This window comes from Hippoglossus stenolepis, chromosome 18, assembly GCF_022539355.2.
Source record: "Hippoglossus stenolepis isolate QCI-W04-F060 chromosome 18, HSTE1.2, whole genome shotgun sequence".
Lineage (NCBI taxonomy): Eukaryota > Metazoa > Chordata > Actinopteri > Pleuronectiformes > Pleuronectidae > Hippoglossus > Hippoglossus stenolepis.
In genome coordinates, this window is record NC_061500.1 from 16800051 (window position 1) to 16944229 (window position 144179).

The 144179-nt window shown below is 41.9% G+C and overlaps 4 protein-coding genes across 8 annotated transcripts; 2 read left to right on the forward strand and 2 right to left on the reverse strand.

Annotated features, from left to right (window-relative positions):
• Nucleotides 1-30649: 30649 nt before the first annotated feature.
• Nucleotides 30650-32527, reverse strand: foxd1 (forkhead box D1). Its single transcript, XM_035184868.2, has one exon. It carries the CDS (start codon nt 32261-32263, stop codon nt 31175-31177), a length of 1089 nt encoding a protein of 362 aa, XP_035040759.2. The 5' UTR covers nt 32264-32527; the 3' UTR covers nt 30650-31174.
• Nucleotides 32528-43241: 10714 nt separating this feature from the next.
• On the forward strand, nt 43242-48335 carry btf3 (basic transcription factor 3). Of its 2 annotated transcripts, none has more exons than XM_035184683.2 (6): nt 43242-43323; nt 44723-44791; nt 45594-45707; nt 45795-45996; nt 46949-47005; nt 47819-48335. In XM_035184683.2, exons 2-6 carry the CDS (start codon nt 44723-44725, stop codon nt 47863-47865), a joined length of 489 nt encoding a protein of 162 aa, XP_035040574.1. In that variant the 5' UTR covers nt 43242-43323; the 3' UTR covers nt 47866-48335. The 2 variants fall into 2 exon arrangements, with proteins under 2 accessions (XP_035040574.1, XP_035040575.1); XM_035184684.2 differs by having other exon boundaries at nt 43247-43386.
• An 874-nt stretch (nt 48336-49209) lies between these two features.
• Nucleotides 49210-54280, reverse strand: ankra2 (ankyrin repeat, family A (RFXANK-like), 2). Its single transcript, XM_035184682.2, has 9 exons — nt 54185-54280; nt 52391-52737; nt 52127-52285; nt 51959-52024; nt 51540-51637; nt 51305-51430; nt 51080-51146; nt 50861-50941; nt 49210-50081 (listed from the first exon to the last, which is right to left on the reverse strand). Exons 2-9 carry the CDS (start codon nt 52680-52682, stop codon nt 50026-50028), a joined length of 945 nt encoding a protein of 314 aa, XP_035040573.1. The 5' UTR covers nt 52683-52737; nt 54185-54280; the 3' UTR covers nt 49210-50025.
• A 3609-nt stretch (nt 54281-57889) lies between these two features.
• Nucleotides 57890-106384, forward strand: arhgef28a (Rho guanine nucleotide exchange factor (GEF) 28a). Of its 4 annotated transcripts, XM_035141400.2 has the most exons (36): nt 57890-58146; nt 62003-62057; nt 69741-69885; nt 70246-70623; nt 73203-73392; nt 74962-75151; nt 75813-75882; nt 77585-77631; nt 77820-77895; nt 81244-81356; nt 81443-81699; nt 82031-82214; nt 82323-82434; nt 83825-83911; nt 85969-86011; nt 87191-87292; nt 87881-88004; nt 89533-89668; nt 89756-89811; nt 89916-89973; nt 90139-90274; nt 90850-90965; nt 91468-91608; nt 91749-91999; nt 92107-92232; nt 92335-92452; nt 92576-92830; nt 93491-93567; nt 93738-93916; nt 94002-94093; nt 94171-94356; nt 95757-95977; nt 96713-96760; nt 97404-97922; nt 100120-100405; nt 103940-106384. In XM_035141400.2, the coding sequence occupies exons 2-36, from the start codon at nt 62025-62027 to the stop codon at nt 104113-104115; spliced, it is 5328 nt and encodes a 1775-aa protein (XP_034997291.2). In that variant the 5' UTR covers nt 57890-58146; nt 62003-62024; the 3' UTR covers nt 104116-106384. The 4 variants fall into 4 exon arrangements, with proteins under 4 accessions (XP_034997291.2, XP_034997293.2, XP_034997292.2 ...); XM_035141402.2 differs by lacking the exon at nt 87191-87292 and having other exon boundaries at nt 95757-95992; XM_035141401.2 differs by lacking the exon at nt 83825-83911 and having other exon boundaries at nt 95757-95992.
• The last annotated feature ends 37795 nt before the right edge of the window (nt 106385-144179 follow it).

Consider the following 144179-nt stretch of genomic DNA (forward strand, 5'->3'; position numbering starts at 1 on the left):
CAACATGTTATGAGCTCTTTCTGGACCCATGACCCATCCTTCCACCAAGTTTTGTTAAAATCTGTTCAGTAGTTTTTTGCATAATCCTGCTGACAAACTGGAGAAAACCATCCAACAAACGGGAAAGGGGTGAAAACATAACCTCCCCGGCAGAGGAAACAACACATTATGGGATATTTTGTGGGGACAAACACCGTAACAACATGACTACAGAAAGAAGATGGATTGTACTATGTGTACGATAGAATAACAGAGTAACAGTACAGATCTATTACTTATGCTTTTATTTTTTTTATGCTGAGGTATTGAGATTCTTCTGAAGTCACGCTGCCATTCCAGTTGAAATTTCGAACTTGGAATTTTGAAAGTTCACATGATAATGCCTGCGGTATACTTGCTTTCTAGCCGTGCATGCGCGGAAGACAACGGGCTGCCTCTTGAACGTTATTGTTCCAATACGCAATTGCGTGCGGTAAACATAAACAAAGATGGACACACTTGAGGAGATCAACATTTGGCTTATGTTTAGATCAAGACAGAAAAAACATGCATTTATAGGTTTATGTCAGACCCCTAAATCAGACATGTGAAAATGGCGAGTTAACTGCTCTCGTTCTACATTTTATGTCATTAATGACGTGCCCCTGATAACGTACCCACTGACCATGTCAAGGACTCGCTACTGCCCCAACGGTTATATACGCAGGGTACGTGAAGCAGCAATCTTTTGCGTAAGGGTACGTGTAGTTTACAGCAAGTATACCGCGGGCCTATGAGTTTTATCGTAAAAAGGCTAACTAATAAAACGTAGGGGCCTCAGCTACATGCTCACAATGACAATGCTAACATGTGGATAGCTCAGTTTTATGGTAGTCTATAAGTGAAATGTGTTTTTATCAACTGTTTTTTAGAAGTGTGACAAATTCTTAAATTCACAAAGACGCACATTTAAAGGCTCTTTAGAAACAGTTCATATCTTTTTTCCCCTTGGCTTTTATCAGAGTTCCCTGTGTTCCCGCTAAAGTTTTTTGTGCATCAAAGGACAGAAACAATTCTCGTCTTTTAAGTGCGACCAGAGACGAGAGCTGAAATGATTATGCGAAGCAATGAAGTCATTAACGTGGCGAACGGACGTTCTCCCCCTGTGTCAATGATTTTAGAGTGAAGATTGTGTCCGCATGCTCACGCACAAGCACACATGCACGGACACACACTTACACACTCTCTCTCTCTCTCTGTCTCTTGCTCTCTCTCACACACTTAAACACACATTGTTCCTTTGGGATCTGAGCTTATTCATGAGTCTTATTATGCCAAGGTTTTCAGGTTTTCTCTTTTGATGTGTCATTGTGTTTCTCCAGCCTTTTAGGTGGTTTTCTTCTTTTCTGAGTAACATTTCATGAACACCCCCTCTCTCTCCCCCCCGCCAACCACCCCACTTCACCTCCAGTATCCCTTTTGGCACTTATGATGCCATGTTGTGCATTTGTCCAATTCCCTGAGCGATTTCCTCTGCCCCCCCGGACTCGAGGAGGTGCTCGGGAAGGTTCTGTAATCCAGATTTCTGGAGACGTAATCACGATAGGTTGTGCGTGAGAAGAGCCAGCCGTTTGTTAATTTGTTTTCGAGGTTTGTTTGTCTTACTCATCCATGTGTGCTTGTGTGCGAGGCTGCGGCAGAATCCAAACAGTGTGTGTATATTGTATAAATCCCCTTGTTAATAGCAGGGGATGGACACATTTCTTTGATTTTCCCTTTCATTTCACATCAAACCTATACACTAATTCTGACATTCAATTACTACCTCCTGTGTTCTGTAGAAAAAAACATTAATCCCACAATTTCAAGGCATCAATCAGGGAGTTTAACACAATCGCTTCTCTTTTCAGACTAAACTCACTCACCCTCCTTCCACCGCTGCCACTCACATGAGTATTTCCCAAAACAGTCTAATTGGTCCAAATTATTCCGACTACACATGATCCCCCAAATACTTTCAGTCCATGCTGCAGCTCCGAGACTTAATCCAAACTTGGAGTCCCACTTTGGCTTCCTCCTGATTCCCCATGCAAGATGCATATGCAGATTGCACATGAGCTCTTGTGAAAATAAAGGCACTTGTGGTGAAGGGTCTGAAAAGTCTCCTGAAGTGGTAGACTCTGCGGCCTAATTAACATGCCATAGGTGTTAATTGGCAGCTGGCAGCAGTCAAAGCACGGAGCAGGTGAGCACCAGCGCTTGTTGAACTTAGATGCACTGAATAGCACGAGGAGTCACCGGAGGTTTACACGGCAGCGATTTGCAAATCAATGCCCACGGCTGGAGGTTAATTTGGATGTGGAGAAGGCTGACATCATGTTTCCAACCTCATTCACGAGGTTAAAGCACCATTTTCCCTTCTTCTCCTTCTCCTTCTTCTTCTTCTCCTTCTCTTTCTTCTTCTCTCTCTTTTGATTTACACCCACAGACTTTGATTAAAACATCTTAATCTGATCGTTTGACTGCAGTGATGTGTGAGGGTTCCTCCAGTGTAATTGCATTAGGCTGACTTTCATTTTGAAAATCATTGTGCAATATAACTTTTGATGCGGAATAGTTGTGCGATTCCATTGTCAAAGAAAGGAAATCGGTTATTCTGAAGTAAATTACTCATATAAACTTCATTTCCATCGTTGATATAATCCACCAGCTGACATTTTAAAGTAAAAGCACTTAAATAAAAGGTGTAAAAACCCTGATGTTACCAGCCTTCCAATGATAAGCGACAAGAAATGCCTGTGGATTTGTAAATGTGATTTGATTTCAGATGTAATGCACATCCGGCAGTTATTAAATCCATTTAACACACAGGTTCATGAGATACAGTTTCCTTCTTGTTCTCATTAGTGAATATGTTTAAGGCTAAGAACTGATGCAAAAGAGGTTGTTTTTCCAACAGGATTTTAATGAACTTTTAAAAATGAATAGATCAACATTATGCTTTCCATATTGAATCCCTCCATTGTAGGGTGAACTGAAAAGTGCAAGAAGGAAGTGAAGATGGAGAACATATCTGAAATATAAATGATAATGTATGGCAGGGTCTTCCTCCTGGTCTGAACCCTCACTTACTTCAAGGCTGTGGGTAAAGAAAGAGCACTGGGACTGTTCCATACACATTTAATGTCCACCTCCTCACGACCAAGGTGGTATCATCCCATCTTACATCATATCACTCTGCCAGTGTTAAACATCACTCATGTTACTTTCATGTAGCGTGCCATATATTATAGTTCCAGATGTAAGTTAATGAGCAGAATACAATATGTACTGTATACTGTATAATCACCAATAATTACATTCTGTAAATTCTCAATCAGAAAACTGAGAAATATGTATAAGCCACAATAAAATCTCATTTTACATGTTCTTCAGATACGATAAGACTTTATTAAGAAATTGTTTGCTCCAAGATTACACTATCACAATGTATGATATACTATATTACAATATATGATATTACAGTTTCACAATATATATGAAATTTCTGATCTCATCTTACAGTAACACAGGCTGCCTGTATTTCCCTGTCATATTTCAATTTGCACACATCCAGTGTGGTCCTGCAGGTGGATCATTTATACATGTTGTTGTTGTATTTTATTTTGTTGTTTTTTTATTGATTTAATTGTTAATACGATCTAAGGTCCTTACTTTTCCAGGCAGAGAGTTGATATTTCTCAGATTCCTCCTCCTCCTCCTGCTCCTCCTGCTCCTCTGCGGCCCTCGGGGGAGTCGTGGCCCACATTCACGAGCCTCGATCGCCGCGCACACTTACATGAACCTGACCCAATCAATTACGTGAGAAAACCAAACAAACGGTAAATAGATCTTTGAGTTAGTAAGTAAATAATCTGCAAACAAACACGGTCGTGGCCTGAAGCTCTGAGCCGGTGAACACACACACGCACGCGCTCGCGACACCCAACTTAAAGCCTGTGATTTACGTTGTCTTGACATTCACAGTCACTATTTACGGCTAAAGCCTAGTATTTAATACGTTGACAGTCAATCATTTCAACGTTTCACTATGAGCTCACATCTATACGATCCCCTGCTTTTATGGTTTACAATATTAAAAATACTCTGCTTTGCAAAATAATAAGTTTATATCTTATTTGATGTTGAAGTAAAACTTATAAATGTACACGAATCCGTGCCCTTGAGTTGGGAAATATCCTACAGAGTCAATGCATACATTTTTCATTTCAAAAAGTTTAACTGCTGCACGCAAATGCCTACTTGGTGTGCGCGCGCGCGTGCGTGTGTCCACAACCCTCTTGTGAAAGTTGCACAGTGATTGGACCACAACTGGCTTCGAAACAAAATCATGCTCATATAAGTCTCAAAGCAACACACAGACACGTTGAATGTGGAAACACACGCGCACACACACACACACACACACACACACACACACACACACACACACACACACACACACACACACACACACACACACACACACACCACATATTCTGTACTGTGAAGGTCAAACTTGAAGTGATGTAACATTTTCTGAGCCCAGGGGATCTTCCGTTCTCATATGATCATGATTTTTGTTGCTCTTTTTAATCTTTTAATTTAAATTAAATAAAACAAATATGCACACATTTGACCAAGCTTGTTATTTTCTTGCGTCAAATGAACTAAATATAGAAACAAATAAATATCCTTCAGTTTACCCTGCATGGTTTGAGCAGTGCTTAATTAGGTCTCGGTGTCTTTTAATGGACTTTGTCTTGATTTGGAGGATTATTATCGAGCTGCTCTCGGTGATTAACTTTGTGTAAATGAGGAAGAAGAAGACAGTAAAGCTGCTTTATATGAGGCGTCAGTAAACTTCTGGTCGTCACCACTCACACATGCAACCCTGATGCAGATCTATAAGAAGTTGGTTGCAGGTTTGAGCTGCTCGGGCCTGATGTGCAGATGGAGATACTGTCTGTGTTCCTCTCTGTGTTTGGTGAAATACATGAACGCATGGATTGGAAAAGAAATGGTCAAGGTTCTTTAACACATTATTTTTCCACAAAACAAAAAAGTTTCCCCTTAGAGAAAAAAAACAAAGAAATATTGGTTCAACGAGGCTAATTGAAGAACTCGTATAAAACTTATTTTGAGAATGTGGGATGATAATGGTATTTAGTTTTAAAAAGTTCAAATAAAGAGATCAAACTTGCGTAAATCCTGCAGACTTGCTGCGTTGTTTTCAGGCCTTTTTGGCGCAGCTTTGATGTGACGCACAAATGTGAGGGGCGCAGTGTTTGGCCGCGGAGGAGGAACAGCTTCCTTCTCCGCTTTGGGGCAAACACACACACACACACTCTCTCTCTTTCTCTCTCTCACACACACACATATACACTCTTACACACTCTTTCATCAATTAGCCTTTTACCTCCCACCACGACTCAGCCCCACATGGAGATTTTCCCCCCAGAAACATATTTAGTTTGAGTTGATGGGAAAACAAAACATCCATTTTTAAACAGATTTTTCATCAAGTCGACTGTTCGGCATTAATATTTCACTTGTGATGGTAAAGCCAAGCAACACAGTTTACAGAGCAGCGAGTCAGATGTGTTTGCTTCTCTGAGCGCATGAGCCTGAAGGAAAATAAATCTCTGCAGTCACTCTAGGTGGCGAGTTTCGTCAATTTATTAAATTGGAGCATTTTTTTGCCAATCCCCTTGCACGGAAAGCATTGTTTCTCTCTCTCTCTCGCTCTCCCTGTTTTATCCACAGGGCATTGTGAATAATTAGAGTCCAAACACACAATCCCGCTTATGGAGGACACCAGGAAAAGACCTGCTCGGCGCCTAATGCCAAACCAGAAACCAGAAGCAGCTGGGAGCGATCAATAATTCATCCACAGGCCGCAGAAGGGGCCACGCTCACTGTACTGTCGGTTCGTGTAGATTATGGGAGCACGTTATAAGTGGAGACGAGGGAGGTAGTGAGATTCTTTACACGCGTAAAAGTATAAATACCACAGTGTAAGAAAAAATACTCCATTACAAGGAAAATATTTCATATAAAATGTAATCAAAGTCAATAAAGAAAATATACTTGAATTACTAAAAGTAAAAGCACTCAACAATGAGAAAATACTCATGTGAATGTTGCCTTGTTATTAAATTATTATTGCTGATGCATCAATGTATTGTATTAAGAGTTATTGGTTAATAACAATGCATCATTTTCTATATGTAAACGCTTGGCAAAGTTATTAAAGTGCAGTAAAAAGAAGACGTGGATTAAAGGAAAAGAAGAAAATCTGTGATGGCAAAGTATATTTGTACATTTTTAAACAAATAAAAAAGTAAAAATTAGGCTAAATAAAGTTTTTAAAACGAGTTGATTCACTTTGAAAATAGCTCGAGTGTTTTATCAGTTGGATGACGGTCACCTGATCACACTTTCACAAACAGCACTTACATTTACAGTCATGGCCTCTGAAGGGTTTCAAAAAAATAAAAATAAAAAAAACTTTCTCCACCTTTGACGCTAAAGTCAAAATTCAAAACTTACTTTAACGGGTGGGGGGGGGCTTATAGAAATAAAGTAACGTCACGAAAACGGGGTATTTTCATCACCTTTTACAACATCCTCTGTTCAGGAGCGAGTCCAGGAAAAGGCATCACAACTCGCTTGGCTCCACTGAGTTAAGAGCTGCTAAACTCCTTCTAATCAGGCCAGTTTGCAGAGTTTGAACTGGAAAGGATCCAGTCAGCAGGTTTACCTCAGTTGAACTAAAGGAGCTTGTGTGGGTCCAGCGCTGAGGCTGCTCCGCCTCATGCAGGCCACTGTTGAGTAAATAACTTCATGTGAAGTACAGGTGCACAGCATGAGAAACACGCATCCACGCTCAAAACAACTGAACCCAAGTTGTGCAATGTTGTAAAAGTTTTTTTGGGGGGGAATAAACATAAAAACATGACAAACACGAATCATTTGAGAACTATTCAAAAGGCTGAAGTTTCATCCATGAACCCATTAACCCAAGTTTAAAATGGATGTTAATGTTTAAAAATAAGATTTAGCACCAAAGCACTTCCATTTAAATAAAAATAAAAAAAATAAAAACTTTAAAATGTTTAATTTATTATTTAAGACTTAAGACTTTAAGGTTTTCTTGGTGGCTTGTTGCGTAATTTGTAAACACGCAGCGCACTAGTTTGTGTCACCAGGTGTCGGTTGACAGTTTGCAGTGATGTGTCTGTTTTCCAGTGATTTGTCAGACACTTGTTTCTAATTTCTGAAAACACATAAAATGAAACCAGGACCGATCGTTTGGTGCGTGTGCCTTTTTTTTCCTTTTGTCTTAAATACAGTTTTGGAGCGTTTTTACGCACGTTAACACAAACTCACAGGAGTTTTTATTTATCCACTTAATTTAACGTATTTATGTGTCGTCCCAGTTTTGTAGTATAGGCTACGTGCCCGGTGACAACGCATGGAGGAAATCCCACGTTCCCTGTGGGAGCGCACGGGTGCACCGCGCACAGATGCGCTCTGCTGCAGTTTGCGAGAAGAAACGTTCCCAAGATGTTTATCGGTGGAACGATTGAGTCCAGATTAACAGATGAACCTCGGGCGATCCGATCCCGTCTCAGCGGCCAAACTGCGCCGCCGACCGAAGAGATAAGGTGCGTTTGGGAAATGTTTGTTTCTGTGTTTAGTCACATTTAATGGCAACATAAACTTATCTTGAAAACCATAATGAATGGCCATTAGGACTACAAAGCTCTCCAAATGGTGCGCGTTCAAGGGCATATTTTAGTGTCATATCAGAATTACAACTCGAGTAAACCAATTTTCTCCACACAGGAATAAACACAGACTCAAGTGAACCGCAGAGATCAAGCAGAACGGGATATCACAAAGTGTTTCCCAAACTGCAGCAGACTTCTCGAGCAATTATGAGCGTTTGGCTTTGGATGGTAAAGGAAATAGCTTTCCTTGCTGCTAAATGTCACCAGAAACGCGCCTGGAGCTGAAAGTGACCACTTTGTTTTTGTTTTGAGCGCTTACACCCCTCTCTGTTACTGCCATTGTCATGGAAGAGTGTGCAGGTCAAAGCTTAGACCACATGGACAAATCCTGTAGCCTAAACCACAGATTATTTATCTCTGCCCCTAATAGATAATGAGTTTATAACTGTAAAATGTGTTTTTGTTTTGGTTGCACAATAAAACCTACTAATTTGAACTTTACTTTGATCTAAAATGTTCTCTTTCCTTTTCCTCATTTCCCCAAAAATAAAATGAGATCAAATAAAAATCGAGCCGAAGAAAAGGAAGAGTGTGGTGAGAAGATCTGGCCATAACAGAGAAATACTGTTATAATAATAATACAAGTTGAAAGCTGAGAAATGTGACAGCACCCAGGACTCTAAGGAAGCTGCAAATTGTGGCACAAGAAAGGAAAAAACAATAATTTATAACAATAACAATACAATAATAATATAATATATATTTAAATTAATGCTCTGGTGGATTTGCATGAGACAGTATTTTTTGTCCATCCAATTTTAGATTTTTGGTGATCTTGGATTCACTCGGTAGCTGTTCTTTAATTTTCTCCGTTTTTTGATGAGCTCCTAACCCGACGGTGCGTTGCTGTTGGTTTTTTCTTTCCACTCTTATGTTCCTTGCCACAGTCACTAACCTTGTACCCAGCTCGAGTCACGAGTACAAAGAGCGATGTCTGCAGGAATTCCCTCAGGTCAGAGAGAAAGCTGTGTTTTGAGGACCTTCTTAGCAGCCTTTGCCTCACTGGCCTTTGACCCCAGCCAGCCCTCTTTAGTGAAAGAGCATAATCCACCTAACATGGATTTAAACAAACAGTGTAATCCATAACACTCAGCCGCTGCACACCATCTCATTCAGGTTATGAGCCCTGCTGCTGTTATGGCTGCGTTGCTTTGAGTGGGTGATTTGTCTCGCGGACTTTATTGTCCCCTGGCAGCAGGAGCAGGCCCTCGCTGTAATTTCACGTTGCGGTTCCCTGCAGTAGCACCCGGTCGAGATGGGCGAGTTGGGATGAGAAAGAGAGTTGTTGCATCTTGGGGATACACCTGCACTGGAACCTCTGGGTGGAAAAACTGTGACTGTGGAGCACGATTGGTGGTGTTTTCCCAGTGCACGGCTCCATGTGTGTGCCTCGGTACAGCTGTGTTTGTGGCCCTTGCACCCCTTGCCCTCGCCTGCCTCCCCGCCGCTTCAAGCCTCACCGCCTTCTCCCTCCCTCCTCCCTTAAAAAAGTCCATCAATATTTTGGTTGACCTTTGACTTGACCCTGCACAATTAAACAATGGGATTTTGGGTACACTAAATGGCCTGGCTTTGCTACAGAGGCCAGACTAATGAGAGGATGTCGTCTTTAGTTTATAGTTCAGTCCAGAAATCGGTGGAGCGGAAAAACAACCCGACGTTCCGTTAAGCTGCCTCACGCAAACTTTCAAAGCATGGGGCACTTGGAATGAGCCTGGGCTTTCCAATGCCATTTACCTTCACTCATGTAACCTTCATCCCATCCTCCAACTTTATCTTCCCCCCTTTTAGCTGCATTTCCTCTCGCTTCACCCCTGTGTTTTCTGAGCAACAAGTGGAACAAACACATTTTTTTAGGTTTCCGTGAACAAATGTAGAACAGTGCTGTTGTGCACGAGCTGTCTTAGTCAGCCTGTGTTTGTGCGTGTGCGACACAAAGGCTGGTTTTTGTGTGTTTAGCTGTGTTGCTGATGTACTTTCCCCCCGGGTCTTGCCGGTGTTGCTTTTTCAGACTCTCCCAGCTGGAGTAACAACAGACTGCTGAGACGCTTTCTGATTTAAAAAGACTCTGGCTCTTCTGCACCAGCACTCCCAGGTATAAAAACACCTTGTAACTCATTACGTTTACTTAAGTACAGTGCAAAACTGCATTTGAAGGTACTTTCACTGCGATTTCATGCTGCATACTTCAATTGCACAAACAGGCCAAAGTTTCAGAGAGAAATATTGTGCTTTTTATCCACCTACATTCATCTGACTTAGTTTAAATATAAAACCCATAATAAGCTTATTAAATACTGTAACAGATTAAACCACAGGTTCCCAACCGTTTCTGCTTGTGCACCCGTACACTTTGTGAGCAGTTCAACTGAAAATTAATTTCTTCTTTCTTCTAAAATTGCTTGGTTAAAATAATTTGGGGAAATATTTTAGAGCCATTAAGATTTAAGTTATTTATTTCACAAAAAAGCAAAGAAAAGTTTGAAAATAATAAGTTTTTTTCCCCCTTCCCCGTCCCTTTATTTATTTTTTTGATTTTTTTGGAACCCCCACCTGCAGGTTGGGAACAACCAGTAGTAAAAAAAAAAAAATCAGCTCCAACTCCACATAACACATTAAATTATCTGTAATAAACACTGACAGAACAAATACTTAAAAAATCCTGCTCAAGGTTCAGTTTTTTAAAGAGCACACTCTTTAGAATTACTTTGCCAAACTCTATACACAGAGAAAGTTGAACATCCAAGTGAAGTGAAAATAAGCAGAACACATTTTAGAGAGGGGAGGGACTTCAAATTTGACAAATTTTAGGTCAACAAAAATACTTAAAATAAATGTATGAGAGAGCTCTATATACACATTCAGATTGAAATAAAAATGTACAGAATGTATTCTTAATCATTTATTCTTGACAGAATGAATAAAATATGACAAAAAAATCGAATGCATTATATTTTGAGGGGGCTGGGTTAGGGGTAGCAGGAAACATATTTATGCATTTATTTATGAAATCCTAGCTACAGTCCTGCACCTCTACCCTAAAAGAACAACCTATGACCTATATATATATACTACTACTAACATGTGTGATTTTAGACCTCTGCTCTTTCATTGAATACATGAGGACATTTAATAAAATCTTCTAACCCTGTTTAAAAAAGTAAAAAAAAAAACAATCAGATCTATTCTCTGATGGTTTTCGGGGGTGAAGCTGAGCAGACGCTGCTCTGCACCTCCATGATTTATTAGTGCATCAGCTGTATGTTTTTCTAGTATAATGGCAGAGAATCTATCAATGCCAAGGCACTGTCACAATGGAAACATGTGTGCTGTTACTGTTAACATATCTCAAAGCCTGCAATATCATTAATGGAGCCCCTCCCCCCCTCCCCTATACAAACACACACATGCGAACGCACACACTCCGACCCTATGGTGCCCATACATGCACTGGCTCCATCTCCGGCCATTGGCTGAGTCTTTCGAGGAACCTCCTCCCAGAGCGACAGACTCGATATCTTTCGCTCCAATAATCTCTCACAAATGCTGCGTGTGGCTTTGGTGTCCCCGAGTGCTCTACGCACGAGATGGCTCAGACGGGGCTCAACGTACGACCACGCACACAAATAAACATACTGTACACACACATCAGCGTCACTTCAGCTGAAGTACACGTCCTCCATGGATGTACAGGCCTCTATTAATGCTACGGCAGCTCAATATTTGCTCTGTTGAGTTTCTTTCATCATATGCAGCAATATATAGAAATATATATATATATACACGTGTATCACAATCCTAATGTGCTGAGGGGGGATTTTCTTTATTCATATCATGATAAAAGCTTTGGATTAACATCTGAGGTGTTAGACGAGGGGATGGACAGCTTGAGAAAGCAGTGACAATGGACTGATCTGATGAATTGATTCGGGAGAGGAGGTTCTGTCTCCAAAATAACAGAGGGAGGAGGTGTGTGTGTGTGTGTGTGTGTGTGTGTGTGTGTGTGTGTGTGTGTGTGTGTGTGTGTGTGTGTGTGTGTGCGTGTGCGTGTGCGTGTGTAGTATGTGTTTGAGTTGGAAATAGACAAGCAGATTATAGATGGGATTGGGGGTTAAGGGGAGACAAGGCTGTCTTGGAGTGAGAGGAGAAGGGGAGCACTGACTCATGAGTCCCCCCTCGCAGTGAGAGTCCTCCACCCAACCCTGGAGGAGTTTCACACTCCTGCAACAACAGTGCTCCCAGAGGAGTGGTGGGTGTCCGACAACACAGTAACAGATTGGGGAGGACGTGAACAACAGGAACGTGAAATATGTGATGGGAGACGTGTCTTTGAGATGAGGTAATGTTCTCTCCCCTGGCACATTGTGACAACAGTTTCGGAGGTTGGTGGTGGATGATTCGCTGGTGGCTCTGTGTTCACTGGCCCTTTGCCCAAACAGCGGGTTCATTACCACTGAATCAGTTACAGCAGACTGACACCCAGACTTCAACTCACACACCTCACAGCTCTGATGAGACCGCCCTCCTCCTCTCCTGTGCCAAGATAGTGAGCCCTCCTCTCTGAATGATGCACACAGCTCCCAGTGCTGTCAACGACCAAGCAGGCGAAGCACACGGAAAGACAACTCAGGTATGAGTGAGAAAAAAAAATCATGTCCTATCTGCAAAGTTAGGATTTTATACGATTTTAGTCGATGGAAATCAAGAGTTACCATTTATAAAAAAGAAAATGCACCCAAAATAATCAGGGGTTTAATTCAATTTCATGTCTTTGAAATAAAAATAAATGAATCCCCACACACAGCCATGGTAAACAGCCAATGTAGTTGATTGAAAAAACCTGCATTATTCTGTGGGCCAAAAATTGTGCTGGACCCGCAAAATTAAATCTGGAATTGGAGATTTATTGAAAACAGATTATAATTTAATTTGTTTTTTGCATTCATACATCATTTCCAAATTGAACCACTTATTTCAGAAGTCATTTTGCTGAAGATCAGCGCTCTTAATAAACTATTAGTTTCACATTCTGGGTCATTCTGGCGACTTTCTTAATGGGAGTTGGATGAGAAGACAGAAACCGTTCTCATGTCTTCCCGTAGAACAGGTGAAGTGTAAAAAGAACAAGGGGGTTAGGAACCAGACTATTTCTTGGCTGCAGGGATCAGTTATTTCTTTGAGTCTTGGCTGGTTTGCTGGCAGCTGCCCGAGCCAAGAAATGGACCTAAAATGTCTGACTGTCACTTTTGCACTTTGGTTTTTGTGCCGATGGAAAAAGAAAAAAAAAAAGAGATACCGCAGGTTAATTAATGAGCTTTAAAGGTGACGGTAGGGGGATTTTGTCACGGTTGGACTGAACCAGACGAGCGGCCTCCTCCTGACGTCGGCCTTCCTGAGCTTCATATTAACTGTACAGACGTGTAAGTGGAGTCAATCCCCTCAACTAACTCCCGCTAAGTAAAATATTGGGCTGTTCCATTAAGGTGTAGAGTTCATCAAATTCACTTTGCAGGGGCAGGACTGCAGCCGAAATCTAGCCCCAAAATAATCTGTCATAAATGAAAACACATGCAGCTGGCCCCTTAAGAGAGAGAAAAATGATTGAGAGCCGCAATTGAAAGAGGAAGTAAAGAAGGTCAAAAAGTGATCTTTATTTTCTTAAGCATCCCTACCTCTGCTATTAGCCAGTGGTCGTTTCTTAACCTTTTGGGTCCTGAATCAAGGGCCTGCTCAGTCGAGTTTCCCCTCAGAAATGGAATTAGACTAAAATTACAACGTGAGGTCATGGCTCCCTGGCACTGAACCCAACAACTGGGAGAAAAAAAAAAAAAAACGGGGTTAGCAAAAGAGATTTAGAACCTTTGAAGAGCATAGCTTGGTATAGAAATAATCATAAAATATAAAGTAAATTATGTTCACTGAAGTATGTCGGAGCACGTTGAAGCCAGAAACCTCAAAGTGGGAGGACTATAGCAGGAGTTTTATGGAAGTGGCCACTTTCGGCATTCTTGTGATATTCCCAAAGTACTAAAGATAGCAGGGCTGTAAAGTACACATGTATGCTTGTGTGCAACAAAGACACACACACACACACACAGGGCCTTAAGTTATAGTTTGTTCAGATAGGTATCTAAAATATAAGATGTGATGTATTGTCTTTACAGTCACGGTCACGCACTTTTTAATTATGAGATCATGCAAAATGGTTGTGGTGTTGCGTAAATTGCATTTTGTGAGGACGGCAGCAAGTTAAAAAACACACGAAAGAAAACAAAATAAACACAAATCCCAATATAAGATTTGGTTGGTGTTAGCGTATGTTGGTGGGAGGTTGTTTTTTTTTCATCGTGCTGCGTCTGGGTTTTAACATCCCCAAAGTGCAGGTTCCTTTGCTTTGCTTGTGGTTCGTCTTTGTCCAACAGCTTCTCGTGTGGGGATTGTAAAACAAACGTCCTGGGGCATCGTTTTAACCAGGACACCTTCATCTGAGGGAGACTCTCAACCCCAAACTCTAACCCAGTGATGTGCAGGGTTTTTAAAGAACCAGTTTAGGATGTAACAGTGTGAATCAACTACACTGTATATCTTTATGCTTTACTGCTGTCCGTTCCGCTCATACATCTCAACAACAGAAATGCACTTTTTTTGAGTCAGCTGGGAGGAATATTGTGACTCATCAGTTGTGTGTCATGATGACAATCACAGAGCTGACACACTGCTGGGTGGTACAATGTGGTTTGTTGCTGCAGTAACAGCCTCTACGACAAACAACAACACGTACTAGCACCACTAATAGGAAAATAAAATAATGAACGATTGGGTTCTTGGTTATTTATGTGTGTTGATATTTATCCTTATTTTTCTGATTACATTTTTATATAAATACTATTTAGATGACACATGTTTGTAATAAATTAAATTCGAAGATGTATGATCTATTCTGTACACTATACACTGTGCATGTGCAATATTCTACAAAGACTTCAGCTCCATGGTTATTGGTCATATCTTCTTAATGTCACGACTGTTTTCATGTTACAGTTGAAATGTCTGTGCTCATCATTAATGAGAACTAAAAGTCTCACCACCACACAGACACAGATAAAAGGTGGAGAGGTTTTCTTTACTGGGATATAAACTTTATTCAACAACAAAAAAGTCTGTTAAAGATAGCAAAATTATTATTATATTATTATTATTATTATTATTATTATTATCATCAATTCGTTTGTAGTAATATTTACTATAAATTGACAATAACACAAAAAACGTATTTGAAACAACAACACGAATGTGATCCTGAGGCGGCTGATCCGAGGTGATATTTCAAAAATACAGGGTTTAAAAGTTTAAACATCACTGTGGGATTGGATTCAGTTCAAGTTTATTTCTGAAAGTAGATGAGGTATATGATCATTTGCTCTTTGTCTTATTATTCTCATTCTTAGTTACCTTCTATACTATACGCTGTAGGACAAAGGAATTCTCTTCTTTAAAGATTGCTCAATGTCTTTGGCTACCACCACTGAAAAGCCTTTAAATAACAGATGTTGTTTATTTTGTGGGATGGAAATATTCACCATGAGGAGCAGACACTTTCTTTTTTCTGCACTCTCTGTCCTTTCCTGTCCAGGAATACACACACATACATGTACAATTCTAAATATATAAGCACAGTTAAATATCTGGCACAATGCTATAGCTTCACTTTTTTTCATTTAGTCTCAAATATCTCACTAAATCATCTGGAACCAAGCCCTAACATTTAGCCAGACGACCCTAGACAATTATTCAACTACTGATTTAGACCTTTAATCCCTGCTTTAGTTTGCTGCTGAGTTAACGAGGGAGCTAGTTAATGTACTTTCAGCCACAGGGGAGATGCTGTTTGGCTTGCATCCCGCAAATCTACGTGCTGGGAAGGACTGTATTTGTATAGCAACAAATCAGCTCATACATTATCTCAAGGTACATTTACATAGTAAGGTTGAGGCATTATAATATTATTGAGAAACCCAAAAGTTCCATTGATGAGCAAACACTATTATTTGTTATAATTTTGAAGAAACAGCGCAAACAAAACCCTTAACAGAACCTCACTGTCTGTTTCATCATTTATACAAACTAGAATATATATATATAACGCTCTACATCAGTTAGACTATATATATTTAGTCTTCAGCCGTTTTCACACATGAACTCTGGAGGATGTTTGCACAATTGGGTCCAGACTTTCTCCGGAGTTTCCCTTTCCCCTTCCCAACGCAGAAATCTCCAGCATGCTCAGGTGAGAGGTGGAGCAGCAGGCGGAGGCCGGACGTATCTTATTGATTCTGCTGCAGAGATCATGTGTTTTTGTTTACATCACATCCACACCAGTGTCGCTGCTTATCACCACAAACTCTATGACATCTTTCTTGGTTTCTTCTATGTGTCTGGCGCGGCTTTTTTCCTCCTTTGTTCTTTGTATTTTTTTGTTGTTTTCTTTCCATCTCTGCGTCTGTTGAGTGTTAGAAACTTCAACCCCCCGCCCCCCCCATTCGCTCGCAGTGAATCCTGCAGAAGATCTCCTGCTGTGTTCCCACATCAGCTCCTTGGGACTTTCTCTAGAGTTTAGGAGGCTGACCGGAGGAAAGTCCGGATGCTCTCTCGCCAACATTTCTGGAGAATGTCTGGAGATTACCCAGAGCTCCGTGCATGTCTGAAAACAGCTTTAGATTCAAGTGTCTTTAGTTTGCTTAACCACTTCTAAAATATTCATTCTGTGGAGTTAATTACCACACTATGGACTATTCAGCAAAAAAAACAAACCTAATAAGGATTGACCACTTATGCTGGTTTATAAATGGTCAAATAAAAGTTGCTTACCTTGTTTTTCTCTTTTGTTCCTTTTCATATATTCTAGGACCTTTAGCTGCTAATAATCATATCCCTTGTTCAAATGGACCTTGAACACTGAAAATGGCTTTTTTTTGTCCTAACAAGGACCAAGAAGTGGGTAGTAACCAAGCTATAGGGGGCGCAACTGAGCAACCCGCCAACACACATTAACTGGTAAACATGCATAATGGGCCATTGCTAAAAACCACATAGGCTCCTTCAGAGTAGCTCCTGAATTCATTTAAAGGGATTTTGCTCACAGGGACCTGAAATTTGTCCCTACTCTGCAAGAAGTCTTCATGACGTCAACAGAAGTGATTAACACAACACACACACACACACACACACACACACACACACACACACACACACACACACACACACACACACACACAGACAGATAAAGGAAGATCATAGAGAGTATGTAAGACTTATCTTGTTATTCCGACCAAAACTGATCCTCTACTTTCTCCTGAGCCTTGGCCCTTCTGTGATGAAGTGGGAAACATAGTGATTGATGGTGCTCGTGCTCCAGGATTCATTAGATGACCTGCTCTGATATAATGATATGACAAAGTGTCAGAAGTGTGGGTGGCCGATCGGCACGCTTCCTGTGAGAAGAGAAGGGACAAATCCCGCTCCATGTATGCAAGAGATCACACGCATGTTGTTGATGACTCATAACTTGATCCAGAGCGGCTGCTCGTTTGTGGAAACGTGTCATGAGTTTGCATATTCTCTCTGTGGATGCGGATGTGTCTTCGGACATCACCAGCTTCATTCTGCTCTTTGTCTAATCCTGCACGTACAACTTTAATGACCTCAGCTGTGAAAACAGAGCGCATGCATCTCCTCCACGCCCTGTCCTACGGCGGGTCCCCAGAGGCCGATGTTGGCGAGGGGGGAGTTTGCAGTAAGTTGGGTTTGGGGGGGGGGGATCAGATGCTTGGTTCGAAGGAAGCTAAATAACTTCAAGGTTCACTTGGTTAAGCTCCGTATGACATACTTCAACACTTCCTTCACTCTCTCCTGCTCGCTCTTGGTGGGTGTGCCTCCACTGTATGTTTGTCTAAGGCAGTGTGAGAGAGCGAAAGTTTGTGTTATTCTTCGGTGCGTATCAATCCTCCTGCATTTGTGCAGCCAAAGGGTGTCTTGTTGAGGGAGAGAATATTGGGAATCAGGTGCATTATAGCACCATTTCAGTGCGAGGAGAAGGAAAACAATCAAGTCGTGACGGGGCGAATAGAAATGTTATTGTGTGTGAGTGTGAGTGGAGTAGTTAAATGCTTCCATTGCGCTCTCTTTCTCTCTCCGTCTGGCCCTCAGGCTCCATAAAATGGCAGTGGATAGCAGGCCGTCCCTGAGGAGCATCACTAGGATAAACACACACTCATGAATGGGCTGCATTGAGCCGGGTCTGGTAGGGGATGCAGGGGAATACAGGGGTCACCAGCGGACCCCTCCTACCGGGGAGAGGTCACCACACTGACCGCCCTCGTAGCAGCAGCGCGCAGAAAGCCAAAGACAAGGAGGATAAATTCTTTGCTGAGCCCCCTCTCCTCCGCTGCCGTTAGCCCTTGTTCCCTTCCATCCCTCCCTTCTTCCTACATCCCTACAGATTGAAACGATAGCCCCCACGAACACCCCTGCTCTGCTACTGAGAGAATGATTATTTGTTTAGACTGGGAAAGCCATTAAGTATTAACGACAGAGTATCAACCTGTCAAACTGTTTAACCGTCGGCTTTACAAACTGGAAACCAGGTGACAATGGAAGCTACTTTATTAGGAATATCCTGAGCTCAATAACTCAAATAAACTGATCAATAAGTTGGTGCCTGGTTGATAGTCTGTGTTTCTGAAGGTCAAAATACACGAGCAAACTTAAACTCCTCTGCAACTGGGGACACGACCAAAACGAGGTGGAAGATGAATGTATTTGACAACGGAAATTTCAAGCTTAGTTTGTCTGTTTACGTAAAACGATGCTTCCTCACTTTCTGGTTTAGTTTGGAAAGAACTACAGAGGAGCTCAGTTTGATATTTGATGCCCTCAGAAAAGTGATGATTAATGATTGAAGATTAAAAAGAATAGTTTGACATTTTGGGGGAATCCATTTACTATCTTAACAAACCGTAAATGATTTTTTGGTCATATTTTTGGTACAGACATTAGAGTGTAAAAACAGAATGATAGTTTTTTTAACCTTTAGACAGAGCCAAGCTAGCTACTTACTGTCTTTGTGTCTTGGCTCAGGAGATAACCAGAAGGTTGGCGGTTTGATCCCCGTCTCCCCCAGTTCCCACGCCGAAGTGTCCTTGGGCAAGAACCCCAAATTGCCCCTAATAGTGTGTGAGTGATGTGTGATAGAGAGAGTTTTGCATATGCACTGTATGAATGTATGTGTGGCTGAATGGCCAAACTGAGTGTAGCCACAGTTTGTATTTTACTGCTCAAACCATCTGTCAGGTAAAAAAAACGATCTAGTGCATGATTAAAAAATACACTTTTAATCCATTATTAATGCAACTTGAGAAATTGGTAAAAATAAACTTTAGAATGTTATTTCCTTCATATTATTTGAGGAATATTTGATTACTGTACATTCTCTGTCAGAACATCTCTCTGGGTTTGACAGGTACTTATTTTTCACATGCTTAACACTTACTTGAATTCAAAAGTAATACATTGGAGGCGCAAACTGGGAATATAGGCTACGCTGACTACCTGCTGGCTCCAGCTGCATATTTACCATAGAGACATGAGATTGTCTTGACTTACTGCTCTAATCCAGGCCAGAAAGTTAAAACCTCTATTCCCCCAAATGTCATAAAAAAATGAAACTTTTCATTTGGAAATTAAGTAGCCTAGTAGCCTACTGTGAGACCCATCAAATTGATTGCAGGGAAACGTCAATTTCCATATATAGTGGTCTAGATGTAATTTTCAGGGTCCAGCTCCAACTTATGCTCTTTGTTTTTCACAGTAAATTTGATAAAAGAACCATTTATTCCTGTAAGTTAAGTTAAGTTAAGGTCATTAAGCTTATTAAAACCGTTTACAACTGCATCTTCATCTCATAGACTCTATGAACTAAGATAATCTACATTTTTATATATTGTTCTGTTAAATTGCACCAACACACACACACACACACACACACACACACACACACACACACACACACACACACACACACACACCACACACACACACACACACACACACACGCACACTCTGAGCCAGAGAAATGCACAGATTTATGCATTTGCTCTGTGACATCTCAGCATCAGCATTTCACCCCTTCTTCCCTCATCGGCACACATCGGCACATCACCCCCCCACCGGTGACGAGCAGAGAAAATGGAAACACACTGATCTGTGTAGCATGTGTGCTCGTGCTGGACCCAGGCCATGTCCTGGACACCCTGCCTCCACCTGAGTGCAGAGTGAGGGGAGAGGATGGAGAGATCAAGAGGAGGAGACCAGTGAATCAATTAAGCTACTACTGAAAACAGGGTCGCTGTTACTGCGTCCTGCCTGCACTCTGTTTCACACAACTTCAACTTTATTTACATAGAACTTTAAACACAGCATTGTTGAGCCAAAGTGCTTTACAAACTATAAATAACAATCATAACACAACTACATCTTGGATTCAGGGTTTGTTGTTAGGGTCCTTGTTTACAGTCAAACATCTCGTTCTTAATGAACACATGGCGAGTTCCTTTATGACTTCCAGGAGGAGGTTTTACTGTAAGCTGTCCAACTTATTATCAAAATTCTCAACTATGTTTATCTGGCTCCTAATATCTTTGCTTTCATAACAAGACCTCACTCTGTAATCCCCTTTAGTTGAGAGTTTCCAAATGTATTATTCTACCGTGTTTGAGTTGGCTGCATGGGGCTGCAGTGCTGTGCATGAATCAGAAAAGAATAAACAGCCACTAACGACCGTCCAGGGCGTCGTTTAAGAGTCTTCCACCAGACACAAATACAGACTTTAATACAAATTCAAGATAAGACAAGACAAGACAAGACAAGACAAGACAAGACAAGACAAGATGAGATAAGATGAGATAAGATAAGATAAGATAAGATAAGATGAGATAAGATAAGAATAAACTTTATTAAAGTAAAGTCAGCAGCAGATAGTCAGAATGAGGTCGACAAGAGTATAAAAGAGGCATAGGCTTAAAAAATTAAAAAAGTAAATAAGAATACAGAGAACATTTACATAATATATACACCTTTCACTACAGACAGAAATATTGTTTGTAAAGAAATGTACTTGCATGGGCAACTGTAAACTGTATTTGTGCATTAGTATAAGAAGATAATAAAATAGACATATCAATATACTGTATATATGCATATAAAGACTGTTATATAGGCAGGTATGGTATCCAAAATGAGTATGAGTATAAAATAATGTGTGCTATGAATTCAATGTAGTATACGATATGATATAAATATAAAATCTCCCAATAAGACAGTAAGAGAGCATGCATGTGGAACAGTGTGATATAATATAGTACAACTGGCATACGTTATACAGATAATGTGGAAGAAGACACTAATCTGCAAAATGACATTTTCATTCAAAATAGTGCGAGTAATGGTGAGTAGTTATATGGAATCAGACGGATACAGTTGTCTTCTGCGTCACATGCATCAGACAACAATTAGAGAAGCGCTTCTGATCAACAAGCATAACTCCTCCAAGATGCTGTCTACAGTGTTTTAGACGACACACACATATATCTAGTAAGGGTTTAACTTGTTTTAAACTTGTCTTTCTTTTGGCTTTTTGTTTGAAAGTAAACTACAGTAGACTCCTGCAGGCACCTAAGAGGAACACCTGACCCAACACTGCACATAAAGGTCCGGCACTGTCTTACTTTCATTTTCTTACATTTAACATATACAGCATAGCTACACCAGGTGCTCAGGCTTTTTTTTTAAAGGTAGCAGAACAGACCAGTCTTAATGGACCGATGCGGGGCTGTAGCCAAGTCTTTAGAAACGCTGAAGTCAAACATTCATTCATCCCCTCTGTGCCAACTCACACCAAGAGTAATTTTGACTTAGCTACCAAAACCTTTTCCGATTTTAATCATTCGTTTCATTTTCAAATCCTCCCACCGACTGCCAGGGCCGCTAGAAATCTGAAAACCCATTTAATGTGTTATATTTTGACACCTGTCGTTTTTTCATGTGTAACATTTAAAACATCAGAAATGGGATTTTCAGATGTCATGTATACAACAAAGATTGAATTTACATACTATATAGCCACCTGATTTTCAGATAGACATATTAGATCATTTCACAATTTAACATGAAAACATAAATCACACACTGTTATTTAAATATATATAGGTATATGTATACATTAAAAATAATATTAAAAACCTCTGGATTTTAAAAGATATTTATAAGAAACACACATGGCCAAAGTGTCCTTGGGCAAGACACTGAACCCTAGATTTAGCCCCTAACCCCCTGACGACTGTACCGGCAGGGTGTGTGACAGCAGTGCAAGTAAGTGCAGCATATAGAATCGCTGTGTGTGTGAATGGGTGAAAGTGGCTTATAAACTGTAAAGTGCTTGGTCGATAAGACGATAAGTTCTTTACGAATACTGTTTATGATATATACTTCTCTTCAGGTTGTTAAATCACTTCATTTGTTCCCATAGTTGATTATCACCTGTAAATATAAAATCGAATAGGACAATGTAGTTTGCTGCTCCTCACCACATCACCGGTGAGTCAGAGGAACACCACTGATTCATGGTAAAACAGATATTTTGCTGTTTGCTGGAGAAGCCCGCTTGCATAATGATCGCACTGAATTACCACTATTGCATGGTGGTAATTAGTCTTGGTGTTCGCATTTATGTGCGCACTGAGGGTATGTGGGTGTGTAAAAGCCACTTTTCCAGCTTTGCCGTGTACAAGAGGGCAAAATGGAAGCATAAGTGAGCCACTCCAAGCATGGGAGATAAAACATGTGAAGCCCCCCCACCCCCCTGAGTGATTGTAGATTCAACTGGAATGCATAAAGCGAGTTCAGACGATGACAAACACACAAGTTGGACCTCTTTACTTCTTTGTGAACTGGTATGGTTTAGACAAATTGAGATTTTTGGTCCCTGGTCGGGTAATATATATACTTTGTGTTAACATTAGAATTCAGCTGGTAAATTTAGCCTGTGCCAGCACAAGAGTTCGGCTACATTTCAGCAGGTCCGCTGCACCCTGCTGTGTCCTCAAAATGTATCCAGTTACGTGCCGATGGAGCCACTTCACATGTCCAACAGAAGTCCGCTTAGAAATGAGCGGACGAGCTTGACCACCATGAAGCCCCCCCTACAGCGATGTTACACTTTGATGGAGGCGACTGAAACCTTTTTGACAGAGGAAAAGGAAGTGCCTACCACCTTGGGAGGAAGTATCAAATAAAGCAGCATCTTTTTTCCACTTTGGTGAGATCTCGCCAGTTGGAATCTCTGCTGTGGGGACTTTATTCAAACTGGCACTCAGACAAAAGGCGACTTTCAGACAGGTCTCACATGGACGTATGGTGTTTGTACAGTTTCTCTCCTCCCTTTGAGAGAGTCAACATTGTCGTTGCAAACTAGTTGTGTGTTTTCCTTCTTTATTATACCAAACCTGTGGAGGAAGAGAAAGGGGAATGGAGAGAAGTGTGATGAAATGACACCTTTAACCGCATGACACTGTGATTTGTACATGCAGACATAAAATAGATGGAAGGAAACGCACTCAAATACTCACATTTACTGTGTTTCCTGTCACTCTTTCCCTCTCACACACTCTAATATATTGTTTTTCCATGCATTACTTGGTCATGACTCAGAGGGGCAGTTGACAAGTTAGAAAAGTGTATTTCCGAGGGATTTTCCTCACCTCGACAATTTCATACAGTGTGTGAGCAGGGAATCAAAGCTCAGCTCCTTAATGTGTTGCAGAGGGTCATGGTTTTGTCTTTTATGTGGCCCACATTTTGCCAAAGGCTGCATCCAAGAGTCGGGGTTGCTCTTGTGTGTGTACCCTCAAATCTCTGGATCTAATTGTGGGTCAATCTGTTGCTGTGTGAGAGGAGCACGTCTGTCAAATATCAAGACAGATTTAGGCAAACTTCCAAAAGCCTGAGAAGGCACAGCGACAAAGAGAGAGAGAGAGAGAGAGAGAGAGAGAGAGAGAGAGAGAGAGAGAGAGTGAGGTGGGGTGGCTTGATCCGACCACTTAAACGCTCAGCTCCGGCGTCTGCCCTGCTCCCTCCTCAGATCCGAGTCATCCCCCGTATAGACACTCTGCGGTCGAGTCAATGAGGCGGAGAGCTGGAGAGAAAGAGGAGGATGGGAGGAAAGGAATATACAGACAGAGGGGAATGTACGGGGGAGGAGAGGGGAAGGAAAAGTGAGGAGTGACTGGGCCTACATGGGTGGCTTTCACTGCTGATGTTTGTTTTTTGCCTTTTGAGTGACAAGCTTGTCGTCACTGAGGAATCAATGACACAAACCAGAGGATGCAGGCTGAAATTTCAAACTTGGAAGCTGTCTGAGACGGTAGAAGCCTTGAACTACACCCCCATTCCCCACATCAACCACACATATACATGCACAGGTTTACAGGATGCATGCTATTGCGTTCTACAGCGTGTGTGCCGTTCTGTGTTTGCTGTGTAGACTGCTGGAAGTCTGTGTTTAGAAGCGGGTCCCGCTCGGAGGACATGTTTGGGTTCTGCCTTGTGTCAGCTGCAGCCGTTGGTGTGGATTACCTGTGGGTGTCACGATGATGAACGGGCTGCTGGAGCTCAATGAAGTGTTTATGACCGAGAGGCGTTGTTGCATGTAACTAATCAGGCCTGAAGCCGGTAGTCGCAAGCGGTGCTTCTTTGGCAGACCCCTCCGAACGGTAACGCGATGATGCTTAATGATGTGTAGGATGCGAACGGTCAGCGGATGTTGTGGTGACATCACGCAGCTGCTGGACTCAGGAACAACCAAGACTAAGTGGGACTTTCCAACTGGCTGAGATGCCCTGGCTACATGGAGCCAATTTTTTTTTTTGGTTCTATTTATTGTTGTAACCTAAGTAGGAGATGTCTAGGTAACCTCTGTACTTTGTTTCAAGTGGACAGAATAATAAATTCTGCTGTAACAAATGGTTTGTTTCAAGCCGCCTGTTATTTTATCATCACATTCTGCACAAGCGTGATGGATAAGCTATGGGCCCCGGTTGTTTGTATGAGCGGATAGCATGCCAAAGCAAACACGTGCAGGGCTAAAAAAGTGAAAAATGCAGTGAGAGGCAGCAACATAATTCTACAGCGGATCCCAGATCTGTGGGTTCACACCGAGGTGAGACAGGCAAGATGTAGAACAAATAAAAACACCCCCCCCCCCGAAAGTCTTCATCTAAATAAATGATGTGCAAGGATGCGTACGCTCGCACTTCATGAGGTGGTGAAAGCTCAGTGTTTCTCCCTGGTCTGTGTGGGGTGAGGTGGCCGGGAGCCAGAGTCTTTAATTCCTCTGTCAAACAGCACTTCATACATCTCTACCACTGTTACTGTAACTGTAATTCTCATCATGTGTACGCATCACAACTTTGCACCTACAGACTCCGAACTTTCAGTCTGGCTACATCCACACTACTACGTTTTATTTTGAAAAATACAACATTTTCTAACTAACTCGATCTCTGTCCAATTTAGCGTTTTAGCTCCGTATCAGTTTTAATCCCCGTCTATACCAACACGCCTGAAAACACACATCATGTGATCACCCTCATACACTTGGCAAGTGCGGGCCAATGTTCATGAGAATTGTTTGATTGCTTGAATAATAGCTTGTCTCATTGTATCATTGTCAAATGCAGAATTTAACTCCACAACAGCTGTTAGCAAAGACAACAGGGTCAGCAACGCTTTTAATTGATTATCTATGTTGGGTTCTACACTGATAGCCAAGGCTAGTGATAATTCTACGGCTAAGGCCAATTCTTCAGGAAGCGGGTCATGTGATGGGAGCCTGACGAATCAGCAAAGGTTACATTGTGTCAGAAAAGACCCAATCGGCAATCTGTTGTTAGTGTGTATGTCATCGTTTCCAACCATTTCTGGACATTTCTGTCTGTCCAGACTGAAACGCAGCTCTGAAGCAGCGTTTTCAAACGTATCTGTTGTAGAAACACTAAAACTCAGGAGTAGTGTGGACGACAGGCGAAGCCGTAGCAGCGTCGATGCGTTTTCAAACAAAAACTTAGCAGTGTGGATGAAAGTCCCTGTGGAGTTAGACGTGCTCAAAAAGTTTTGTTCCGCCTTTTGTTTGAGATCTCTGATGAGACGACATAAAGGAAGAAAGAAAGAAAGAAAGAAAGAGATGAAATGGGCCGGAAAAAGAAAGAGCAAAACGATGGCATTACAAAAGGGGAAAAGCAGAATGTATCCCAGAGCCACTCTTGTGTAGCAGGTCCTTGCAGCTCTGAGCAGCCTCTAATTAGGCGAGTATTCAGGGGTGGCATTAGTTCCCAAACTTTTTAATGGGGTGGAAAGCGGAGCTCCTTTTAGAGAGCGGGGATAAGTGTAGCGACTGTTCCATACACTGAATAGCAGATGGAGAGATTCTGCACCTCCCTGGGAGGTATTCACTCTTTTTTTTTCATTCCATTCCCTGTACTCTACCCTTTTCCCAATTGCTCTCTTTTTCTTATGTTTCTCCTGTGTTTTCCACACATTACCTCCATCAGACGCTCTGAGGTGTAAACACACAATGTTTCACCTCGAATTGAAATAAACTGATGCACGAGAAGAGTTCAACTTTGGTCTTTCAGTCCAAACTCAGACAACACAGTGTGATGTGATTGTAAAGAATGAATGAATAAAAACAAATGTAGCCTCCTGAGTGAGACTGACCTGTCTGCTGTGTTTATTAATTTAGTTGGTCCTCTGTGTGTCCCCTGTCTGTCTGATATCACACTGTAGCTTCACAGCACAACTACTGTACTTCAGAACTTTGCCTAATAGTTTAGGCTACCTGGGTGGGGGGGTAGTTGAAAGGGTTCGTTTGTACTTGTTTTTTCTTTTTTGTGTGCTGTTGTGGTTGTTTTCTTTTTTATTGTATGTGTGTTTTTCATTTCCATTGTGATTTACTGAAAATGGGGGGAAAAGATGGGAGTACTGGATCTTTAAATTCTGTATTTCATGTTATACACTTCGCTGAATAAAGTATGAGAAAAAACTTTTTTTTATCAAATGTATTAATTTATTAAACTCTTGATTTTTCTCTTGTGGGGATCAAAAATGAAAAAAGAAAATACATTTCTGGTCAGTAAAACTTTTAAAAGTAATTTGAAAATATATCAAAACTATAAAACTTTATACAACTATAAAGCTGTTACTTGTGTCATCCAGATTCACATAATTTCATCATTTCAAATTGGATTTCACCTCTGAAATCCTTTAAGTCGTCTTTCCTCACTTATTTATTCTTTGGTATTTTTTATTGATTTTAAAAGCTTTTTTAATTTAAAATGTAAATATGGACTTCTCATCATTTATGAGATAAAAAACATTAAACAAAATGACTTTATATGATTTGTGCCACTTAATGATTTTCATGATGATATTGATGAGTGCTCTATCCTTCTTAGCCTATTTATTATTATAATATATAGAGCAATAAAAGAACGTATGAATATTTTTGTTAATCCCACAGTGAACTCCTGGTTACACTCAATGCAGCGTTTTTGTGGGGTTATAAATTATTTAATAGAAACATTATTGGGCCAGAAAATTAAGATTTTTACCGTTAAAAGCTTTTATAGAGGAAAAAATAAATGAGCTTCAGTAATTGCACAGGGCAACCTGAATTCATTATTTATTGAAAAGCTATAAGTTTTGTAGCTGTTTTTCATTTTTATAATTTTTATATCTAACATCAAAATGTCTGATTGGAGGAAACAACTTCTTTTTTTATAACAGATTACTATTATACAACATGGGATCATAAATAAGTTCTCAGACAGTGCTAATAAAGAAAGCTTATCAAAATAAAAGACTGGAAAAAATGACCATAACTTAAAGCTGCATGTGGAATGCATTAGAAAAAGCTTTTTCCCTTTTTAAACCTTCTGTTTATATTGGCACTTTTATTTATTTATTTTTTCATCTGAACTTATCTTAAACAACAATAAATCCCATTTTCTCTTAGTGTGATTTTGTACATTTTCAATGCCACCACTTCCATCTTCAAACTCAGGGTTGTTGGTATCTCTCTTGTTTTAAATACATCTTTGCTGCTCTGTCCAGTATAAGCAGAGGTGCTGGGGTCACGCTAAGACCCCTTGTTAATAAAGGATACAAAATAACGTGCTAACTGGTGTGCAGCTTACTTCAGAGTTGCCACGTCTTTATGACTTTCTTTGAAATGTATAGATTATTTTCTCCGCGCCTCCAAATGCCCCAACGCATTTACCCAAAGGCCAGTGTCTTTTATGGGCTGAGTGTTGTGCTTTATCCCCTCTCCTCATGACCTGTGACCCAGCAGGATAAACTGCTAACTGAGCTTCAGTCATGCTCAAGGAGGCTGATGTCCACATGATCCGTGACATTTCATGAAAAGCCTCCTTTTTAACTGGACCACTATTTACACTGATTCTGCTGCTGCTGCCATTGTGACCATAGGACAAACCTGTTAACCAACAGACCAATGAATTCAGTTTTTCAAATGCAACTTGTCTTTTTTTAATACTTCAAACAACTTTATTTTAGTTTAACTTTAAATATGCTAGTAGCCACTGCTTTGTTGGATCAGTCTATTTCATATGTTAAATAAATAAACGAATAAATAATAACAATGATATAGTGATAATATATAGTGATAATAATATAGCTTTTAAACGTTTAGCCTGAAAATAAGATAGAGCCCTCAGAGGGACAGTTTTTGCCATAATCACTAATCAGATAGATAGATAGATAGATAGATAGATAGATAGATAGATAGATAGATAGATAGATAGATAGATAGATAGATAGATAGATAGATAGATAGACAGATAGACAGATAGATAGATAAATAGACGTGGGATGTTTTGGATGAAGGACCTTGATTTGCATCAAGTTTCTAAATGGATCCAAGCCTGCTGCGTATTCTGGATACGTGTGTGCAAGTTAACTTTCTTAAACCTCAACTATTAGCTACTAATATTTGTCCAACCAGGGCAAGTACGCAATTAAAATGGACCTGAAGCCCAAACGGACTCTGAGTTGAGTATGAAATCCCCAGGACCATGAACCCACTGGCCCATTATAGGAAGATATAAATGTTTCAGATACACACACATGCGATAAAAACTATATGCGAGTGTAGGCCAATTACATCTAATACACAAATCTAATTGCAAACTGCATGGGTCGCCCAGATTTTACAGATGGACACCACAACATTTTTATATTTACAAGTAACTAAATACCACGGATTAAATCCCTGCAGGACTCTAGAGCAAAAAACGACCCGGACTATAGCTTTAAATATTCGTCTCCCTGTTCAGCCTGGTATTTAAACTAGTCCATATAGTACAACTGACCTGCTTCCCTGCTGCTCTCCCTCTCTCCTCAGAGTGAGTGTGTGTGTGTGTGTGTGTGTGTATGTCTCTCATTGCGTGTTACATCATCACGCAACAGCCCGAGCTGTCCTCCCGTGGCCTAGTGAACTGGCTCGAAGCGCCCTGCATGCATGTAGCTATATCTACCCACACACACACACACACACACACACACACACACACACGTTGCTTTGAATCAGGGGATGCAGCAGACACATGCAGTCGACGGCCGCACACATCCAGTCACGGAAGCAGCAGGGCTCCAACAGTATAGGCAACATACACAGGTCGTGAAAAATTAAACACGAGAGGTCTGACACATCACGCAGCATCACGGCAACACAGGTGCTGCTGCAGCCTCGAGCTCCAGCAACCGCCTCAGACATGTGGGGAGGGGGGGGACGAGCAATCTGGTTAAAAATGAAAAAATCCACGGTGTCTAATTGTCTGCAAATTTCTGTGCGTAAAATCAGCCCCCTTTTTGTTTTTTTGGGTCAAAATGAGGCGTGATCTCTCCTGCGTGGGGGAGGTAGTAACCCTAAATAAAAGCGAATAAACAATAAAACTAATGCTGAGTTGTTTACGGTGGTTTCTAACCTCCAAAACACCCCCTGTCCACGCATCCATGCGCTCTGCGTGGCGCACAAGAGCAGCGCGTCATTTTCTCGTCGGCAAAACTGTGTCAAATAACAGCAGATATTGAAATGTTGACTTCCCCCCCCCCCTCTCCTGAGCTGACCAGCTGTCGGCATCAGCACAGGTAGAATCACCCACCAGGCAAAGAAAAAATAAGAATCTAAAAATACAGCCGCTCTCCCACCGCCACCGACACCTTCCATGTCCGCTCACCGTAATTATTGAGGATGAGCGTGTGAGAGGTCAGGACGCAGGACGCGCAGGAGCCGGTGTGCGCATGTTCCACAGTGAACAGCACGAGTACACGAGTGAGTGCCACATCTAAACAAACATTTGCAAATATTATATATATATATATTATATTTTTTTGTGGTCCGTGACGCACGCGTAAACACACACTTTTGGAGGAAACACTCTTATCCATCATCCAAAGCCATGCAGTTGTTATTAGCTGATTAAACACACAATCCCAATAACAAACACCTCTGACTTCGTGGTTTTATAAAATGATTTGACCCAATATCTTTCTAAGCAGTCGAGTGAGCACTATAAGCCCATAATTATTATTTAACAAATTTATTTCCAAACAAATTAGCTTTTTTTTTTTTTGCAAAACGAAATTTATTCTTGTTTAAAACAAACTGTGTAAAAATATCACACTTCAATTACACAACACTTGCCCCAAAATGTACAATGTTTTATTACTGAAATAAACACACACTGCATATTATTATAAATGTAAGATTTTGCTTGCTGTGTCATACAAAGTTCAAATCAAAACTTGAAAAAAAAAACTGTTTTGATTTGCCATAACTATTAATAAAAAAAGAACATGGATGTGTTTGACACAAATACATTATTATTAGCCTATTTCAAACATGTGATCATTCATAACCTGCTCATTAAGTCATTGTATCCTGAGACGCCCTAAAAACAGTGACTGAAAAGAATCACTTCATTGAAAGTACAAGGAAAGTTCGTGGTCAAAAAGTCTGATTCACACCGAAGATAAATGAACATAAATAGCCTATATCTTTATAAACAGCGTGAATATAGGCACACATCGTGTTCTCATGTCCATCATTCAGCTGTGTGCTATCAAATAAACATACAAAAATAATCCTACCTTCAAAGAGGGGCGCGTTTTTTTTTGTTTTGTGGCAGTTTTCTTTTTGTCTAACTTTCTGGAAAAGTTTGCAGTTCAGACTTTTAGCAGCCGCTTGTGCCGCTGACCACTCTGCTCGGAAAGTTTTCAGCCGGGTGTAAAACAGTTCCTGGGTGGACGGTCTGCGGCTGGCCCCCCGCCGCAGGCCCCAGAGAGGAGGGTAAGACCGGGACGAGGACCGGGGAAGTCCTGGAGGGGCTCAGCGAGCCGCCTATGATGCTCTCTATGGAGAAGGGAGAGCGCTGCGCCGGGGAGCTGGACTTCTGCACCGGGGACGCAGCCTGCGCGCTGGCGGAGCCCAGGCTGGAGCTGAGCTGCGGGTAAAACCTACTCCTGGCTAAGTCCGTGGTGGTGGGCATGAGAGAGGGCGCGGGGATAATGGTTCCCGTGTGTGAATGCGAATGCCTGGAGTGCTGCTGGTGCTGCTGCTGCTGCTGCTGTTGCTGCTGCTGCTGCTGCTGAAACGCAAAGAGCGCAGAGTGTGTGTGGTAGGACTGGAGCTGGATGCCGTATCCTCCGCAGCCGTACGGTCCGTACCCGTACGCCGCAGCGGCAGCAGCGGCGGCGGGGAGGAACGCGTTGTGCTCCCGCAGCAAGTCCTGCGCCTGCTGCCGCTTGAAGCGCTTCCTCCGCCGCAGAAAGCTCCCGTTGTCAAACATATCAGCCGACTCCGGGTCCAAGGTCCAGTAGTTGCCCTTCCCGGGGTTCCCGGGCTCCCTCGGTATCTTGACGAAGCAGTCGTTGAGGGATAAGTTGTGTCTGATGGAGTTCTGCCAGGCCGGGAACTTCTCCCTGTAGTACGGGAAGCGGTTGCTGATGAAGTCGCAGATCTCGCTGAGGGTGAGCCGCTTCTTGGGGCTCTGCAGGATGGCCATGGTGATTAAGGCGATGTAGGAGTAAGGGGGCTTCACCAGGGTGTTCTTGCCCGCCGGCTTGTAGGCATCCCTGGAGGAGGTGGAGCTGTCCAGGCATGGAGGAGGAGAGCCGGCCAGGAGGATGCCGTCGTGCATCTGCGCCACCTCGTCCACGTAGGAGCGCGTCTGGCTGTCCCCATCCTCCCCTTCTCCGACCACGTCTATGTCGGTCTCTTCCGAAAGGATGGAGGCATCCGACATCTCTGAGCTCAGAGTCATGGCTCGCACTCGGCCGTGCCCTCCGACGCCAGATGAGGAAGACGATGATGGGATGCACAAGCCGCCCTCCCTCTTCAGAAACTCCCGTGAGGAGGAGGGGGAGAGGAGAGGAGCACGTGTCGCCGCCGGTCACAGATGCCCCCCTGCTCTCTCGCTATTTCCATATGTCGGCAGGTTTATTTCTTAAAAGAATTTCCCCCCCCCCGCCGACTTACGAGCGATCCAGTCGATGTCGGGCAGAGAAATGCGCCGGGAAACCTGCAAAAGGGCCAAACCTGAATCACAGAGGGGGTGGATCCTCTCAGTGTTTATACCAGCGCCCTGGTCACATGGTGAGGAGACGTCACCAGGGCCGACGAAGGGAGAGAGAGAGAGAGAGAAATAAATAACAAAACACAGGGTCTTTAAAAAAAAAAAAAAGTTTTGTGTGGCCAACATCCTTTTTAGTGGTTATTCATGGAGGTCTATATGGTCCACATGTATGACTAATGTCAAGCTTTCATTACACCTCAGTGCTCTGAGCAAAAATACATTCTGGAGGATGAAAAAACATGTCCAGGAAAGTTCAATTAACACACACACACACTAACACACACACACACACACACACACACACACACACACACACACACACACACACACACACACACACACACACACACACACACACACACACACACACACATAGGCAGGTAGTATAGGCTACAATTATGTATCAAATAAATCTATACATTATATAATTAATAAACACATTATGTATTTGTATGTATGTATATATTTAATTGCATAGGTTTGTTTACTATATAATATGTAAATATGGTATGTTTATCTATTATGTATAGCCTATTTGACCAGCCTATACCAGTGTATATAGTGTATATAGCCTATATTAGTGTCATATATATGTATGTGATATGTTTATTTATGATATAATATGTAGATATAATATGTTTACCTATTATTTATGGCCTATATGACCAGCCTATACCAGTATATATAGTGTATATAGCCTATATTAGTATCATATATATGTGATATGTTTATTTATGATATAATATGTAGATCAAATATGTTTATCTATTATTTATGGCCTATATGGCCAACCTATACCAGTGTATATACTGGTATATACACAACCTATATACACTGGTATAGGTTGGCCATAATATTTATATATATATTTATTATATTATATATATTATATGTATATATTATCGCCTATATTACCAGTGTCATATATTAATGGGTAAAAATGTCATATAGAGCACTTGCAGATTTTTTATTTTAATGTAAAGAAACAGCACTTGGAAATAAAAAATACTAGTCTAAATATCCACTGTGAAGAATACCTGTAAAAAATACCCACGATAGGCTATTTAATATGAATGTGTAGTGATGCAGTGCCGGGGAGTGGTGCACCGTATCCAGGCAGCTCGGTTTGCGTGATCCGGTAGTTATCTAGATTATCCGCGAGCCATTTGTAATGGAAAAGAGTCAGCTGTTAACTCGAATCAGTCACGGGTCACGCAGAGCATGCAAGCCCCAGATATAAGGCCTCTGCTCTGCCGTGCGTCTGCAGCATCGTGCGGCTGCCGCTGCCGCTGCCGCTGCTGCTGTGTATATCTCTGTAATTTTATATTATCTGCCCTGGTTGCGGGGGATGGCATGAATATTTCTGGGAGTTGGTTTCTTCCTGTTTAACAAAAGTACAATTCTGATTAAAGAGATACTCAGTTAAGAGATTAAGAGTTAATTTTCAGTGGCAGTGTCCAGTGAAAATGTCATTACAATGTTTGCAAGCCTATCAAAAAACAAGATTTCATAAAATATTAAAAAGAATATACCGTGAGTGTCTGTATTTTATTTTAAAAGCGAGCCTGAATAAAACATATGGAGTTCATGTTTGTTGATTTTACACTTCTGTTCCCGTGTGTGATTCATCCTTTAATTTATATCATATTTATATAGTTGAGAGAGTGTGAATACACATGAAATCTGTTTTATCTTTATCTTATTTCCAACCTAACTCTGGCACTGAAATTGTTTTGTGACTTTTCCATTGTTTTTTGGCCGCAGATAACTCCGGACATGATCTTAATTTTCTTTAGCAAAAATAAATCAAACCCAAAAAGCAGATCAGCACCACACTCTGCTGAGTTTAATCGAATTATTAAGGAAAAACAACTTTCCCAAACATTTTTACTTTTCACTTTTTCCACTCAGTGAAAAATAGAAACTGCAGATATTTTTTTTAAACACAGTTGACCTAAAAGCGCATTAAAACTTATAATAAAGTATATTTATATAAATATATATAAAACTCTGTACTTATCGTGACTTTATAACAAACTGTTATATTCAGGTGCTGTGTGGCTCTTCACTAACTTTTCTTATGGTTCTCATTTGACCGGCGCCATCTAGTGGTGAACTTGTCTCACAGTTATCTTATATCTTTTTTTGTTGCCCATAAAAGAGAGAAATCACAACCATAAATCCACAGGTATTTAAATGTATTTTAAATCTATATTTTTTCAGAGTTTAGCAGCTGAAGAACATATCGTTTGTCTGACGTATCATCCTGATACAAAGCTTCAAACTACAGCTCTTATTTAAACCATTTATAGATTTATGCCACCTTCATAATCAGTTGTGTATTTGTGTATCATTGAATGAGTGACAGTTGTGTCGCCAGTGTTTAACGTCATACTTATGGACACAGTCAGGACGCACTTCATCACGATATCGCTTTGACACTTTTAACACTAGGAATTTTCTTTCTATTCATTTTAATCTCCATTTTTAAACGACCTTCTTCATTTCCTTTTCCGTTGTTGCAGTTTGTGGGAAGGGGGTGGGCTGAGGGTTTATGTTGTTTGTAACATCCTGTTGGAAAATCTGAATTAAAGTGTATTATGAATTTATAAATTTAATCATAATCAATTTCTAAATAATACCGATAATTGTTCTTAATTTTGCTTGTGGTAATTTATTTTGTTAATAAAGGAGTTGATGCTTTTGTATATTGTTGATTGTTATGCATCACGACCACTTCACAGTTTGAAATATAACACGAGTCTGCGGGATCACCTATAGACTTAATTCACTTTATATTGATTATTGTTTTTTTTTTTAAATACAAAAGCACATAAAGTGACACACACACACACACACACACACACACGCACGCACGCACGCACGCACGCACGCACGCACGCACACACACACGCACACACACACTTTATATAAAGTTTTAAAACATTTTTGTGAAGATGAATCAGTGATGGTGAGAAATTGTTGCAACAACCAAGATTCGCTCTAAAAGATAAGACTTTTATTGTAGACGAATAGTTTTGTCCGATCACTTTTAGCTTTATGATATTTCTAAGGATTGTGTGATTATTAACAATATAGACGGAAACACTCCACCCTGGTTTGATTAAATGAAATTCCAGCCCTCACTTTTTAAAGCCCAATTAAAAAAAGGAACAAGTGTATATATGTAACCCTAAATTAGTCCTCCCTGCCTATATACCTGCATTTAAAAGCATGTATAATGAATGAGTCGCAGCTGTAAATCCAAAGACCTTCACACCAATCGTTGGGTTCATCCAGAGAACTCATTAGATCCATGTCGTGAGTTATTTTAATTGTTGAATGAGATATTATCATTAATTTATACAATCTGGCCAAAATAAAAAGGACGCCTCATAAAGCCAGGACTGCACAAAGACTCCTTCTTTCTTTCTTTCTCTCTCTTTATATGATCTGACACTTACAGCAGCAGCACTAGCATGTGTGGTAAACCACTTATAAAGTGTTTCTAAATTCCCCGTCTGCGATCCGAGGGTGTTTCCGTGCCACGGGGTACCAAGAAAGCACTTCGATGTTTTAAACGCCTGCGTGACCCCGCCAACACACACACACACACACACACACACACACACACACACACACACGCACACACGCACACGCACACACACACACACACACACACACACACACACACACACCACTCCAGTGTGTCACTGTGTGATAGTGGTGTTTGGAGGCAGGTGATTAACGTGTATCACATGCAGACAAAAAGGCGAGACAAGGTACCAACAAAGACACTGAGTCTGCAGCGGTGACTGTTGAGAGGAAAACTACAGAAAACTAGAGGACCAATCACACTGATATGAGCTAAATACATCGCTTATAGAGAAAAAGAAACAAACAAAAAAACAGATGCTGTAATTTGGATTATTTTACAGACTGTACACGTGAAACCTTTTGAAAAGGGTTTAATCTCTAGGGAAGGGAAAGATATATAAAGTGAATTTAATACTAAATTCCTCTTTCCGTTTGATCAATGTGACATTAACGAAGCAAACTCTTCACATATTTCCAGATCTTTACTAAAACCAGTTAATATGAAGTTACAGACCGAGATGGGGTTATAAATTGCATTGATACATGGTGATGATGGAATATGCAGTTCAACTTTTCCCAGTATAGTATTTTCATGCTTGAGGGTGACTATTTTTGGTGCATTCATTATTTAAACGACAAATTCATGCACTTGACTTTCACTAATAGCATCGGTAACAAAACGCAATCACGGAGCGATTATTATGGAGCTGGATGACAGAGATGAGCAGATTTGTCTGATTATATACATTTTATTATGTACAAATTCATGCCATCTTTGTGCTATACAATCTGTTATCTTTGGCCTGGATGGAAACCGGTTCCTAAAGAGGTTCATTGTCGTCTTTGTTTCATGTTCACGTTTGTGATGACTGTGCAAAGAAGTAAAACTAATTAATTACGCCATAACACCAATAGCCTTTTGATATCAAAATGCCCCATAAGATGAGTATTGTATTAATTTATGTTTTTATATCGTATGTGTTCATTTCATTTCACTTTTACAGAATGTGGCTGGGAAAAATAATCCAAGTTTCCTGTGTACTTGGGAATTTTGTGATGCTGATGTTGCGACATTGGTGTAAGTTTCAGTCAGAGTCCAATGAGGCAATGCTTTGTGTGTGCGTATGTGCGTATGAATGCTTGCAGGTGTACATGTGTAACAATTTGTCCGACAATCAAATAATTGAACTGAACATTGAACTCTTTGATGTTCATGTTCATGGACATTAAAAGGAAAGGCTCTCCCACCCATGACCTGACTATTAACTTGGACAACTCCGTGTTAGCCCCCACTCAGACTGCTAGGACCCTGGGTGTGACACTCGACAGCCAACTCTCCCTCACGGCCAACATTACTGCAACAACACGTTCCTGTAGATTCATGCTGCACAACATCAGGAGAACACGCCCCCTTCTCACTCAGGAGGCGGCGCAGGTTCTGGTCCAGGTTCTGGTCCAGGTTCTGGTCCAGGTTCTGGTCCAGGTTCGGGTCCAGGCCCTGGTCATCTCACGCCTAGACTACTGCAACTCCCTCCTGGCAGGTCTACCTGCTAGTGCCATCCGACCTCTGCAGCTCATCCAGAATGCAGCAGCTCGACTGGTCTTTAAACTAAATTCACTCACACTACTCCGCTCCTCCGGTCCCTTCACTGGTTACCAGTGGCTGCCCGCATCCGTTTCAAAACACTAGTACTTGCGTACCGTGCTGCGAACGGATCGGGTCCAGTCTACATCCAGGACATGGTCAAACGTTACACCCCAGCCCGTTCACTCCGCTCTGCCTCGGCCAATCGGCTTGTTGCTCCCTCACTGCGAGCTAAACACTCATCAAAATCACGACTGTTTGCTGTCCTGGCTCCGAAATGGTGGAACGAGCTCCCCATGGACATCCGGACTTCAGAAAGTTTACACATCTTCCGCCGCAAACTAAAAACACACCTCTTCCGACTATACCTCGAATACAATTTTAAAACTAACAATTTAGTAGCACTTAAATGGCACTTACTTATAGCACTTTTTAGTGTTACTTATATTGTAAGTCGCTTTGGATAAAGGCGTCAGCTAAATGAAATGTAATCAATCAAAGGATAACACAAAGTAACAACATTAGAGGCCACTCCCATATTGTTACTTTCCTTTCATCCAAATACCACTTCATTCACGTTCAAGTAATCATTTCCTAAGGACACTTCGTGCGGACACCCGACTTTGTTGAGACTTCTCATCACTGACTTCGGAAACTTCACTACCTGCTGCAAATCACAGCTGGCTTAAGAAGAGAAAGGAGACGCTGCAGAAGAGAATTGCAACATCGACATTGATCGCACCAAAATGAGAGACAAAACAGTTTCAGCCGGCCGTTTGACAGCAGATAAACCTGGTATGTATATCTCAACACACAGAGATGGGGAGTAATTCAGTACATTTACTCAAATACAATACTAAGAATGCTATACTATAAGTATCTAAGATTTCTTCTGCTTTATATCTCAAGGTAAAAATGTCAAAGGAGCAGACTTTTGTTGAACACTGTCAAAAAGATACATAATCCGTATAAACGTAAAGAAAAAGATGTTTAGCAGGAAAGAGATGAAGAAAGAGAATGTGTTGTTTAAAGTTCATGTCCAGGGTTGATGATTTGTGTGTTCAGGGTTGCATGAAGCTGGTTGCTTTCTCTCTGCCCTCGCTAACTCCATGTAACCTTGTAATGCTCTTCTTCTTGGTCACAGATGAACAGATGGCGTCAGGGGATTCTGAGGCGCCACAGTGCAGCATACTGTACAGCGGCACCAACCGCTACTTCATCACGGAGGTGTGCGGTGAGGGGGCCTTTGGCAAAGTTGTCAAGGCTGTAAATGTAAACACATTCCAACCAGTGTCCCTCAAGATCCTCAAGCATGGGGCTCAAAGAGAGGTATGTAATCTTGTTCATTTTTAAGTTTTGTTTCACGTTTTCTCACTCCTAACTTGTTTATTAAAAGAACTGCTGATACCATGCGGTGTCACCTACAGCCCCCATATCATAATTACTCTTTCCTCCACAGCTGAGGATGCTTGAGGCAGTGAGCGCTCTTGACCCCGCCAAAAACAACGTGGTCCACTTCATGGAGCAGTTTCAGGACGACGGACAAACCTGTCTGGTGTTTGAGCGGCTGGACATGAACCTGTACCAGCTGCTGCAATGGCGACGTGGACACCCGCTGACTCTGAATGAGATTCGGCCCATTGCACACCAGGTAAAGATGATGGGGCTCTTTAATCAACCTATCATCAAGTGGTAACATACCTGTATGTCTTCTACATCTGTAACTAACATTTCACACTGTTTCTGCAGTTGCTGACAGCCTTTGAAGCACTGAAGAGCATCGGGGTGGTCCACTCAGACCTCAAACCAGACAATGTGATGCTGGTGAACCACGAGAGGGAGCCCTTCAGGGTGAAACTCATTGATTTTGGTGGGTCCTTCATGACCTCAGAGGACACGCGTTGCAAGAAAACCCACACCCAGGGCTACAGGTAGGATCAATGTGCCAACCTCATTGTGTGCACTTGTGTGTTAGTGTTGTAAAGGAACCAGCAGAAATTGTGTCAGTCTTCAGTAAACATGGTGAATTTGACTTTGTAGCTATGTTGGTTCTTGTTTTCACTCACAGTTCACCCGAAGTCATCCTGGGCCTCGCTTTCTCAGAGGCCATTGATATGTGGGGTCTTGGCTGCGTGCTCCTTTTCCTCTACCTCGCCAACCACCCATTTGCAGTCAACTGCAGGTACCAGGGAGTAAGTATTCAAATATGTGTCGATTTAAATGCCAAGACTGTTACATTCGGCCACAAAAAAACATGTTCAAATCAACAGGCTGATGTGATTTTTCTAATTCTCTCTCCAGATGAAAGGAATTGTAGACATGCTGGGTCAGCCAGATGACGACTTCCTCAAGGCTGGAAAATACACCCGCCACTTCTTCATGGAGGACAAGCACCGGTGGGACCCAGAGTGGTCGATTAAGGTATTTTAACCAGTTTTAAAATATTTTTCTCCCACTAAGACAATAGCTCTTCTCAAAATGTTGAACAAATTAAAAAGTATCTGACCAACATGTTTTGTTCCTGTAGACCCCAAGTGAGTTCGAACGTGGGACTGGCATCCAAGCCAAGGAGAGGGCGGGTGATATTAGAAGCCTGGTTGACCTGATCACAGTAAGTTGTCCATTTCATTACCAAAGAAAGAATTAGTACCAAGTTTCTCTGTGGTTGAGAGACAGGAAGTAGTTAAACGGTCACCTACTTTATTTTAAATCCAGCTTCACCCAGTGCTGAATGGATCCAATGAGCTCCAGGACAGGAGAGAGTTCGTCAGTCTCCTCAAAGGCCTCCTACAGATTGACCCAAAGAGCAGGCTCACACCTCAGAGGGGTCTCTCACACCCCTTTCTTGCATTGGTCCACTTGATGGGTGACATGGAATGCCCATAGTAAGTCACTGGTTTCAGTCGTAGATGTATTAATGGAATGAGTTGTTGATTTATTGTTCACTGACTAATCCGCTGATCTGTGTTTTTTTCAGTTTAATGAATTGTCTGGACAAAATGGGGGTCTTAGACTTGGACGACGACGATGATGATGAGGGCTTTTGCTCAGCCGTACCATAGTCAGAGGACACAGGCTCAGCTGCTCCTCACTCCAGTGACAGGGTTGAAGACCTGGATCCCCCATGGGATGACACTGCAGACATTGATGCTGCTGGCTCAGATGCAGAGGAATCAACTGAGAGATGAAGCTCAGGAGACACAGCTCTGTGAAGAGACTCATCCTGCCAGAGCCAGCAGTCTGAAGAGGATGAGGACGTTTTTAGGCAGAGTTGTAAAGAGAGTGATGTTAGTTGAAATAGTATAAATTAAGTATATATGAACTGTTAAGTAACATTTTCTTGTTTTTTGTTTAACCAACTATTTTAAAACCTTAAGATACACAATAAAATATCTTGATATACCATCGGGTGTGTTTATTTATAATCTGCCCCACATCATCACGATAACAGTGACATTTTGTGCAGCATTGCCACCTAGTGGCTGTGGTGAGGTACTCAAGGTAATTTTCTGCCTGCTCTAACTGAATTTAATCAAAAGTCTATTTGAAGAAAGGAAAACGGATAAATGTAAATATTTTGTATCATGATTCCAGTCACCCACACATTTTATCTGTTAGATACCACAGCTACAACCACAGGTAAATAAAACAAGTTCATACAGTAAAAGAAAATCATTAAAACAACCATGGCCCTCTGCTAAGTATCTGGACAATCCATTAATTCCATACCACTGATGAACAGAAAAATGAGGGGTAGACAGGGGCATCCTAACATAAGAGGAAACATCGTCAAAGCAATATGGCTTGAAAGCAGCATGAAAGAAACAGCTGAGGTCCTAAAGGTCAAAATGGAATAAAACGTCATTAATACAATAAAACACCCTCTCCCCATTTAGACGTGGCCACATGAGAAAGGAACAAACAACCAAACAAACTTCAGGAATCCATGTGTTCCATAAAAAAATCAATATCACATAGTGAAGAACCTGGTGGGATGGCTGGCTGTAATCCTTGACACACCCCCGCGCTGCAAAGTTTAGTTAATTGGGTTTGTCCTTGGTCCCACCCTCTTAATGGCTGTACTCTTTTTTTCTATTGGGACCAATGTTCATTGTTTCACAGTTTCCATAGTAAAATTCCAGAGTTGTGTAAGATAGTTGGAAACATAGCAAAGCCCTGCCTTTTTAAACCTTTGTCATTTTGACAAGGTGGTGAGTGGGTGGTGTTTCTAATATTAACATAACATCCCCCTTCGAATGATAAGCTCAGCAGCGCTTTTACTTCCTCTATAACCTGAAAAGAGCAAGAGCACCATCACCAATCATGTGCATCTTCTAGCGAAGAACCTTCGGGTGCATTCTGACCAGCTCTTTTACTGTGTGGTTTGGGAGCTGCACAGCTAAGAGGATCACCGGGGCCTCACTCCCTCCTGGACATCTACAACACTATAGCCCACAGAGCCACCAGCATTGTGTTGGTGCAGCAAAAGACTGTGTGTGAGGGGGATTCTTCTTCCTGCACAAGAAGAACCCTTACTGAATATTTTCAATGCAAACATGCACCTGTCACTTTTTGTAGTAATTTCATCTTCTTCTTTTTTTTTAAACTGCAAATGCTTCTATCAAATTACAACTGCTGCGCACTTTAACTGCTATTTACCACATCCTGTAGATGTGCATTACATTACTTCCCTTGCAGTATTTCTGCACTCTCATCCACCCATCATGCACTACTCTTATACAATCCACCTTGTGCCTTGTGACTGCATGCGTTGTACTGTGTACCAAGTTATATGTTCTGTCTATTTACATGTTTACACAGGGATCAGAGAGAGAAACAGCATTTCAAACAAGTCTATGTTCTGCCCATATGGCAGAATTGACTTTGACTTGTTTACCCTGTGTTGTTGCCATGATGGAGATCAGCCCCTGTTACTGTCTGTATCAGTTCGATGTGGTGAAATGAAAAAAGTCTAATTATCAAAACGATCTTGCAGCGAATTGACCCAGTTGCAGACCGCTGCTGTAATTTATCAAAGGACGCAGGAGAAAGTTCCACTTGGTCTGCAGACTGCACATAAAGGCCCTGCCCCCAACTGACTGCTGCAGGTCGCGCTCTATGCCTGTTTATTCAAATGTATTAATATTGAACATACCACGTGTCCAAAATGTACCAAGTTTGACACTGCACTTCATTGGGCCATTGACAATACACATTCTATGTGTGGAGCTGATAAGAAGAAGGGTTCGTGTGATTTGCCTTCCACATACAGACAGAGACACACAGGCAGATGTTTGTGGAATTAGCAGGTAGATAAAAAATGATAATGATCATATGCATGTATAATATAAAAATGCACGTGGGGGGCAGCTCAGAAACATGTCCATATCTAACATGAACCTTCGCCCATTGATTGATGGGGGTTGTTAAGGTGTTACCTGCAAGTATTGACTCGGGGCAGCAGTGTCCCAGGGGCTGGCCTGCTCTTTTTGGCCCTACGTCACTTCCTCCCTCCTCTCTCTCGCTTCCATCTTGCTCCCCGCATGTGTCTGCTGTTAGTTTACAGGTCAGTGAGGAGCTTTCAATACCTTCTTCCCTGCACCGTTCCCCCCCGAGCCCACGGCCAGAGGTAAACGAAAGCCTTCCCTCGCCGGACGGCTGAGGTCCGCCGCGGTGCGAGGCTAATCCCGCTGACAGTGTGTGTGTGGCTGCGACTGACAGGCCGTCCTCGGGCTCACAGTTAGCTCCGAGGCTAGCCCGAGTTAGCCTGCAAGTTGGAGGCTACCGGAGCTAAAACCGCACCTTGTTTCTGCGCTGCGGTTTGCTTCAATTAGTCAGCAACTGTTAGCTCGAACCCCCGACGTTAGCTGCGGTGCTGTTAGCTCGTTGCGTTTCTTCTTCATCTTGTTGTTGTTGAGCCTCCCTCGCCTGTTGTCCACAACACAAGACAGATGAGTGAAAGCGTTAGCATGTTGCTAATTAAATAACAGCCCATTTGACTGTTATTCTGACAGCAACGTCTCGCTTGTGTCGATTCAACGCACACCGTTGATCACTCTGCTCCCTGTGTGTGTGTGTTTACATGTGTGTATCGTTCAAATAGCATTGGCCTCATTTCTCCTCATCTCTGTGCACCTTGCATGTCATTGGGATGCTGCCAATTTCCCACGACTTGAGACCTTTTTGTTAGCCAAGTTTCACAGTGATTATATAAATATGGATTGTAAATATTTGTGATCTGATTCAAATATAGAACTGTTGATAATCTATTTACATTCAAAGTACTGTTCATAATTCGCCTAAAGTTTACAGTGTTGCAGCGATGGACAGCTACACCAGGTTTCTATCGTCTCCTGGATTAATCTCTTATTACATTTTGCGAACTGAAGTCTTTGTCTGTAGACTGGCGAGATCACTCTTTGATACACTGTGCAGTTTTTACTCTTATAGGTTGGATTTAATGTTTTGGCAGATTTGGGTTTATCCTTGTTGCATGTTCATCAGTAATCTGATCAGTGTATACATAATCACAGAAACAGCATCAGTGTCAAAGTAAGGCTTGTTAAAATATACTTCTTCTGGCGTAATAACGCCAGAAAGTATTCATGTTGTAAGAACGGTGAGATCAGATACACTGACATCAGGAGGCAGCCCTCAGTAAAAGACCTTCACTATCTCATTTGGCCTGTCTGTAAACCTGTTCTCATTCCATCACCCCCACACACACACACACACACACACACACTATCCATGTCTGCTTGCTGTGTGGTTTTGAGAGTATTGTTGTCGTTTGCAGGGCTCATTGGCATCAGAGTGAATGAATTTGTGGTAGTCACTGTTACTATGTAAACAGTAGACTAGCAATGAAGCTGGTTAAGTTTCAGGGAAACCTGGAGGCTGCCAATATGAATATCAGCTGTGTTTTAAGATGCTAACATAATCATGTATGTTCTGTCTTTTTCCAGATGAAAGAAGCAATTATGAATCAAGAAAAACTTGCTAAACTACAGGCACAAGTCCGCATCGGTGGAAAGGTAATACAAAAAATAATTAAGTATTCACTTTCTTGATACTTTAAGACACTGACAACAGAGTCAAAACAAATTTCCACAGATTTTATTATACTGCAGTGTTTCCCCTATAATAATTTTGCAGCGGCAGTCTACCACACAATTATCACCACCCTTGTTTCAGGATCAGGGCAGACACACATTATGAATCTGGTATCCTTGTACAGTGCTGTATTACCCTGCTGCATGTCCTCCCTCCTCACTCCCAGGCAGTGAGGAGGCAGACACACACTCCAGACAGGAGAGAAGTTCTTCCTGCAGAGTATGATACAACGCGGTGGCCCACTGCCAAGATAAAATCCCAGGGGAAACACTGAACTTAAATAAAAACCTGGAAAAACAAATGCTCTAACTGACAAGAGATGGCCGTATTACTGCTGTATGTGTGAATGAGAATTTAGATGCTTTGCAGGACTATGCAAATGTCTAAGAATATTAATCTAGTGAAATGAGATTTAAGCTCATTTAGAGCAGCACTGTACAGTGAAAGCTCTGAGGACGTTTATAGCTTGTTTCTATGACAACCTGCAGTTTTATCTCTTGCATCAAAGCAGCAGTGTACCTTTTGTGTACAGTCTTCACAACACTGTGTACTGAACAGTGTACTGTGGGCCAGAGAGTGAACTATGATAAATAACAAACAGCAGACCTTGGGCCAAAAAGGTACAATATCTAGAATACATGTTATATTGAATCGAAACGATCTAATAGAGCGTTTTAAATTCCCTGTATTTAATCAAATATGTTTTTATCAATGTCTTCTTAGGGTAGTGCTCGCAGGAAGAAGAAGGTTGTACACAGAACAGCAACCGCAGATGACAAGAAGCTCCAGTTCTCCTTAAAGAAACTTGGTGTCAACAACATCTCCGGTATTGAGGAGGTAATTCTGAACCTTTGTCTCAAGTCTTGTCCCACTGTGATTTAAGGTGAACGTGTTTTCACCTGTGTTTGTTTTGACCCGTTACAGGTTAACATGTTCACAAATCAAGGAACAGTCATCCACTTCAACAATCCCAAAGTGCAGGCCTCCCTCGCCGCCAACACCTTCACCATCACTGGCCATGCTGAGACCAAGCAGCTGACAGAGATGCTGCCGGGCATCCTGAACCAGTTGGGAGCAGACAGCCTGACGAGCCTCAGGAGACTCGCAGAGGCCCTGCCCAAACAGGGTCAGTGGCCTATGACACTACCGCAACATCCACACTACTACAATTTCGTTTGAAAATGTATCAACTCTGCTACGGCTATGCCTGGCGTCCATACTGCACCTGAGTTTTAGAGCCGCTAGAACAGACGTTTGAGAACGCTGCTAGTCCGGTTCATTTTGAATACTCCAGCACTGCGTTTTAGTCTGGATAGTTAGAAACAGATGTTTGGAAACAGTGATGTATGCACTCACGACTGCGTTCTGATCAGGTCTTTCCGTTTACAACGTAGCCTTTGCACATTCGTCCGGCTCCTGTCACATGACCCCTTTCCGGAATCAAACTAACGGCATTAGCCTCGGCTACCAGTGTAGAACGCAGCATGGATCATCAATTGCAAGCGTTGCTGACTCTTTTGTCTTTGCTAACAGCTGTTGTGCAGTTAAATCCTTCTTTTTACAATGTTGCAACTGCTGACGTGTAGGAGACGAGTTCGGTATTTCAAGCTCCTCAATGACGAGCTATTATTCGAGCTGCGATTTGCCACAATTCTTCATCTAACAATGAAGTGCTTCTTGTGTACCGCCAAGTGTATGGGAGTTGTCACCTGATATGCATTTTCAAGCTTGTTAGTATGGACAGGGATTAAAACTGATACAGAGTCTAAACGCTTGTGCAGACAGAGATTGTTAAAGTCGTATGGATTGAGCCTTAAACTTATTTAACATGTTGAATTGCATTGTAGCATGCAGTAGAACACAATGTAGTGAACGTCAGTGTGGAAAAGGCTCCTCAAATCCCTGATATGGACACACACAGGCCCCCACAGTCTCACTATAGGTTCATATGTGTAATTTCTGTTTGGTCAGAATTAGAGACGTGAGTCCTGCCCTCAGGACCTGCAGCTTGATTATTTCTGCCAGACATTAAAACTGCTCTTGAAGTTTCTCACAGACTTTTTTTTCTGCTCTCACAGCTACAGATGGAAAAGCGCCGATTGCAACAGTAGAGGAAGAAGACGACGATGTTCCAGGTGAGCGCAAACACGTCCCACTTGTGTTTAAATCCAGTTGTCTATCTGACTCACAATAAATATCACTTCAAAATGTCTGAAGTAAAATCTGGTTGCCTTGAAGTCTTGCTCTGAAATTCTCCTTCACCCGATGATTGCAGGAGATTTGTTCTCCCTCAGTTAAATGATCATCAGTTACTTTAGACGATCGTGCAATGCAGCTTTTGGTTTGAATCTTATCGTCATTGTTTATAATATCTTAAGATTCCGTTTGCTTTTCTTTGGTGATGAAAATGGCCCAAACACATGAGGATGCCATTACAATAATCTCAGCTTTTCCCAGGACCTCTCTCTTCTCCGACTTCTCACTAATGTAACAAACGATTACACGTGTACTCAGCAATAGGAGCATTCAAAGCCTGATGACACAGGGTTAACAGCCATAGCCATCATGCTGTTATTGGCGTTAAGTTTCCTTTTTGTTCTCTCACTGAAGGTGCATGTTTACTCAGACCTTTTGAATTGTTTCCATTTGAACCCTCGACTCTTGGCGGCAAAACTCAAGAGACGCAGATTTCTGAGTAATTTTGCACCATAATTTTTACAGCTGTTTTCAGTAACTTTACTGAAGTACTTTCAAGGGCCTCATGTGCTGAGCACATTGCCGTTTAAGTGGAAGTGGGAAAGATATGCAAAGCAGTGGGATTGCATTACATCTAGTATCATGTTTCAGATAAATGCACTTTTCCTGAATTGTGCTCTGGCACCTCTGAGAGTCATTTGCCTTTTCTCTCTACTTCAGTCAACTTACAGCCAAATCTTTTGTTGTTTCAGATCTGGTGGAGAATTTTGATGAAGCATCCAAGGATGAGGCTAACTAGAGGAAATGGGACATCCCGGAGTGTCAAAACTTGACAGGACCATGTGGGCACAAGATGTTTTAATGTCTACTTTGAGAGGTGGAAAGTTAATAAATCACCAGAGAAGATGTGAAATCCGCCAACTTTTGGTTGTGAGCATTCTGTAATATGTGCAACACCTGGGCAAATTACTTACGTACTCTTAAGTCAATTATTTTTGATTAACTTTTTAGATTAGTACTCTGAAGTATTAAACACAGGGGTAGCAGTATTTAAGCAGGAGGTATTTTAGTACTCATTCCACCTCTTTGCCACCAGACTCTCCAAATGCTTGTTGTGCTCTGTGGTCCAGTCAGTGATTGTGTATAAAATGTGGTGTTTCAGGCTCATGCTGTGCATCTGTTTCCTCCATGTTACTGAACCTTAATTCTTTGTGGCCTCGTTAAAACCACAGTATCTGGAATAAAACTTTGCTACTGTCAATAAATTGACAAAACGACTGTTATTTGTTCATTCAAGTATCACAGTTGGAGTACTGTAGTTGTCCCTCTGTAGTTGGTCAGCATGCTGCAAGTTTGCAAGTTCATCTTTGAGAAGTTAGTTTGCTTCAACATGATGTTTTGTTGAAGGAGCATTTTACCATAAAATCACCTATTGGTAAAATAGAAAAGACAATGATTTTTTTTCCTCACACTGCTTCTGTCACGACTGCATCAGCAGATGTAATTTAATCAATAGAACCCAACCTGTAACATTAAAGAACTTGCTGGCCCATTTACCAACATTCATTGTGCCAGAGATTTAAATCCCAACCTTGACAACCCATTAACTATCCCTCTGGTTCCACCATGACACCAGTGTCTCAAATAGTGGGTGGATTCTACACACATTCATGCCCTGTTCAAGATGAACTGGAATAACTTTGGAATTTAGTCCCATACTGTGTTTTATCACCACACCAGATTTATGAAGACTATAAAATAACCCTTGGCGGTCTGTATCAAACAGATGGACTTTGTTTCATGCCAACATGCTGAACTGAGATGGTGAACATGGGAAATGTAACCAGATACATTCAGCAATGGCTTAATTCCTAAGGCCAACTTTCAATCAAGACAAACCAGGCAGAGCCAGTGAATTGACTGGTTGCTGCTTCTGAGATGTTGGGAAAATAAAAGTTTTAAATAAAAACTGCTGGAATTACATAGTGACTTTTTAGCAATAACGTATAGTGAAAGGAAGCAGGATGAAATATATTATAATAACTCCCAAGTATTTTTAAACTTTTACTATCTCAGCTATTTTATTCATATCAAGCATAGACACGTTTTGTGTTTTCTTTTCTCCCCATGACAGTGACCTGTATGTTTTATAAAGATCTTTTAATTAAATAACTTCAACATACAGCAGCAAACAGCACCACAATAACCACGTGGGACATTTAAAACAAGGTTATAAAATAGACAACATGCCTGGACATTAGTATTACTATACAATGAAACAAATGGGAGTTACAACAATACGAGAATTTTATCACATTACAACACATTGTTTTAACTTTTCAAATAAATAAACCAAGTACAAACGACACGAGGATGTTCAGAATCAACAGAAAGCTCAGCGTCTGTGCCACGTGCATTTCAGTCTGTAGGAACAGATTTTCAATCTCATCCTCGGGAAATACGCTCACTATGAAAACCAGTGAGTTTCAACATGAACCAAACCAACAATAAAACTCTGTCACAATTGAAAATTCTTCATTATTTAGTTAATAAGTTAATAAAAATATCCCACATTATAAAGGAAGTCAAAACAGAGCCACCATGCTTAGCTGAAGAACAAATAAACCTGCTCTCCACTGCTTATTTTGGCAGCACACTACTGGTGGAGTGCTGTGCATGCTGGGCTGTAGACAAGAAGTGAACTATGCATTTAGTTTTTGGAAATCCCTCCATGAATCCTGCTAAGATTTGCAACTCCATATTCAATGTGAAGTGTTGAGTTTGAAAGGTTCAAATTGATAATTCATACAGCACAAACCTTCATGAGCATCATACACGATAAAAATTACGCTGACGTGATGCAAATGCTGTTGATGGAACAAAATATTCCTGTTGGCTGATGACGTGGGCGTGCTACATGACTGTCCAGAGACCAGTGATGTCCCTCGAGTGTCCCAGTTCACTCTCTGATTCCCATCAGTAACTTCAGTAAGTGTGCCTCCATCACCTGTTGAACTAAACAGAGAAACATACAGTGTTTTATTGGGCCTCATGTCAAAGGGGAAACCTGTTGCAGAGGAGAGTGACTGTGATATCTTAGCTGCAAATTTTACTCTCGGAAATGGAAGCTTTGTCAACAACTTGTTTTCTGCTCCGATCGAAGTGAAGTATTTGCCTCGTTTAAAAAGCTGAGCAGGAAGTTAAATACACATTCTCTGATTGTTTAATGTATTTTTTCTGACTGTCTTGTAATTATTTCACGAAGATATCAGAGCGATAGGATTAGTTTAGGTGTCCAAAAAGTGTAATACCTCTACCAAGGACTTTTAGTTTTCACCGCTGTCTGTTTGTTGGTTTGTATGTTTGTTGTAAGCAAGAGAAACATGGTGGAGTGATGCGGTATGGGATAGGGCAGTTTTAGACAGTGAAAGATTCGTGGATCTTGACGAAAACAAATCTGGCACATTTAGGGAACTGATGTTTATGAGTGTGTGAAATTTTGTTCAGCTAGATTGTATTTAAGGAGGCTGTTGTGCCTCAGTGGAGGTATGCACTCTTCTGAGATCCATTCTAGTTTTTGAAAGTCAAATCTATCTTTAGTCTGTATAAACCAACTGTGGTGAGGAATCATGACACTTTGTTTCAGGGGATCATGAGACCGTTCGATAGCTCAATTGGAATAGAATAGAATTTTTGACAGAAAGAGAGAAGGTACATGTGAGACACACAGACTGTGTGTACCCTCACGTCTTTTAGCCCTCAAGCTCAGACTATATGTTTATCTTTTTACATACCATTCCGGTGGCCCATAGCCACAGCCATGTCCATCGCATTGAACCCAGAATCCGACTCTATGGTAGGATCTGCACCACTCTCTGCAAGACATACAAATGTACATGAAAATAAGTATTGTCCTTCTTAATGTAATGTATATTATGTTTCTTGTTAGACAAATGTTAATACAGATGGATAATGGCCAGAGGTGTTACTGTCATCAAAAGACTTGTCCTCACCTAACAGGATTTCAACACAGCGCACATGGTTGCCATGGACAGCGTACAGCAGAGGGGCTCCTCCATTCTGAAACCCACAGAGGCAACATCACTACAAGACTGACGTTGATACCAATATTTAACGCTGACTACAAAGTAAGTGAAATATCTCCCTTATATAATAGTTTTATTGTCATATTCAACTCAACCAGGTCCAGTGAACATAGAAAACGTTAGTATTCTTACCCAGTCATATTCGTTGACATCAACACCACAGTCGATGAGCATCTTCACGATATCAGTGTATCCCTTACTGCAAGCCAAAGACAATGCACTCTCCCTCCCTTTGGCCAGGACGTTGGGGTCAGCGGCCTACAGCGAAGAAGGACACAGAAGGAAAACCAGTTAATAAATACAGATGTAGCTCTGATGTAATAAAACCATCAGATCTGAGTATTATGGGAAGATGATTTTTTCATACATTTTGGAGCAGAAACTCAACAACAGCGATTTGTCCATGTGCAGCTGCCCACATCAGGGGAGTGAAGCCCTCCTCATCTTGGTGATTGATGACAGTCTCTATCAACACGACACATAAAAAAAACATGAAGACTTCATATACATACCTACCATTAGCACATTCATTATCAATATATACATGTTGAAGTGGGTGGGGCTTATCCCAGCTGGCACTGGCAGACATGTAAAATATTTAAAATAAAGATCGAACTTCATGTAGAACTAGAACCATAGAAAAGTACTTATTCTGTGGATTCAAAATAGTTAATAGACCATATACTGTATTAACATATACACTCTCTCTCTCTCTCTCTCTCTCTCTCTCTCTCTCTCTCTCTCTCTCTCTCTATATATATATATATATACCTGAGGACTGCCTACCTTGTTCAATCCTGCTGGCCAGAAACACCATTTCTCCTTGGGCTGCCAGCTGATGAATGGACAAAGCTGAGAGGAAATGTGTGTATCGATTAACGTGGATTAATGTGGACTTGATTCATTTTAAATAAAATTGATAACGAATTAAGTCAATGCAACGATGCTACTTACAATGAACCAGGAGAGGTGTGGAAGAAACCTCATTGCCGCGGTGTTTGTTGGTGAGGGTGGTGGACTGTTTGATGGGGGAGAAGTGTTTGGTGGTGGATGGTGTGTAAACATGGCGCACTTGTATCCCTGGCGAGGGTGAGGTCTGGATATTGCACTCAGCTGAAGGAGAGGGAAGACTCATATCAGTTACAGCCTTTTCTCACAAGATAACACCAGTGATCGCTTAAAAAACTGATAGACAAGGTTCCGCCTCTTCCTTCTTACCTTTGAATAAAACAGAAGCCACCTCCAGATCGGAGTTCACCTGGTCCTGGATGTTCTTGCTGTCTTCTTCGTTAAGCGACTTGACAAATCTTGAGCAGACGTTCATGTCAAAGCGGTTGGGCAGGATGAACTTGATGCCCATGGCCACATTTTGGGTGCCTGGGTCATCTGGGCTTGTGCCTTCAGTCTTGATGGCACTTAAGTCTGGCATCACGCAGATCCCCTCCATGTCCTCAGGCCCCATGGAACACTCTCCTGTCCCATCCGAGGCTGACACGCCGCTGCTGTCCATCCTCTGATCACTCACGGAGCCGTCACACTGAGGTTAAACTGAAGCCACTGAGCGCCTGAAATGCAGAAACACTTAAATATGAATCTATGATTAGATCCCAAGTAGGGTTGCAAAATTCCGGGAATATTCAAAGTTGGAAACTTTCCATGGGAATTAACGGGAATATACGGGAATATACGGGAATTAACGGGAATAAACTGGAAATTGTGTGGGTAATTTATACTAACTGTATTTACCTTGTCATATACAGACATAAATATAAACATTTTGTTTTGTCATAAGCTGATTTGAGCCCTGAGGAAACTTTGGGCACTTGACTATATGCTTCTGCATCTTTGTGGCATTCTTAACATAGGTCTTTGCACAGTATTTGCAAATGTACACAGCCTTTCCTTCTACATTGGCTGGGGTGAAATGTCTCCACACATGAGATAGTGCACGTGGCATTGCTCTGTAGAATAAGATGAGAAAAAAGCTTGTAAAAAACACTAATGCAATGCCAGAGATATAAATAGTTAGCTAAACAATTGGAATCGTCTTTAAAAATATTTTACAATTGATGGATAAATGAATAGAAATAGGCTAGATGAACAGATGAACAATCCTCAATCAGCATGCTAATATATTTTCCCCAGTAATATCATCAAAACTTACCTGACTAGTCCTTGGGCTAATGCAGTAGTGTGGCCTAAATAGCCCTGCTGTAGTGTGCAGGATGCTGGGATGCCAGGATGCGTGTGCTACATCCATATCTTTAAAATAGAGTTTTGAATGACGTTTTTATTGCTCAGCATTTAATTTGCGGTAACATTTTTTTTTCAAAATTCCCCAAATTCCCGAGCTTATCTTCCCATGGAAAGTTTCCGGAAAGTTTCCGGAAATTTACCGGAAATTTTCCGCCCCTTTGCAACCCTAATCCCAAGCAGCCATTCACGTTAAGCCAAACACAAGAGGATGCAATAACTGTGAAAGTGCACACCTTATATTCCTATTTTATTCATATTCCTACCAACCTCATTACATTGTCTTTAAATGCAAACAACTACTGCAACTTTGCACACTTGTTCATAGTTTATCATCTATCATTTAGTCTCTTGTTTAGACGCTTATTCGTTGTTCTATTATATTTACTACTTTACTGTGTATTCTAGTACTTTATTGTGTATCATTTACTTACAGTACGTACAGTTTTAGTACATTTTATGTTTATTACATTCTATTTTGAGCTATTTTTATTATTTGCATCTGTTTGATTGCTACTTCGCTCTATGTGCAGTGCCCTTGACTTGCTGCTGTCACACAATAATGTCCAGATTTGGGATCAATACAGTACATCGACCTATCTATCTATCTGTTAGCTGTCAGTTAGCATGCTAGCTATCGTAACCTTCCATCAGGGACACTAACTCACTGACTGGGGCTACTGAACTCTAACATTGACACACATAATGTCTACAGACGTCTATAAAAGCCTTTTGTTCAGAAATGAAAACACAACTCACTCGGTAACACATTGTTTTTCTCTGATATCTGTTCCTCGGCTGTCGGTGTTTGTGTACATGTGCGCATGCGCAGTTGGTGGCGTCCACAAAGACGTCCGTCCACTATTAACCTCCCCCCGTTGTTTTCCTTTTTAGTTCCGGAGCCTCGAAATCATGCTGATACTCAAACTGATATAAAAAGCTGATACTACACTGGTATACTTCTTTATTTATCTACAAAGAATTAATCTTATACAAACAAAATGCATAATCTGGATGTCACAGTAGGTTTGTACAAGTTTCACTTATCTGTAGTTTTAAAACATATTAATTTACACACTGTTTTGATAATATCAGTGTGGACTTGGTAAAAAAAAAAGAAATTCAAACGCATATACTACGCCATTGTTATATATAGAAAATGACACAAAAGTTGTCCATGGAAAGTCTTACAAAAGGTGTTCTATAATCTATATATCTCAATTTTTATTTGACTTTGTTTTAATGTGACTGTCGAAGACCTAAAGTTAGTGATTTACTAATGATGTGATTAGGCTCTGCAGGATAAACAGTGTAGAAGTCCCTGTAGTATTTATCCAATTTACTCTAGTCCTAAATACAATGATAATAGATAGATAATGTATTATGTAGGCTGTGATTATATTAAACAATCTAAAAAATCTGTTTATATATAAACACTGAACAATTTTATGAGAAGAGAACAAAGAAAATATAGTTTTGTTGCCAAACTCAACCGCTCAGTCCCGATTTAAAGACCGTTTTATGTTATCAGTGTGTTTGAGAAAACACGTGAGGGTAAAATTATTGAATAAAATGTTTGATTATGGCTGTGCTGAAAGAGGAGCCTTCTGTTTTTGTATTTTTGTGCAACTTTGTTTATTGATATTTGTCCATCACACCATCAGGCAGTTCAACAGGCAGACAGGGAGGTCATTTAGTTTCTTATTTGTAGTCTCTATCAGGAGGTGAAGGGCCGTGGCTATTCCACCACGGTGCTCTGATGACACCAGGGGGTCTAGGGATTTAAAAGCTTCCAGAGTCAGCAGCAATGAGACGCAAAGATCACATGTAACTATGGTCTCGGCCGCCTTGTTTTGACAGTGTGTGAGTCTCAATGTGTGCAGTGAAATCCACAGTGTGCTGCTCTCACTACCTGCAGGACGCCAGGATCACATGCACTGAAAACAACAAGTCCAGATTTCTTAGATCTTACCCTCTCTGGACATCCCTTGAATTTTGCAGCATAGAAAAAACAAATGTGAGATTAAAAATGAACCATGTGGAATGTTATATGGAGAACTTCCACAAGATGGCAGAACTGTGCGTTCACTCACTTTCTTATTTACTGGTACACTTGTGCCAACAGATGGCACCACAGTCTCAGAGGTTATAGTTGCAGTACAAGCAGTGTTTGTGGGTTTTCTTCATCTCCAAAAGGGCCTTTAACCCTCTCATCACCTCATTTAAGCAAGACAACACTGTCCGGGTGGAACCTGTTGGATTAACTCAGCTTGCTGACTGTGTTACAAAGTGTTGCGTGCCAGTGTTGTTGTAGCCCGTCAGCTCTGACATCATTTAAGATGTGTAATCTGTAGCTCATTATCAGTCAGTGGGATAAGTCTGGGAGCAGGAAGGGTGGGAAAGTTGTCCTCTCGTTTCCTGTTAACGTCACATGTCTGTGTCTTCTGTTGTCTGGTTAGAGTTACAATCCAATTGAGAGAAGGACGATTTTCAGAGGAAACAGAGGAACATTAGGAATGAAAGTATTCCATGTAAAGTGAACACTGGTATAAAACAGTGCTGTGATTCCCCCCTGAATGCACAAGTCATTTATACTTGACTTTTCACATCTTTCACTGCAGTTACATTATATTAGTAGTAATATATTTGTGTCACGCTGAATGTCAATGCATAGTACTACTGTCACATTACAGTAGTTATACGTGTATTAAAGGTAAAGCGCATAGAAATTATATGGAAATAATTCTCATATATTTACATAGGGAGTGGGTTTGCCATGTTGCACCACCGTGTTTCTACAGTAGCCCAGAATGGACAAATCAGTGAGAGATCGCCTTTCGCATTTGTACATTGATGCAACAGCCTGAATTACGACAGATAAAGAAGAGCCGTCACCCTTAAAGTGATCCCATGTACAGGATAATGATCGATGAGAAAACATAGCTGAGGCCAATTTGAGAGGAGTCACAAAGGAACTTTCCAGAGTATGATATATGAAGGTTGAATAAAATTTGTAACATTTTATGAAATGTAGGATCCAGCATTATTAGAGCATGACCCATTTCACTCAAAGTCAAGATTTTGGTCTCTGCTATTTGTGACAAAAAACTTGACTAAGTGACAAAACAGCATATCCAATCCATACCTTTGCATTTCTGAGGTATGCAATTACTAAATATGTGTTATCTCTTCATATATGCATGTCAGCTCTGTTATGAGTAAAAATAAGTTCCATAAATAATATATATATAATTTAGTTAATAGAATGAAAGGTATTAAGCAGAGTATTATTATATAGGCTTATTGGCTGATTGTTATTGATGTAGATGTATGAGGTTTAGATAGAGCTAATTTTATATACTATATATAATGTTTAACCAATACAAATAAATCATGATTTATATGTTGAGCTGTAAAATAAAAGGAGTGAAGTAGAAATTACAGTATTGCCCACTGAAATGAAGTGGAGTTTCAATATTAGGTATCAGGCTATAAAATTAAAATAAGGTTTAATTACCTTTAAACATAATTGTACTTCAACAGGTTCAAACGTTGCAAGTATAATTAATACACAACTGAACGTAAATGAAAGTGGTGTCAATCCTTCTTGTCTCTAAGTGGAGGATATTAAAATGACAAATTACAGCTAGAAGTCACTTACTAACAATACTAAAAGCAAATCAGACTATTTGTTAATTTCTTTATTTTCCAAGAATTGTGTGTAAATGTTGGACACATAATTTGCACCTCTGTGTAAATTGTGGCCTCTTTATGGGCTCTGATTTAGATCTGCCACTGCAACTGACTCCATGTTTCCCCCACTAACACCATGAAGTGCTGCGTTGATGTGGCTTTAGATGGAGGGAGGGAGGGAGGGAGGGATGGATGGATGGATAGACAGATAGACAGATAGATAGATAGATAGATAGATAGATAGATAGATAGACAGACAGACAGACAGACAGATAGATAGATAGATAGATAGATAGATAGATAGATAGATAGATAGATAGATAGATAGATAGATAGATAGATAGATAGATAGATAGAGAGAGATAGATAGATAGATAGATAGATAGAGAGAGAGAGAGATAGATAGATAGATAGATAGATAGATAGATAGATAGATAGATAGATAGTATAGCTTAAAACGCACATACATGGTTGGACTTAAGCACTTAAGAATTGAGGCTGTAAAGTATAGTTAAAGGGCTGTGCAAATAGTCTACAACTGTCAGTAATAAATACAAAATCTGACCTAACACCAAAACCAAACATATTGTTAATAGAACAAAGTAATTTCCTGTGAAGGTTGTGCAGGTAGTCCAGAGTTTGTTCATTCTTTCATGAAAAATATACGTAAATACATAGAAAACGCATATGCGTACATTAATGCTGATGAGAGCCAGTGTGTGTGTGTGTGTGTGCGCGCGTTGTGTGTGCGTGGTCAGGGGCTGGCCCACAGAGGGGGCAGGCCGCAGAGAGGGAAACTTCTCCAACGACACCTGCGAACAGACCGCGAGCCGCTTCCCTCCCGGAGCGAGGAGAGACAAGATGAGACGCAGCAGAAATGCGGAATAAAAGCGTCGGAGGCTTTTTCCAGTGATCACGTGAAGGAGGAGAAGCAGCGAGCAGCGGGGGGAAAGTTTCCACGGACCGAAAAGTCTCGATCATCGGATCTGGGTCCTGCGGCGGACCGGACAGAGGGGACACGACAGCAGGTAACGGCTGGAAACTGTAAAACTCCAGATTTCAAACCGGACCGTGAGGAGAAGGACTCTGTGCACGGACACGATCGAGTGTTTGTCACCTGATGTGCATCCGCTGCTTCATCTGTAGCTGCTGCTGGAGGTTTCCTCCAGTTGTTGAGGGGGTTCTTCCTCTCCACAGCCAAAGTGCTGCTCATTGTGGGAACTGTTAGGTTTCTCTGAACATTTTAGGGGTCTTGACTTTCTATGTAAAGTACCTTGAGATAAATAATATTATGATTTGGCGCTATACAAATAAAATAGAAATGCTGCTGCGTTCACAGGTAGAACGTAAGAAGCGAGAGGCATGGCACGTTCAGGGTCCAGGGTCTGCACTCAGGCTTTACACCAACTCTCACTCCTCCGTCGGTGATGGGATCCCTTCACGAATGAATTCATTCCCTGACTGGATTTGATTGTTTCATGCAGGAGCGTCACTGCACGGCGAAAAGCAGCAGAGGTCGTGTGTTGTGCCTGTGGGGTGTTTAAAGGGATAGTTCACCCCAAAAAATGAAAATCCACTCATTATCTGCTCACCCACTATGCCAGCGGAGGGGTGGGTGAAGTGTTTGAGTCCACAAAACGCTTCTGGAGTTTCAGGGGGTGAACGGTGTTGCAGCCAAATCCAATACAATTGAAGTAAATGGGGACAGATTCTTTAAACAGAAAAAAACAACAAAAACAAAACATAAAATGCCTCCATACTGCTCCTGTGGTGTCATCCAAGTGCAGCAGTAACAGCAGCTATCGCGAGTTCTTGAGAGAACTGCAGCAGTAACTACGAGGAGGATGACAGAGGACATTTAGCCTAAAAACACTGTGTAAATGACGCTGCTTCAATTTGAATTTGAATTTGAATTTGGACACTTGGATGACACCACAGGAGCAGTATGGAGGCATTTCATGTGTTTTTTCTGTTGTTTTTTCCTGTTTAAAGAATCTGTCCCCATTTACTTCAATTGTATTGGATTTGGCTGCGACCCTGTTTACCCCTGAAAGTGTTTTGTGGACTCAAACACTTTCACCCACCCCTCCATCCGCATAGTGGTCAGTAGATTATAAGTGGATTTTCATTTTTGGGTGAACTATCCCTGTAAGTGCTGATAATGTGTATATACCAACTTTCTAAAGCTAGAAAAGGTGGCAGGAGTTTGTTTACACTGTGCTGATAACAGATCACCCATAATAGCTCATGCAGTTCCTGTTCTAAACCTGCCTCTTCTCTTGCTCTGGAGATACTTCAGAATTATTTCTTGTCATTAGTGAGTCCGCCTCAAACAGTTCTACAATATACTGTCACTTTTTTATTGTTTGTGTGCAGGACGTTGTGTGCAGAGCTCTTTATAAACAGTCTGTGGTGCTGATTGAAGTTAGAAAACTCTATGTTCATCCTACCTGAATTATCTGGTAACACCTTTGCATCCCATGATGTCACAGTGACACTGTTGAGCGATTGCGATGCAGCTAATTGTGGCCTCTGTGCTTGTCTCATCATTGCATCGAGCACATTCAAGAAATGAGTAGCACTGCTGTGAAATGTTGCTCCATGCCCAAATATAAGAGTGTGGAGTAAATGAAAGTGTTTATACAAGATGCTGAAAGCGGAAAAACAAGCACATTTTCATACAGCAATCCGTCAAAACCAAAACCCCAACTCGTCATGTGAAAGGAATTATTCAATCATGCATCACCTGAATAAAAATAGAAATCTAAGGACAACAGGATCAACTTGCTCACGTCTGAAAACATTTTCGTCACATGTACAGAAGTAAAAATGAGTTTCCCTGATGCTTTTTGACAGCATGCGTTGTCTTGTTGTGTGTAATCTCTGTTCTCACGCTCTGTTCTGGAGTGCGTGGCCATCAGCCAGGTCAGGTTTCTTATTCACACTGAACATGTCAGAGGCTAAAGTCAGGCTGAGGACAATGATTGACAAATGCTGTGCAGACTTGAAGAACTCAACCCTAATCTGCGGATTTAAAGACAAGTTTTTACTAGTACGGAGGCTTATTTTGGGTTCATGTTACGTTTAATTTGGCTAATAGACGATTAAAAAGTTGTATTTGAGCTCTGATGGATCCTCTTTATTCTCTTCAGAGTGTGGATTCAGATTGTCTTTAAACCTTACTTAAGCAAAAGCACGAGAGAATATTCATGTTGTGTTGACCTGATGCGTCGTAACCTGCCAATCTAGGACAATGTTTATTCTACAATACGAAATGTTCCTCCTCTAGTTCCACATGTGGCCCCGTTGATATGAGGAGGATTAAAAACAGAGCGAGACGCCCAGGCCTGTGGCACTGCACTCCTCTATGGATAAGATGTCCTTTGGCCACAATATGACAGTACACAAATGTAATTGTGATATTATTGTGAGATAAACCCTGAGGACACCAGTCAGTGCTTTACAGTATAACGTGACTGGACTTGCTATTGAGACACTGAATCCTGTTGTTGGTGCTGCGTTACTTTACAGGTTCATTTTCACAAAACAACATAATGCTACTAAGATTCAGAAGAGAGTGCCCCCAAACCATTACAATTTTACTTTATATTTATATGGAGTACATTTCAACATATAAAAAAGTAATTGGTTGTGTTTTGTTTATTGTTTTGCTTGTGCTTGAATAATAGTTTATATTGACAACATTGGGTGTAAAGCTGAATCGATTACTAGACAATTAATTGATGAGTCAATTGTTGATCCTGAAATATTTGGACAATTGATTGAGTCAAATTTTCTAGGCAGAAACGCCAAACATGCTCGAGTTCAAACTTTTTCATCATCATGAACAGAATATACGTGGGAAACAAAATAAGATCTCCCCAGGCAAAACCAGACATAAAAATTATTCCACAGCGTCACTTTGTCCTGAAGAACAGTAGTAGAACAGATTAAACACTAGTTATTTTTTTTTAAAAAGTACTCAAAAGTACATGAGAATTTTCCAGTTTTTTCTCTCTGGGCTTCAATGAAACGACAGACATAGAAAATACAGACCAACCAGCCATTTTTTGTGTGTGCTGAGTTTGACAACTGAACCAAAAATACTGTCTTTGCCAGTCACGCCCGACTCAACCAAAGGTGAGGACCTGTTTGAGCAAGTTGTTTCTGCTAAAATCAGCTGTGAGGAGCATCACCATCATCATCATCATTATCATCATCATCATCATCATCATCACTACCATCTGACATCAGACACCTCGCTAAAGAGAAGCAGTTCCATTTGAACAAAGAGTGTGATATGTGTTTAGCAAAGGATGTCATAGAAACTAAAATGGCCTTGGATAGGATAAAGGTTCCCACCCCTGGTCGAGACAAAGTGCGGCCTGCAGAGCCGATACGGCCGTGCAGCTTTGAAGTCCATGCACTATTCACAGCTGAGAGGGAAGTCACAGGGGATCAGGTGTGTGCAGAAGATACAGTTACTCCTCCCTTGCTCTTTTCTGCCTGAAGACTCCGACACTGTAGCTGTTGTAGTTTCATCATCCACACTGTTGTTGACCTCACTGACCTCAAGGCTGTAAGCAGAGCGTCATATATGTATCGGAGGGTATACACATCTCACATCGCTCGCCGTAAGACGGTGAGCTCAGGGGCTGTTGTTAGTTACTTTCAAATAATCATCATTTATTCCTGGAGCAGCTCAGTTCACTGGCTGCAGATGTTTCTCTTGTTTCTGGCTATGAAAGACAACATATATTAGACATTGACAATATGACAAAAACAAACTATACTTTACTTTCTTATACTATGCATTTAAATGTCAAAAAGTTTCAATTGTTATTGTCCATCATTACATTATAGTAACGTGATTATTTCCTCTAGGTATCTGGTGGATGGGGCGAAAATGGAGGTGAACAGAAGAGAGGTGCCTCTATATGTAAGTGCCTACATGATTTTGCTTGTGTGATTCTCTCATGTGCTGTTAGTCTTGTCGTGGGGTCTGTTTTTTTTGGGAGTGGTTGGTCGAGTACACGAACCTTGAATCCCTCCTCTGGGTCACTCTAACCCACATTTAGACCCAATCCTGTTTTTTGTTCTCACCAGAATTAGATCACTCCTCTTTCCCTGCAGCCGCCCCTTTCCCCCCCCTCTCTCTCTCTCTCTCTGTGTCTCAGTCCTGACTCTCCGTCTGTGCACTGGTTGACTGGCAAGCCTTGTGTCGCAGGTGAAACCCAAGCCAGGAGGGTTTCAGTCCCTCGGGAAGCCAGGGCCTTACACAGCCTGTTCACCGACCGACAAGGCCTCCTGAAAGCATGGCTTCCACTGTGAGCATGGGGCCCAGAATAAGAGAATATGGCCATTTGTTTTTTGGCTTTTCTAAGACTACTCACCCAATTTTTCAAATTAAATAAATAAACATTTTTCTTTTGGAAAGTGTGTAATAGAGTTCAGGGTGTGCAGGTGTGTTTGAATTATTGTTTTAAACCTTTTTCTTTGACATAGTAAAACTCTGTTTCGTGCTGGTACTTTCATTTCTTCCTCCTGTTCCCCTTCAATCCTCCGTATCCCCCATCGTTCACCCTCACTCTCTCTCTCTCAGTCTGCCCCTCTCTCTCACCCCTATTCTCCCGTCTGCGTGGAAGCGTGGGTGGGCCAGTCACTGAAGCGTTGCCAGATTTCTGGTAAGCAGAGTGCCGGCTTGTTTTGCTGTGTCACCAGTTTCAGACAGGGGGGTGGGAGGCTCGCTCCGAAACCTTCGCTTGTAATCGCTGGTAGAAGCTGATTGAGGACCGCTCTGAAACCCTGGCATGTGAATCATTGCAGGCTCTACCACACACACACACACACACACACACACACACACACACACACACACACACACACACACACACACACACACACACACACACACACACACACACACACACACACACACACACACACACACACACACACACACACACACACACCTCTCCATTAGGAGGAAGTGGCGTCTCCACCCGCGAAGGTCACAGCTCAACAGGAGCAACTCTCACTGCTGAATGAGATCCAGATTTCAATGGCGGCCTTTGTGTGGACAAGCCACGGCACACTGCTGCGAAATAAAGGCTGTTATTGTAACACGCCTGGTAAGGTTTTATGGTGCACCTCCACACGTTCAGCACAGTGTGAGACCCACAGGAGATACTGTTAGGCCAGATCAATGGATAAATGGGTGCATTCAATTGCAGGCAGAAAGTGAGGGGGTTTAATGAGGTTTTTATTGCGCCCCAGTGCAGGACTTCATGTCAGAGGGATTCGGTCGTCCAGGTGTGCGCACGACTGGTTGGACGTTTTACAACCCCTCGGTTTCACCCTGCTGTTTTTCAAATTTGCACAGTTTAATGTCTCAGGGATTCTGAAATCAAACCACAGACGAAAAATACAATTTTGGACTCATCTAGCAGCCAAACACACTCCTGACGGAAAATATTCTTTCGAACGTTCATCCCACAGATGTGTTGCACTGTTTGCTTCCCTTTCACTTTCTGTTCAGTTCATCCCAAACCAGCCCCACGAGGTTGTGTTTTCTTTTAAAAATGGCGTTTACAATCTAAAACCAGATTGCGTGCTGGTGTAAACAGGAAGCATTTGGTAGTTTGTTGCAGAATTGTCTCAGATTGCTTGAATAACAACTCGTCTGCTACACATGTGAACAGTTGTATCATTTTAAAACTGCACAACAGCAGTTAGCAAAGACAACAGGGTCAGCAACACTTGATTATCCGTGTTGCGTTCTGTACTGGTAGCCGAGGCTGATGCCGGTTCATTTCTTCCCGGAGGAGGGTCATGTGATAGGAGCCTGACAAATCAGCGCAGGCTATGTTGTGACCAAAAAGACCCAATCAGCAAGTGGTGGTGAGTGTCTACGTCATAGTTTCCAAACATCGCCAATTCTGCCCGTACAGACTACAACGTAGCACCAAAGTTTTCAAAATAAATTGGGGCCAGCAGCATTTCCAAACTTCTTTGTTTTAGCGACTCCACAGCTCCAGAGTAGTGCGAACGCCAGGTGTATTCGAGTTGATGCGTTTTCACACCAAACCGTAGTAATGGGATTGTGGCCTATGTCTGGAGACTGAGCTGCTCCACCACGGTTATTGTGAGCCTGTTATCTCAGTTCAGCACGACGTCATGTTCACTAATGGGGCTAGATTAGCCATATCCTTGTTCTACCATGTTTGCTCAGTTTCCAGTACGGTTTGGTTGGGATGCTTATCACATGCTCTTTGCATTAGCAAGGTGTTTTTCTGGGTTTATGATTTTTGTCTCCTCCTTTAAGTGCTGGACTGATTTTGTTTACAATGGTTTTCACATGTTGAACCAACTGAGAACCCCCCCCCCCCCTGCCAGTCAGTGTGTTGATAATCCAGTCTATCATAAAAGAAGAAAACAAAAGCAAATAACAATAAAAGTGACTTTCTCAGGTACTGCAGATCTAAAATATCAACACTATAATAATAAAGTATTTATGAAGTCCTTTTCAAAACAGATCTAAAGAGCAAGACAACAAATCTATAAAATTGACAGATAATGAATACAAAAGAAACTGCACAGATAAAATCAAGAAAGGCTTTTTGGTAGAAGTACCTTTTGGATGTACCTCTACTAGTAAAAGAGAAATAAACAAAAGCCTCAGATTAAATAATAATAATAATAAAAAAAAGGCTTTTTGGTTTGTTTTAAGACTTGAGAGAGGACAATAACTCTGCCGACCTATTTCCTGATGCGGGTCATTCCAGAACTTTAGGGCCCTGGCTGCAAAGGCTCTGTCCCCTTTTAACCTGGTCTGTGGAACAGTGAGAAGACCTCTGTTCGAGGATCTGAAGCTACGCAGAGGTTCATACGGGATTAAAAGGTCTCAAATATAATCAGGAGCCAGGCCATGCAGTGCCTTTTAAAGGTTTTCAACAATATCTTAAAATCAACCTTAACCTGTGATACGATCAAGCCTCTTGGTTATCGCTTTCAGCAAAATCAAAACAAATTCCTCAAAATCCCAGCACTTCTGGGTATTATTACATAAGAATAAGTCTATACTTGGCAGCGGTCTTCTTTGATGGGAAATGTTTGTGACACCATGCCAGTTCTACTGACGGCCTTTTCTGACATGTACACTCGGTATTAGTATCTCATTTGCACAGCAGATTAAATCGGAGGTATGTGTTTCAGCGCCGTATGAGAACAGGCCCACAGTGCAGTGCTAGTTGTCACACTCGAGACTGCAATGAGACTCTGGTCCACTGACTTTCTTTCAGCTCAGATAGGAGCAGCTAATGCGTCACTTTGAAATGTTGTCGTACACGTTTACATTTGAAAAATACTTTGCTTGATTATTATCCTGCATGTTTATTGGCTGGACGGAACACCTCCAAGTATAAGCTTTTTTCTCAGCCGTCTGTTGCCTTTCGATCAAAGCCATGCTGTGTTACACTGATTTAAAGTGACTCCATCAGTTGTCTTGTTTTCACTGTAATTTTATTAAAGGAGTTGTTGAGGCTTTTTCATAATGAGACAAATAAAACGGCCCCTCGTGTCAGCTCCTTTACAACAGCTCCTCACTACGCCATGAGAAATACTTAATATTTAAAAAAAACAATGCTGTGTCGCTGCTGACGTCAAGGCTGCCGTCTCACTAAGACAACTGACTGTTATTGGAGCTGTTTTTGTTTTTGCAGTGGCACTGATCTTGCTCCCCTGACGTCACCTACGTGTTGCTCTCAAGAGATCATGGCAGAGAGCTGCAGACCTGATGACTGCTGGTTTCCTGGAGACCACAGGCAGGTTTTTTTCCCCCCCGACTGGTCGGACAACAACATGTGGGGATTACAAAATCATGTCGCTGTTGTCATTGGATTGGTTGTTTTAAGGGTAATCGGTATTAAATAGAATACCCGATAATTGTTTTGTCATTTAAAGGTGACCCCTGCACGGCATTGTTGCCTTTTAGATTTATAGTGAGCTCTTCATTAAGTGAGAAACCTCCTCATCTTCCATAATTGACACATTGTGCTTGACCTGAAAACTGCCCATGTGGGAGGCATGAGGAAAAAGCACGAGGTGTTGAATATTTCATTGTCACTGGATAAGGTTGTGTCATGATAACGCCAAGGAGAAAAGGCCATAGATCACATCAGTCCGACATCTTATCACCACCCTGCCACACTCCTTCCTCTTTCCTGAGGCACAATAGATACAGTTTGGATCAAGCAAATTCTCTCTGATCAAATTGTGCTGGTGTAAAGCAATATCATCTGAGGCTGCTGCAGACTGTTGGGACCACGAAACGAGAGCTGGAGCGTCCTCGGAGGACAGAAAACGAAATCAGAAGATATTGGAAAGAAGTGTTCACATATGTTGCGTTGTATTTCATAGACAAATAAATATAAAAGCTGGAAGACAATAGATTGTATACAATAGGACAGACCGTGGATAAAGCCTCTTGATGCTAATGATTTATCGGAAGGATAATCGGCCCATGGGCAGAGCCACTGGGGCCGTGGCCCCTGGTGAAATCTAATTGGCCTCTTAAGTGCCCCTGTCCTGTCGGAAGACTTTTCTTCTATTATTATTTTCGAAGCTTTTTTTGAAGTTCACAATGTGCTTGAACTAGGAACAATTTTCAAAATATACTCAATGATATGTGGTTTTGCTCAAAGCTATAAAGCTATAGTAACCAAGGAATGACTTAAATGTGCACCTCACTGAATCAGGAATTGCGCATGGCTGTTAACATATAACTGTGTAATTGTGGCCCCTTTATGGCCCCTGATTTAGAAATATACTGAATTGACCAGATCTCTGTACAAGTTTATGCAAACTATGGCCAAATCCAATTCCTCCATTTCTTAAATGTTAAAATAACTTACTGTAGAAATTACTGTGGAAATGATTCTTCTACTTTTCTAAATGGATTCCTTGTGTCTATATTAGTCTGAAATCAGAATGGCTGCCCAAACCATGGGCCGACATCTAATCTTTACATTATGTGGAAAAACAATCAGTGATAACATTAACAGTGCTAAGTGCGCACTAAGTGGTCCTGCCGCTCACCACTTAGTGTGCAGAAGCTGCAGCTTGAGTCAGACCTCCATTATCACGCTGGACTATAGACTCAAAGAAGCAACTTTTCAAAGCCCCCCTGTAGAGTTCAGTGACACAGCGAGTACAAAGGGAGACTGGTGTCAGTGTTAATATTCAGTGTGCATTGCAGACTTTACATTAACCCCATTATTGATTCGTTAACCAGGAGCATATGGCTTTTCCCTAGGAGGTTGTGCGAGAAATCTTTGGCCTGTAATTACATTTTACCCCTGAGTACGTCCAGAATAATTAACATAATGTAATCTCAAGGGAAAGAACAGCAAACGTCAGTCGACATCCCCATCAACCCCAGCCATACTTAGTTCTACTTTTACTTAAAATTTGACTCTGTTCCAAACAGTCTTCAGTATCCAAATCGAGAGTCCTGTTTATTTTATCCAGACTAGTGGCCAAAAAGGAATTATCAGTACTGCTGCAAAACACTAGCAAAAGATAAAGTCATTCGAACCACATGGGGTGAACAACATGGGAAACAGCATGAAAGAATCATCAGGGTGGGAATATTTTCTTGCTGACGTTAGCATTTAGCCCAAAGCGCTGCTGTGCTCGTGTACAGCCTCACCCAGCTGCTATAGCGTGGCTCCTAGTCTTGTATAATAATACTGTCGATTATATTTAATCCATGCACACTCTACACTGTAATTGTCACCTGTGTGTGCTTTGGCCCCTTGTATTTAGTGAGATTCTGCTGAACTGTTAAGACTCTGGACCACAGCGATGCACAGAGAAGCCGCAAAGAGAGAAACGGCTGCTTTCTTTTAAAACGATAAGATGATGCAGGCACTAAAAATATATTTAAACATGATGGATGCCTCCGCCTAAAGTGCTAACAATAAGAGTGAATTAAGGACGGCCCATTAATCACAAGAGAAAGCCCTTAGCTGAGCACAAGAAAACAGAAGATAAAATTGCACAAGCTTGGAACTTCAAGTATGTGATCCCTCTCGAAAGATACACTCTCTTACAGAGTTCAGTCACCAGAGGAGGTGAACTCAGTCCTGGTTTCTATTGTTAGCACGTCCATATAAACGTTGAGGACAGGATATATTATATATAGATTTGTTTTTTCGTACATAACTGAATACTCACATAACCCTACATTTTGCTATCCTGCAGAAACACATGAGATGCATTGACACAACACAAGCTGTGTAATCTAATCTTTCTGCTTGTCTTGCCCTCCATGTCTTCTGTAATCAGTATGACATTTTATTTTTTAATCTTTTCCTATCAAAGCTATTTAAGCTACACGTTATGGACAGATACAAATTTATCCAATCATGTGTTTACAGATGGAACATAAAGATGAACCTGTATGATATCGCTGAGTGGTTTTGTGTGTCCTTATTAATTTGTTTTACTTGTTTATTTTCCTTTTTAATAAATTTGATTTCTCTGTTTCGTCCGTCTGTTTTAAGCATTTCTATCATTTCCATGTTCAAGTACAGACCATAATATCGATAGCTGTTCTACCATAAGATACTTGTCACATGCTGTAAATGTTTCAAAATGCCAATGAAGTGTTAACCATTAAAAAGAAAGATGAACCTGTTGTCTAAAGGCAATCGTGAACAGTAAAAGGCAACAGAATTTATACCAGTGTCACTCAGTAGAGCCCATACCTCCGCCAAGGCCCATCAGTCCCCTTATGAAACTACATTTAAATTCACTAGATCTAGATTTTTATTTGGATTCGCACTTTTTTGCATTGTATTGGATTCTTTCCTGACCCGTCACATCTTTCCACCAAGTTTTGTGGTAATCTGTCCTGTAGTTTTGGCCTAATCCTGCCAACTAAGGCACAAACAAGCAAAGAGACGCTGGCGAAAACATAATGTCCTTGGCGGATGTAATAACTCACCCGACAGGAAAAGAACAAACCCTCATAAACAAAGTAAACACCACAACCACATTTAACCCCACTGCAAAAAAAAACAAACAAAAAAAGATCAACTTCTAGTAAATCTATCCATATGTTATAATCTGAATCCTAGAATTTCACAATCTGAAATTCATGGGAGATTGTGGGCGTCTTTGAGGTGACGAAGAAAACAGTAGAGTTTATACGAGGTCGTTAATAAAAAAAAAACAAGGTCACTGATGTAACAGAAATAATGAATCTCATTATGAAGGTGGATCATGAAGTAGACGCTCAGTGGGGTGCAGCTCTCCCCCATTGTGAGAAAATGACTGGTGTCTTTCTTCTTCTTTTTTTCCCCCCGCTGCTGCCCCATTTTCCCTCCCTCCATCCACTACAAGAATGACTGTGAACTTTGTGAAATTGACTGAAGTAGATTAGACGGTGTCAGCGGGGTGACCACAGAAGACATTTTCCTTCTAAAGAAAACAGTTTAGCCAAGTCTCCTTCCTTATTTCCACCTCAAACTGGAGCCGTTTGCCTCGACTTTATTGACAATAATTCACTTTGCTTGTGTTGTAAACTGAATGGATGGATTTTCTTTTTTCCCCGTCTCAGGGACAAGTGGAGGCCAATGTGAAGTTACCAGCCAGCGCTCCTGAAGACGCAGAGTTTTATGCTGTTGTTCAAGGTTCCAGACTAACACATGTGACGGCAGCGAAAAGAGGAGATGATGGGATGTGCCTTTGCTTCACCGTTCCTGGTAAGTCTCTCAGTCTCCTTAACAACACCCGGGTTTCATTCACTGCCTGTATTTAGCTGTGTCTCAATTTAATGGCTGCATCGATCAGAGGCTACATTTGTAGTCCGACTGTGGTGCGATTATACGTAGGTAGGCTCCATCGGTTCGATCCTTCCCAGGCCCAGACCATCCCATGATTAATTGTACTTCAATGGTTACGCTGATCACGGAAAGCCTCAGTAGAACAGACCTTCTCATTTCGGTTTGGCCTTCTCTCTCTTTGTGGGTTGAGTAGATGAAGGATGCAGCCCCTGAATTGAGACACAGCTATTGCCTCATAGGACTCCAAAGATCTGTCATGAACTTCTCTGTCTCCCATAGGTCACGACCTTGTGGAAGTTGTCTCTGTCACATCCTACTTTTATGCAGAGGACAGAGTCAAGCCATGCGAAGGTAAAACATCTCTTGAATACGTCAGGGACGTTGCCCAGGACGCAGCAGAGTACCTGAGTGCACACAGGGAGCAGCTCGGCACCCAGAGCTACCTGGAGGTCCTGAAGAGGTTTCCTTTGCTGCCTGAAGAGGAGCTCTCACTCGGAGGGTTAGACCGCGATGAGGGTGATGCAGAGGAGGTGCAGCTCGGAGAAAGTAGAGGCGAAGAAGCTGGTCTCAGGCAGCTGGATGAGAAGATCGCACAGGCGATGGCCAACATGGATTACCCTCAGCAGTGGAGAAACACTGACAGTCAGCAAAGGGAAGGTAAATGTGTGGACTCTTCAGTAAGACCTGCCCTGTTATTGACGCTTTCTGACACGCCCGCTCGCTCCCCTGTAGTGCGGGCCCCCCACACATGGAGGTTTGAGTCCTGCACAAATTATGTGGATTCATTTTAGTCTGTCAGAAGAATGAAGGATTGGGGCCTCAGAGGTCAAATGTCAGAGATTCATGTCTGCAATACCTACACTCATTTCTTGGTGTTGCTAGAGGAATCTTGTTTATGCAGTCTGCATTCCTACTTTTGATGTCCACACTAACATTATTTATAAACCTTGTGCCCTTTGTCATGTTCATCATCAAATGTAGAGTTTGTCTCTCTAAATTGTGTCAAGCTACTAAGATATGGCAACAGTTCATCCACAATAACAGTAACAGAGAGAGAGAGAGGTGCATAGCTAACCACCTCACATTCCCACCCGTAGGTGTGAATGCAAGCGTGAATGGTTGTTATTCTTTGCACGTTGGGTGTACCCCGCCTCTCGCCCCCAATGTCACCTGGGATTGGCTCCAGCCATCTTGCAACCCTTAAGCAGTATAACTAATGGATGGATGGAAGTAACTGAAGAGGATTAAAGATCCGTTTATACATTTCTCGATACAAAGAAAATCTCATTTCCTCAGATATTTCAAAACCTGGCAAAATTTGAGCCAAAACCATTTCCATAGATATTACTAGATGTAGGTTAATAACTAATAAGTAATGAGAAAACATGTTTTTTTTTATACGTTTGATGAACCAACCCTTTAACATGTGAACTACAGCTGGTCAGACCTTCAGGTTAATATCATTGCGGCGGGGCTCTGCTGTTCAGCAGGTTTCAGACCCAACATGAGATCTGACCGTACAGCCCAGCTCTTTCATCACATGATGTGCCAGACCAGCCAGGCAGAGGCCGGTGTGCTCCAAAGACGGAGCAATTACTGCCATTATTCCTCCTCCGTCAGATTAGAGTTGTCTTGCAGACCTCGGTGTCTATTAAATCAACTCCCACAATCCCCCTCTGCACCGCGCGCCCGCTCCTTTACACCACAGCTGTGTCAGAGTTGTTCCTGGCGTCTGGCCCCAGAACCTGTGTTGTTTTTTATGATGTTCAATTATTTCAAAGCATTATTCAGAAATGTGAAACACTAGCAGTGTGCCATGGTCTTACCTTATATTAAACATAGGTTTATTTTTGGATGATTATACATTTTAAAGCCCACCCACCCTAGCATGAAAACTTTACCGCACAGCTTATATGCTGTCGTTGGTACAGTAACTTATTGCCTCCGTAAAAAAGCTAAATCTTTGCAGATACAGACTGGAGCCCACAACAAATGTACATGTCTGTTCAGCCACCTGTTGAAAGCCCTCTCATTATACAGTATGTGCATGCGTTGCATAGAAAACACAGAATGTCCATGCAAAACACGGGCGTGCTGAAAATGCAAAGTAGCAGTCGGCTCTCGCTCTGTCAGTGTTTACTGGTCAGTGTGACAATGACATTCTTGTGTGCTGAACTTTGCATGAAGAGCATGTTCAGTATTCGCTCCTCTCACTCAGTCCAAACTGGGTCATGGTTAGCTCTGCCATTTTGCAGGTGACGGGCCGTTTCAGTTCAACTCGGGGCACAGATTAAAAAGATAAAAACAATAGTTGAATTCTTCTGCATCGTCGCTTGAAAGATAGTGCCATGGCAACCGTCACCCACACACCCACATTAACAGGGAAGGGCCAAAGATGGAGCACCACAGTCGTTCACATGGTGCTCACAAAACAATAATTGTGTTTGCTAAACAGTGATCAGTCACCATGAACATGCAGAATGTGCACGTTAAAGCATCATCCAGAATCACAGGGAACCAGGATTGTTTATCACTTACACACGAGGCATGAGGCAGCAAATGTTTCACAGCAGGTGTCGACTCAGGAAAAAATCCAGTTTTTCCAGGTAGTAACATCATCGATAAACTGTGGACCTTATATAACCAAGAGCCTGTCTTCCCTCACTCTGTGCAATGTGCCTATAACACACATACCATACATTCTGTACGTAGCAGATCATCCGTACATCTCCTCTCAGTCGAGGCTGGTAGAGAGGATGGATGAGCAATGGTGTGTTTCGTGAGTTCATTCACCTGAAGTAGAGACAGTCACTTATTTGAAGCTGCACTGAGCTCTGGAGATCCTCCGGACATTCTCAGGAGGAGGAGTAGTAACGACTTTCTCCGGCCAGTAAAGTCCACACAATGTCCGCAGGATTCCCCATGAGCGAGTAAATATATAAAACAAAACAAAAACATAACAAATATCTCCAGATGAAAAAGTGTGTCGATGGGCTGTAAACAAATACATGTGATCTCCGCAGCAGAATTAGTACATTATGTGCTGGCTCCTGCTGCACCAGCCCTCACCTGCATACAGTCCAGACCCAATTCTTCGGACATCCTGCGGAAATCTTGTCTGCAAACGGCTTTAGTGTTACTTAACAAGATTTATTCTTTACTTTTTTGAATTTAATGCATTATATATATATATATATATCTGCTTGTATCTCCCACTTCTTTATCTCTCTCTCTAGTTGCTGAGATTCAGCCCAAAGAAACCCTGCTTCACCTGGCGGTGCGTCTGGGTTTGGTCCATCTCTCCCGTTTCTTAATTCACCAACCGAGAGGTCAAAGGGCATTGACCTCGCCCAATCAGGAGGGAGACACTCCTCTGCAGCTGGCTCAGAGGGACGGACAACATGCTGTGTTCAGGGTGCTGGCAGCGTAAGTTACAGTATCTGTTGTCCAGTCCCTATTTGAGAGACTGTAATGCACAGCTATATATATATATATATAGGTTTATGTTTCCTTCAGGCTCTCAGACAGACACCTTTTAATGGCTTCCAGAAGTCTTTTAAAGGGAACTTCTTGAACTAGTTTAGCTGTCTGGCACCGTTTTTATCCAAAGTGAAGCTCATGCTGTTCCTTTCTTATAATATTGATGAGCTGCTAGAAACAACACATAAAAAGCACAACTCGGACGCTGTTTTCAGCTGCCACGTCTTCGGAAGACCACACATGCAAACATCAAACATGAACCTCCTGCTTTTGAGCTGATCAGAACCATGTATAAGATAAATTTGGTGTTCCCTATATGTAAAAAACACAAATATACTACACAAATCCTCTCACCAGCAAAGGAAAACATTAACCTCACATAAAACCACAGCTATGTAGTATATTTACTTCATTACTGTACTTAAGTACATTTTTCATGTATATGTACTTTACTTAAGTAGATTTAGTTCTAGGTTCTTTTCACTTTTACTTCACTAACTACATATATCAGCAAATATCTCTGATTTCTAGTTCATTACATTTTTACATGTTTCTAAAAGTCATCATTCAGGAGAGGGGAATTGGTCCGTTGATCCAATCAGAACGGGCATGTAACATTAAACTCCGCCTCCTGCAGCAGCAGCATCACTGGTGATGAAACACCTGAAATATTCTGAAGAGGTCACAGCCGAGACTCAGACATTCGTTAATATGACAAAGCAATTATTTAAGGGTTTCGCACTGTCGCCTCACAGTTGACCGGCTTCCTCCCACAGTCCAAAGACCTGCAGATTGGGGTTAGGTTTATATGAATATTGGTTGACCTCCGTATGTCGACCACCTCTTGTACAATGTCAGCTGGGATTGGCTCCAGCTCACCCCGTGACCCTGAGGATAAGTGGTGTAGATAATGGATGGATGTGTTTTCAGCAGCGTCACCTGCAGCATTCTTGATGCATATGACAGTCTGCATTCTCCTCGTATCAAACAGGATATACAGTCATCACAGTAAATGATGTAGTAGACAGTTGCATTAGGGAATAGGCTACAATCAGGAAGTACTTTTCCTTTAAATACTTATTCTTCTTAAAACTTTTACATATATGTGTATGTATGTATGATTGTACTTACTTTTACTCAAGAAGAAAAGTTGATGTAGTACTTTTAGTTGAGTACATTTTTGTAAAATATTTGAAGTAGAATATTATTCCTCCACCACTGCAGGAGTAACATGTAGACGAGTGAAATAAGAGCAGACATGTACACAGAATGCTCATTTAAACACCTAAAATTGTTCCGGTGTTTGCCAACAATCTCTAAAGCTCGAGAGCCTGTCGGTAGAGACAAAATCAAACAAACGTTAGAACAACGAGAGCACATGATGACTTCAGTAAAAGCTTATTCGTACAGCAGTCTCCTCTCTGTTCTCATCAAATTCACTTTGTGTCAACCTCACCACTGATAATCTTTATTCTCCTTAAGGGTGCATTTAGCTTCTTCTTCTCTCCTCATCAGCTCCGCGGGTCCCGGAGTCGGCCCCGCCGCAGGTGTGTGCAGCGTGTGGTCCGACAGCTCCCGCACGCTGAGGTTCTGTCCCGGGACAAACTCCCTGACCCTGACTGTGCGACAGGCCCCCGGCAGCTGCCCTCAGGACGACATCATGGTGCTGCGAGACAGACAGGAAGACCACAGCATTGTCAGACTGGTGAGGGCAGACCACAGGGGAAAACCTTGATTCAAGAATACTCCTGCACATGGGAGAGACGTGGCTCATGAATACTCCCATGGATCTTTGTGCATCATGTGCCGTTGCTGTCGATTAGGCCATTCGGGCTGGTTTTGTTTGGACTTGTGTAAACAGCACGCACTTGAGTCTCACACCCTTTAACGTGCAAGTTGACCTTTCGATAAGAGTTGAGTCAGCAACGGTAAACAAACACTGGAGCTATGGCAGCCAGTAAATCGAAAGGCCAAGAGAGGCTAACATGAAAAGACAAGGCAGGTTGTAGTGATATTAGCAATGGCAGATATAGGGGGCCATGAAGGGGCCACAGTTTATACAGAGGGGCCAATTATATGTCCAGCATCCAAAAACAAGTCCTGATTCAGTAAGGTGCACATTTAAGTCATTTCCTGTTTACTATTAGCTCTATAGCTTTGAGCAGACCCACAAATCATTGAATACATTTAAAAAATTGTTCCTAGTTCAAGCACATTGTGTCCTTCAGAGAGCTTAGGAAATAAACATTCCTAACAATCATCACATTTATTGTTTAGTTAGTAACTAGTTTATTTTAAAAAAGACAGAGAGGACAGGGGCAATTTTTTATATGAGTGTGTTGACATCACGTCTGCTTTTGTTTCAGATCAGTGTGCTCAGAGCTGATAGTGAGGAAGAGGAGAGAAGTAAAGATGAAGTCCTTTCTGTTGATGAAGGTAAGCAGATTTATTTTTAAAATTCCTTTCTCTAGTTGCCAGTTATTATCTTCAGACTTATTTGCAGTAATCAGATAATCAGGCTTGTTTATCAGTGACGTATCACAAAGTCTTTTTTACTATGAAATTCTTTTACTGTGAGTGCTATGGTACAAATACATCAGCAGAGTACAGGGGACTGATTTTAGAAGAATAAATAAAAGTGTTGTAACGTAAACTGTACTCTATTGCAGTTATCAGAATCAGGTTTTATTGCCAAGCAGGTTTACACATACTATGATTTTTACTGTGGTGTATTTGTCCAGGTGTAAATATAAAAAAATAGGAAAATATAAAAAACAAAATTAAATATAAAACTATAACTATAAGCACCAGGGGAGGGATTGTGCAATACGTTGTAAATAAACACTATAGACTGGATTTTAGTCCGTTATGTGCCACAGGAAGTAAAAGTAATTGTAGTCGGTTGTAATCAAGTGTCTGGTTTTCCCATGACACACCTGCACGAGAGAGACGAGCCTCATCCGGACACGTGCGTTATCTGTGTTCTCCCTCATGTTCTCCCACGCTGGTCCCACGTTACCTGTGTACGGCTGAAACATGAGCTGAGGGGAAAAAAATCGGACACGCTGACACACACACGTGCAAAAACACACACACATTGACGTGCATCTAAGTGCATAGACTGCACACGTGATGATTAGTTAATCGATAGAAAAATATATTCCCAGTTTAATGCATTTATGAAAGAGTTTTAATGTTTGACATTGTTGAGGACTGAATATAGTTTGACTAATCAAGTAGTTTAAAGACGTCTCATTGAGCTGTGGGAAAACGACATGGCCCTTTTTGTTTTTACTATTTCCAGGACATGTCGGAGATTAAGTGATTATTTGACTCATCAAAAATAATAATCATCAGATTACCAAATAATAAAAATAACTACTAGTTTCAGCTCTAGCGTAGACGTCACACTGAGCTCTGTTTGCACCGACGGCTCGTATATTTGCTGTCTGTCTGTGTGTGGCGGTATGCGAGCGCAGACAGACATGTCAGTGACGAGAGGTGGAAAGCGAACCGCCACGGGTTCAGTCGAGCAAACATTTGTACGGTCTGACATCCATCACTTACAACCTGAAGAGACTAAGAAAACACTTCCAGCCGTCGCCATAAAAGGCGCACACTCCTCCACACGTGTGTTTGCTCTTCCTCTGAGATTACTGAGAGAAAACTCAGGGGGCAGATTGTTTTTGCTGTCCTGGGGGTGACATGCTCAGGCTGGCATGCAACCGCACACTAAGAAGAAGATCCGTTCAGAGTTCCGAACCACTACCTCTCTCTCACACACACATTTAGCTCTCACTTTACCTGTGGCCACTCTTTTTGGTTACCATAGAGATGGCAGTATCGACTCATGAAGAGAAGCAGGAAGTGTTCCTCAGTATTGACCTTAACCCTGTCCGGACTCTAGCAGCCGTCCATTAATCCTCTCAAAATAACAAGCGCACAGTGGGGAGTATGTGCTCTTCCTCTGGACGTGCTGCTCTGGATGAGCTCAACGTCTCATTGGCCATGTTTCCATTAGTGGCGTCACACCCAGAGGACCTGATGTTGTGCCGTCCACACGACTCTCCTGTGGAGGAGAAGGAGGAGTTAGGGCGCCATGCATCAACTTCGAGTTAAATGTTTTTATTTTGCACAGGCATTAGCAAGGAGCCGCGAGTGGAACAGCACGTGCTGGTGGACAACGTGAGTGTACTTACAATTGTATGTGCTGGTCTGTGGTAGGGAGTGTGTTGTGTGTTGTATATGTTTAGAGATTTGCCTCTTCAGTTTGCTGCGGGTTCTCACGTGCAAATTTGGATGTTTTGAAGTACACACTTCTTAAGTTTTCTTAAGACTCATGTTTCCTTTGTGGTTTTTTTTTCTGTTAAAAGGTTTTTGAAGAGCAGCTTGTTCTGTCTCTGGACGACGATGACGATGATGTAAAAGAGTACCCATCGTCATTATCTGGTAATGCGTCTCTTCTCTTCTCTTCTCTTCTCTTCTCTTCTCTTCTCTTCTCTTCTCTTCTCTTCTCCTCTTCTCCTCTCCTCTCCTCTCCTCTCTCCTCTTCTCTCCTCTCCTCTCTCCTCTTAATCTATCAAAAACCTTCTATTTATTTATCTCAAGGAATCACAATAGTTACAGGATTTATGACACAATAGTAGCTTGTTCAGGCCTAAATACAGTTTCCATTTCAATATTATGGCAATAATACCCTGACATCTGGCTTAAATGATGAATGGGTAATCCCAAAAAAAAAGAAGAAAAAACACACAACAACATATTTGTGGCTGTGCTGAACAGCAGGGTGTGGGAACAATGCATACTAAGCTGGTTGAGAAGCCCTGACTGGATCCTTTCTCTTGTGGTGCTGGCACAGCATGCAGCGCTGTGAATCACATCGTAGGAAATCAATACACCTACTGCTTCACGGACACAGGCAGGGATGCACTTTCATGTGGGACAGAGCAGCAGTTTTTCTGTGGTTAAATGGAACGTGCTATGTCCCCGGGACGGTGCAGGTCGGGTCTTTTCCTGCTCGGCCTCCACAATGACACAGTCTGAGAGCGCAGGAATCTGCCCCGTCACTGGGACAAAGACAGGAATGGGGTCAGGCTTGTCCCAACTAAAAACTCTGTCTGAGCTGAGAGATGCCCCACTCTGGCCTGTCGCCCTGCCAACCCCCCACCGACCACCGTCACAACTTCCCCACACACTGGAGCTGTGTACTTGAAGCGAGGGGGGTGGGGGGGTTGTTAACAAGCTCCAATGTCCTCGTCTTTACAAAAGCTGACATTTTAGGCGAGCAACATACAATAACCTTGATATCTCTTTAAAAACATGCGAACACGGAAGACTGCATGAGCTAAGCCAGCGCAAACACTCGCTGGCTAGTAAAAAAGGAAAAATTGTGAGGAGGATGCCCAAATGTGTTTCAGGTGTTGCCACGGTTACTGTGAATGCTAATTTCCTGTGCGTTGTTGTGGAGGAAAAACGAGTTTGCTGTAAAATCGGAAGAGACTCTGGTGCTGCTGAATGAAGCCTGTAAACTTTGGGCCAGTAAACTGGAGTGCGAGTGTGTGTATGATGGTTTGTCTCTGTGGAGGACTGACGAGTGGAAACGTGGGGGCAGTGATCCCAGTGTCTCACATTCAAGCACATTGTAGATTTCTGCTTTGTTGCTCATGTCATCGAACTCACTGTTGAGCTGAGGGCATCTGCTGTGAAGAGACAGGGCCTCAGGGCTGCTGTGGGACAAAGGTGTCGTCCAGAGCAAATGCAAGTTAAGAAAACTGTGTGCTCATCCTGCCTGGTTTATCTGCAATGAAGACTTTATCGTCTTTTTCATAAAATGAAAACTGAATTTGCCTTATTACTTTTTCACGTGTGTGGTTTATATAAATGCGTTTGAGTGAGAATGAGCTGCTGTAGTTTATGCGAGGCCATAGAAGAAGACATTTTCAACTTTGTCCACAGCCTGAAGGCACACTGCCCCTCCGCCACTGACCGGTTTATTCAATATTGAAGATATTGCATGCCCAAAGGTTTTTTCTAGTAACAATGAAATAACTCGGTGCTAACCAGTGTGACAATTAGTCTACCGGCTGAGACTAATGCTGCTTCGGTACCTCACTGACCGTTAAATTAAAATTGGAGTTTTTTTTTTCTCTCTGTTAATAAAACTGCACACACACTGAGCATTTATCTCGAGCGAATCAAATGAAAGCAGGCAGAAAACCAGATCAATTCAATGACTGGATAGAAGAGGTTTGTCCTGCGCTGCATGTCTGAGCTCCGTGCTAATGTCTTCACTGTGTGAGAGCAGCAGAGAGGAAATGCCTCTGTGATGCCCAGGATTTCCTTTACATTAGTGCAGGCTCGGCTGATCCAGACATCAAAGTCTGGCTGGAAAGTGCACAGAGTTCTATGAAAATGGCATCTAATCAAGAGGTGATTTTCCACATTGTTATAGTAGAAATACCATCCAACCACACACACACACACACACACACACACACACACACACACACACACACACACACACACACACACACACACACACACACACACACACACACGCTGTTCATGGTAACTTCACTTTATTTTACTTAAGTAAACTTTGAGGTTCTTTACTTTATGCTGATTGTACTTCAACTTTATTACATGAAAGTAATTGTCCTCTTTACACTGTTATAATTTGACAACCAAAATGACTAGTGCAGATTACATTTATGCCCAAACATGTGATAATCATTATTATGTATTCTTATACATTACACACCTAGCATTATAGTATAGTGTATAATATAGTAGAGCTGCGAACTTTATTTTCTTTTTCAATTAATCAGTAACTGTTTTGTCCACAAAATGCCACAAAACAGTTTCCCACTTTCATGTTTTCTTTGTCCAAAGGTTCAAAATCCAGATATATTCTGTTTAGTATCATGTGTGACCAATAAAAGCATCAAAGTAAGAGAGGTTAGACACAAATACTTTTAGAGGTTAGGTTTTCTTCTGAGACTTTTGTTCATTGACATTATTCAGGCAATTTTCATGCAACATCGATGTGCATTATTGGTTTTCCAGATGTTTTGTCATAAAGAAATAGGTGTTTTTGTACGTTACAGAATTCTGACCGATGTTGGAGAGCTCGTAGAGGCGCACAGCTCATGTGGATAAAACCATAGAAGACAGGAGATGTTTCAGTGATATTAATCACAGGAGTAAAATGGTGTTAAAACGGTGATCTTTATCTACGAATATGTTAGTGCGCTCAGATAAACGTCCCCAAGCAAACCTAACACAGGAAAGAGAGTACGACTCAATGCAAGACCATAATCCACTTTTGTCATGCTCATAAAACAGGCACCCTGCTGGTTACGGTGATATGTGGAGGGTTCTGTGAAAACAAGGCTTTAAAGGTCAAACAGGGAGTCGGTGTGCTGTCTCATTATCTTTCCCTTTCTTCACTCTAAGCCTTGACATTTAAGCAATGAAAGATCAATTAAATTATGGTTTGACAAAAATCACATATTACCAGAATGGAGATCAGACCTGAAGTAAATATGATCAAGAAATCAGATGTTTTTTTTTTTAAACGTTTGGTTGTGTCATGAGCTGCTCTCGCTCTTCAAGCAGACATTCAGCTAATAGGAGGATGAATTACAACAATCAAGTGGCTTCTCACCTTTTTTTCTTTGACAGTAAATCATCCAGCAATGATTAAATGGGGAAAAAGAAGGGGGGGGGGGGCAGGTGATTATTTAACCTTATTTATTTTATCTAAACTGAGATTGTGCTGTGTGTTTATCACAGAATATGATCATCCTGTGAAGTCCGCTGGAGTCGAGAGCCATTTTACCCAGCATGCCACAGACCCTCTGCTCTCCATGTTCGACATCGATCAGAAAACCGGACATCAGACGCAGGTTGTGCATCATCCACTCTCTCCAAACACACGATTTAACGTTTTCTTAAATTTTTTTAAGCTCAATGCATCTTTCCTTTGCCTCAGCCGGATGATGTCGACCTCAAGTGCAGCGTCAGTGGAGTGACGAGCGACAGCACAGGGACGGACAGCGGGTTATGGGATGCCGTGGACACGCAGGATCTCCTGCTCACCACTGACACTCCTCCGCCCTGTCCAGAAAACCTCTGCCCCCAACTCCACAGCTCACCTGCTGACCAGGCCCTCGCCAAGCTGAGCTGTCCCACCTCCTTTGAGCCGACCGACGAGAGGGACACTCCGCCCATGGACGCCTGCGACCTCAGGTATTAATCATCATAAGCTGCTTCCAGACATCAGGCACTGAACTAATGAATATTCTGCAGAGGGGCTGCATGTGAGAACGCAAGTGACAGAGTGAGAGGCTCCGGACTTTCTCAGGAGTTACTCCATCCAGCCCCCTAGTAAAAACTCAAGATAATGTCTGAATGAGCCCATGTGAGAAATCAGCTGGATGGACATGTGAAAGGAAAAGTCCGGAGAAAGTCCAGACCAGTTTGTGCGGACATTCTTCGGAGTTCATGTCTGAAAATGGCTTTAGGAAGGCTTGTTTAGTTGTGGTTGTCTCTGTGTGTTACTGGTCTTTTCTCTCTCCAGTCCCAGTCTAGTGGCTCTGGAGGTGGACAGCGAGGAGGACAGCGCCGACATGAAGTCTCCGCTTTCACCGCTCTCATCAGACGTGGAGAAGAACGAAGACAAAGGAGACGCCTTTTGTCCCTCCGCTGACCTCACTTGCACTCGCAGCAAGTCTGCCTCTGCGGCATGCGAACCCCCCACAAAAGTAAACAACCCTCTCACTTCTCTCAGAAATTTCCACATCTCCTTCATATAATGAGAGGCAAGTCTTTTGTCTTTACTCCGGATGCTTGTTTTTTCTTTCCTTGTTTAGGAATTGGATGACCAGGGGATTCGACTGCGTTCCTATTCCTACTCCGCACCAAAAATCAGTCTGCGGCCTGCTCGTTTTGCCCGGGACAATCCCACTTCGGACACCAGCCCTGGTCAGTAACACTGGGACCGTTACCCACCTCACATAGTTACAGTCTTACACATAACTAACGCTATTTCCACTGCATGTTTTTGATGATCACTAACGGAGCAGCCGGATTGATTTGATGTTGTGTTCATTTTTCACTAACTTCCACCTGTAGATTCCCTCTCTACTAATATATAATCAAATCAACTCACAGTGAATGAATGTGCCCATAAGAATAGTCCAGCCTTTTTGTTAGTTTTTTGGAAACAAGCCTTTTTGCAATGTGCTAGATGAGAAGATCAATACTGCTCTCATGTCTCACACTAAATGTGAAGCTACAGTAGAAAGAGATTCAGCTAAAGAAACGTGGCTCTGACAGAAGGCAAGGCATATCTATTTATTAAGCACATTTCATACACAGGTAGATTCAAGGTGCTTTATTTAGAAAAGAAAAGGCAAAAATAATTCAGTAAATGTCTGTGAAATAAAAAAATGTTATGCCAACATCACTAAACCTCACTACACATTATGGCGTGTGTGTGTTTAATCTATACAAAAACAGAAGTGTCCAAAAATATCAGGTTGTGGTCAGAAGCGAGCTTCCTGGAGACTTCTCATCACATCCATCACACACACACACACACACACACACACACACACACACACACACACACACACACACACACACACACACACACACACACACACACACACACACACACACACACACACACACACACACACACACACACACACACACACACACACACACACACACACACACACACACACACACACACACACACACACACCGCAAATCATCATTGACTTACCTTTGAAGGGGCTGCATCCTTCGAAGGACGCGGCCTACCCGGCCCATTAAGACCACTTCCTTTGTGGGCTGCATAGACCTTGAAGGTCGAACTGAAATGAGACGGTCTGTTCTACAGAGGCTTTCCGTGACCAGTGTCACCAGCTCGGACCACTATTAAAAAAAATTCTACTGGGATATGTTGGGCTGGGAAGATCCTTTCGTTTCTCAAGATTGGAAGAAGCCTCCGAAATGGAAAAGTGTTGTCGGACCACAATCAAGAAATGCAGCCTCCGAAGGACGCAGCCCCTGAATTGAGACCCAGCTGTAGAAAGTACAGACATGAGAGTGTGAGAGAGTGTTTTAAATCTTCACATCCAAATCTCAGCAAGAGAGCATCAATTTTAAACAATTTCCCTAACAGCTGTTTTTCATTTTTCAACTAGAGAGAGAGACTGTATTTTTTTTCCCCCCTAATTTCCAACATTCACAATCCGCCCACAGCACTGCATGAAGTAGTGATGTACTGTACGAGCTCCCAGTCTGTAGTCTGCACCCTCTGTAGTTGATGTGTGAGCCGCCCTCTGTCCACTGTGCCCTGTAGATGCCGTGCTCCACAGTGTCAGCCACAGCCGATCTCTCCTTCAGGCCCTCTCTCTGTCTAAATCTCTGTCTCTGCTCCACCCTGGTAGTAAGTACTGGACACCTGCAGCCGTCACACCGCGCCTGGGCCCCGTAATCACGCCGCTGTCAGTGTCGGTGCTTGTGTGTGTGTGTGTGTGTGTGTGTGTGTGTGTGCGTGTGTGTGCGTGTGGGAAGTCAAGGTTATTACTGGAAACTGATTCAGCTGCTAAAAATGAAAACTTTTTACAACATGGGACTAAATGGAAAAAAAAGTGGCTTTAACCCACAGAGAATCATTACCGCTCTCCTGGCAGCTTTACAGCATGTTTCAGTTCATTGTTTTGGTTTCCTGGCCTTGTTTTTAGTTCTCTCTCATGGCCCCTTGCACTGAAAAAAGCTCAATAAATTCACTCCTGAAAAAGACGGCACGAAAAATGAGCAACTAACAATTGAATATGTTGGAACATTGAGCTGCTGAAGAGCCAGATATTTCCTCCACAACAGAGGCAACGTGAGAGGGAAACTTGGACTTTGTGCCATATCAACTTAAGAGACTGTGATAATACTATATTACAGTGTTGTAGTTTAATTATTAGCTATTAGCTTATACATCTTTAAAAATTGTACAACCCATGTGAATAAAAGCTGTTTTTAATGGTCCAAAATCTTACTACCATAACAGAAACATGAATGTGAAGTTGTTTTGATCCGGTGTGTGTGGAGAGAACAGCACTGTCTGTCATGACTGCCAGCTGCTTATTAAATGTATGAGCATTTATCCAACATTATTCGAAAACACAATTGAGGCAACCGGCAGGAAATGAAATTCCGTTATCAGCTGCTGCTTTTCCCCTCATCATCTTAAATTTTAAATCTACAAATATATGAGTGAAAAAAAGCCAAAAGTCAAAAAGGAGTTGCGAGTAGTGTGGGGAATTGAAAGTAAAATCTAAGAACAGGGTTTCCGCAGGCGTCTTAAAAAGTCTAATAATCTGAATTTCAAGCCATAAAACATCTTAAATATATTAAAATATAACGTATTAGGACTTGAATATGATTATGTAGATCTTACTTATGTCAGCGTTTATTTAATGCTGCTTCAGTTGCACTTTAGAACAAGCTTTTTGTCTTTCAGTTCTTTCCCGACTATTTCTCAATGGATTTGTTCACCTTATCATCGTGGGTTTGTTGAATTGGGTAGTGTACACTGTGACATGTAAATTTAAAGTACCAAAAAAATTCAAATACACACAATACCAATGTGGAACTGATGAAAACAGGTAACGTGGTTAATTCTTTACAATGCCACTTTAACTTTTCTTCACCTACGGGAAAGTAACGTTTTCCTGGGACTCTGATATTCCCTCATTTCTGTCGTACTTGACATAGGCCTTAACTTTCATTCATTATGGTCTTAAAGGCTCCTAAATTTCACTTGTTGAAACCTGCGGAAACCCTGTAAGAACTAAATTAAGATCATAAGGCTGTAATAACCTTGACGTGTGTTTGCATGTGTGTCTGAGCAGCTGTGTGTGTGTGGGTGTGTGTGTGTGTGTGTGTGTGTGTGTGTGTGTGTGTGTGTGTGTGTGTGTGTGTGTGTGTGTGTGTGTGTGTGTGTGTGTGTGTCTTGCCTATTAAAGACACACCCGTATTGTGATCTTAATGGCCGCAGGAGTGCAAGAAGAAATCAGGTTTGCTGGGATGAAATGAGCAGATGACTGATTGCTTTGCAGCCTGATGAGACAGGAGGCGTCTCAGGGTCGGCACTGTGCGTCTGCTTGTGCTGCAGCTTTTTGTGCGTCTCGCTCTGTCCTGGTTGTGTACATGTGAAGATCATCAGCTGTGTTTGTGTTCAGATGCTTTTTATATTAACCTACTCAGATAATGAACAGCACATCTGGCATGTAATTGAAACCTGACAGGCTTTGTTTACATATTCACTCAGAAAAAACTGTCAGATATAGAGGATGAAACTTCAGAATTTTGTTTCAGTCGTTGCACTGAATGTTGTTTTTTCTGCAGGGGTTGAATTTTATAGATATTTTGCTTTAAATATGCTCAATCATGTTGTCAGGTTCTTGAACTATCCGATGAATAACCTCTCTCCATTCTTTTTGTCTGCAGAGCAAAGAGCCTCCAGTATTTCAGAGCAGTCACATGAGAAAAGGTATTTATGCTTTAAGTGGATTTACTTGTTTTATTGCCTTTTTCTGTCTTTCTCTCTGGCCAAACACTAAATAGCTCCGCCTCACTCACTGAGGCGTTGGCTCTCCGTAAGAACGACACTACCTTTCACCAGATATGTGCCGAGAGCGACACATGTCTGTGACCATGGCGATTAGGCCGGACGGTTACCGGCAGGCGCTCTGACAAGTTGGCTGAGGCTCTTTCTGTAGCAGAAGCTGGTTTCATGTGTTACTGCTGTTTTCGATCCTTTTCTTCTTTTCTAGCGACAGCAGAGGTAGTGAGGTGCAGACATCAGTTGGACCCTGTGATACTTTTTCTTTGCCCTGTTTTTCATCTCTGGGTCACAGTGTCATCTTGCAGCCGTGTAGCTCATTTTCACATATGACCGGCGGCATCATGGCTACATCACAATGCATGGAACATGTACTGTATGTACATGCAAGTGATGCTTTATGAATTCAAAAAAGTGGAGATGTAGTTTAAGATAATGACCAAAAGTGACTTCATGCCCTCTCTGTGTGCTCTGAGAGGAGTGGCACTGTTTTTAAAAAAAAAGAAGGACATCCTTTCCACTTCCTGTTCCACTTGGACTATTTTCACTGCCATTCCATTAGGAAAGATGCCAACGGATATTTCCTCTGCCATTTGTATAAATGTATAAACACCGGAATTTACCTGCTACACTTCATTAGCCCCCCCTAGTGGAAGATATCAATCGGACGCAGGGGTAAAAAAGCCAAGTGAAGATTGAAGTGATTTTGTGCTTATTTTTTTGTGTTTGAAGTAGAGCGGCGACTATTAGTTAATTAATATAATATAAATATAAATATAATTAATAGTTAATCAAAAAATTGTCAGTAATTATTGTTATCATCAACTAAATCATGTATAAAGTGAAATACTGTAACATTTATTTATTCCAGGTTCTCAAATGTGGGGATTTTACATTATGACAGATAGAATATTTATAGGCTAAGACACTTAAGACGTAAAATCACATAACTATATGTTCGAGGATATTTTTCACACTTGTCCATATGAATCGATAATGAAACTATTCTTTAGTTGCAGCCTCCTCATGTGTGATTGTAGCTTGTATCGTTTGCCCCTTGTGGCTTTTCATCAGCACTGAGACGTCCATGTGCGCTGTTCTTTGCAGGGAGTTTAGGTTCCGTAGTCGTGCCCAGTCTGCGGATGACGAGGGCAGCATGGAGCTGGCAGAGTCGCTCCAACACCTCACGCTGTCTGAGTTCCTCAAAGAGTATGTGGGGGGGGGTCGAACCTTCCTCTTGACCGTCCATCTTAAACAAACTAACCTTAAAACCCTACTCACAGTGTGACTTGTTTACCTCCTCTCTAATAATGGAGTTGTTATTATATCTTAACAATGTGCACCAAAGACTGTCATCGTCATTTTGCATGTCTCTAACAATCTACTAATTAGAATTTACTTTCACAGCACAGGGCTGCAGAGAATCCGCACACAATGTGACTAACAAAGGATTTGTTTTTGTGTGTGTTTGTGTGAGTTTTATTTTGATTGCTTTCCTTAATATTTATTCTACCACAGACTAAAAACTGTGCGATATCAGGTTACTTGATATGATGAAGTGTTTAATTCATGGCAGGAAGTTGCAGTTTGAACTAACCACATCCAGGTCATGAACCAGTGGCATGCTCGTGGACTTTGAGGACTTTCTGTCTGCACCTGCAGTACACGAGCTCGTCGTCCTTGCTTCTGAATAGAATAAAATCAAACTAACGCAACAGTGACTTGTTGAGTGTTTTTTATTTTTTATAATAGTGCACGAATTTGATTTCCCTGACATTATTTTAAACGTTTCAACAGAATTGAAGAGGAGGAGCTGGATAAGTACAGCATCCCAACCAAAGCGGAGTCAGAGAAGTACAAAGTCATCCGCACCTTCAGTTTCCTCAAGAGCAGGATGTCCAGCACACGCAGCAAGACCAAGGTAAAACACCACGAACTGCTCACACCTTAAAACTTATTACATCAATACAAGTATGGTGTCAGCTAAACAACAGAAAGGTCGCTTGATGGAATGTGTGGTGGTGCAAAAAAGACAAAATCTTCTGTCTGTGTATACAGTATACTTTATTTAGACCCATTTATAAACACGTACAAAAGGCCTGGTGCAACAGCAGACTTTAAAATTGGCCAGAATTTAACATTAAAACACGAATACAACAAAACAGTGGGTTATTTCATGTGGTTAAATGAAAGTACTGTTGTTGTTTTTTATTAGCACACCAAGTTTATTATACTGTCACTTTTTGTGTTTGAGATGCCAAATATGATCAGTTATTGGGACATTGACTGTGATATTCACACATTACCAACAATACATTTGTTTTTGTTTTTTTTGCAAATATTTTTGACGCAAACTATAAAACAGAAAACTTTAGATTCTGTTTGCGGACAAATATTTTCATAGGAGGGCCAGATTTGGTCGGCAGCGTGTTATTGGCCTCCCTCTGCAGTACTGGCATGTCAGCTTTACACGTTTATCTATCTTTCTAGTTTCAATCAAATATTATGAATCAAATTGTATTTGTAAAACCAATTTTCACCTTCATCTGATAGGGCTTAACAAGGTGTGACATCCTCTGTCCTTAACCCTCAACCCGAGAGAGGAAAAACTACCAAAACACCTCAATTAACAGGGGAAAAAACATTGAAAACTCAAGTGCAGTAGATGAGACATGTAGCAGAGCTGATTAAAAGACCTGAAAAGTGTTTGATTGTTTAAAGTATTTATACAAAAGAAAGTATCTGACAGAGATGAAGGAGCAGCAATGGAAATTGTAATGATAGAGGTATTGGCAATAATAGTAGTGTACGTGAGCATATTGTTTATCTATAAGCAATTTAGTTGTGGTCATAATCCACTATCAGCTGTCACCACGATCTGCAACGATAAAGCACAAGGACTCCGGGGATGAAGTCATGTCAGTCTAAATGATAATAATAATCATAATAATAATCATAATATAGTGAAAATTAAAACAGTTCTGTAGAACTCAGTTTGCCTGATCTAGACTCAGGTGTGGAATATGTGTCTCTGTCTCTCTGGGAGGCAGAACCAGGAAAAGTTTCAGGCAATAACTCAAGGTCAGAGTGACCAAACCTGGGATCCAGCCTCTTTTCCTTTTAATGATTAATCCGCTGCTGTGGAGTCAGCACAGAGACTGGAAGCCCTCTCTGACCTGCATCTGTTGTTTACGCCATGCTTCGTTTCCTTGTCGGAGGACTATCTTTGCGGTTTGGAAAAAAAGGCGGGGATTCCTCCCAGGCTTATTTATCTCCACACGGGAGAGTTTCCTCTGCAAATAGAAACTTGACTCTCTTTGCCCCGATGTGGAGAGAAAAGAACTTGGGCCTGTTTTGACCTGAGCTCATAGTTGTCAATCAAGACGTTTTTTTTCTCCGTCTGTCTGCCCTCTTCGTTTACGCCAATGTCTCTCGCGTGGTTTTCTAAGGGGAAGGGGAAGGACAGAGAGGCCAAGGACAGGCAGCTGAATGGACATCGGTTTGCGACAGGGTCCTGTTTAGGCCCCACCATCTGTGTGGTGTGTGACAAACCAGCGTCTGGCAAGGACCTGCTGCATTGTTCCAGTGAGTAAAATCATAAATCCAAGACGTTTACAGTCGTATTGTTTGCAAAGAATATTCATGTGGATGAAAATGTTTTTTTCCCCCTAGGTTGCACTGCCATCGTCCATAAGGGCTGTAAGGAATCTTTGCCGCCATGTTTGAAGGTAAGCGTGGTGCTGTTGCCTCGAGCTGCTCGTCTCCACCGGAGCCTGTCCTCGTATCAATTGTTTATACGCTCTGACCAGCCTCTCTCATTTGTATTACTTAGAAACAGGATAAATATGCTGTTACCATGGTGAAGAACAGGACAGCATCCCTCCCACAGAGTGAGTTTACAAGACAAGGTCAACGGTCACAGACTGTTCTGTTGTTGATTTCTCGTAATCGTCGTCTTGTTGCATGAAGCTTCCTGTTTGTAACATTTCTGCCTGGCTGCTCTCATGGTTTTAGTGGCATGTGCTAATGTGGGCTTCTTCTCTGTATCCCCACAGATTTCACAGTGAGAGACACACCTCCGCAGTGTGTGATCCCCATCTCTACCTCTCTTCCTGTCATGACGGGGAAGGAGAAGAAGGACACGGTGACCCAGTCAAGCTGTTTGTCTGGAAGTTTCCCCAACAGTGAAAGGTCAGTATTTAATGCTTAATATCTCAGCCCTGAAGTGAATAACTAGGAACTGGCTATAAACCTCAAATCCGTCAGTTCAGAAATGGAAAGTAACGTTACAGGAAATCTCAGAAATGGAAAAAATACCTTTCAGAGAATAAAAACAGTGGAAGAGATATGAGGATCCTGGGTAAAACTACACAAAGCACACACTTAGTGTGCGAATATTACAGGAGGAACACACACACACACACACACACACACACACACACACACACCCTTCCTTTCTCTTTCAGTTAAATAAGCAGATGTTTGTAAGAAGTTATGAATCTTTGTTTATGTGTATATGTAAATATGTTTATAAATGTATGAATATGAACTGAATCCTTATTACTAATTATGTCACTGGGTGTATGAAATAAAAATATTAAGAATAATTTTAAGGACAAAGTTGGACATTTTGTGGTTAATTTATGATTTCAATGCAATAAAAGTTTTAAGAAGTGACTGGGCATCAAACTTAATATATTGTGTGATGATTTTGGTGAAAGTTATTCACATAATGATGTTTCTCTGTGTTTTCTCTGTGGGTACAGTCGGCTCAGTGAGAGTTCAGAGACAGAGTGTGACGCAGTGAAGGGGCTCAGTCATTCAGAGGAGCTGCTGCCGACGCCGACGTCCTCCACCTCCACGGACTCATCCTTCGGAGAAGGTATGAGATGAATGAAGCTCATTGTTTCACAGATTTACACTGAAAAATACACGAAAAAACAGATTGATATCAAAGGGGTTTATCCAATTCTACATGTCCCCGTGCACCCAAACAGTATTTTACTACCATGTCCCTTTGTGACCAGCGTGGCCTAGAACCCGTCCAGTAATAAGAAGCAAAGTCAACAAATGGGAAAAGTGTAAATGAGCTGCTAGCTATGGTCACACCCCCTCTGAGGACTGTATGTTACAAAATGAGAATTGTTTGAAAAAGAAATGTGTATTTAAAAAAATGACACTTTTGATTGTATGGTACCTATTTTCAATATTCATAATCATAAATGTACAGAGAAAAGTTAGACTCAGATAATTATCTGCAGGGTTGAAGTAAAGTGAAAGTAAAGAGCCCCGTCTCTTTTTAGTAACAGTTTTACACTGATAAACAAAAAAAGAATCATGGCAATTTGAATCAAAAATTGTTTTATCCCCCTTCATACACATAGACAGTGTGGACACGTGTATCCAAGGTGACATCTCGGCGGATGCTGCGGATTACGAGGCGGAGTCGTGGAGTCTGACGGTGGAGAACGAGTTCTGCAAGAAGCTCGAGAAACGAGCGGTCAAGAGGCAGGATGTCATCTATGGTGAGCAGAGTTGAGAAAGAAGCCGACTGGAATGTGTCGTTTTCTGTCAGGGGGTTGAGCAACAGATTCAGATTGTTGCAGAGAGGGAACATGATGTAAAAGTGTTTTTAAGTGACACGCGTGTTGAACCTGTGACGCAGAGCTGATGCAGACTGAGCTCCACCACCTGCAGACGCTCCACATCATGGCCGAGGTTTTCCGGCGAGGCATGAGGGAGGAGGTGCAGCTCGACTCAGAAGCGGTGAAGCGGGTCTTCCCCTGTCTGGACCAGCTGCTCCTCTTCCACCACGGCCTCTTCGCCGCCATGAAGGAGCGGCGACACAGCTCGGCCGAGCCGCAGGGACACAGGAACTACCTCATCCAGCGAATAGGAGACGTCCTGCTCCAACAGGTCGGTCCTCTGAAACTACCTTTTTATTTAGTGTATCTGGTGAGGTGGTGACAAAGGGAATCACTGTGTGTGTGTGTGTGTGTGTGTGTGTGTGTGTTTTTCTGCAGTTTTCAGAGGAGAGTGGCGAGAACATGAAGCAGGTATATGGAGAATTCTGCAGTCGTCACAACGAAGCCGTCAACTTTTTCAAAGAACTACAGCAGCACAACAAAAGATTTCAGAACTTCATTAAGGTACTTTTACATTCTCAGATAAATAGATACTAATACAAGCATCACTATATTAGCATAAGCATAATTAGGTATTAGCATAATCGTTTATGCTAATTTTTCAAGCAACAAGGTAATAATTCCTTGGTGCGACGGAGAGAGATCCCAGAATGCATCTTGCTCGTAACCCAAAGGATTACAAAGTACCCAGTGCTGCTGGAGAGGATCCTACAATACACTCAAGGTAAGTCATCTGCTGCCACCTGCTGGGGAAATTGCTCTTCATGGTATTTCATCTGTAAATGTTCATCTAAAACACAACATGATCCTTCAGTCTTCTCTGCATTGGTCCTTCATTGTTTCTCAGAGGACACAGAGGAATGTGCCGACCTTTCGAGAGCCCTGGCTCAGATCCGGGAGGTGATAGCAGCCGTGAACTTGAGGGTCAGCGAGTATGAGTGGCATCAGAGATTACAGGAAGTGTGGAACCGCATGGAGAACCGCAGCTCGACCAAGCTGAAGAGCGGACATACCTTCAGGAAGCAGGACATGATGGGGCCGGGACAAATTCTCAAGCACCAGGGCCTGCTCCTGTGGAAGACTGCCACCGGGCGACTGAAAGGTGAATATATATATTTATTGTTACACGCTGATATTTGGATTTCTCACGTGACATCTTCATGTCTCTCCTGGATTATGGTGACGTTATCACCTCTGCCTCCACTCTGGAGCACCAAGATTCAGTCATTGACTGTGACTGAATTCCTCATATTTCACAGTGAGAAGAGACAACCATTGTTTTCAGTGTATTTATAAAGCCCTAAATAGCAACAGGCCATCATACGTAAACTCAGCCTGTAGTCAAGTGGCCGGCAAATTTCCATGTTCTAATTTTCAAAAAATAGCTTTTAAGTGTTTGGGCAGCTGTGGCTCAGGGGAGAGAGTGGGTGGTCCACTAACCACAACGTCTGTGGTTAGATTCACAGCTCCTTAAGTCTGCTTGCTGAAGTGTTTGGGCAATAAACTGAACCAAACTGGGAGTGGTGTGTGATAGAAAGCGCTGCACATAGAAGCAATGTATAAATATACATGTGACTTGTACAGTACTGTTCAGTTCATTTACATTTTACACATTAATTAAACACAATTATTCTGTTATACTGTATGTGTACCTGTGATGTTATTGAAAGTTACATACCCTCAATGATTTTCTAAATACAGGTTGAACGATTGAATGAATGAATTAATGACAATGTTTTCTTTCTTGTCCTCACTTCCACAGACGTCCTGGCGCTCCTTCTCACAGACACGCTCATCTTCCTGCAGGAAAAAGACCAGAAGTACACGTTTGCCACTGTGGTACGCGCACATTAATTGCATTTTGTTGATCTCAAATAGACAAATAACCAGCTGTAACAGCGATCAGAATGTTATACCCTATTAGCTGTTCATATAAAGTGAACCATTTCATGTAGAGCTGCTATCATCTTATGTCAAATAATACGTTTCCCTGTTTGAATGTGCTCCAGGACCAGAAGCCTCCAGTCATCGCACTGCAGAAGTTAATAGTGCGAGAAGTAGCGAATGAAGAGAGGGGGATGTTTCTGATCAGCGCGTCATCTGCGGGGCCAGAAATGTACGAGGTCCACACGTCGTCCAAAGAGGAACGGAACGCTTGGATGAGGCTCATTAGAGAGGCTGTGGAGAGGTTTGTGGACAGAAACTGAATTTAAAATGTTCACCGTTTGCTGGAACAGTTTTTCTAACTTTCTTTCACTGTTGCCTCTGCTCAGCTGTCCGGAAGAAGAGGAGGAGTACGCGAGTGAATCTGAGGAAGAGAAGCGAGCTGCTGAGGCTCGTGTTCAGAAGATTCACAAGTTACAAGGTACTTTAGTCCTTCTTTTCTTTTATAATCTTGAATATTTTACTTGGTCCTTGAACGATGTGAACCTGTGTTTTCAGAGAGTCTGATGAGCCAGGACCAGCAGATCTGCTCCAGCCTGGAGGAGAAGCTGCAGATCTACACCGAGCTCTCTGCTCTGAGTGGGAGGACGGACGCCTCGGCAGTGGAGCCGCGGCTGCTCGTCCAGCCGCACTCAGAGGACGTGCCCCAGGCGGCCGAGCTGCTGGTTGCAGCTCTGCAGGAGGGTGAGATGTTTGGTACACACTGTGCACCGCATGAACACACGTAGAGTACTGTGCTATTTGGTTTTTTTGCCAACTCAAAACAAGAATCATATTAAGAAATGTACTCTGTTTTTTTTTTATTGATATTTTTCCAAAGATTAGTTTCTCCATACATTTAATATCAATGACAATGGCAGGTCTGTTGTTCTTGGTTTGATGGTATCTTAAAGAAATATTTATCCTTTGACAAAAGCTTATTTGGGATTTTGCTCAGGTATAATGTAAAAAAGAACCATTAACATGTTTTTATCATCTCCCAGAAAATCTAATTTGACAATCTAAGGAAATTCACAAAATATAGTTTTATGGTCCTTGAACCTAACTCACACACAAGTCAAACCAACATGCACCTTACCAGCACAAAAGCCCATCCCAGTCCCACACCAAAGAGAGGAGGAGGGGCTGTGTGTGAGAACGCAAATGTCCGAGTCTGTGGCTCCGGACATTTTCCAGAATGCTTCCTGTCACTCCCCTGGTGAAATGTCCCTGGGTGTTGAACACAAAGAAAACATCTCAGGATGAAAGAAAGGGAGCCACACACTTACAAGATGCCAAAGAAGACATGGATTTGGAAAGACAAGATTCAAGAGCTCTTGGCAATAAGTGTTGACAGCGGTGTTGATGTGGTGCCTTCTACATGCTCTACCCAGGCATCACCTCTGGCCTGAGTATTCTGGACATTTTCCTGACGCTGTCCGACACGGACTGTCTCCTCCTGCAATCCTCATATGTGAGGGTTCATGTCTGAAAGCAGCGGTACAGATTTGAATCCTGTGGGATCGATTTATTTACCTTGCCTTTATTTCATCAGATATAAATTACAGGACAAGCCTAGAAAATCAAATTTGAAATTCAAAGGCATCAAAAAATAATTGTGTTATGTTCCTTGAACCGACCTCTCACACTAAACTCTAACCCACATGCACCTTATAAGCAGACGAGTTTCACGCTTGAGCTGTTTTCAATTCAATTCAATTCAATTCAATTTTTATGGTGCAGCAGGCGGGGGAGGGATGTGACACATAAATTCCACTGTGGAAATCCTGTGTTTTTGTTATAAGCACATCGATGTGCGTTGGCCTTTGTCACCGAAAAATCTCCTCTTCATCTTCGTCGGTGTCTACGACGTGTATGGCTCCGCTTGTTCTTACTGAGATATTGTTTTCTTGTTTTTCATTTTTGTGTCTGTCGCTCGGGGTGAATCCTTTGCAGGGCCTCCTTATGTATTCTCACATGGGCTCATTTGGACGTTATCCTCAGTTTGCTAGAAGCAGAAACTCTGGAGAAAGACATTCTCCAAAGTTCAGTGCGTGTCTGAAAAGCAGCTTTGGTTTCACACTTGTGTTGCTCATGTCTTCCAGCTGAAAACCTCAAAGCTACGCTGTCAGCCAAGGCCCGTTCTCCGTCCAGCCACGGCCCGGACTCTGACACGGACTCTGTGTTCGCCGTCAGCCCTGCTCCGCATGTACAGCTCCCCTCAGATTCTTCAGAGCCCTCACCTGCGACCCCCGAGGCCGGGGAGGGGAGCTGGACCCAGGCCGTCGTTCCTCAGTCCCCGGAGTCGGATGACATTGACTTGAAGGTACATAAGCGAAAGGTATTTAGCTTATTGCTTTGCCTGCTTAATATCGTGATATAAATTGATATAGAAAATTAAATGGGCTGTTTCTATTAAATATTGATGGACTTTTACGATGTGATGTTTTTTCCCCATTACTGTACGGTGGAGACACTATACAGCAGTGTTGTTAGAGGTCATTACAGCCTCTGAACTGCATCTGAACGTCACCGCCCTCCATTTCTCCACAGACGTGTGGCTCAAGATTGCCAGCAGTCGTTTTAATAATTCAGCGCGGCCTATTAGAATTACATTTCAGCCTTAATGGGATGAATCATTGATAAGCTCATAATAAAGGAAGAAGTCCATTTAGCTCCCACAGGTATTGTGCCATTAAAAATGGATATACAGACTTATTCCAATTACCACGCCACCGTTGTGCCAACGTTAGCAGCTTTCTGTGAGGTAAATGACTTCGATAAGAGAGAAATCTTTTTCTTACCAACCGCCGTGTGATAATTCAACCCGGGTAGGAAAAGCAAGCGGCCTCAAGGGGGCGCAGATGTTTCATGAATGCAACTTCAGATTTTGACTCCCCATTAAGGGTTTTTTTTTTTAGTTCCCTGAGTACTTAGATGGTAAATAATGAGTTACATGGCACGAGTCATGTGACATTTATATGAAATCTTAAAAATCATGCGTATAAAGTACAGATGACATATTAATCTGCATCTCTTGTGCGATTTTGTCCATGGACAGGTTTCTCAAAGTGTCCAAAGCCTGACGCAGTTACTCTACAGTCTGCAGGTGAGTGGATTACTCAGTGTTCAGTTATACAACCACCATGTTTCTCACATCGCCCTCCTCTATATTATCACCCAGTCAGCAAGTCAACAAACAAACAAGCACACAAACCACCTCACTGTGAGCTGACACAATGCTACTTTCACTATGTCAGTGTCATACTCAGTGGAGATGAAGGCTTCAGCACACTCCGGCTCCAGTAAACAGAGAAGTGACACTCCGCAGCTGTTTGAAGCCGAAGGAGAGGATCCATCTGATCTGTTTTCCCTGCTGATGGGTGTTTTTGTTTCACTGTACACTCACACTCCACTGTGGTATAAAATGTAAAATCTGTGTAGAGAGAAAGTGTGTGTTTGCATGAGGATGTGTGTGTCCACTCTGTGTAGGTTTGAGTGGTTTAATCAAAATTACATTTTCAGATGCAAAGTTGAGTATCCTTCCTTACATATTAACCTGAAAACCACACCTCTGCCAGTGCAGGTGGGATATTATCACCATGTAAAGAGATACTGCTTCCTTATCATATAAAACATCATTTCCATCACATTTGCCATTCAAATCACCGTCTCGCTGCCTATTGTGGAGATGCACATGTATTTATATTTGTGGTTTTCATGACCTCTGTGCCCTTCCCTCTCTATGCCAGGCTGCAGTGACCATCCAAGACAGCTGCTACGAGGTCCAGAGGCTCCTCCTCCAAGAGACCGGGCGCCCGTCGCCACGAGCTCAGCGACCTCACCTTCCGAGCGCCCGCGGCAACACCCTGCAAGAGCAGGAGAAGCAACGCAACCTGGAGAAGCAGAAAGAGGAGGTGGTGGCGGCTCAGCGGCTCCAGGACCGACTGCGCCAGGAGAAGGAGCGCTGGGACAGGGCGTGCCAGGCCAGGGAGAGCCAGCAGGGGGAGCAGGAGAGCAGGCTGGAGGAGAGGGAGAGGCAGTGCCACCTGGAGGTGGAGAGGCTGCGGCGCGAGAGGGAAGAGCTGGACGAGCAGCAGGAGGAGTACCAGCAGAGTTTGGAGCGGCTCAGGGAGGGCCAGAGGAGCGTGGAGAGGGAGCGAGAGCGTCTGGAGGGCCAGCAGAAGCTGCTCCAGACGTGGACGCACGGCCGCCAGAGGAGCCTGCCCACTGTGATTCCACACATGGTCATACCTCTAGATGTGCAGCAGGTACGGGGACGAACACAACTGACGCCTCAGACATATCTTCATAGGTTTCAAAATAACTTGTGTTCAGTCTGAGTCACTCGACAAGAGCTCTGAACGGTTTCTGACCAAAGATCTTGACCCTGACGAGAGTGTGGTGTAGATATTCAGTGTTTATGGAGTATTTCTCAGCCAAAGTCATTAATGTGAAGCTTTTCTCCGACAGCTATCATCCTGAGTTACACTCATTTACACAGAGCAGCTCAATCCCCTCTTGATATACGACCCGCGATAATGAGAGCAATTTCAGCATCATTTGTCTTAGAGCTCCAGCAGCTCCACTCACCAATAAACATCCCAATGATTGATGATAATTAAACCGTTGCAAATAAAAGCCCAGACGAAATAATTAAAACCAGAGGCACGCAGCCCAAGAAACCAATCAGCCGTGTCCAAAAGGGTCTAAATTATCGACACTCTGTTTGAAAAGCACAACGGTGAAATGTCCCCCGCAGCTGGAAGTCTCGGAGGATAAAGGGTGCACTGTTCGCCGTGCCCTTTAGGTCTCAGTGTACCTCGCGTGCAAAAAGCAGCAGCAGTGAAACAAACAGAGCACGTTTAGCCGTTCTTTGTGCTGCTCAGTTCAGCAGGTGTGTGTGCCTGTTCAAAAGACGCACACAGAGCACTCGAACGGACGGACAAATGAGCAGACTTGTGTTACACTGTTCCCTCTCCCCCCTCATTAATCTACGCACCACCCAGGGCTCTTGCAGGCGAGACGTGATGAGGTTCTCCTGAATGTTTTTTTTCTTATTTACGTCCATTCATCTGTTTTAGTCAGTGCAGTGACAGCAGTGGTGGGACAAAGGCGTGCGGAGGTAGTGGAGGTCCTTATGTTCCCCGCTAATGCTTTAGCCAGAGGCTGCAGTTCACGGGGTCAGAGACGGAGACCTCTAATTAGCTGCGCTGCCTCGGTTCAGCAGTGGTGTGATGATGGGAGTGAAGAGAAGGGTGGTATTAGACAAGGATAGTCTGTCACACCTTCTCATTAAAGTGTCAGTTCCCCCGAAATGACAAACCCCTTTTCTCACTTACATTCATCCAGTGGAGGTTTGTTTGCGACGCTTGAAGCAAAAAGAAATGTAGCTTTTTTTCCCCTATATAAAAAACAGAGTAAGCAGTTGTGCAGGGCTGTGAGCTCCACAAATATAATCCCATTCATGGCCTTTGTGCCGAGGGTGGAGCAAGAAATGTCTGATATTTTATTACTCACATAGACTGTATTTAAAAATGAATGACATGGCAGCTCCAAAAAGTGAAGCCAAATTGTCTTCATCGACCCCCTGGTGGCTGTCTGCAGTATAGGTCATAGACCCCTGCCTCCTCCATGTAAGCAGATGGGACATGGACCAGATTAAACAGTTGAAGTTTGTGTTTGGTACATTTTTCTCTTATTTTATCACAATGATGTACGTTTGTTTGGTTTATTTAGTTCTTTATTAGTAATTTGATGCTATAAAAACAGGTTGTTGACACATCATAATTGACAGATGGGACTTGCTCTTGATTGGTCGAGCATGTGTATCAGCAGTATTTTCATACCACTCCACTCGCTTATCACTGGTCTGCAGACTACAGCTGTCAGTTTTTCCAAAAATCAAGTTCGATCAAATTTGACGTGACACACACTTTGTTTGTTTGAACACAAACAACGTAACATTAATGGCTAACTTTACTAATAGGTCAAGAGGGCATGCAGTAGCTCAAGCTGACAGTGATCGCCCTCTGTTGGATCAGGGGACAAACTACTTTGGATGCTCTGATGTGCTTTTACACATGTATATTTTTGACATGACATGTCGAATACAACCTGCACCCCCCACGTTGGAGTGAATGTTCGAATTTCAAAATAAAATGTGACCAGTGCAGACTGTGCGTCCAATTGTTGTCACCAGTGCAAGATGGCAACACTTGCATCTATATTTTAGATTCTTTTTAAAGAATGGAAAGAAGGGAAGACCATCTTTATATACAGTTTTATAATTAATGAATACATCTATGGGTCAATGGGGAAATGGTCCAGCTATAAATTTCCATTTTCTCTAAAAGTACTTATATATAAAAATATGCAATTTCTCTTTCTTCACGTTTCACACAGTGCTTGATTTTCATCTTTCTGTCTGTCGCTGAATGTGACTGTGACATTTGTTCGCCCCCTCAGGACTCGGCACCCAGTCAGTCAAGGGACCTCGGCGGTAACGGCTCCATGTTTGTGAACGAGGCTGCGTTCGCCAGCACCAGCATCAACAACCGCCACGTCCACCACAAAAAGAATGACCCCAGCAAACATAATTGTCTCAACACCCTGCTGGCCAGGTCCAACAGCAGACAGCCCCCCATAGCTAAGACCCCCCATAGTCCTCACTCAGACTCCCAGGGATGGATGATGGGGACGGGGTACCTCTACAGCCCTGCAGGAAAGCTGGGACTGCAGCACACACCCACTGGTAAGAAATACTAACAAGTCAATGCTTTCGAAAAACGGTGTCATTACAATTTGCTAAAATCTGCAAATATTTTGATTTGTCCGTGCATAAGTCAAAATGTTCAATTTGCTGTCATATGGGAATTAATCTGACATTGAAATATCCACCATAGAAAGCATCAAGTGGCTCAATTGCTAATTTTGATTAGTGGTTATGATTAATATCCTGTATCTCAGAGCTAATGGTGCAGCATTACGCAGCTTAAGTGCCTCTTTTATTGCACTGTTGGACGTTGTTTTCATAGCGGCTCAACATTATTGCGAAATGTGCTTCCTGTGAGAATGTAAACAAGCCCTCTGCCTATGTGAGAGCATGCTGTATACACACACACACACACAACACACACACACTGCTCTCAAGGCTGTATCCACGGTGAGGCCTTGTCTGTCCTTCCTCTCCGTTAATCAATGTCTCCTGACAAAGAAACCCCCCCCGCCCGTCCTCCCCACCAGCTCCACCTGCACCAGCAGCGAGCCGGGGTCCCTCGCCTGCCAGAGCAAAGGAAAATCAATGGCCTCTCTATCTATCGACTGGCAGACAACAGCATGTGAATCACAGTTCGCGGGCGATGGCTGACTGATTGGGACATTGATCTTGAAAAATCTTTACAAAACTCATTACAGCATGACTTGTCATCGCATCAGGCGAAAAGGGGTGAGGGGGGGTTGAAAGGCGGGGAATGAGAGATGTAGATGAAGGATTCATCTGGGCTTCACTCGCGAAGGCGTCGGCCGCATTCTCACTTTGTGTCCGTCCACATTCCTAATCCATTCATGCACACGCTCGTGCTTACATTCACGACAGGCGGGGGGGAAATTACAGGTTGCAATTCGACTCAGCCCGTGGGAAAATGGGTCAGTGTTAACTGCAGCTGATGTGGACTTCCTGGTTTTGTTTGCCAGCTACAGGCGGAGCAATCTCTTCCTCATTGATCAGCTTTTTAACCTTTCCTCATTATTGAGCACACACAGGCTCCAGTGAAACCTGAGTCACTTGTCAACAAGCCCGGGGCACATACTTGGCTGCAGCCTGCGATGCAAGGTGCGTTCCAGCTGACATCTACTCACCATCCACTCCCATGAGGACCTGCAGTAAAATAATTATAGGAAACTGAATAAAACTTCCAATCTCCGCATCATTTCTATTAGTTTTAACCCTGTAAAAAGGAGTCGTTTTAGGATTTCACGTGCACTCCAGACTTTAAATGCTTCTCTGCGACCACATAGTCAGTCACCCTCTGTCTGTGGTATGTTGAGGAACCGGGTATCTCTTTGTTCCTGTAAGAACAAAAGGAACCTCTTACAAATGCAAATTCCCCAACGTGCCACCAGTCACACGGATCAAAATATGATCTCACTTTGCATCGTCACCTGAGCATGTGAAACATTTTTCTCATGCATGCATGCACACATACATACCCACCCTGTTTTCATTTCCATAATTTGTCCCGGCACAATGTAATCTAGAGGAACCAGTTGGATGGAATTTTCTGAAACCACTTTATCATCTGATAAGTATTGGTTTTTTGTTGCTCACCGTTTTGTTCAGAGGACGAGAGCGTTACAAGTTGAGGAGAGGGATGAGGCTGTGTGTACAGTAGATTAATTATTATTGTATAATGGGCTGCATGATGCGCAAACCTGCTTTGTGACTGTGTAACAAAGCTTTGAGCTGCACAGTAATGTCTAGGTTTTTTTATGCTCAATACTGAGATCACTGCAAGAGACTAATACAGGACTTTTTTTGTCCCTCCAGATCAGGAAATGTGTCTTTGTTTGACCAATCAGGACAATTAACACACTGAAACGGATGAATAAGTCAAAATGACACACACTCGCTTCACGTCATTTATTTTGTTGTTGTTGTTGTTTTAAAAGTTCAGTGCTTCATCAGTTGTTGTGTACTGTTTAATCAACTTCCCCAGACTGATCACATAGACTTGTGAAAAGAAAAGCAATGGATTTGCATGAAAAATTAGTTGCTATATTTTATCAACATTATTTAGCTGGAGCTACATTTACACCTTTCTAACACGGATAGACACCAACTGAAGCCACATCACCAGCTTTTTGAAAAAGCCTCACATTATTATCCTGCAGCTGCATTTCACTGTAGCTTTTTTAACAAATGTTCATTGTATCAATTTATTGCTTTCTCTTACATGGCATCAATTTGATGTCATAATAATAATTCTGAAATCTTACTCAGTGGAGAATCTTTATGATGTGGCCGATGTCTCATATATCAAAGTTCAGGCCTATGCGGTGGCTCACAGTGCTGCTCTAACAGACTCTTATATAATTAATCAAACGGAGACACTCTCCTACAGGGACACAATGAGGCAATTTATAGTTCACACCATCTGTTGCCATGACAGCACACACCTGCCCCTAATGCTACATGGTACCCGCCACACACACACAATTACAAGCACACACACACACACGGACACATTATCAGCTCTGCACAAGAACACATTGTCTTTCAGGTAATTGAATAATAATGTTATTGCTCTTATGATGAGAACACTACGCCCCGAGCTGGAAATATAATATTTCGCTCAAACACACTTCACACACATCCTGGTGGTTCATCCTTCCTCGTTTCCTTCCGCTGGTTTCCTCATCTCGTCTTGTCGGCCGTGAATGGGCGCGTAGGCAGGTGTCATCGAATCGCGCCCGTGACGATTGAGTGGGCTGACAGAGATAATGATAAACGTGACACCTCTAAGTACAGGGGGAATGATGGATACCCAGAAGATCTTTCTGTTTTGACTTTCACTCTCACGCAGGAGGCAGCAGCTGTGGCAGATCTATACGCTGTCAGCGATTAGACAAGTGGGCTAAACAATTAGACTGAGCTCATTAAACAGTGGCTACATGTCCCATCCTGGTGATTCTTTTTCAGTGCTTACTAAACGATGAAGTCTCCTTAGTTTTTGTCTGGCAGATGCATTATCACTGTCAGTTGCTGCATTTCTTCTACACACCGTTCATCTTATCAGCTTATCACAGATGGGTGCAGATCTCCATCATAGCATCAACACTCACGGAATAACTTCCTGTTTGGCAGTTTTTTTTCAATGTAAAAGCACAATGTTTTTTAATTACAGAGCTTTTATTTTGAAAAGTTGTAAACTTAGGTCTGAAGATTGTGTTGGTTTCCTGACAGACACCTAAGGTAGTTGACATGCAATATATGATATATAATAACACCAGCCACATGCATGAAAAGTAATTAAGCAAATTCAGTTTCATTTTATGAAAAACAGTGAATCTTCACTGCAGATAAACCAGGCAGGATGAACACAACGTTTTCTAACTTCACTCTGCACCACAGAATATATTGTAGAACTGTTTAAGGAGGACTCACTAATGACAAGGAATAATTCTGAAGTAGCTCCGGAGCATCAACACAGGACAAGAGAACAGGCAGGTTTAATAAAGTCACTGCATTACCGATAATAATATTGTTTTGTTTTATGTGCCCACACAGATCATAGCAGTCACAGCTACATCGGGGAGACCTGGTTGTCGAGAGCAAGTGGAGCTGATCTGTATCCGGAGCTCCCGCATCCCAGAGACCCTCAGCTGGACCTCAGTGCGCTGGTTTCCTTGGAGACTGACAGCGGCGGGGAGGAGGGCAGGGAAGAAACCATAGTGTACCTCTGAATATCCATAAAGAGACTTAAAAAGCCAACCCAGCACTTGGAGGAAGATAGAGACATTAATGGAGTCCTTTTTTTTTTCCATTTTTCTTCTATATTTGAAAGATTGCTGTGTGGTCTTTTTTTTTGTGGCGTGGAGAGTTACTGGAAACACACAGAGAGAAACTGAGATAAGGAAACTGAGGTTGTTTCAGACTCAATCTCACATGTGTCATGCACCTTAACTCAAAGCCCCACCGGGTGTTCACTGTCTCTTTACTTTCTGTTATTTGTGCTTGTGCGTGTGGTCTAAATTGTCTGCCTGGGCCTCTGCATCCGTTCTTTTCCCTCTCTCCCTTCCTCAAGTCCCACATATCTCATCTCTGGAGCAACATATTTATTAAATGTACCACAGGGGGGGGAGAAAGTGTAAACCCAATATCAGGCTGCATCTCTCCAGCGGGTGATTGTCCTGCCATAGAGTAAACTGTCTCTCTGTCACTTATCAGACAGGCTATGTTTATGTACGAGCATAATACAGAGCACAAAGCATTCGAATTGAAAGATGAGGCGCGACAGCGTCAGTCCCACGTTTTTCCGACTCACTGCCTGTAGCCATCATTTACTTCTCTTTTATCGGAAGAATGTTTTTTCTTGTTAGGAAAAATAAGCTCAGATGGGGATTTTTAGAAAGATGCTGCAGCTGTAGTAATATCTCTCTACGTTTTATCACTGCGCAGCATTTCCACCACAAAAGCCTGAGAAAGCATCTTTTCAGCACATCTGCACAATGTAAAAAAAAAAGTTGTGTTGCAAAAGTTTTGTTTTCTTTTATTTCTCCTTCATTATCTTGGGATAGTAATGTCCGACAGTCAGTTGCTCCAGCACTTGAAAAACTACATAACGGGTTACCATTACATTTTGTTCAAATGTTCATTGTTCCCCATGAACATTCATACACTCGCACTCACACGCACTCATCCCACAAATGTGGTTCAGACATTTGTGTTCACCCCAGGATGAATTACAACAACTTGTCATCGCTTAACTTTTCATCTTTAGCTGCAAGTCCAGGTGAAACTTTGTATTTGTCCACTACTTTGGTTTATGCCCAAATACCTGCACATGCCATTCCCTTCAGATTCAGCTGTTCTTTGTCTCTAGTGCTAATTATGGTGAACTCTGTAAACATTTTACCTGCTAACCATCAACATGGTAGTATGAACATTGAGAGTGTTTTTCTGCTGATATAAGCATCACATCCGGGCATGGCTTTATCGATAGAACCTTTTTATTTAAATTTTCTGTCATCACTTAATGAAAAGACCATTTTACTTCATCTTTATTTGTAAGGGTGAGGTCCCACATATGCGAATGTTTCAGTGACTCTGTGAGAGCAAGTAGGCAAATTCAACGTCTGCTTCCTCTGGTAAAGTAATTTGGATTTCAACTTTGCTAAACTTTGGCCAGCGATATTCACTTAATTTGCCAATGTGTGACCAAGTTCTATAGGGGGTAAGATGTTATTCTTAAATTATTACCCAGTACAATATGAAGTTGTACCTGAAACACCTCATTCTTACACTAAAATATTCACATAGTCCATCCATTATCTATAGTGCTTATCTTTTAGCGGGGTGGCAGGGGGCGGCTGGGGCCAACCCCAGCTGACATTGGATGAGAGGCGGGGTTCACCATGGACATGTCCCCAGTCCAGCACAGGTCCAACATACAGAGACAAACAACAATTCACATTCACATCTACTGTCAATTTAGAGTCTCCTGCTAACCTAACCTGCATGTACAGTATTTGGACTGTAGGAGGAAGCTGGAGTACCCGCACAAAAACCCAGATAGACACAGGAAGAACATGTGAACTCCACACAGAAAGGCCCCGGCCAGCCGGCAGGTTCCGATGCAGAGCATCCTCTTAATGTTGTATATTTACTTCTTATTGCTCATGGGTGTTTTTGTTTAAAGAGGTCCCTGCAATGCTTTAGGTGTTTTTACCAACACTATAAAAGATGAATTGAATTAACATTGCAGTCTTCTAATGGGACAATAAGGCAGTGGCGGTGTTTTTGATGTGATTTTGGTACCGTGTCTATATGTGTGTGCTTTTATTTATTTATTACATTACAAAAGAGTTGTTCTACAGTGCTTTGTGGAGGGTTGTATTTTAAATAGGAGCGTGCCTGTGTAAACTGATGAAAGGGTGTTTTTCTTGTTGTTTACTCGTGTGTTATATATGCAGACACAGCTTTATTGATAAAATTACTTTTGTCGAACTTGAATTGGTGCTTTGTTTTTCCTTAGGTTAACACAGCGTTTCTCGATGGAGGGCATTAATACAAAAATACAGCAAACTGGTTGGAACACAAACACAACGTTGTAGTTTGGGTACAAATATCACATCTTTCACGTGCGTGGTCTGAATGTGAAGCGGTGAACATGAATGTGCTGCACGTCCTGGTGTCAGCAGTGACAGGTGGTAGACAAGGTGTTCAATTGTTACCGATTTCCTGTCTGGCTGCACCGCTGAAGTGCAATAAAAAAAAACAACATCCGTATCGGATGAAAGCGATATGTTGTGTAGCAACAAACATGCCTGTATAAAAAATGCTGGGCTGCTGCATTCTCAACGCATAAAGATTCTTAACAATGAAACTCACACTCGTAAAAGCTAAAAATGAAAACTGACTCCTCAACTGGAGCTTCCTCGGCTCCACGTGTGTGTTTTGTGTTGCTCTTTCCCTTTTCGACAAAAGAGCAATGCCTCAGATAAATTGGGTCTATAGATCACCTTATGTCCCCAACTACTCTACAAACACCCATTCTATTCCCTTGATAGCTACAGTCCTCATTCATTTTTGTAGCTCATCAATTTCTTTGCTTTGCTAAATTGAATTTTAATTGAATTCACAGGTATCTCCCAAATAATCCATGCTTTAATAATCATTTATACTAATTAGCATATTGATTTCACGGATTTGTCTCAAACCTGAGAAGATCTTTGAGTGAAAACGAGCTGAGGTGGAATTACACTGGTTTAAGTACAAACAGGTATTTTTCATTTCCATTTCCCTTATTCAAAACCATCCCATCAAGATTTAATCATAACCATCAACACGCCACCAAAGTGTGAGCACTTGTTTTGAGGATTTTGAATAACTTACTGCCTAACTGTCCATCTATTTGCTTTGATTTTGACTGTATACAGTATGTCTACTCAAAAAAATCTGTCACTTCGCACTGACAGCTTTTATTAATTTAGAAAATAACAAAACAGAGGTGAATTGTGTCATATTGGAGTGAACAGACATGTGGCGTTCCCCAGGGATTGATATTTGGGCTTCTGTTCATTTCCCTGCTTGCTTCCTTGATACCTCGAATTATGCAAATTGACAATCAAAGTTAAATCTGTTTCGTTTTGCAGCCAAACAATTCCCTGAGGAAAATGTCCTCCCTCCCTATGATCATGTAAAGAAGACAAAACATAAAAAGCCTAAAACCATCAAGGATTTGATCCTAGTGGAAAGTATTTGCTGTGTATCCAAAGCTTGGTATCTTATTCTTATGTGTCACAGACTGCTGCTTCGGCCCCAGAACTATTCAAAACACATTAATGAGGCTGACTGTTACTGGCTCATCCTCCATTACCATGAACGTAGGCAATGTGATTTTCTTTTGAGACCAACTCACATGCACCATCCTCTCTGCTGTAAATATTCACTAACACCAAATCTGCGGCTTAATAGTCCCCAACACATGCACAATTTACGAGAGAGAATGAAAGAATTCCATTGATTTATGGTTGGCTGGTTTGCTGTAACTGTGCTTTTCTAGGCCTCAATAGCAATCTGACACCTCCCTCTCTCTCAGGTCTTACTAAGGGTAATCAGGTGTTCACAACCATTCTCCATTTCATTAAAATAAGAACCTGAAATATGCAAACAGACATACATCATATGTTTTCTCAAATGCTATTAATTACTTCCCAGTTGTTTGTTATGTATATATTTTATAAGACAAAACCCAAAGTGCTTCTGATTCGCTGAATACTCAGGAGCCCTCCAGGCCTCTGGGGTCATCTGGGACTGCTTTGCCTTCAAGTTTTTAAACAACATATACGAGTAGAGGCCGCAGTTAGTTTCTCTGCACCACAAATCTGGAATAAACTTCTACGAGATCTGAGGTCTGCTCCAAATCTAACCCTGTCCCAATCAATGTTGTTGTGTTTACCACTACTTTACTAAAGTTGGAGCTATTTTTGCACCGTAACTTAAATGAAATTTGCTGATATTCAGTTTCTTACTTGTAATATAATTTCAGGTAATTAAGTCTTGCTCTTTACTTTTGATTTTCATCAAGCGTTAAATATTTCAGTACGTAGTCAATTCCTTGTATAAGCGCTGTTTTTCCAATGCCGCGCTCTCTCTCTCTCTGATCTTTTACACTGAGGAGCATATGGAGATGTGGTCGGACCTCTGTTTGATCCTCCTTGTACATCTGGCAGCCGTTCAAGGATCCATCAAACTTATCACCTCCGCCGTTAAAATGGAGATTACACTCCTCTCCATCAGCCCTCGCTGGGCCCGTGGTGGAATACCTCACCCAATCAGTTGTGAAAGTCTCTGTACGTTTCGGTGAGCAACTGCTTTTGCAAATCATTTCATGGTCCACGTACTTTCAAACGTGTCCCTGTGTTTTATGTGCGTCGTCTGCTGTGGAGGAAGTCTGTCAAAGGCACCAAACAGCTGTTTGAGTGGGGGGGGGGACTGTTTGTGTGTGAAGGTGTGGAAAGTGTGGAAAGGGGAAGAGCACATTTTGCTACAACACAAGCTCTTTGTATGCAAGGCATGGAGACGTGGCCGCACCTGTGTGTTTTTCAGTGCGACAGGTGTTATTGCGGCCTCTCGTACAAGGACGTAAATGCCAGTCAGCCATCTGGATATTTCCAGCTCGGCCGAGAGTCTCTGATATCATTCCCTGATAACATCACAACGGCTTTTCATTTCCCTGATAAGCCGGAAAAGTTTCACATCTCAGATCTCTTTTTCGTTCACTAAAGCAAACACTACACATTTAAAACCGGAATATGTGTTAAATACTTATTCTTTTAGTACCACAGTCCCCCTCAGCCTCGGCCTGTGTGGATTCAATAATCATAAGTTGTTCCTTTCTCATTACACTGGAAAGAAACCCCAGTGCTGTCTCCCCTAGTTGTTTTTTAATGACCCCAGTGGATGGTAACCAATACCACCGAAGGAAAAAAACGATAAATGTGAAACTTATTATCGCTGAGTCATCTGCCTGGGTGAGGCATGCATTGCTACGGCCATTCCCAGGGGGCAGTGTAATGATTTCTGTAGGCGCACTGAATAAACCTGCCCAGCCCAAATATAAATAATAGCCATTAAAGCTTATACCAGTGAGGAATGCTTTCATGAGAAACCTGAATAATATACAGCACATACACAGGTTATTAGATTTCTCTTGGGGAGAAATATAGTGACAGGCTAGACTCAATATATAGACTCCTGGAGGAGAACATCTACAGTGTCTGGAACAACTTACTGTGGGTTTTTTCTTCTTTGACTTTCAGTAACAGTGCCAGGCATTTGTTTTTTTTCTCCGCTTGTGTGTTTGGAGGCTCTAAATCTTCCGGAGTAACGCCTCACGATCCTTACGGTTTGTCTCTGCAGCCTTTGCACTCTTTCCAAAAGAATGCAGCCTTATTTTAAGTGCGCACACGCTCTGATCCTTACTTTTGACCCTGGTTTTTAATTGGTTTCACTCGTCACGTCCCTTTAAAGTCACGGTCATCTCCGGCAGCCGTGTCAAGACTTAGTGCAAAGCTGTTTAGCCCAAAATAAATGCTAATTATAGCATTTTTACATTAGACAGCTTCAATGTCACAGTCATCAGCCGCAAACCGACGCCTTGAAGAAAAGGCATGCAGGTGAGATACACCAGTTTTTTATAACACCATCGTAGAGAAGTCAGAAAAGTTATTTCTGTATATTTCTTCCCATGCCTCGGAAAATTACATGGGTAATGCCTTTGCGCAAGAGTTAAAACCACGCCTGTGTTTCCAGTTGGCTCTAAAATGATATTATAAGAAGGGTCCTGTATTGAAATAACAACAGTTTGGCTGCTTTTTCCTTTTGTCTGAGCATCAAGAGACACATAAATTCAAATTAGCCCTGAAACTGATAGTTATCCAGCAACAAGCCACCGCAGGATAATCAGAACTGATTGTGTGGAAGTGAAGAATAATAAAGAATGTGTACAGCTAAAATAGATTTGACACAAGACGCCCGTGTTTGTTTGCTTTTCCCGTCATTTCCATACAGTCTAAAGCCAAGTTGGATGTTTCAGAGCTTCGGGGAAAACACATCTATCAGCTGGACAGCGTTATGACTTGGATGCTGGTTTTATTAGCTGGAAAATGGCAAATATGTTCCCTCCGCGTGACGTGAATGCAGCATTAATTACCTCGCCAACAATGTTATTATGAGGCTGCTTTTTAAATCTCTAGCAGCGTGCCTACAGCTGAAACAAAAAAAACAACTAAAGAATGAAGTCTAAAATGTACAATAGTGGCATAAAGTCAGTTTGTTTTCTTTTCAACATTTTTCATCTAAATAACTTCCATCCAAACTAAATAATATGGTAATAATTATCTGTAAACACACAGAGATGCTGACAAGCTGCTATACTCTGCCACATGTGAGATAATGCGTTAGAATCACATAAACACATTTGTAGATTTACACACCCATCAAATATAAATGTGATGGTGTAATTATCTTTGAAGTTATTTAGCAGAAATAGTGGTTAAGTCATTTGTTCGCCACATCTGAGGCACATGTGCAGCTGGAAGTGTCACTACACATGACGCTGAGAGATGATGATGTGACACATGGTCTGATTAAAAGCAGAGGTCATGTATTCAACACTCACATGCACAACATTCACACTATTTGCTGTAGGTTAAAGCTGGGGTTGGTAATCCTTGGAGAGCTGGAAAAAAATATGCAACCGATACATCCCACCTTCTCCCATTGGACCTCTCATCAAAGCTCCGCCCCCGAAACACAATAATGTTTCTGCTTTACATTACATTGCATTTAGCTGTTGTTTCTGAGTGCTCACCGCCTGCAGTCCGTCTCTGCGCTCCATTCTTCCTGTCAGCAGGGCCATCAGTTGTTCCTGTGATGCTGTTGGCACAACAGCACTGCAGGGGCATGTGTAGGTGTGTGTTGGTCTGCACGCAAAGGAGAAAACTACACTTAATCATGTGTGTGTGCTTTGGTCGCAGACCATCGGCTCCAAGCGCAGGCAGGGAGAATGTTTTTCTAAAGGTGACTTGGGGTGGGCGTTAAATGCCTCCTTTAATTGCTGTCTTGGTGGTTTCGCAGTGGAGGGGAGGGGAGTGCTCTCACAGGCATACTGATACAAGACCTGTACCTGTCAGCACTTGAGGAGCGTGTGACATGCGTGTGATGGGGTTCGTGAGAGCGCGGGGATGAGCTGTTCACTCTGATCCTGCACCGTGACAGTGGGCTAATCCTCAACAATGGGCTCACTCATTAGGCCAACCCACCCACCTGCTTCTCAATAGGACCCTCATTTTCCTTCTTTGTCCCACTAAATTGTATAGCCCACTGTCAGGTGTCCACTGAGCGTGTGAGCACGAGGCAGCGTAAGCTCTGGGTAAGGGAGAATATGGGTTGTTGTGTACAAGTTACAGGATGAGTTATAGGTTAATTTCACTGATCAGATGTATGATCAACGGATGAGATTGAACTGTGAGAACATACAGTTGAACAAGGCTAAAAATACAATTGAGGCAAAACCATCATTAATTTGCCAAAGCAGAAAGTGAAAACAGAATACAACAGTACACTCTGCAAATAGCTAATGGAAATGTATTTAATTAAAGTATCAAAGAAAATATCAATGAATACATGAAAAGTCTGAATGTATGTACTTTCTTTTCATCCATTTAGTAAAACAAAGGCCCAACAGTCCCCTTATGACACATTTCCATTCATTAGATCCTGATTTTCATTTAGATCTGCATCACATTGCACATATATCAGTCCCCTAAACTGGCCTGATTATTTCTTTACATGAATTATTCTCTAAAAAATATATGAAAATGTTGACAAGCTCCTATCTTGCAATGTTAAGGAGGGTGAAAAAAAGATTACTGGATGTCCCCTTTGATCCAGATCAGCACCAACATTTAATGGCTTGTTCCTTGGCTCATGTCCCACCCCTCCACAAAATGTCACGGAAATCAGTTGAGAAGTTTTTGGGTAATCCTGTTAAAAAATAGACAAACAACTACAGACAAAAACACAACCCCCTCGGGAGGTTAACTAAAGTGGACCCAGACTTTTGGAAACCAAATATATATATATATATATACAAAAACACTTGTCCTGTAAGTAATACTTACGGAACTTCTTAGTATGTAACTTCCTTCTTGGTCTCAACTTCTCCTTTATGTTACAGGAAGGAACTAAACTATAGATGTCATATAATATTATAATGAAGATACGGTACATAATAAAAACATATGATGACTATTCTCTAATCTGACTACACTAGCAACATCACAACAATAATACATGGCCGTTTCTATTATACGAGAGGTATTATTTGTTTTTTATCTAAAGCGAGAGCTCCTGCGCATTATATGCAGTGTCAGTCAGATACAGCAGAGCTTTCAGGAGGAGTCAGAGTTTCTCAGTGTGATGATGAGCACTCAGTCATTAAAGTAGGTGAAAACAAGGTGAGTCCACACCTCCATCCGCCCGTGCACAAACAGGAACCAACAATTAGAGCTTTCCGAGGTCATCTGCTGTTAGTCATGGGCACTGAAGCCTTGTGATCAGCCGAGAAGGTGGGAATTAGTGATGCTCTGTGCATCAGCTATTTAGGCCATAGAAGATGAAACAGGTTGGAAACGCCTCGACTGAAGTGGGTCATCACAGACATCCTTTCAGCCACTTGTCCAAAACTCAGTTTGACATTGCTGAGAGGGGAAATTAATGGCTGAGAGAACTTCAGAGATTTATCTAAGATCTTTTCTTAAATTAGAAATCATTGATCGTCCTGTGTATGAGATCACATGCAAAACTCAACATGACTGCACCTGTATCTGACCCTTTTGTTTGGGATGCAGCGCTACCCAGGCTGCTCAGATCATCATGTGTCACCTTCAGCTGTGCTGTGCGTTACATCAGCTCCACACACGAGAATAACAGCAGCTGGGATCAAGGCAAACACACTCTTGTCTTCCAAGTGATTAACTATGTCCTCTAATTTTAAAGCTGTGTCCTTTATTTCACGATAGGAAGCAGCAAGCACCACTTTTCACTTTGATTTTCAGCAACGTAGTGTCATTTAAGGTTAGGAGGACGGGGCTAAACAGATAGTTTGCATATTGTTTGAATTGCAAATGAAGTGGAATGATGTAAGACTCTGTGTTTAAGCAAATGCTATTCTCTCATGGATCCAGGATGCACAGCCCAAGCGTCAGTGGTTAGATGCATTTAAACACTGAATTAATATATGATGATTGGCTTCTGTTGTCGAGTGGGTTTCATTCAGTCACAAGAACTGATCTGACATGAGCAGACCATTTCAAAATGTTTAAAACCCAAGGCCCTGTTCATTTCCAGCGTTAACATGTGTCATAGGTGATTGGATTTCAAGTGGCCAGCTCTAAGTTCAATGAATCCAGACTGACAAGCTTGTGATCGGATCTCACCTCCCTGTTGAATATACAAATGAATACAGAAATGATTTCCATTTGCAAATACTAGTCTACTATATACAAACTCTAATCTGTTGGACGCAGAAATGAAAACAGTTTGCTTCAGGTAAACCAAACCACCCAAGATGTTTAATGCAGTTTGTTTAAGTACTCTCCAAAGTTTTTAGACATCGTGGACAAACCCAGCTCAGGTGATTTTAGAGCCAACTGAGCGGTAATCAGATCTCAGTGTAAACTCAATGCATCTCGAGTGCATTCACACCTGTACATAGATCGGATCCCACCAGAAGCATGTTAAAGAACAAGTCGTAATGATGCGTTCACACCAAATACGTAGCAAAGTTTTTCACGCAATGACATACAAAGTCAATGTAAAGACACGAATAGACGCACATTTCGCATCATTGACTTCACTCCGATAGAGTCTATGCTTCACTCTCGTAAATTGATATATTTGAACTCGAACGGCAAATTTGCCCAATGCAATGCCACAAAAGACATTTAGCATTAAGAATGAAACTTACTGGAGACAGGTCCTTACACCGCTCCAAGCTAGCAGGTCATCAAAAAGGGCAACGTTCAGCCTCAAGACAGTCATCCAGACACAGCTCCTGGAGAAGACTGTGAAATCCCAGTGTGCGCCCCCCGATGGTCTGGAGGAGCAGCAACTGTAGTTACTTCAGCCAGTATTCCCCCGGTTCTCCTTTCCAGAGGAAAACGAGTGAATATTCCTGGGTTTTGTTTACTCATGTTGCTCACGCGAGTAAACTCGGATGATCCTGGGGCCAAAGCTACTACAGCTCTAAGTGGCTGTACTTATGAGATCCGTTGTGCTTTGCGTTAAATGCTAAATGTCATCATGCTGATATGCAAGATGATGCTGGTGTGTAAATATCTTGCAGGGGAGTAAAGTTATTTCTGTTCATCCTCTTTAGGAATATCTGGACCAATGTCATGGTGATCCATCTAATAGTCTTACTTAAGATACTTCAATAAAACCTAAGATGATAATAAAATCTTGTGATTGTGCAAGTGATTTATATAAATTGATTTGGAACTATTACTGTTGGTACAACATGCCAGTCTATGTAGTGAATGAGGGATACTTGGTGCACTCTGAACAGTTGAACCTGCTGGTGGTGCTAGCATAAAAGCTAGAAGAAAACACAAAACTAGGATAATGAATAACTTGTGGCAATCCTTTTAATAGTTGTGTACATATTTCCCTATGAACCTCATTCATAGTCTACAGGATAAGTTAGGGGATTATCAAAGTCACTTGGACACTTTGTCTTGAACCATGGATGTCACTACACAATATGATGGAAGTCCATCCAGTTGAGGTTCATTATTTTTATGACTTATGTCTGGACCATGGTGGTGGACCGACCCACTGACAGATTGATGGCTTGGCTAAAAAAGACTTTATAGAAGTTTACAAACTTGGAGCTCTCTGATCTTTGGATGTTCATAACTTGACAGTGCATTATGAGTATTACAGCTTTTCACTGAGACTACAGTGCCAGGATACAGCCACTGAAACATGTGTTTCTACTTTGTAGTTCGACAGAGTAATGACCAACTCTGCTCAGGGACAGTTCCTAGCAAAAAACTGTGGCAAACTGAAAACATTTGATTTTGATATGGCCATTCCTGTTGGCTAAACTAGCATAGACCACCACCACTATACATATGTGATCCTGTCAAGCTGACTGATGCCTGTCAAATAATTGAAATTATTTTGTTGTTGTCACTCAATGTAACATTATGTTAAGATTGAATTGGTTGTTATTAATGAAGATTAGTGTTTTACATCCTCAGTCATAATTTTACATTCCATTTCTGTGGTTAGAAAAAGTTGCAACAGGACACAAAGATTTCTTTTCTAGATGCAGTTAAGCGATAATAATCTTGCAGATGGTATAGTTCTGGTTTACAGACTCTGGTTGGTGTTGTGAGATGAATCTCATTCGGCCTGATATCAATGCTCCACGTTTTCGCTCTTTTGATGTCTTTGATGTGATTTCTCCTCCAGAGGAAACTGGTGCTCTTCCCTTTCCACCCTGACAGGAGATATAAAAAATGCTCTGAGCTGCACACACACACACACACACACACACACACACACACACACACACACACACACACACACACACACACACACACACACACACACACACACACACAAACAGACACGGTGACAAATACATACACAGTTATATTCATAACTCCGGCAGTTAAGGCAAGAGTTAAAAGGATTTGGCCTCATTAAAAGATTTTGGAGGCCAGAGAGGAAGAGGGATCAGACTTTATTTGATAGCTCTGGGCTGGGGAGCGGAGTACTTCAATCACAGAACAATTGCTTTAAAATCACAGTCCCCCTCCCCTCAGCTGAGCCACTGAGGCTCCATGTTTGTTCGTTGTTCACACTCGTCTTTACGATCGATGTAGCATTGTTACGCTGCGAGGCAATCATCAAGTTATTTGTCTGATATTAAAAACACATTTCAGAGCTTTGTAGCACTTAACGCTGGTATCCTAAGCCCATTTGTGCATCAGTCAGCGACACAGTTGTTCTGATGCACTCTTACTAACTGTTTGGTTTGAATATCTAGGTTTAGAATTTTATTTAAGAGGTTTAAACCAACATATTTGTTTGGTTATATTTTTAACCCTTGGATAAAGTTAATTGGAACTTTTTCATAAGTACATCAACAATGACACACATCAGAATCATTACGTATTTATTAATAAAACCAAATATGCCCTAATTTCTTAATTTAAATCAAAAAATATGAATTCATTACAAGCAAGAAATATTTATTTGTATTGTTTTGTCAAGGTTTTTATTGTTTTTCATGTAAAAATACAAATAAGGCAAATATTAAGGTTTATAAGTTGCAATATTGAATATAGGCCCACTAAATAGTCAATTAAATGAACTAATGTAATGTCCTTGTATTTACTGTTTACTGCCAGCTGCATTAACTTAATGTTATCCATTTCTATGTCTGGTGGGTGACATGTTCACTGTTATTGGTGTCAGCAAATATCAGGCTACATAAAGCAACATCGTGCATCTCTTCTATCTTAAAAACAGCTCATTTTGACAGAACAATGACTTATAATAGATAGAACTGTGCCTCTTTCATTCTGTCTCTGTGCCCAAATGTTTGTCCTTGCACCTTGTATCTTTGGTGAGTGGGTACAGTCTCCAACAAGGTGACTCTAACCACTGGAATCAGGCCCAGAAAATTCAAGAGTAATGGTAGCTCAGTTAAAATGACTTAGAAATAATAACCAGTGTTCATTTCAGATAATCAGTGAGAAAACGTTTTAAACATCAATAATTATGAACAGGTTTTGGCCTGTTGGTCAAGGAAGCTAATTATCAATCAGCAAAGGAAATATCGTGTGTTTAGCTCAGTGAGTGGGGCTGAGCACAGGCAGCTCCTGCTCCGACTTGGCACCCAACACTAGGCTGCTGTTGCTGATCTGAAAGCAGCTATAGTGTTGCTTTAAACCACAACCAAGTTACTTTGTGACTGTTGTGACCGGTTTGGTTAGGTTTGCAGCAAACTCTATTTCAATCTAAATCTCAAACTGTTAGCTGTGTGATTAAATGTCACCTTTGCTGTGTTTGAACTAGTAGTTATACGTGTCAGTTTTCATACTTTTATACTTTAAGTGAATGCTTAAGCGACATTACAGCGTAAAGATACAGAATCCTTCAAAAACATTTTAAACACTTACATCAAAACTTTCTGTATCTTTTCAGGATCCAGGTTAACAGTGTTCATAGCTGAGCGCAGGCATCTGATTTAGTTAATAATGAAAAGAGGAATACATCTTTCAGTACACATACAATATTGTATGGTGGAAAACAAAATATAACACAGACTCAAACAATAGACAGTATTTTTTGCTCGTGCTCTCTCAAATCGGTCATGGTTGGACTTCAAAGTAGATCCAACAGTTTCAGGTGGGAATGCAAGATGGACAAGCAGCTAGTCATGTAGACAGTAATGAGAAACTGCGGCATTATCTGAATTTAATTGAGTTTTTTAATTTGCGAGACTGTGGTATTATTTTTCAGTTTATATATTTGATCTGTAATTATTTTTTAAGCTGTGAAATGATTTGAGAATCTTATCGAGAATGTGTTCAGCTCTGGTCGCGGTGTGGAAGATAACGTCACTGTTACACTTTCTGTATCAGGCCGCCAAGGTTCGTATTCATTGATTTGTGCTCAGCATTCAACGTGAGATATGAGAGATATGAGGTGTAAGAGAAGTAACAATGATGTCTTCCCCCCCCCTTTCTTTACAAAGGTGTTGCAAAAGCCTTTCAATTGAAAATGTATTAGGGTGCATCCACCTTCATATGGACAAGTGGCACACCTCTAACCCCTGAGCTCATTTGAATTTCGATGACAGTTATGTTAAGCAGTGAAGTGCAAATTCTGACACGGGGCCCCAATTACTGAGCGCGTGGCAGTTTCAGGGGCCAATTAGTTCCTGAAAGAGCAACTGAAGAGGATCCTGTTAGGCCTCCTTCTTTTCTGCTAACAAGAAGCGGGCGATGAAGGCGAAAGTGCTCGCAGTGGACCCCCTTTGGATAATGAATCTGGCTCTTTAAAATGTGTGATAAAGAAAAATGTTTTTCCCCCCTGGAATCTGTTCTTTATGTTTCTCTTGTAAAAAAAAAGCACACGTCAGGACTTTAAATGAATTTTTATGGCAATGAGCTAAGACATGCATTTACCACGAGAATATGGAAACCCTCCCAGCATGACTCACATGTACGCTTAACTTAGTGACCTTTAATGAGAGAAAAGCATTTAACAGTCACTGGATCCCCATAAAGCGGCATAAAAGAAACTTTGATGTATGAAGTTGCGGCCTGTAAAAGTTTTCTCATTTAAAGATCCTCATTTAATAAGAAATGGACACCCACATGGTCAAGATGGTCTAACTTCTGGCTGGATGGTATTTTTTAACGGCCCAATTCATCTAAAAGAAAGAAAAAGGCACAAGCGGGGACGATAAATGTCTTCCATGCAAAAAGGATAAGGCAGAAAAGAAATGTCCTTTTTTTTTAAAAATACCACGAAAAGTGTCGTGATGAGTCACGTGGTGGTTATTCTTTGAAAGTTTGTCTTTTAACTCCTGTAACTGATACAACTCAGCTGTGCGCCAGCGTCACTGTGCAGCACATGCTAATCCTGTGATTGAATGTTTGAAGGCAGAGGAGAACTGTGTTGTCTGGAACACAATAGAGCATCTGCATTTCATTATACGAAAAGGAGGTACGGAAATCCAATAGCAGCCGTGCCTCTGGGTGTGTGTGTGTGTGTGTGTGTGTGTGTATGTATTCATATACACCTGGCACACATTTTATGTTTCTGCTGTTTGTGGCTGCTAAGAAAAACAGCAAACACACAGTTGTTTGCCAGCAACGAAAAGCATGTTCTGCGTGTGTGTGTGTTTGCGTGTGTTTGTGCGTGCACCAATACATCCCTGGGTCCCTGTTAATCGTTGCTTTTTTTTTTCACTTGAGGACACAAGGCACTGTGCTGCTGCGAAACCAAATTTATTCATGAAGCACATAATAATCAGACAGTAGATACGAGGTGGGAAATGGGAACCCCTCCTGAATGGTGATGGGCCGCTGCGTGTCCTTGGTGCCTCCGCGGCTCGGTGGCGGGGACGCAGATGGATACACTCACTCTGAACAGGGTGACTGACAGCTCCTGTCCCTGTCGGCGTTTAATTTACACACCGGGCTGCCGTGCGCTGATAACGCTCGGTGATATTACTGCTGCCGCGGTGGTGACAGAGGAGAGGGGAGCAGTGTTTAATTGTGATTCATCTGGCGGTCACTCATCAGCCGCGGCTCTACGCTGCAGCCGTGGAGAGAGCAGGCCGGCTGGCTGCTGATGATAGATGATGGGTAATGAGAGTGTGAGAAGTTCCCGTGTCATACAAGTCATCAGGGCCTATTCCACCTCCCTTGAGTTGGTGAATCACCTCCTCTTGTGTCGAGGGGAGAAAGAAAAGCAGCAGAAGAAAGACACCGCATTTTAATATGGGGGAGAGCGTTGCCTGCGATCTATCAGCTGGTGGAAATGTCTTTTCCAGAGTGGAGGCAGATGGAGCTCAGCAACAACACAACAGTGACTCACTGTGATGGGGCTTCCTGTCTGGAAGTCTAGCCTGTCGCTCCTTAAAGATGTTTACACCAATCTTTCTGAGATTAGGTTTTCCATAATACATGTTATTTAGTCCCCCCCACACCTGATTGTGACCGACCTCTGTTATACACACATAAACAGGTGACATGGAAGAGATGTTTTTTATGGAGTTGGGGGAGGGAAAATGATAAATCGCGTCAGGGGCACGCACAGATGGGACCGCGGCGCCATCGATCACCTCTGCTGTGTCATAGCGGCGCATTTAATGACGATCTCTGAGCAGAGAGGGGGCGGAGACAGGGGTTTGTGACCGTGGGCGGCTGTCAATCATTTTCAAATTCAAACGTCTAGAAGATGGTGTCCCGGTAGAAATTTAGTGTGATGTGAAAAAATTCAAATAGTCCTCACAAACGCTTTAGCTCGCAAAATGATAGCAGATATACAGTGTCGTAATAAAGAAGGGCTGTATCCCCACCGGGAGACATTAGGTGGAATTTAAAGTGTGACCGAGGGAACCATACAGTAGTGCGGGTGGAATACAAGCCGCGGCAGTTTAGCAATAAAACTGGTTGCAGATCATAAACAGATAATTACTGTTTATTACAATTCTTCTATTTCTGTTCATCGTGTGTATGGTTTATGAAAACATTGCAGTCAATTGAATCTGGAAATATGGCAGCGTTGTCACACAGGGCAAGAGGGCATGAGTAGTGAGACAGGTTCTAAACAAGCCAACAATTTATCCACATATCACTACTACTTTTATTTTTGTTTAAACTGAGAAAAACTGCAAACAAAATCCCACATTCCTCACAACTACGGCAGGTACGGTGAATCAAAAGCCCCTTTTCCACTGGTTTAAAAAAAAAAACACTAACTTAAAATGACTGAAATGACTCTAATCGGTTTTGCTTGAAGGGTTTTAATCGGTTCCGGCTCTGATCGGCAGCGATAGAAATGCAACACCCAGGTGAATGCTCTAATTTGGCAAGACGGCGAGGTGAGAGAGAGGGACTCGGTAGTCGGTGCATTTGTAATGTTGAACGTGACGCACTGTGGAAAATACTCAGAGAGGCAAACTCCTCTCCTGGCAATGAGAAATTGGTTAATTGCCTTTTTTTGTTGTGGGTTTACCCATGTTTCAGAAAACCTGCGTGTACCCGCTCATTTTGGTGTAAAAGAGGTAAAAGTTTGATCAAGAACTGGTACTTTGCTTTCATTTTGTCTTCTGAGAAAAGGTTTGGTGTGTCTGTTGATTTCTTTAAAAACTGTTTTATTATTTGGCCATTCATTCTCTTTGTCCTGACAGCAATCAGCAGGTATTGGCAGGTTGTGTTTACACACATTGCTGGAGTGAGTAAACGCGGCAAATAGTATTTACGAGTAATTGAATGGAAAAATGTACTTTGCATATGTTGTGTATGAGTCCAAAACTACTGCAGCTCTGCGTGGCTGCAGACAATGCTGATGTGTTGATATTTTGCAGGTGAGTAAAGTTATTACTGTTCATATGGGGACCAGGAATATCTGCACCAATGTCATGGTAATCCAACTAATTGTCCTTGAGATACTTCAATAAAACAAAAAATGACAATAAAATTGTTTTTAATTAATATGAATTGATTTGGAACCATGACTGTACAGCCAGTAGTCATCCTCTGCTCTTTTCCGGAGGAGAAAGGGCGAATATGAGCAGGTTGTGTTGATTTGATCCTGCGGCTAAATTTGTGCACATAATGCAACAAATTTGTTTTTTGCGTTGGGTGTGAAAGCAGCATAAACATATTAAGATGTATCTGGTTTTGGATACATACATTCAATGGGATTTGTCAACACTAAGAAAAATGTAGAACATTGTGACACTTCTCCCTTAATTAAGTCTGAGGCTCCAGCTCATGTGATGATGTAGTGCTGTAGGATAATAGCTCACATTATGTTACTTTGCGTTAAAAAGAAGAGCAGTGGTGGCCTCTTTGAGTCTGTAGAGTGTTTATGTTGAAATTGTGATGAATGATTGTAATGAGGATGTCAGGCGGTCTGCACGGTGTGTCTTTGTTTGACTCCTCTTAAGCCCAGAGAAAGGACTATTAGCATTTCTGTTGTGAGGAACACAAAAAGCCCTGAGACCTCTGGACAAGAGGACATGATGTAATTCCAGCTCTGTGGCCTCGGGGGAGTCCGTATATTGAGGAGCTTTGATTAAAACGGAGAGAAAATAAAGAATAATAGCACGTAATGTTGAGCAGGTTTGACAGTCTTATGTGGTTCAGGTAATAGGATCCCACATGCCACACACCGTCTGTTGTGGAAGTGGAAAATTAGTTTTTGGGGGGGGAGTCATTATAACAAGAGCAGCTCTGTGTTTTTACCATCATACATGACAGAGATGACATACGAAAAAATGGAGCGGTAATTGCATTTCTTCCACGCGCCGGGTCATATTACAGGAGAAATATGAGCGGGCTGCTTGTATGAACGGCCGTCTGTGGCAGCTTTGACAGCCAATTTAGTCGTGCAGAAACAGACCTGTCCCTCCAGCACTGGGGGTTAGAGCTGTCACACATGCACTCACACAGAAAAGACCTTTCTCTTCTTTTTTTTGAACCCCCTCACCCGACCTATTCCATCTGCTGTTTTCTCCTCTTGATTAGAGGCAGGTCACATTCCTGCAACAATAAACCCGGCGTTAACTAAAACGTCCCTCTGTCTCTGACCACAGCTGTATGCGAATCTGCACAAATTGTTTTATTGATTGAAAATCCTATTATGGATTTATGAAGATAAAAAAAGTCTCCGGACCGATCTCTGGACAGAGATGAATGGTTTCATATTTTGGAATTTATTGCTTTTCTGGAGGCTGCATGGAGCTTTTCTGCCTATTTTTTCATACTGCTACAACTGCTGAAGGGCAACACAACATGGGAAAGGACTTAGACTTTTCACGGTTAAAGCACAGTTTGGCTATCTGCCTGGTTTTGTTTTGAAAAATACAACTTGTGTTACTGCAGTCTGGAAACTTCTACCATCACCAGTGCCTACTAGCATTTATAAAGCTCAGTGGAAAACCAAAAAACGATATATATAGATATCTATAGATATAGATATCTATAGATATAGATATCTATATATATTGAATGAGAGGTATCGAAGATCGTCCCTTCCTGCTGCAGTCTATTCAACAGGCTCTGCTCCCAGTCGATCACAACCACCGGTTTCCGGCACTGATCTGTAAACTCTTTCAGGTTTAACTTCATTTGACTTTGCAATACTCAGTTTCAATCTTAGCATTTTCTATATCTTGTATGCGTGATCCTGGTTCTGCAGGGGCAACATGGCGGTGTGGAGGTTGGCACTGGAGTTGGTATGTTCTCCTCACGTATGCGAGGGTTTGCCTGCGAGTACTCTGGCTTCCTCCCACAGTCCAAAGACATGCAGATTGAGGTTAGGGTGATGAGAGACTCTAAAGTGACAGTAGGTGTCAATGTGAGCGATGGTCTCTGTATGTTGGCCCTGAGATACACTGGTGACCTGTCCAGGATGTACCAAGGTTTACTCTCACCCAATGTCAGCTGGGATTGGATCCAGCTCCCCCCGTGACCCTAAAGAGGAGAAGTGCTAATGGTGGATAGATGTTTATACAGTATATTCTGTTTACATATATATATATATTATTATGCGTCTATTGCATTTTTGTGTTTTTACTTGTGTTTCTATTTAGTTAAGTTGCAGTGGGACAAATACAGCTACACAAGGACACAGCATATTAAAGCACTTGGGGCATGTTGATAGGTGTAAGTGGTACAGTGCTCTGCTGAGCTTATCAACCTCCAATTCTAGCTCGGAGGGCCATCAATATTAAATTCAAACACTTGACTAGAAAGCAAATACATTTAGACGTTTGCATTCGTCAGAATGTCAAAGTATTGTTATGACAGAATAGAAATCACTGATCTTGTCTGTGTCCTTTCTCTGTGTAGCTGTTCTTCCGTAGCGGTGTCCTTCCTGAGAGGTTGCATGAATTGTCCGAGGGCTGAGATGGAGATACTCTGCCTCAGCCGGATACAAAGGTGCATTAGAAGTCACTGATTTAGAGATAAATCCATTTCATTAGCTGAGCCCCGGCTACGTGGTGAGATACGTTCGTAGGTTTATCGCTCCGTTCCGCGGAGGAGTGTTTGTGCCCACTCCAGCTGCTGTAAATCAACAAGGAGGGTAGAAAAATCACAGCACAGCATCAGATAGCACACAGTCCTTGGCTAACCTTCACTCCGAGCGTGTGGGTGTTTGTGTGCATGCTTGTTAAAAAGGTTCTTTATCTTCTAAAGGTATAGGTGAATCTACCCTTCGGGGGATTTATATGAAGCTTTATTGTTTTCAATATATTTCACTGTCATTTTCATTCTAACCACAAACAAGTGAGGAATAATCGTTGAAAGTTCCATACAGTGAAATACTGTAACTCTTCTAATCTGGCTTCACTAAAGCTGTTTTCCCGCATGAACTCTGGAAAATGTCTGGAAAATTGAGTCTGTACTTTTTCCAGAGTTTACATATTGACAACGTAGCAGGAGATTGTTTGAGTCGGACACGTTCAGGACTACAGCAAAATGTCCAGAACATTTAGGAGGCAGGACATGACATGGAAATTGTCCTCTGAAATCCCTTATTTGTTTACTGCACATTCACACCAGCTTTGAGCCTTAAAATCAAAAGCTCTCGAAACGCGTTGTCTTTCCAAGTAGACTTTCCTCAAGGTCTATGGCACCTCTTTTTCATCCTGAAATGTTTATATTCTATTGTTTGTTCACTTTTGCATAAAGACGCCCACTCGTTCAGGAGCAACTGACTTTTGAAAGACATTTGTGTTCTCACATCCTTTTGAAAAATTTCCGTGCAGGTCTGAAAGCAGCCTTGAGCAGTGATGCCTTCAGTCAATTTTTCACGCAATGAAATTTCATACTAAGTCAATGCAAATATGTGAATAGATTCGAATTTCACGTCACTAACGGAGGGCCGCAGATGATGCAAATGATCCAAATGACGGGATGCAATAGACGCAAAAGGTTCAAAATTTGCAAAAAACAACAATACATTTCCAACTCACCTCCAATCCCGCCATGACAACATCTAGAGTTTTTTTGTTTTGTTTAGTTTTTTGCTGCAAATCAGAACACACAACGTCGGTCCTCCTCCATGTTTGTTTTGTTCTGAGGCCACGTTCAATGTTCCTCACTCCAGTTAGGAAGGTGGCGGTAATGAACCAAAAAGTTGTTTGCCAACTGCCATTAAAAAAACAAATGAAGAAGAAGAAGAAGATTATAGGAAGTTTCTGTGAGATTCCAAGTCTCTGGAATCGTCACTGTGAAATCATTTCTTACAAGCGGCAAGTGTGTGGTCTGACGTTCTGGCCGAATCATCCAGTGTGTGCGTTCCGACGTTTAATCTGTCTGTAGTCTCCCACGTTTTTCAAAAGCGGTGAGAGTTGAAAATCCTCTAGTGTGCAGCAGCCTTAACAGACAGCAACACAAACAGTACCAAGAAATTACAAACATAATCCAGGCTGAATACAACAGGTGCAGCTTCCAAATATAAGAGCGACGAAAATGTACAATATCACTGCCATATCTGATTATGATTATATGTGTATTTAATTATATGAATGTGTTTTATTTGGATCTGCACTGAATTGCACACAGTCATAACTATCAGTCCCCTAAACAAGATCCATGAATTATTCTCTGAGAAATCAAGGAAAATGTTGAAAAAAAATCCTATCTCACAATATTAGAAAAATATAGTTAAAAAAAAACATTCCTGGACAGTCCCCTGATTCAGATCTGCACCAAAATGTCATGAGTTTTTCACCTTACCCATACCACATCCTTCCCCCAAGATGCCTGGTAGTCTGTCCAGTACTTTTTGAGTAATCCTACTGAAAAAACACTTGTGAAAACATGTGTGGAGGTAAACATTAGTCAAAATGCTAAGTAGGTTTACTTTCATATCTTGTACAAGTACAAGGCCTTAGTGCTTCAGTCAGTCTCTGTCGTGGGATGATATCAGCAGCACAGTGAAATAGCTTTGACATTGTCCCTGAGCTCCTTGGGGTCTTCTATGAATGATGATACCCTTTTCCGAGAGCACTTTGTACACATTAATCTAACCTGCAGGTTAGGTGCGCAGCAGAAGTCCCCCAATGGCGATGAACCCTGGTAAATGAAGTCAACCGCCGTCATTACCCTGAAAACCCAGGGTTAAACCTCAAGTTACCTCGTTAACCACAAATCCTGCTTGGCCGCGCAGGACTGCAGGTGTGTGTGTGTTATGTGACACATTAATTATCACACACTCCCTGTTACAGGTCTGCCCTGCTTGGAAACGTTTGGCTCGCTCATTTAGCCTTTTGAAAGCTGACACTTATGACTGCTGCTGCATACTTAGGTGCTCATCATCGCACATTGCCTGACACACACTGACACCGATACTGGTCCACATACACGCACACCAAATTCCTAATAGTGTTTGCTGGGTTAGGCTTATCTCTGAAAAGATGCCTTTGTTTTCCAGTCCAAACCGCACATGAACAAAAGCAGCAGAAACATCTGTGATCTGAACAAACGCTCGACTACACCAGACAGACTGCATTCAAACTCACGAGACTACAAGTCTGAGGTCAGGTGTCAGTACACAGGGAACCACGTTTGGTCGATACAACACCGCCACACTAAGCCCGCGGGGGTTCAGCTGATCCACAACTGATCATGTAAACCCTGCTCTTGAGAATGGAGCACAAATGTTAGAGCCTTACTCCGTATCAAATAGCACAACAGCTCTCAGGGGTTTGCCCTAATACTCTTTATTTCTTATTAAAGTTTGTAACAATACACTTGACGATTAAATAAAAACTTTTAAGTCTGCAGGCGGGCTCTCACGAGAAGTTATTGGAGAGGGTGGATTGTGTGCTGGGTTCCTCCACCAACTCCCCTGCTGCTTGCAAAGGCTGAGAGGAAACTGAAACCTGTTGGGCCGGCACAGAAATCACTTCTTCAAATCTCTTCTCATGTTTGCTGGCGGTGGCGAGAGGAACCTGAAACCATTTTACCGAGGGTTAGGGTTAGGGGTTAGATAAGAGCGTAAAGTCAATATTAAGTCCCACATTGTTAATTGTTAGTTTCACCCTAAACTCACCGCTTTTTTTAGGCAGCACCGTCTCTACGTACACAAACACAATCAAAACATCGACACGGAACATGATGTGTCACAAAAGGTATTATTCAGGAAATGGGAAAGAGAGACACAGCTAACTGGGGACAGACAGAAAGAACCTTCTTTAAAAACTCCCGTCTACAGCAGAGGCATTTGAGCAGGAAGGGAATGACAAAATGACCATTAGTGGGTTTTTGGACCAGTAGAATAGGGGCTCTATTGACTGTGAGGTAAAACATTTCTCCAATCTAGCATTGGACATGGACTCTCAATAAACCTTTAAAACAAGTATTGAAATCGATGCAGCACAAGCAAAGATATTATTATCCCATGCATTATTCTACCTTGTCAATACCTGGCTCCTACATCACCCACGCTGCACCCCTTCCTTTGTTATGCAAGCAGTGGCTAATGTAGCCTCAAGCAGAGATGGGGAGCGGCCGTGTAACATCACCGGAGGCAATTTATCTAATTCTGCAGGGCTTCCTCCTGAGTCACAGATGAAGACAAAGTTATACATTTTTTTCACAAGTAAAATCTGCACATTTTCCATTTAAATAAGATAATGCAATTTGTGAAACATATGATAAAATAAGGTTCTTTTTTTTTAGTAAGGTGGCTATAGTTGTATCACATATGGTCTTAAATGATCCTAAATACACAAATTAAAGTAAATGGATTGCTGGACTAACTGGGGTTCCACTATAATAATACAGGCTGGCTAATGAGAACCCTGGCAAGGCCAAGAAATATTTGTCAATAACCAAAATAAAAATGACACCAATTAAATAATGAAAGAAATAAATGCGTTATGTCCTGTAAGTTTGAAATCAATGATCAGTTGTGTTTGGGTGCATCTGTGTAGTGCAAAGCGTGAATCAAACTCTGTGTCGTCCAGGACAAAAATCGAAGTAGTACTTTTCCCCCAGGGCTCAATGGCTCCCTGATAAGTTGATCATGATATGTGGGTATTCTGTGACATGGACAAAATATTTATAATGCATGTCTCACATGTAGCTAAGATATTTCTCTTGTGTTGCTCTTTCACAGGTGTAAGTAGAAGTGTAAAAAAAAGAGGCTATGTTAAATTATTATAAGGGAAATACATCAGGGGTCCGCATAATAATTTATATCTTGCAGTGGGTCCTTGGATGAGAAAGAAATTGAGAACCTCTGCATTACAGCATTGCAGCAATAAATCTAAAATAGAGTAACTTCACATGTTCCCATGTTTCACCTTTGACACATATATCCTTGACCTTTGTTTGAAACCGATTCTCTCTGACCGGTTTCTAAAAGTTTCCCAGCAGCACGTCTAATACAAAACAAAAGCAGCTCTTCACAATAAAACCACTTGATCAACCAGCTCTTAGCATTGTTCAGCAGCAGTAGAATAAACAAGCAGAAATTCCTCACACGTATTAAATCAAGGTAGCACAATGAAAAAAAAATCACTGTTACACCCTCTAATATACAGTGGTTCTGCAACCTCCTCTCCAATGCCACACGAAAGAAGGCAGAGCAGGTAATTAGCGAGCATTCAGCAGAGACAGATTCTGTTTTTGTCGGAGCTCGAATGTTCATTATCTGCCGTGAATTAAAATAAAAACAGTCTCCTGGCGGTTCGAACGCTCAAAGTCATTCTGGCTCAGACACAAACAAATGTCCCCGGACGAATGGCATAAATCCAAACGCACAAGCAGCAGCCGCATATTTAATTCTGCTCCGCAACACAACAATAACCGCCCCCACATGTCTGCACCGTCGCTGCGAGGGTGGACAGAGTGGGTGAGACAATATACAATTTGCTACGGGTGTTTGTCAAATCTTATTGTATTTAATTTGTTTTTTTTTGCTTTTGAGAGGGGAAAAAAAGTCAAGCCTCTGCATTGTGCGACACAGAAGTGGCTTTGTTGAGCAGAGGGAGGTTAGATGGACAAAATGATGTATTCACGAACATCACAATAGTTTCTCTGAAAATCTACAGCTGTGGCTCTCGGTAGAGACAACAATCACGACAGAGCAGCGGTGTCGCGGCGGCGGTTCAAGCCATTATCGACCTCCGCCGCACGCCTCCGAGCTTCTTGGACGACCATTGATGGCAGCGGGGGAGAGATTTATCTATTTAATTCCACTCCTGTATTAGCGTCTGACAAGTCCATTCTGCCATCTGACCAGGGGTTTCAGAAAGCACGAGAAACGATCCCCTCATTTTCCCCTCGAAGGTTGTTCCTCATGGGCCGGGGCTGCCGAGCGGTTTTCTTTTATTTATCATGGTTGTCACCGCGGTTCGTTTATAAAACAGCTTGTGTGCAGTTAACAGAGGGAATGGATTTCACAGTGTGTGCTATGAAACTCCCTAAATTAAGCTCCAGCGGAACAACATGTATAAATTCTGCCAACTGCTGCATTTACAGCTTCAAGGGATGTTCAACTATAATAAAACTAACAGTGTTGAGGCCTTATTAGAGATTTAATTTCATTAAAATAAGTGAACTTTGATGTGAGGTGTCACAGCTGTTGTGTTCACTGCATCTGCCAGAAACTAGTCAAACACATTCATACGGAAAATTTGTATAATACGAACCACAAAGGGCCTTTAATTGATGATGTCATGTTTATTTCTTGTTTTCTTTAACAGTCATGCTCTCTGAAACTGATCTGTCCCATGACTTCATTATCAGGATTCCAGTAAGAAGGGTGGATGCTGCAGTGAGGTAATTTGCTGCAATATGGCTTTTATTTGCGGCTGAATTATTAACCCCCCCCCCCGTGAGACTGTCACACTCCGACAAGAGAACGGAGCAAACAACGCGGGGTTCGAAAATGACGGGTCAGCTCATGATGTCACCGGATCTGTCAGCTCGCACAGGCGTGACTCACTCGGGTCGGCCAGTAGTCGAGGCTGCATCCGTAAGTGAATCATACTCTGAACTTCTTTCACACTTTTGCTTCTCGGAAAGTCTCATGAAATATGGAGGGATGAGAGCGTTCTCCGCATCAGTGGCCGGTGCCTCCAGTGTCAGGGGAACTTGTAAAAAGTCGAGGTCAGACGCTGAGCTGGTTGTGATAAGACACCGGAGAGTGAGTGAAAGGATTGCCATTCAAACAGCATGACGAGGGATAGAAGTAAAACCTCCTGGTAAGGAAGCTCAGTGAGACATGTCCTTTGTCAGGAGGGAGCCAAGGAGTCAGCTGAGTTTGAGGAACCTTCAAGATGGGCTGTGCTTCATTCATCCATCATCTGTCTTCGGCTACATCCATCACTTTCGTTTGAAACCGGCACTTTCAAACTAAAATGGTCTCTGTCCATATGAGCATTTTGGATCTGTATCAATTTAATATGAGTTGATGCATTTTTAAATGAAAACAGACAGACAGACAGACAGACAGACAGATAGACAGATAGATAGATAGATAGATAGATAGATAGATAGATAGATAGATAGATAGATAGATAGATAGATAGATAGATAGATAGATAGATAGATAGATAGATAGATAGATAGATAGATAGATAGATAGATAGATAGATAGATAGATAGATAGATAGACGAGACAAACAGACAGACAGACAGACAGACAGACGGATGGATGGATAGATAGATAGATAGATAGATAGATGGACGGACGGACGGACTGGACGGATGGACGGATAGACAGATAGATAGATAGATAGATAGATAGATAGATAGATAGATAGATAGATAGATAGATAGATAGACAGACAGACAGAGTGACATAACTCCTCCAGAATGATACAAAAGCATTTTCTGACAGGATGACATAATTTGTCAGTGTCATCAAATGTGCTTGTCTTTTCGACTAGCTTTTTTTTTATTCATCAAGAAAACCTATATCCAGAGGATTTCTTTCTGCAACCTGGCAACCCAACAATTACACATATCAATGGTTCTCAAAGACCACATGCGAATGTGGCCCGAGTGATGGGATGTCAGGATGTATTGGGTGGGCCCACACATGTAGCTTCTTAAGCATTACCCACCTGGGATCGGATCACCCAGGACAGATGTTAATTAAAGGTTTGAACAGGTCTATAATACTTTAGCAGTTTGAACCAATTAATACATGCATATGTACGTACAGGGGTACATTTTCCTGACCCTCCAGAGAGAGGAGGCACAATGGCAGTGTGTGTGTCACTGTATTATGGCTTTATATTTCTCTTCTGTATGCTGCTCTGGTGTGTTTTTAGTTTTTAGGTAATGTATTTGTTTATTTTAAATTGGTAATCGCTAATTCATTTGAATGCACCTTTTATCCGACTGCTCTGTTGCAAGAGTAGGACTGTGTTTCTCCATAGCACTACTGTTTGATAAACTTGCTCACAGCACCTTATATACTGTAAGTTGGAGTTTTCCAAGAAATCTGTTTCATGGTGGTTCCGGTTTAAGTATCTAATCTATATTCCCATTTCAATCACGCCTCTGTGTCCATTTCCCCCCCTGTCTAAAATAAGGAAGGCCCATCACAGTGTTACATTTCCGACTCCAGTCCGTGTTAACCAGGGTCTCGCCCTCCTGACCTGCCGGGTCACCGAGAAGTGGTTGTACGTGCAACAGCTATTCATCAGGCTCCTCTCTCACCCCTGTTGCTATGCACTCACAGGCTGTTTCCGCACCGGCTTTCTCTGGTTATCAGGAAATGTAATTCATTTCAGGAGGCTGATGGTCCACAGTGTGGGGGAGAGGACGCTCACTGGGCCTGATGGATGGAGGGCCGCAGTGATGCCGGCAGGGGGGGAAGCCACACGAAAGAACGGATGAACCTCACACTGATTTCTTATTATTGATCACTTCTCACTTGATTACCGTCTGTTTTTGTTTCAGTTTTGATGCTTAGTTGTCTGAGAAGATTTTAAAGTTGCTATGGCACCGTCATACCCTAAAGAGCTCATGGCACCATATCACCCCACTGGAGCACCTTCTGAAAGGAGAGAAGGAACCAGAGTTTTCAGCTCTGAAGCTTCTCTCCTGTGGAATCATCTCCCAGTTTCAGTTAGCGAGGCAGACACCCTCTCTACATTTAAGAGTCGGTTTAAAACCATCCTCTTTGATGAAGCTTATAGTTAAAGCTGATTCAGGTCCATAGGCCTTACATTGTTGGGGGACATGTGACACATTGAGCCTCTTTTTCCTTCTCTTCCTCTTCATCACATCGACGTTACTGACTTGACTTCTTCCCCTTGTGCTTTGTCATCGCAGGTCCAGGATCGCTGCCGCAGCCGCATCGTGGATTGTGATCGTGGTGGCAGCTGATCGTGGATTATGATTACGACTAGATTGCTTGGATAAACAATATGTCTACTCACATATAGTACCATTATTACCAATACATTTATCGTTACGATGGTCTTTCTGCTCCATTCGTCTGTCAGACACATTTGTACAAATACTTTAAACATTGATACACCTCTCCATTTATGTTAGACGCTGTCTTTTCTAATCAGTGTTGTAAATGTTGTTATTTTGTTGAAGTGCTCTGTTACAGGCAGCATCTATTGCACTTCTGTCCTGGGAGAGGGATCCCTCACTAGCGGCTCTCTGAGGTTTCTACATTTTATTTCCTGCTAAAAGTTGTTTTTTTGGGTTGTTTTTCCTCACTCTAACCTTGTGGAGCCTATTGAGGTTAACTGTGATTTGTGAACATGGGCTATACACAATAAAATTTGATTGATAATATTGTTGCTACTGAATTTTCTGAAACTCTGCAAGAGGAACATTGAGTCAATTTAAGTCAACAAAACTGCAAATCACACCATGGCACCTGAGCATCGACCTGGGGAAATGATTTTGCTGTTGCTCAGAAAGAAGGGCGGCTCAGCACCTGGCTCCTCCGGTCCACATGCTGAAGTGTCCTTGGCCGACAAACTGTGCCAGCAGTGTGTGAAGGATGTGATAGAGAAAACCCTGCATACAGAGGCGATGTATGAATGTGTGTGTGTCTGTGTGTGTGTGTGTGTGTGTGTGTGTGTATGTGAATATGACTTGTACTTTGAGTGGTCGATAAGACCTCAAAGGCTCTTTATAACTGCAGTCCATTCCATTTGATGAATGTGGTCTTTGTATGAAATCTGAAAACACTATAATAAAAGTGTTCCATAAAGGAGATGCACCACACTGAACACACAGCACTTTCCCTCTGTTTCAAATCCTGTCTGCTCTCATTCACTGAATGAAGAATCCTCTCTATGTTGCTGGTTGCTAGTTCGATCATTTGGAAAACTTTAAAGCTCTTAACTTCGTCGGTGAGTCATGGGATCTTACATAAACTCAGCATTTTCTACCAAAGTTGCAAAAAATGGTGGACATTTTCAAGAAGTAGATGGAACCACACAAACATTACATTTATCTTACTGTAGCTAATAAACTCCTAAATAATCTGTGTACAATGATTTTTTTGTATTTTTCTTAAGGACTTCATCTCTTTATCCTCTTTCCTTCAAATGATTATAGTGGGGACGTGATTGCTAAATATCTCACATCTGTTGCCAACTATTTAGATTTCAACCTAACTTAACCCACTACTTTTGAAACCATAACCAAACAAGTTGCATACCCTTTAATCTGATCGCTAAACCTGAAAAGTTTCCGTTGCCCACTTGTGTTTGCTAACCTTTAAATCTGTCTCTTCCTTTCCCCTTTCTCTCTGTATCCATTTGTGTGGCATAAAAAGTGAAATATTGAGGAAGCGCTGCAGTGTTTATGGCATTTCAAACCAAACCCATGCAGCGCGCCGTAAAGAGGACAGATTGATGGGCCCTTTCAAGTCGCGGTAATTACATTTTTCCACAAACACACGAGCCTCTCGCTAAGCAGAAGCGATGGAGGAAGTCGCTGATGTGTCTGTTGATTGGGTTCGAATCAAACAGTCTTTCATGATACCTCTAGCTGTCTTCGGGTCCGATGCTCATGCCTGTGCGCATAAAAACCCCTGCGCGCTTTGTTGACTTGAGCGGAGTTAATAAAGTGTCATGCCGTATGACTGCTCACTTTTAAGACTCCGATACCTTCTCACCGCGAGCACGGAGAACCGCCACGCTCTGTTTGTGTACGTGTATATGAAAGCGTGGGAGCCATCTGTGAGATGCTTTGGGAATCCTCGTGTCAGAAAAAGCACAATACAGGAAAAAACTGCAACCCGCGTCATGTCAGTGAGATTAATTAGTACATATCAAGAGCTATCCATTTTGTATCAGCACAGTATTAACCTTGACAAACTCAATTTAAGTTTATTTGTATATCAAATCGTAATATAAATTATCTCAAGACCCTTTTACAGAGTAAGGTTGAGACCTTACAAAGTTATAGAGAAACAGTACCAACAGTGAACCACACTGACAACTGTGGAGGGAAAAAAACTCCCTCATTAACTGGGAGAAAGCTCTGGCAGAACCAGACTCCCTGTGGGCGGCCATCTGCCTCGACCGGTTTGGGGTGAGCAGAGAAATATGGGGGAGAGAGGAGAGGTGGGTGGAAAATAGGGGAGAGAAGATGGAGTGGGCGGGGGGGGGGGACCAGGAAACAGTATAACCATTATATTTACTCTCAGTCAGACTGGTTGGGTATAATAGAATAAGATAATAAGCGAGCTATTTATCGATTTGATGATGTTAATGATAACAGCACCAGCTGATAATAAGAATAAGAATAAGAATAAGAATAAGAATAAAAATGAGAATAATTGTTGCTGTTGTTGAGTGGTGTCAGATCTGGATCCTGCAGCTGTGGTGTCAGTGTTATAAAATAAACGCGGGGTTCGGCTCACGGAGACAGAGAGAGGGACAAAGTGTTCTTGTTGCCCACATCTAACTATACCTCCACCAAAGTTTGTTTCCCACTGCACACAATCTTTCCCTTACTTTAAAAGATTGTGACTTATCCAGTATCGCCCGTTCTCATCCAGCGACTGTGTTGTTTAATTCTCTAATATTTGCACACACTGCCACATCACGGTGTTGTCATATGTGCCAGCACGTGCATGTGTATATTTGTGATTACCCTAGGAACCGCTTCACCTTGACTAGAACAGCTTATCGTGACCTTGCAGTCTCTTGGCAGCAGGTTGAGTAAGTGCTTCATTATAGAAACCAGCAGCAGCAGGTCTCTCAGTGTTACACACACCGAACGCCCAGGAGTCTAAATTACCTTGGCGTATAGGGAAAGCATTTAAGCCGTCTTTAATAATGATTAATACACCTCCACCATAATACAAAATAGGTCTCCGAACACCATCATCCATCACCAATATGAAACCCTATCCTCTACAACACTTAAATTACTTTCATTAGTGGAGCCCGTGGCACAGTGGCTGATGGGAGGTGCGTAGTCTGGGCAATGGTAATTGTTCCTGTATCAATCCGTTATGTGATTGGAAAATAAAACAAAATTAATGAGGAAAAATGAGAGCGGGACTTTGTTTAACTACAAATCCAGTAAACAGTTTTACGGAGCTGGAGAGCAGATACTAATGCTCTTTATATCCTAAAGACAAATGTTTTCCATCACACAGCTGACCCATGTGGGACCTTTTCACACCACGTCTGGGATTCTTAATGTCGCTGACCTTTCTGTAACAAGAGAGACGCATTATGTTTTCGTGTTTAAATCTGACCTGGAGTTCATTCTGTATTAACCTGTTTACACACAAACACACTGATTCATCATTAATATCCTACAAATATAACTTTGACTGTATTTTGCAATGAAGTGGTACATTTTGGGAAGAATAAACATCATGCAGTGAATATGTCAATAAGGAATGCAACCTGATCATAACATAATCTCTCATCACTGTGCACACACACACACACACACACACACACACATACACACACATGCATGCTATCTTTCATCCAACCACACTCGTTTTACTCGTGGGCGGTGTTGGCTCGGTTTGAGGCGAGGATTTGTAGCACCTGGCGTAAGATGTGGCTCTGTCTCTGAAATCACAACCTGGTTTGATGTGCTTGTGGTTGTGATAAATATGCAGTGGATTTTTTTCACTCAAAACATTAAAGCCTGCAGATTTTCTTCCGTGTTGCTGAATAGTTGAACACTAATACTCCAATTCGCCTTTCTTGCCGAGAGTTAGATGAAAGGAGCGATAGCCCTTTTATGTCTGTGCGATAGAGAGCCAGGAGGCGATTAGCTTAGCTTAGCATAAAGACCCGAAGCAGGGGAAACAATTGGCCTGGTTACATAGATGCAAAATACTCCAACCAACACTTCTATTACTCAGCATGCTACATGTGTTTGTGTTTGATAACACGTGAAACTAGAATGGCATTAAGAATGGCACTGCATATACCTCTGCCAAGGCCCAGCAATCCCCTCATCAAACCACTGTGAAATGCACCAGATTTGGATTTTTATTTGGATCTGCACCAAATTGGATACACTCATTGATATCACTCCCCTCAACATGCATGATTTTGTTCAAGATAAACAAATTATTCTCGGAGAAATCAACAAAAATGTTGAAAAGAAAGAGTAATTTTTTGGGAAACCGTCTGGTATTTGTATACATATGTATTTTTGTGTAAAGATGGACAAACCAAAAAAACATCCACAAAACATAACGTCTTTGGTGGAGATAACAACATTCATTGCTGTTTCTTGCCAAGACAAACAAGGTACACAACTTAAACTATTCTTTAAACATATTACATTTATGGATCAAACATATAAAATGAAAAGTGTGCGTAGGCATTTTCTAAAAACTTTGTTGAGCACTGTTGTCACCACATGAACTGAGTTCTTACTATCAGTTACAGCAAGTACGTTGGACAGCACACATTTTATATAGGATATTATTGGGTAATTTGATATTTTATATTGCATTTTATCCTGCTGTGTGACAGCCTGGTGGGAGCTGGTTCCAATCAGCCCGATGCTGTGCTGTATACGATGGGACAGACTTTGTTGCTGCCACGTCACTCGCTGTTCTCTAGCGATAACCCCTGCTTCTTATCTTCTTCTGCTGGGCGAGAGAGTGAAAGCTGTCTGTCAACAATGACTCTGTTCAAATTCTAACAATACTTGTGGTGCACAGGAATGTGTTTATCTCAGTTCTATTGCAATCTCATACACCTCATTTTGGGATTTGTCATGAAAGTTCCACACATACCACCAGCCCTGTTCAAAGACATCCTCTCGTAGCTGTTTTCCGGGAATCACTTTGTGCTGGTTTAACACAGCCTGACTAAATATCACACCCAGGCTCCGAATTCCTTAACTTCATCCTTAAACAAGTCGGTGGCACATGATAATGATCCAGTGCATCACGCAGGCAGAGGCACAAACACTTCAGAGTCACAGAGCAACTCAGAATGAAGTAAACCCGAAGCTTGTACAAAAACGCTGAGAAGGCCGGAAATCTCTCCTCTGCAGCTTTTGATGATGTCGTTCTCATCCTCCTCCTTCATCCTCCGAATTAATCCGCCCTGAGAATTCTTTACAGGTGTTTGGGTTCACTGCCACAGCTGCGACGCCATTAGCCCTGGGTGGCTCGGCACCTCCGTCAAACCACACAAACACAACCCTTCACTCTCTTTGTCTTTTCCCATGACACAAACACACAAACACATCCCAGGATGCCGCAGTGCCGGGGCGAACTCCGCAGAAGAGATTTACACTTGTAAGGACGTGTGTATAAACATGCCGACACACACTCTCACAGTTTGGTCCTCAGGAATGTCTCAGACTTGTGGGGTTTGACACGTCTGGCCTACTTTCTGCCTCTGTTTCTTCCCGTCCATTCGGTCACCTCAGACAGTCTGTCCTCCTCCACATACACACACATTCAGTTTGACATCTTTTATCAACCTGATTCCACAAATGTCTGTCTGTTCGTCTGTGTGTGGAACCGTTAATCTAATCGACTTCACATTTGACATGTCTGTTGTTGATGGCTCAGGGAAGTGAAGGGCCCTGTTTGGTGCAATTTAAACATGCGATACATCATATTAATAAAGATTTAATAAATAGGCGACCAGGGCTCTGCAACTATCTTTCTCTAAATATACACGAAAGAATAACTACAGCAGTGGTCACTGGGTCAGTCTGCGGGTCAACATCGTCAACAGATCATTATGTTAATTTGAGTCCCAGGTCGCAGGTGCTGATCTCCGTCATGACAACAACATCTGTAGAATGGTCAAGAAAAATTTGTCTTCAAAGTAAAAGCAGGTTTGTTTTGTTGCTGCACTGCTTTATAACAGAGTTGCGAAGCTTTGACTTGAAAAATGTGTAAACTTGGTCTGAATGTTGTGTTGTTTGCTTCACAGGCCTCTGAAATGTAGTATAAATAACATCTGTAAAGTAAATCATTCAAAAATATATAAACCACACACGTAAACAGTAATAAAGTGAATTTAGATTCGTTTTATGAAAAACATTGACTTATAAAATCTTCACTGCAGATAAACAAGGTTTTCTAACTCTGCACCATAGCCTGTTTATAAAAAGCTTTGCACACAACGTCCTGCACACAAAGAATAAAAAGTGACAGTAGAACTGTTTGAGGAGGACTCACTAATGACAAGGAATTAATCTGAAGTATCTCTGGAGTATTAGCACAGGCCAAGTTAACAGGCAGGTTTAGAGCAGGCACTGCACTAGTTATTTAAATAATATCATTTATTATTAGATTGATCTGTTTTGTCTTGGATTTGTTATTTTGTCATATCGTGCCAGCTCATTGTTAAATCACAGCACTAAATTGTCTTTTAAGCTCCCTCGTGTTTGTTTCTCTCTTCCGTAACTGATTCAACCTACGATGCAGTCGGCCCAACCAGTCGGGCTTCGTCTGCTTTGTGCCTGGAAACCATAAAAAAGTATTCTCATGTAACATCCAACGCAGCCCTCTGTAACAGGCCTGTTGCTGACGCTCATAAAGGGGCCTCCCTGTCATTACCGCAGACCTGTTACGTGACGTTTCCCTGATGTAAACATGGGAGTGTCTGTGTTGGCGTGATGAAAACTCTCATCATCCGACCACCGAGAGGGGCAGATGTTTAAGCTGCTGTTGCCATGGGAACAAACATTTGTTTCTGGGGTAGCGGCCACACGGCTTTTGAGTCCTCCAGTTACTGTGGGGAAATGATGTGAAAAACAAATGTTATTAGTCCACGGAGCCAACAGGAAACTCACATGTTTATCAGATATGTCTACACACACACACACGTTCGCACACATCCACACGCATGCACATCTGTCATGATATTCATCATCATTTATTGCTGTGTCCCCGCATCTTATTTAGCTGATCAGGCATCAGACTAGTCAGCAAAAGTGCCGCTGAAAAGAAATATTGATTTAGAAATTAACCGGGGGATGCATCATTGTGTTTGAATTGCAAATGCCAAGCAACATTTTATGCCTCAATATGCAACATGCGAAGGACGGACTCGATCTATCTGCTCTCTGCCACTGTGCATTTTATGAGCCAGGGAGGGAATTAGCTAGAGGCTAGATGTGGTTTCTAATGAGACTATAAATTACAGGGTGCTGATAATAACGGCCTTTTCTTCACATTTCTTCGTAGCGCGAGTCTATGCATGACTCCCGACTCGCTCTTTCTGAGATCATGATTTATTCCTCAATACTCATGTTCTTTTCATAAATTCGTGCTGAATTTACAGTATGTGCTCACATCCATACTAATGCAGAAATACAGTATCTGAAAAAAACATGCTCTTTCTTTCTTTATTTCAAAATAAGAGAATTTGAAAATGACACACACTGACTTATGATTATGAATCTTTGCAAACATTGTTTAATACTTCTCTGTAGCAGCAGGATTAAAAACTAAATTCTGTAATATATATTCCTCCTGTCATTTATTCATAAAGGATATCAGAGGAGTTACTTCAGTTACCAGGACGCATTTAAAGTATCAAATTAGTTGAAGCTCTTTTTTTTTTTATGAGCAAAAGCTAATGTCAACGCTGGTGTTATGTGTTCAGCCATATTAAAACACAATATGAGTGATTACAGAGAGTCAGAGGCCACAGACTGGCGCTTTAAGTCAGGCTACATCCACATTACTATGTTTTCATTTGAAAACGCGTCACCTCTGCTTCTGATTTACCTGACATCCACACTGCTCCAGACTTTTATAGTCCCTGAAACTGGGAAGGTTGCAAACGCTGCTAGACCGTATTAGTTTGAAGAATCAGGGGCAGCGTTTTAGTACGGGCAGCAATGGAGATGTTTGAAAGCCATGTCTGTTGTCTTAGCTAACAGCTGTAGGAGACAAGCTATTATTTGATTATTAGATTTGTGACAAATCTGCATCTAACAACCAAATGCTTCCTGTTTACACCTGCACGTGTATGCCCAGCGTGTGAGGGTGATCCTGTGAAATGCGTTTTCAGGCGTGTTAGTATGGCCTTGGATTAAAACGCTCGTGTGGACAGAGATTGTTTTAGTTTGAAGCCTCAGAATCCGGCTTTGTCTCTCAAAACAGTCTGATTCGCTCCCTCGGCCATGTGCAGTGTTGTTGCTGTTTGCCAAAGAAGAAGACAATGTTTGACTGATTGTCCTTTAATTTTAGTATGGCTGTTAAAAATCTATCTGAAGCCTGTAACGTGACGTGTGGGCAGGACCTTGCTTCAGGTTTTTCTGCATTAGTGTGGACGTGGCTCATGAGTTGTTGCTCTCATACAGTAAGAAAAACAACATCCACAGAGTCAGATAATCCCTCACAAAGCCACAACTGGGCTTTCTATTTCTGTTCTGTGCTATATCATTGGACCTGAACTGATGTCACATCGCTGCACGCAAACACGTTACGCTCTGTTTACCGTCTATCGTGACGTCTGCTGGAAAAAATTGAAAATAATCCCTTGAAACACCTGCTAGACAAACAGACATAACATAAAAGATGTAATTATAAAAAACCTTCTCACAATGAATGTCCGTTTATTCAAAAGTAGTGAACCCTGTGTTGTTATCACATCAGCTGCAGGAGGGACAGATGAGCACGGTGTTCACACGCATGTGAGAACGCTGTTCTTCACTGGGTGGGAATTTGAAATGGTAAAGACAACAGAAATCAAGGATCCCTCTCTGACCTCCCAAGCACTGCAGGTCACTGCTCGCAGCTGTTTATTGATGTGAGATTACTGCTGCAGACATATGAGCCCGTTTTTCCTCAACATAATTTGGAAGCATCACGAACATCCCATATGGAACCAGTATGTGCTAAGAGAAACAAACCCAGGCTTTGTCTTTATCCCACAGTTTCCGTAAACACTAATTCTGTCCAGACATACCACAGTTTGGACAGTTTTTCTTTCCATGAATTAAATATCTGCAACGCTCACCCTCTATAAGGTCCTGAGGACCTGGAAGGGTTACCTGTGGGTATCTCTGCTGACTGACACTTTTCATATTACTTTTAGAGAACCTGTCGAAACCCTCTTCAGCCGAGTGGCGTGCTGTGCCAGTTACGTCTTTGCGAGTGTTTTCACAGGATCAGTCAGAAAATCGGTCTGTCTGAGTTCATAATCTTCCCCAAGGCACCATGGAAATGAGCTGAGGTCCTGTCATTTCCTACTTTCATGTTTCAATAAACGCGGCGTGACAGAAGACAAATAAATTGTCTCACCGCACACATGTTCAACTACTTCTCCGTGATCCCTCTCAAGTGTTTTCTCTCAGCCCACATCTCCATTCACTGCTGCGACTGTGACTGAAACAAGTGTGGAGGCTTATTGAAGGGAAGTAGGACTGAGATTTTAAGATTGAGGGGAAGAGCGTTTACCTGTGGGTGTTACAGACATTTCCTTTTTTCATTTTCTCATGTGAAATGTGCCGGCAGGAATACTGCTAGACATTTAATCACCTTCAGGAAAAGAAAAAACTCCATCAGTGCAAATTATTCAGGAGCATTACTTTATTAAAACAAACACCATTTGCTCCGTCTGGCCAATTACTGTCAGAGTGTTTAATCACTGGGTTCAGCACAATTTATGTTCATTTAAAACTGCTGGTTACACATATTACAGTGCAAATAAAACACTGTTATTGAACAAACATCGCCAGCGGCTAAAACTGGACGTACACTGTGCGAGTCGAGCCCCATTGTGACGCGATTTCTCAGACATTTGACTCGGAAAATTAAAGAGTCGGACAGATTTTCAGCTTTGCTTTCCAGCATCGTAGGTCGTGCAGTCTACAGAGGGGTGGGAGGAGCATTCGGACGTGTGAGACATTTTGGCGGGCCGTTATCAGGCTCTTGCACAGTTGGAGCACAAGTTGATTCCCCCTAAAATCAACACATTCCCTCAGGAAATTTGCGAAAAAATGACCAAACACAACAGTAGGAGATGGAGGAGTTATTGGCTGGAAGTATTTGTAAAGCAAGAAAGAAAAGATAAATGGGTTCTTAAAGTAAAGTATTGCCACGTCTTCCAAACCACATGGGTGTCGATATGCCGACGCCTCTTTTCTTTGGACGTTTCGACACAGAATGACACATATGATTAAGCCAGGATGTTTCAACCCTGTTAGCAAATACACTTTATCTTCTTCTTCTTCTTTGACAAAACCAACGCAACGAACTGCGTGATCAGTCAAGTCGTGTCAAACAGAAATTACATTACGAACACATAAATCTTGAGGTTTGGCTTTTCATCCCAGACTATTTAACAACATTTCTGAAGTTGCACAGTGTGGGTCCAGCTTTTGGGCTTAAACAATTATATCAGCTGTTTTACAGAAGATCTCCACATGCAGCACAGCTAAATAATGGCCAGAAGGTGAATTAAATCAATAGGAGAATAAACCTGTGGGTTTTGATAATTGAGGTAAACTAATACGTTTGTAATGTGAATTATTTCAATAAGGTGTGTAGATAAACGGAGGTAGATGGAGAACAGGAGTGATGTGTCGAAGCAGGTACAGCAGCACCACACCCCAGCCATGAGTCAGTGAGGTCCTCTGAGTATCTCCAACAAGACTCCTGACATTTAATGAACTTTGGCTTCTCTGAAGCAAAAATGTGCAAACGAAAGGACCAATTAAAATATACATGAGAGAGTGTGTACAGGGAAAGAACCCATCGTCTCTCTCCTCTTTTTCTTTCATTTGGCAGTTGCTTTAAATTAATGCTGATCCATCTGTCTCCTGTTCTTTGAAGTCAAAACAAATTTATCCCAAACTGTCCGTCTTGTTTTGACTATAGGCGAGGCTTCCGTGTAACCTTGGACAACAAACCCTTCATTAGATTACATTTTATCCATCTATCGGCAGGAACTCAAGAGGGATTTGTCCTTTAGATACATGCTGCACTTGATGCTTTGTTCCAATTCACCAGGTTACAAATCTCCAGTAAGTGGATCAATCTTTTGAATTCTCTCCATCCAGAGATGGACATGAACATAAACATAATATATAAATAAATACTCAAACCTCCCAACAGTAAAATCTTCTCATATTTTTCATAGGTCGTTTTAAGACAAACTCCAGAGAAACTCCACAGAATTGGGGCTTTAGACTTTCCATCTTCACACATGAACAACAGCAACAGGAGAATCACCACTCAGACATGTTCACAACACAGAAATCTCTGGAGTGTTCAGTTGGGGGATGGATCAGCAGGCAGAGACAGGATGTAACATATAAATTCCACTGCGGAGATCAAAACATTCTGTTTACAGCACATCAACACCGGCGTCGACTCTTATCACCAGAAGCTCGCTTGACATCTCTATGTGTGTTTTCCACCGCTTTTTCATCCTGAGATTTATTTGTTTTATTTTTGTTTTATTTTCAGTTTTGCATCTGTTAAATGTGAGAAACATCATCAACACGCCCGCTCGCTCGCGGTGAACCCTCCAGAGGATGTCCTGCTGTTTATTCACATAATT

Bases quoted from the DNA above. Each gene is read 5' to 3' on its own strand.
- foxd1 (XM_035184868.2), bottom strand. From the start codon at position 32,263: ATGACTCTGAGCTCAGAGATGTCGGATGCCTCCATCCTTTCGGAAGAG.
- arhgef28a (XM_035141400.2), top strand. From the start codon at position 62,025: ATGGAGGTGAACAGAAGAGAGGTGCCTCTATAT. The intron at 77,632-77,819 runs GTGAGTGTACTT...TTCTGTTAAAAG, and splicing joins AGCACGTGCTGGTGGACAAC to GTTTTTGAAGAGCAGCTTGT. The intron at 91,609-91,748 runs GTGAGCAGAGTT...CCTGTGACGCAG, and splicing joins GAGGCAGGATGTCATCTATG to AGCTGATGCAGACTGAGCTC.
- btf3 (XM_035184683.2), top strand. From the start codon at position 44,723: ATGAAAGAAGCAATTATGAATCAAGAAAAACTTGCTAAACTACAGGCA. The intron at 45,708-45,794 runs GTAATTCTGAAC...GACCCGTTACAG, and splicing joins ACATCTCCGGTATTGAGGAG to GTTAACATGTTCACAAATCA. The intron at 47,006-47,818 runs GTGAGCGCAAAC...TTGTTGTTTCAG, and splicing joins AGAAGACGACGATGTTCCAG to ATCTGGTGGAGAATTTTGAT.
- ankra2 (XM_035184682.2), bottom strand. From the start codon at position 52,682: ATGGACAGCAGCGGCGTGTCAGCCTCGGATGGGACAGGAGAGTGTTCC. The intron at 51,147-51,304 runs GTAAGAATACTA...TGTGGGTTTCAG, and splicing joins ATGTCAACGAATATGACTGG to AATGGAGGAGCCCCTCTGCT. The intron at 50,082-50,860 runs GTATGTAAAAAG...TTCTCTGTTTAG, and splicing joins GGCTATGGGCCACCGGAATG to TTCAACAGGTGATGGAGGCA.